This window comes from Brassica napus, chromosome C7 (genome assembly GCF_020379485.1).
Source record: "Brassica napus cultivar Da-Ae chromosome C7, Da-Ae, whole genome shotgun sequence".
NCBI lineage: Eukaryota > Viridiplantae > Streptophyta > Magnoliopsida > Brassicales > Brassicaceae > Brassica > Brassica napus.
Window position 1 is genome coordinate 3,353,631 of NC_063450.1, and position 144,179 is coordinate 3,497,809.

Here is a 144,179-nt window from a genome sequence, read left to right on the forward strand (position 1 = left end):
TACATCGAAACTTATCATATTTTAGGATAATTTTAATTTAAAATGTAATTTTCATATTTTTCAAACAAATTCTAAAAATATTTTTTAAATATTTTGTTATAATGTTTTAAAAAATATTGAGTTGCATTTCAAATAAAAAGGTAAAGATATTAAAAATATTCTAATTAAAATATGTAAAATTTAATATAGCTTTAAGGAAATGGTCAAAATAAAAAAATTACACATAAAAAAAAATTATGATTTTTTTTTTTTTTTTGATGAAATTTGAAATTTATTGATCAACCTATGAAATTTTACAGAGGATTAAAAGTTGGTTATAGTCTTAGATGCAAACTAGAAACCAATCGGATACGAATACTAAAGAGTAACTTCGAACCATCTTCTAAGTAGCCCTTCCAGTTTGTGGCCGTGAGCGTATCGCAAAGAGCAGATGCGGTTTCGCACCGCCTTGTCTATGAATCTTCTTAGTTGATCAGTCTGTATCCCTCCTTGCCGGTGACGCCTTGAATTTCTTTCCTTCCAGATGTAGTACACGGTTGTTTGGAAAAGCATCCTTGCGAGGATTGAGTCTAGGCTTTTCCCTCCCATAGTACGCAGCCGATTGACAGTCCATTCCCAATCGGGGTTGATGTTTCGTCCAACAAGTGGTCTTGCCAGAGATTCCCATATCGTGTAGGAGTATGGGCAGGCAAAGAACAGGTGTTCTCTTGTTTCATTTATCTCTCCACAGTAGCCACAACCCTGAGTAATACCCCACATTCGCATACGTTGGCCTGTTGATAACCTGTTCCTTATTGCCAGCCATGTTATGAAAGAGAATCTAGGAACCCCCTGTGGGAACCATACCACTTTACTCCACTCAACCTTTGTTCCCTTTTTTCGTAGTTGATCCCAAGTTCTCGCTGCTGAATACGTGGTCCTGTAATCATCAACCCCATGCTTCCATAATATAATATCGCTACCTGTACCAGGGGAGGGAGGAGCCGTAGCCAAGATCCGGTCATAAACCTCCCGGTACCGTCGACTCCTCCATCCTCGGATGTTCCACGAATTGCCCCTCGCAGCATCACTGACTTTGGCATGTCGTGATATACCCAGATAAGTGGTGCCAACCGCTCCTGTAATATTAATCAAATTCCCAATTCCAAGCCAATTGTCAAACCAGAAGCAAGTATTCCCACCGTCCTTGATATCAAATCTAACATACTCATAGGCCACATCTCTTAGTTTCAGGAGCTTCCTCCATATCCAAGATCCCTTTTGTTCTCCTCTTACATCCCAAAAGGAATTATACCTGAGTAAGTAATGTGTAACCCAACTTACCCATAGAGAAGCCGGCTTTGTGAAAAGTCTCCAAATGAGTTTAAGAGCGAAGGTTCTCGCTGTGTCCTTGAACTTCCTCACTCCCAGTCCACCTTCGTCCTTAGGCAAGGAGAGATCTTCCCAACTGACTTTAGCTTTGTGAGTTTGTGTAGGTGAGCCCGACCATAGAAACGCGCTGCACATGCTTTCAATGGTGTCATAACACTTGGCCGGTAGGATGAAAGCCGAGCTCCAGAAGTTAACCATGCTCGTAATTACCGACTGGATCAGTTGAAGCCTTCCTGCGAAGGATAGAAATCTGTTGGACCAACACATCATCTTCCCACGAATCTTCTCTATAAGTGGTTCATAGTCATGGCTGGTAAGTGTCTTCGTTGTTAACGGCATTCGCAGGTACCGGATTGGTAAGGTACCGACACTGATACCCAATGAAGCCGCAGTAGTAAGGAGAGGCGCGATGTTTCTTCCAGTAACATAGATGGAAGACTTAGCTACATTTATGTGCAGCCCGGAAACTGATGCAAACCGGCGCATTACGCCCAGAATACCCAATAGCGAGTCCGAAGTGCCGTTGGTGAACACAAGTATGTCGTCCGCAAAGCACAAGTGAGTGAGTTTGACATCTTGACACTGCTGATGATAACCAAAATCACCCGCATCTGCCGCCTTGTTGAGCATTTTTGACAATACATTATTTAGGATGACATACAAGTAAGGTGAGAGTGAACAGCCTTGACGGATACCCCTGGCACTCTTGAAAAATCCCTCCAAACTTCCATTCACATTTATAGAAAAAGAAGCTGTGGAGATGCATAACCTCATCCAGTGGACAAACTGTAGCGGTATTCCCATTGCTTGGAGAACAGAAGTAATGAAAGACCACCTGACCGTGTCAAATGCCTTCGATATGTCAAACTTAATAGCACAATTTTCCTTGTTCGTGCTCCTGTGGTATCCAGTGACCAGCTCAGAGGCGAGGAGGACGTTTTCTAACAGTAGGCGATCCGTTATGAATGCACACTGGTTTGCTTCTACCGCATCCGGGAAAATGATATTTAGCCTATTGGCCAGAACTTTGGAGATGACCTTGTATAGCAGATTACAGCAAGCGATTGGCCGATAATCCTTGAGAGTCTGAGCAGATGTTGTCTTAGGAATCAGGGAGAGTATGGTTGCATTTACACCAGCAGGCATGAATCCAAATATGAAGAAAGATTGAACTGCCACAATGAAGTCCCTTCCTATGATTGGCCATGCTGCGATAAAAAATTCCTTTGTGAACCCATCCGGACCTGAGACTTTTCCATTTGGAAGTGAATGAAGCGCCTGTTTGATTTCCGTTGGTGTGATAGGCCGAACCAGTGCATCTGAATGATCCCTAGGACACCTGTATGTCAGTAAATCTTGCAGAGCATCCACAGAAATTACCTCGCCATTCGGATCCTGTCCTTGTAAGAAGGATTGGAAATATGAGACTGCCTCTTTTTTGATATCAGGTAACGAAGTGAGGACTTCTCCGGCTGTCGTTACAAGTCTTCTGATTGTGTTCTTTGCAATCCTCGTTTGGACCATACTGTGGAACACCTTGGTGTTTTGATCTCCTACCGATAGCCAGCGGACACAAGACTTCTGCTTGTAGAAATTTTCCTCCACTCGCGCTAAGGCGTTCCATCTGTCAGCTGCTTCCGCTGCCCTTGCAAAGTTTCCAGGGGTAGGGTCCAATAGTGCTCTGTTTTGACATTCACACAGCATGTCATAAGCATTCTTCGTACGAGCAGGTAGATCACCGTAGTGCATTTTGTTCAGCTCCCGCAGCGGCTGTTTCAGGAGCTTAAGTTTCCTATGGAAACGTGAAAGAGCTGCCCTAGAAGGGAACAGTGGCTCCGTTGTGTCCCAGACCCGCTGAACTGTCGGCAGGAACTCTATGTGCTCAGTCAGGTAGTTGAAAAAACGAAATGGTTTCCTAGCATCATTTACAACCCCTGTCGTACGGATCAGACACCTTGCATGATCCGAGATTCCACCAGCGTCAAAGTGCGCAGCAGAGTTTGGGTATTGACTCATCCAGCTTTGGTTAACTAATGCTCTGTCCAGTTTTTTCCCGATGGGGTCCTCCTCTCGATTGTTCCACCAAGTAAATAAAGCTCCCGTGTATGGTAGATCCGTAACCGAGCAGTCCACCACTAACTCCTGAAATTGATACATACCCGTCAAGTCTTTACGGTACTCCAAAGATCTTGAGTGTTCACTTGCCGCTAGTGTTTCATTAAAATCGCCAAGTAAGATCCAAGGGAGTTTTAGGTGACCGTAAGCATTTTTAGTGCCTTTGAGTTCCTCCCATAATTCCCTTCTTTCCAGTGGAGTGTTGTACGCATATATTGCCGAGCAGATATATTGTTCTCCAGTGGAGGGATTGTGAATAGCACAAGTGATCACCTGTGCACTCGTGTGCAATCTTGTGACGACCACTTCATCCGTCCAGCAAAACCAGATTCTTCCCAAAGGATGATATTCGTAGTTTGTAAGAGAGTTCCATCCCGGCATAGCTACATTCATACACCACTGATGGTTTGACTCCTGGACTCGTGTCTCAACTAGGCAGCCATAAGAAGGCTTTTCCTCCTGTAACCATGATCTGAGGGCTCGATGTTTGCGTGGTAGATTGAACCCACGCATGTTCCATGCAAAGAAAGAAGTCATAACTTCCTACCGGAAGTTTTTTTGACGATCCGTGCTTGCCACCGTTGCTCATGAGTTTAGAACCAGTAACCCTCCCCCGAAGCTGCCTTGGCACCGATCCCTGCTGCATGTTTTTCGAAGCCACCTGCACGTCCTTCTCTTTTTTGCCATCCACTATATTTCCCCGAAACTCGCCCTCTTCAACTTCCGTTCCACTTCCTTCTAAGCAAGTCTCCTCCTCTTCATCGATGTCCTGTAAAGGGCTGAATCTTGACGGGGATATCATAAACTCCTTTTCTCCGTTCCCGTCGGTAGATGCCTTCACTCCTTTTCCGTTTACCCACACGTCAATGGTCTTAGAAAGCTCCTTAGTTGTTTCAGATATCTTGATCGCTTCTTTTTCGTCCGGAGATGCGACAGGTGAAAGCTCCTCCAGGTCCTTAATTAGGTGCTCCATAGGATTTCCCTCCTTTTGCCTTGTCTCCACCGCTTCCACAATCCCAGTCTCTTCACCCCCACTTATCTTATCATCATTCAAACCCTTTACGTTGCTTCCCTCCACTTCTTTGCCCTTGCCTCCACCGACAGCTATCCCTTCACGCGGCATAGAAGTGTAGGTGGTTTCCCATGTCCTCTTACTAAGGATTTTTATCTCCTTACTCGAACAGTCCTGTCCCTTATGTCCCCACTTGCAGCAAACATTGCACCGGGGAGGTAGCCAAGGATAATTGACCAATACTTCGTGTGAAGCTCCAGCTTGGTCCGCGAAAGTGATCTTTTCGACGAGAGTCTTATGTAGATCGACTTCCACTAGGATTCGGGCCATGTCGAGCCTCACACATTTCTCTGTGTTCGGATGCAGTTTCACAAAATTTCCCACTGCCCGAACAAGGCACTTCAGTCCTTTATTGGAATAGAGGGTGTTTGGTACTCCTCTGAGGTCAACCCAAAGTGGCATGGCTGACAAGTCTGGGGGATTCTGAGCTGACTCTGGTGACCAAACATTAACCACTAACGGAATATCCGCTATATGCCAATACTTCCTTTGAATCACCCTGTTTCTCATCTGATCGTTCTCAATTCGGAACAACACCGTATTTTTCGCAATAAACTGGACATCAATCTTGGTACCCGCCTTGTGACCAGTCCAAATACGATTGACGGTTGCATGAATTGAGCCCACGTGTGGAGCGTCTCCAATGAAGTAGCCCACTACGAAACTTTTCCAAAGAAGCTCCGCCTCGTCAAAGATCGCATCTGGGATTTGCAGTGATGCAATCCCATCAACAATTTCAATAACCGGTTCCGCTACTCCTTTTCCGGCCAGGTTCTTTGACCAAGGGCCCGATCGGACCCGCTCTGCCTGATTACCTCCGTTCCTCCCCTCCGTGTTTTCTCCATTTTTCCCGGTCAGAGAATTTCCCGGGATCGCCTCACCTTCGCGACCCTCCCAAGCTTCACCACCGTCGATAGACTGAGCGGTCAGAGTGAGAGATTTCTCCTTGATCTCCCCACCATCGCGTCCCTCCTTAGCCGCACCTCCGACACTCTGCGAAACTCGATCCGGTGGAGAGAGCTCCGTCGATCTGAGAAGAGTGTCCGTTTTCTCCAGTGACACCGACGACTCGCCCGTTGGAGCGCTCGCTGCGTCGCCTGGGGCCTCTGTCGTCTTGCTAGGATCGCCAAGCTCAGATGCGTTTGGTTCTTCCGGAGTGATCGTTGGAACGCCCGTGAATTCGCCGGTGGAGTCGCCCGTGACTGGATCTCCCGTCGTCGTTGACTCGCCCGTTGGATCGCCAGTAAAGTCGCCCGTGATTGTCGCCATCATATAACCAGTGTTTAAAAATTATGATTTTTGTTAACTGGGCGGATCATTATTTATATGATATCGCACACGAAAGAAAAATTTCTACTTTTACAATTATCTAATTAACTCTATATACTCATTTTTTATATATTTTTATATGATATCACATATTCGTAAAAAAATAGATAGTTTAAGATGCAAAAAAAATATTTACTTAATGAATATAATATGAACGAATATTACAAATACATCATTTAATAAAATAAATAATTAAAATCTAAAAATTCATAAACGCGCTAGCGCGGGTCAGGGTCTAGTTATTATTATTACCACTGTGCATGGGCATTTTACCTAGGCTAACAAATTCAAACTGAAAATCGATCCGAAAGTATCTGAATTGAAACCAAATTGAAAATTTACAAATATCTAGATGTGTTCAAAAATTTTCTATCCAAAAGAACTGAAAATGAAAAACCAGACTCAAACAAACCTAGATCCAAAAAAACAACACGTAAAAACCGATACATAGCCGATCTAAAAACATAAATACCAACAATTATGACTTTATGTGTTCTATTTTCTTAATTTTAATTTTTGAGTTAGTTGTAATGATTTTTTGTTTGTTCTTTTCATTATTATTTTGTGACATTCTAAAGTAATATGAAATTTTAAATGTTAAATTTTGGAGTTCAAAGTTTAATTTCAATTATTAATAGTTTATCTTATGTTATTTTATAAAATTTTAGATAAAAGAACTGACCAAACTAAACTATTTTTTAGGGTATTTATAGGTGTAAACTTTTTGGAACCGAACCAACTCAAAAGGAAGAGAACCCGATCCAAGATTTTACAAGTGTGTAGATAAATCCAACCTCTAAGATCCGAAGAATCCGGACCCAATTCTAACCCGAACCGTCAAGCCTAAGATTGATTGTTTAATCTTTATGTGCTTTATATCGGTTGCACATCTTAATCGAAGTACAAGATCTAATTCATGTCACATCAGATAAAAAAGATTAGCTCACACTAAATTACACGGGGAGAGTGAAACCGAACCCAATCCACGTTAAACCGAAAAAAAACTAAACCAAAAGTAGAATATTATCCTTAACCGGAGGTGACTGATGATGATTCAACTACTGCAGCAGCAGCAACAACCGGAGCTGGCGCTTCATCATCTGTGCTCTCAGAAGAAACCAAAACTCGACCAGAATCTTCTTCTTCCTCAGATTCAGACTCCTTATCTGCAGCTTCATCAACGATAAGCTTCTCTTTGAGCTTGGTCATGAGCTCTTCTTGAACTGGTTCATTTAGTCTCAGAAACTTCTTCAACGCCTCTTTCCCATGGTAGTTCTTCCCGTTTAGATTGTAGAACGTTCCGTTTTTGGCTATGAACTTGTGCTTAATGCTCAGTTCGATTATCTCCGTGACCTTGCAGATTCCTTTCCCAAACTCAAGCTCAAACTGCGCTGTTCTAAACGGCGGTGCCAGTTTGTTCTTCACTATCTTAACAGCAACTTGACTTCCTATTGTCTGCACGCACAAGTAATACAGTTTCAAAACACAAGCAGATGCAGTAAGGTAGGTATTTCGTATTTGGATACTTACATCTTCGCCTTTCTTGACAAGTCCCACTCGCCTGATATTCAGACGCATAGAAGCATAAAACTTCAAGGCATTCCCACCACATGTTACTTCTGTTGGACCTCCAAATCCTCCGAATGTAGAAAGCTTTGCTCTCACCTGAACAGAAAACAAGATACATTCGCATAAGAGGTACAACTTATCTACAAATCTCAGTTACACAAGTTATATACCTGATTTATAAATATGAGAAGTGTTTGCGACAACGACAAAGAGTGGCTTAGTTTACGCAAAGCTTGGCTCATCAATCTGGCTTGCATAGCCATATGAGCATCACCCATCTCTCCCTCAAGTTCTCCTTTAGGTACAAGAGCAGCCACCTGTAGAAACAAAATCACAAGAAACCGTGAGGACAGATCTATAGAACCGGGACCATAATCATCCTAAATGAATCACCTTACTTACACTGTCAACAACAATAACATCAACAGAACCACTTCGGATTAAAGTGTCCACAAGACTAAGGGCCTGTTCGCCACAATCAGGCTGTGATAGAAGCAGGTTCTCTGTGTTTACACCAATTGCCTTAGCAAGTGACGAGTCAAGAGCATGCTCAGCATCTACAAAAACACAGGTTCCTGTACAGCAAAGAATCATTTGTTAGAATACAATATGGTTCTGTAACGAACATAGCAGAAGAGTTAAATGAAAAAGGCAATAACCTCCTTGTTTCTGTGCTTCTGCAATAACATGAAGAGCAAGTGTTGTTTTCCCAGATGCTTCAGGACCATATATCTCCACAACACGTCCCTATAATAAGAAGCTACCCAAAGCTGAGACCAGTGAACACACAGACCAATCTAAATAACAAGAAGACATATTCTGGAGGAAGGAGTAATATCATACCTTAGGAAGGCCACCAACTCCTAGTGCTACATCGAGGGCAAAAGACCCGGTAGAGTAAACGGGGACATCTCTAGGAGAAACAGCACGACCGAGCCACATGATGGAGCCTTTGCCAAATGAGCTGGTAATCTGATCAAGTGCTTGCTGAAGAGCAATCTCCTTTTTCGACATACCTTCCTCAGACGATGCATTTCCATCTGACTTAGACTTCTTCTTAGCTTCAAAAAGAAACAAAAACAATGCCTTGACTGTAAGAAGGACAATGAGCCAAGTAAAAAGGAGATAGCTTTATCAAAAACCATCAAACCAATTTAATAGACACAAAGGTAAAAGCTTTAAGTAACCTTTGGCAGCAAAACCTCGATGCTGAGACGATGTGCCAACCACAGCTCTAGTAAACACCTTCTCAAAACAATTACCCATTAAAGTCAATAAGCAGGCTTTGACAACAAAGATACAACATTTGAGACCCAATTAAGCAATGAACTAACAGAGTGTTTAATTTCTCGCAAAACCCAAGTGGGAAAGAAGTTGACTACCTCAGAGGAGAAGAGAGAGCGTCTCAGTAAAGACGCGTTTCGGAGAATCCCCGCCATAGCTAAGTAAAGCTTCTTCTTTTTCAAAGTACAGGTTAACAGAGTATTTCGAATATAGGAATACTATGGCGAATTCGAAACTGCCCAGAAGAGAGGCTCATGCGAACACTGTTTCCAACTGTAGAAGAAGAGAAACGAAGAGAAAAAGCGAGTACCTTTTAGGGTTTTAGGTTCTCTCGAGCGGAGGTTTTTGTCCTCTGTTTTCCCAAGGGAAGCATAAACCCGATTTATTACTCCTTGGTTTATCATAACCTATAAATTAATTGATCGGTTTAAGTAATCACAGTTTAATATTACCCGGACCACTTATACCGGTAGGGGTGGTCATTTTACCCGATATCCGAAGCCGCACCCGAAGCCGAACCAAAATCCGAACCGAAGTACCAAAATACCCGAACGGATATTAAGTTAGGAGAGATTGGATATCCGAACCCGAATGGATATCCGAAGATAATCGAACATATATATACTTACCCTTATATTTCTAGTTTACATCTCTCATTTTTTTTTTAAATATTTATATTGACGTTACACATATTTTAATATCATAAGTATATATATAATTATGGAAAAAATGATTTGATATTCATTTAAAATGCATATCAAATTTTTTGTTTCATGTATTAACAAAAGTTACGTTCAAAGTTTAAAAACAATACCCAAATTAATATATATTTGTTTTTGAAATATTATCTCCAAACCTATTAATAATTCAATCTATAAAAAAATCAGTTAAATGAAATCTATATTTTTAAATACAAGAAACTTAAAAAATGAAAATTTTAATTTTTTTTCTTTTAAAATCTAAATATCCGAACCCGATTCAAAATAACTGAAACCAAACTAAAAATATCCGAACCCGACCCGAAGTACAGAAATTACCCGAACGGGTTCTCTATCCTTATATCGAAATACCCAAAAATCCGAAATACCCGATCCGATCCCGAACGGGTATCCGAACGCCCACCCCTACTTACCGGCCCAAATTGTTTTAATCTCCTCAACATCTATCTATCTATATTATTAAAAGAAAAATACAAATTAAGTCTCATCCTTAAATTTACACAATATTTATAATTTAATACCATTAAAAATTAAATAAACCTATATTTAATAATAATTGTCCTTTCTAAGTAGTAAATAATTTCCTAAAATAATTTGAGCATATAATATAACTTCACCCTTGACACAAAAATTAATTTAACCATTATGCCTTGACATAATTACATTTAGTTATAATTCATATATATCTCAGAATCATATGAATACAAATCTAGACCGTTCCTATTTCAAAAAATATGAACACAAATAACTATAAACTGAAAATTAGTTTGAATTAAATACATAATATTCTTAAAGTGATTCATGCAATACTTTCTACTAGGGGTGGACGTTCAGGCATCTAAACGAATTTTATTCGGGTCTATTCAGGTTTCAGAATTAAATACTTCAGTCCCATTTGGATATTTATAGATTTTGGTTAGGGTTCCGTTCGGGTTCAAATAACACTTTAAATTATTTTTTTTAAACTTCATTATAAACAAAATAATATATTGCATACAAATTTGAATAACATATGCCAAAATATCTAAACTGAACATGTACTTTGGTTTAGCTTGAATATTTGGATAGAAAAAACAATAATTATTTGATGTATTTTTTAGTGTTTTGAGTATTTTTAGCTATTTTAGTTCATGTACTCGAAATATTCCAGTTCAGGCCAGGTTCGATTATGGCACTGTAAATACCAAAATTTTAAATCTGTTTGGATATTTAACTAATTTTAGATCGGCTTCGGTACTATTTTTGGATCAGATTAGCTTTGGTTTTTCGGATTCATTTTTTTTTTGCCAAGGCCTAATTTCTATAATCTAGCTAATAAATAAATAATTCTCATAACCATATAATTGAAACTATTATATAAAATTATTAATTTATAATTTTTGATATGATATTTAAATTATATATGATTTCAATACAAAAAAAAAACTCATCTGAATTAGTTAATCTTACAATATATGAAGTCATCTAATATTTAAACGATTATCCTTTTTTTTTTGAACAACTATTTAAACGATTATCCAATAAAATAATTATATATATTAAAAAATTTAAATACATTTGACTGTTAGAAACAATTACTTAGATAACAACCATGTTGACTAAAAATCATTTTGTTCTAAAAATCTATAAACGTTTGAAAATATGGTTAATCTTAAAAATATTTACCGTTAATAATGTAGAAATTAATTTTTTCGTATATAAAAGTGAAAGCAAACCCGCGCGGTTGAGCGGATCAAGACCTAGTATATTATTAAAAACGAAGTACATTTTGCTACAGTTTGGAGACATGCATAACAGTCAATGTTCGAAAACGCGGGCAAATCGGCCAATTACACGGCGTTGGAACGCTCGGCGGTAGGTCACCGTGGCGATTTCATTAAACTCGGCCAAAAAATCGGGTTCATCAAGAAATTCAAGTTTTTGTGTGTATGTTTAAAATGGAATGTTAAATAACATATCTTCGATTTTGATAAAATAAATGATAAGAAAACAACAGAAAAATGGATTGATTATGTTGAAATGGTAGGCGGCGTCGTGAAAGATATTACAGAAGAAGTGGAACCCTAAAAAGAAGAAGACAATATATTTACGTATTTGCCATTAATGAGAAAAAACACAGAAAAAGGGAGAAACGCTCAGATGCTCTTAATGAGCCGAAATTCATTCCGTCATACTCTTACTTATTCTCACATACTCTTGTCTATTCCAATACTCTCCATATTGATGGTTAATGTCGAAAGTGCCCTTTCTCTACCTGGCCGATTGAATGGAGATTGAATGACGTCAGACGACCAATCAAAAATCATTATTCCATTTCCAAATCGGGAGTAATCGAATCTGTTATTTTCTCTCTCTCATCTCACCCGCGGGTTTCTTCGGGTTCTTCAAGTGTTCTCTTCTTCCTCGCTATCATCGCATTGAGCTAACTCGGTTTCGCCGCTTGGATGCTGAATCATTGAGCTATTGATTCCGTTTTACAGGGTATGTATCTTAAAGCCAATGTTTAGAATCCTTCATCCACCATAGACGATCGATTTACAAAGATTCCGATTTACAAGATTCATAGTTGTAATTGGACTGGACTAATCAAGGATTGAAAAGTGTGAATGGTCTGTCTATTAAGGAATTGGATAATCAACAACTGTATAAGAAAAGATAGAACATCGGGAATCAAAGAATGATAATAACTCCGAGATAACTATTGAAACGAATTGAAGAGGAGAAAACAGCTAGAACTGGGAAACGTTGGGCAAAGTTGGGAAAAGTTGGTTACTGATGACAAAACTGTGTAAGAAGGTATAACTTAGTATAACTTTAATGCTATAACTGTATAACCAAGTATAACTTAATGGTTTGGTTTAATTGTTTTTTTTGTATTGTAGATGTATCTTTCTTCTACAAACATACACTTTGATTATGATGGACATTATTCTAAGTGTGGAGATGATTATGAATGGATTCCAACCAATGCTCGTTTGTATGCTATATCCTTTAGGACATCATCATTAGAGGAGATCACTTATTCGTTGTTGAAGGAGAGGATATGAAGGAAGATGAGAATAGATCTGTTTACGAAGAGGCTGAATTTGAGTTACATTCCATTGGTAGTGGAACCTAAGAGGCAATCATATATTTTGGATGATGAAGATGTGTTTGTTTATCTAACATCAGTGGATAAAGAACAAAGAAGAAGTATTTTGCGTACATCCAAGAATTGGAAATAGTTCAAATAACCGAGCAACTATCAAGAGTTGAGAAAGAAATCTCATGTAGTAGGAATTATGGTGAGCGTGAGAGTGGATATGGAGAAGAAGAGAATGTGGGCACTGATTTAGAACAGAAGGAATACAATGAACATCCCCAGAAGAAACACAAGAGGAATAGGTTGTAAACCTTTCACTTTCAGTTATAATGGTTTTACTGTGTGGGAACGTTGAAAGGTAAAATTCGTATTTTGTGTTTGTACAACTAAGTGAAACTTTTTTCTTTACTGGTATAACGTTTTTCTTTACTGGATATGGGTGAAATTTGTATTTTGTGTTTGTACAACTAAATGAACATACCTACAAGAAACATTGTGTTCAGAACTAATTATGATTTAATCAGAACTAATAAATTTTCTTTCTCTTACTTATTAGTAATCATATACGAAATACATTATGTTCTTATAGCATTTTCGCTAATATTTACCTTGTCACATTTGAAAACTTACTATGGCATGGAATCAAGTTTATGTTTACATAATCATATTATAAATGAATCTAGGAAACAGAATATAATTGGTATAACCATGAAATCAGTCATTCAAGTAGAGTAAAACTAAGATAAATTAAAAAAATTAAAAGTACAACTTTGATGTTTTATGTAAAACTGCAAACTTGGTGAAACTTATATCACGAAAATCGTAGGATAAATTTTTCCGCCCACCAGCTTTTTTGAATTTCTAATTTTCCTAATTTTCCCGCAGACCCCAAAATCGTTTAAGCGAAGTATTAAAACCCTTTTCGGGTTTTTTGTCATTTTCATCTTCCCATTTCTCTCTCTTCCCCATTTATCTCTCAACTTTCATTTAATTCTCTCTCCCAATAATAATGTCCGATTCATCGTCTTCCACGACCGGTGGTAGGATACGAGTAAGAACTCCGGGAATACCTATTAAAAGTTGGTGCGGGGAGCGCAGCAAGGAGCTCATCTCCAAAACCAATCTAAATCCATATCGCCAGTATTATCGGTGTCGCTATGCGGCTCAAAGGAAGGTATGTTCGTGTAGCCTTAGCTATTGAATGCTTTTTAACTGAAGTTGTACCTTTATATTTTTTGAACAGTTGTGCCTTTAATTTTTTTGAACAAAATGTTGTAGCTTGAGAACGACAATCACATCTTCAAATGGGTTGTTGAAGTTTTCACTGATGAGATACAACAGTTGGACAACCAAGTTCGAATGCTCGGATTCTCGAATGCTAGAAGAAGAAGTTCAAGTACTCAAAGCAACAATAACGAGTGGTCCCAAAATAATGAAAGGAGGTTGTCTTATTCTAGGTCTCGGTGTCGTTGTAGTTCTAGGAATTTTGATGTATAAGTAATTCCTAAAGCTATGAGGAAGTTAAACTTTCTGTTTTTTCTAAGTTTTTCGTATGTTTCGCCTAAGTTATGCGAAGTTGAACGATTATGAAGTTTGATCTATTGAAAAAGTTTCTCTAATTCTTACGATATTGGACAATTGAGAAAGTGAAACTAACACAAAATTTGACCTGTTTATACGAACAAGAACTTCAAGTTTGTCTAATTTTTACAAAGTTGGAAAATTGAAAAAGTTAAAAGCATAAAGTTTCACCAACATTTAACATAAATGTTTTAACACAACATGTATAAATGAGTTTAGGAAAGGTTTTACTCAAGAAAGATTCTAAGTTTTCGTTAGTTTCTCCTAAGTTATGCGAAGTTGGACTACTACGAATTTTGGTCAATTGAAAAAGTTTCTCTAATGTTTACGATGTTGGAGAACTGAGAAAGTGATACTAACACAAAATTTGTCTTGTTTATACGAACATGAACTTCATGGTAACTTTAAATTTTCCGAGATTTTACGCAATTGGATAATTACGAAAGCTAACAAAACCAGTTTTAAGACACATAAGCACAAACCCAACATAAAATAAGAGCATTCAACATCACAAACCAAGTTTCAGCACACACCAACAAGTTTCAGAAACGTTAATACATAAGATAAAACCTTACAAAGGCCCTATAGCCCCGTGCCTCCGACCATAAGGGTCACTGTTATTGACCGATTGTATGAACTCCTCAACCTCCGACAAATGAGGATTGAACCTGAAGTCAGATAATCCACCCTCGGTCTCAAGCCATAGCTCAGGAGGACCAAAATAACATGTATAAATGAGTTTAGTAAACGTTTTACTCAACTATCACATTTAAAACTAAACATATAAACTACACTTACTGAAAAAACTCCAGACCCTCCACATCTTAAGGACCACAATCACCTGTCCACGACCTCTCATGTTTTCAAGACCATCCCGGAAGGCATAAGCATGATCGCCAGTTGCCACACACTTTATCCGACTCTCACTATTATGAATAAAACACTGTGTGTCAATTACACTAATGTATAAATTTTGCTTTGATCATATGTTACTTTCTATTTACATGTTGTCCCTTATGTAAAACAGTAAACACCATCTTTGGGCTTACAGGGTCATCGAAATGGGATTCCTTGTTGAAGACCACTCCCATTGTATCTATCAGACAAGTGTTTTCGCTTCTGTTACTTACATCTAAATATCTGAAATATATTTTAATTTTCGTAGTTAGCATTCATACCTATGGGATAGTTTCGGTCCATGTGGTTCATGTGAGGGATTTCATGGATGTTCTTGAAGTCCATGTAAAGCCGATTGTTCACAGGATCGATGATGTGGACTTGCGTATGGCGCGTAGCATGTAGTGTGAACCGAGAGTTTATTGCCTTGAAACCTGGATAGGCACGGCGAATATCTACCCGAAAGATTTCCACCCATTTTCCCTCTTGCTTCTCTAGGCCTCTAAACCTATCTTCATATCCTCCATAGATGGTCATCTCCATCTTGGTTCCCTGCATAGATAAAGTTCAAGGATCAAGTTTTTATTTTTCATTGTTGCATGATATTAGAAACTTGAGAAACGATGATTTAACACTTACATCTTCATCTGCTAGGATATAAGTCCAGTGTGGTCCGCTGCCGGTAACATAGGAATAGAATGGGTACATCCGGTGTATTTTGACTCTGAAGCACCAATATGTGATCTCCTCGTTATAAGAAACTTCAGAAAGCCTATTGTAGTGTGTCATATTGTTTGTTGAGAGATGATGGATATTTTTTGGTGAATTTTGCAAAGACATGTTCTATTCGTAGTGAAGGAGTCGTTTTAACTTTCGCAGTGGAGTTTAAATGCAAATGTAATGGTGCTTGTAGACGGTTTAGTGTTGTGGTGGTTTAAATGCAAGTGTAATGATGAATTCATGTCACGTCAAATGAAGATTGTATAATATTATCTCTGATACTGCTTGTTGTTCATATATTTAGACTATCTAAATGGTTAAAAAAAATTTAGTTTCATATATTTAGACAATGTAATTTTTTAATTTCACTTACTTATACAAAGTTATATATTTTTATCAATTAAAGTTATACACAGTTTCAAATCCAAGGCATACGACTGTTACCGTGAAAATCGTGCAAATTTTTATAGGGGTAATAAATCAAAGCCGTCTATCAAATCTGGAGCCGTCTATCAAATCGGGTCACTCTTAAATGGAAGAGTTACAACTTGTATAGTTGGGGCAATAAATCATTAAATAACATAAATTAAAATTACTGAATATTAACTTCTTTTTTTTTTGCTCTGAATATTAACATTTTCATTAAAATTACTATAAATGCAAGTGTAATGATGAACTCGTATCACGTCAAATGAAGATTGTAGAATATTATCTCTGAAACTGCTTGTTCCTATTATTTTTTGCAAAAATATAACAATATAATATGTAAATTTCTTAACCTCTTACATAGTTTCTTATATTTAGACTATCTAAATCATTAAAAATTTTCTTAGTTTCATGATTTTATACAATCTAAATCAGTTATTTCACTTACTTATACAAAGTTATATATTTTTATCAATTAAAGTTATACAAAGTTTCAATTCCAAGGCACGCGACTGTTCCAGTGAGAAGTCGTGTTTTCTGAAGTCGTGTCTTCTGAAGTCGTGTCATCTGAACTCGTGTCTTCTCGAGGCGTCTATTGTTAGTAGCTGGGTCAGAGGATCATTATCACCTTCTCCAAATAAATATAGCGAATATCTCTCCATTTACTTGTTCAATTACCCTTACTTGAGAAAACAAATATCTCTTCATTTACTAGAGAAAACAAATCTCTCTCCATGGCGAACTTCAACTTGGCTTCTCTCCCTCCTTCCACGCTTCGCAAGATTCTCTCCAAGGTAGCAACAACCAGTATCCGGGACTTTGGTAGTGCAAGAGTTGCTTTCTCCGGGTCTAACGCAGTTGGCAGAGAAGATCACTTTTACAAATCTGTCGATCTCATTTTCTTGAATGACTGGACATATGAGGTCAATGTTGTTAGAACATTCAAGCTTAAGTGCTACCAACTGGGTAATCCAGAGGCCATTTACTTGCGAGGTATGTATGAATACTTCATCCTCCGTTTACTTGATGAAGGAAGGGAAAAAATTCATCTTGCTGGTGATAGAGGATGCATGTTGGCCAAATATGTTGATGGTATGATGAACTTGCCTTTTAGCGTTGATCATAGAGGATTGATTCACAACTATCCTGCTTTTACTCGTGAATATGTTGATCAGATGTATCACATGATCACTAGTTGGGCACTCTCTGGCCATTGGGGTTACAATAAACCTGATGTTTATGTATCTATTGGGAAGAATAGATCGCAACGTCTCATATGACTGCTGGTGCTCCGCAATAATAGAACCAGTGTTTGTAGTCTCCATAGATGGATCAAGAACACGATGGAAATGCGATCGTTGTTTCTGGCAATGTGCAGCATGGGACTTCTGCAATGAAATTCATTTGACCGCTTGTGACTGGCCAATTGAAGATTAGTGGTGTGTTTATAAGTTATGACATGTACTTTTATCTACTTTTGCTAAGTTTATGTAAAATATATTTCACATAATATAATGTCTCTAGTTTTTATTTATTTTAACTTCAATAAATATATCAATAACAACACTGTATCCAAAAAAGAACATATTGTAAATGTAAAAGATACAATCAAAATTAGTTGAACTTTTACTAAGTTGTATAGTTAATAAAAGTGCGACTTAGTTCAACTTAGATTACAGTTACACTTACACCAAGTTATAGTATTTTTTCTGAAGTTATGAACACTGGAGATCCGGATTTTATGAGTTGGGTCTGGATGGTCCGCGAAATACCCTTGGTTGAGTTGTAATTATCGAAGTTTCTTTTGGTTTTGTGATCTTTTGTTATTTTCTCAAAACTAAATAAAGTTTTATTAAATTCACTTTTCGGCCAGGAGTATTTGAGAATATTTTTTTTCGGGCAGAGCTCGAAGTCAAGACGTCAACTTAATTAATGACGTTAGAATCCACCAGGCCAAGTAGATTCTTAACCAATCCTCCGAACACAAGTTTATAATACATATATAATTATATGAAAACTATGAAACATCCTCAAAATTAATCCCCGAATTACTCTCCAATTTTTTGCTAACTCGCTAGGTCCACACCGACCGCCCGACTCACGCCTAGTGTAATTTCGAACATAGATAACAGTATAAATGAGAATTGTTTGGAAACATGTATAGCAGTAGAAAACTACTGTGTCTTTTAAGTAATTTTATTAATATAATTACATTAATTGTTTTTCCATATTTCACCCAGTTTAACAATTTCATTAATTATATTACCTTAACAATACGACACATCATTAATAATATTACCATAATAATAGAGCATGCTTTTATTTTTAGTTAATCAACATTAACTTTGTGCCAATTATAAAATTAAAAATGTAAAATAACTGGTTTTGCATATCGTTAAATGTTTGGTTTAGTTTGTTTTACTAAAACTTTTCTTTTAATTTTAGTTTCAATCGGTGGAAAGTTATGTAGCCAAAAACATGTTTTTGTGAATAAATTGATAACTTAAATCAAAATAATAAAAATATATTACATTTATTGTCACTTATTTTTTCACTCCATGATTATTTTACTAAATAAAAAACTCTTTCTATTTCACTTAATTTAGCAACACATAGAAAAAAGTCATTTTTTAGTTTATAAAATCAATTAGGCATAAACATTGGCTATCCATTTAAGTACGGATTATTTTTTTCGGGTATCATTTTTGTTAAAATTAGGCCTTCTTGAATATTATAAGTTTATGTTTGGATTTGAGTTGGGTCCTTCCGGATCTGGATGACTTTGGTTCTGATGTATAGGAACCTAAAAATATCAAAATATCTATTGTGGTAAGCCAGATGAGACTAGAGACCACCTCTTCTTTGCATGCCCTTATACCTACACACTATGGCTCAAGGTAGTAGGGAATCTGTTTGGGGCTGAGCCTGGTCCGGATTGGGGCATCACTATCTCGCGCCTTCAGACTGGTACCTATGATCGGATAACGTTTATGTTGCTGAGAATGGTTCTTCAGGTTACCATCTATTATATTTGGAGGGAGAGAAACGACAGGAGGCACAATAACACTGCAAAACCGGTGGATTAGTCGGCTCGTATAGTCGACAAAGCAATGCGAAACCGCATCTCATCCACTAGATACTTCTTGAAGCCGAAGTTGAAGGATCTGCTTTGTAGATGGTTTGGAGCTCATCTCACTTAAAGCTCTAGTTATTATTCTTTAGCCATGTGAATCTTGTAAATACATTCTTTTACTATGATCAATAAATTTAACATTTCATCAAAAAAAATATATATATATATAAATCTAAATAACAAATGTGAAATGGGTTCGAATATTGGTACCAAAAATAATCATATTACCCGATTTGTTTCAGGTCTTTTGAATATAATTAATTATATTATGATCAATCTAAAATATATAACACTAATTATAAAAAAAAACAAATATCAATATATAAAATATAAGAACCATTATCCGCGCGGATGCATATATCAATCTCTAGTTACTATTACTTGTGAAAAAGAATTTGCATACATGTAATCACTATATTCATTCTCATAAAATGACATCTATATCTATATATATATATATATATATATATATCTTTATATATAAAATATATATATATATCTTTATATATAAAAAAAAAAAAACAAAACGTTAGGCTGAGGGTGGACTTTTCTGAAGAAAAAATAATAAGAACTAAGACCAATAAAAGAGCTTGGTCATAGGATTGGTCGAAACCATCATATAAAATCCAATATACACCTCTTCGTCTTTGACGATTTGTTTCTTAGCTTCGTGATCTTCAGGTTCTGATTTCATAAACGACCATGGAGATTCTGGAAAGTTATGGGAGACAACTTCTTACGAAAAATCTCTTGAGCGATTAGTTGTTTGTGTCCTTTGGACTGTATTTCTTTTCGTGGTATTGGGAATTCGATCGTTACGGGATGACTGGGATGCTTTTAGTCATTGTCATTAACGACCATCTTAACTCCTAAATCTCACTCTTACCACTATTCCTCATTCAACGCACCTGCCTGCTCTTTCAGTCAGTGATTCTCCGTGTATAAAAAGGTTAGTCTTCATTCCCTTAAGATCATCCTTTCATTCCTTACAACCCATACAACTTTCCTTTAGGAGAATGTCGAACTCATCTGTCTTCCTAGCTGACTTGAAAGCGGTCGCTGTAGCACCACCGTCAAAGTCGTCTGCTTCTTCTTAAAGCTAAGGTAGCTCGGTGATATGGAAAAACAATAGCTTCCCTTTTCTTTTCAGATTTGTTAGGATTAATCACAAGGTGGCGAGCTTATGGCTTCGAACACCCCGTCACTGTCTGACTCTCCTATGTTGATTTGATCTAAAATTCAACTATGCAACTTCCCCAGCATCAAGTCGTCCAATACTATGACCAAGCTCTTTTATTGGTTCTTAATTCTTATTATTTTTTCTTCAGAAAAGTCTACCCTCAGCCTAACGTTTTGTTTGCCGTGCCTAAATTATTATGATCTAATGAAATGTCTGATTTATTCTAAATGAGCTTAAGGTCTGATTCAGGAATTGAAGCTAAACCCCAACGCAAAGAGTTTCAAACCATCTCCAACAGTTTCACGGCCTCAATTAAGCTTAAGTGTCTGTTTTCATGTTTCTGATTCACAAAAAAAAAATGAAATTGGTAGATGGGGGGCGCATTCGCTGGACAACATCCACAGCTTGGTCCAAACAAACTTATTATACTCCAGATGGTCCACAGGTTTGCTAATAGAGCCATTACTCATAACTCTTTATTGGAAGACAAAAAAAAAAACTGAATTTTTGGAATATATTTTTTGACAGTACTCACAACAGATGATAGTTGGTCAAACTAGACCGGTTTTGTTTATGTCACCGTCGCCATACCTACGGTTTACTGACACCCTTCATTTTGTATTATTTTTCTTTTATAAATTTGCTCAAGAGTGTTACATTTTGCTGACAACTCTGATTTAGATTGCAGGATATTATACCTTATATTTTTGTTAAAGTTTTGTTAACGCGCATCCGCTTCAGTGACGAAGGGAACAGAGAGTTTCGGAAAGAGGAGGAACAAGAGTCACACTCTCTGTGTGAGAGATGTGGCCGTCGCAGCTTCCACATCCAGAAGAGCCGTCGCTCCACCTGTGCTTACTCGCAAGAGAACCTACAACTGGAGTGTGAAGACAATCCGTAGAAAGACTACAGGAACTGGAAGGATGAGGTATCTTCGCAATGTGCCTCGCAGGTTCAAGACCAGTTTCAGGGAAGGTACCGAAGCTAAGCCAAGGAACAAGGCAGCGGCTTCATCAGCTTAAACTGTTGTTGTGAGTATTTAAAGGAGGAGAGTTAACACTTAGTTTTTGGCTTCTGAGTTTGTTCGCACTTCGCACATGATTACGTATTATTGTTCATTTGATTAGTAATATCCTTCGGTTGTGTTGTTTACTTCTTTTTTTTATAAAAGTTTTGAATTTGGATGAGATTTCTTTTACCTCTGCAATTTGCAAATCTCTTTTCCATGATTTATTTCGTGTTAGACTACGCATCAAAGTTTTATCATATTTTATCAACTGTGTCCAACTGGCCATCATTGTCCAGCTGCATATGGTTATTGGATTTTTTTGGCAATTTGAAAAAACAAAAAGGAAGGGACTCTTATTAGCTTTTGACCAAACCATGAATACACGGTTAACGGTTTCCAACAATCTTCTGATGGTTTGATTAATTTTACTTCAATTTACTTTCAGACCGACTGCTCAAAACTGAACACTTGTGATGATGATTTAGTTTGTTTAGGTCCGTCTGATACTAGATCTGGATTCAGATTTGTGTATTCACACATGTCTTTGTCTAATCTTTGGTTGTATGACATTTTATGTTGAGTCTTTTATATATTGAAATAAATATTAGGTAGGTAAACATGTTATTTCTTTCTCTATATGTATATTTAACTTTTTCCAAATCGATGATTGTTGTTCAATTTTTGGTTGATAAATTTTTTTTATGGATACAAAATGAAATCTATTACTCATTCATTCCGGATAAGAATAATTGATGTCTTAAATTTTCTTATTGTATTTGAAAGATTATATTTTAGAGTATAGCTAATACAATTTTCTTCAAAACAAAATCATCAGATAGTCGTTTTTGGGTAAAACTATAATACTGGTTGTAAATATCTTATTTAAAAAAAATTGTTGTTAGATATTTAAAGAATTGATTTTTTCAAAAATAAATTTCAGAATATTTCATTAGTTTGTAATATTGGTGGGTTTAATAATTTAAACTAATTAAAATGTTATTACTTAATATTTTTTACTACTTAATAATTTTGATATTTTGTTTAATCGAAGAAACACATATATAATACTTGGTATTCAAAAAATAGGTTTGAGAATATTTAATAATTTTAATATTGGTGGATTTAAAAATGTAAACTAATTAAAATGTTATTACTTAATATTTTTTACTACTTAATAATTTTGATATTTTGTTTAATCGAAGAAACACATATACAATACTTGGTATTGAATGTTTTGAAATCTGTGGTAGAACAGAACGAGACCAAAATTATGAAATTGAACCTTCATCTTGAAGTGTAACAACAGAAAAAAGTATTACATAAAAAAGAACCTCAACTTGAAAAAGAGATGTTCTTGGATTAGAAAGATTGTGATGATGAAGATGGGTGAAAGTACCTGATTCTTTGAAATTAATCCTAATTTGATAATTCAAAAAAATTGTGTTTATACATCTACGAGGTTTTAAACTATTTCTATACAAAGTTCCAAAATTTTGAGTAACCATATATATTTTTTGCGAATTGATTCTATAAATAATGCAAAACGTTTTATTTAATCCCTTCACGTTCAAACATTCTTAAATACCATGAACGTTATTGTACACTCTTTTTTTGTAAATGCTAACATAAAACACAAACAATAAAATATATAATGATATAGTTATACACAACACACGTAAAACATATCCCGCGCGTAGCGCTGATCGACCCTAGTATCTATCTATTATTTTAAAGAATGATTTCTTTCTCTCATGTTGCGCCACGTCAGATTCCACATAGTAATTCGATTTCTGTGCTTGCGACACGTGTCGCCTAACTTTTATTTTTTTTTCGGATTGTGATTTCTATTGGGTTCAGAGGGGAAAATTTTTGGCCCGTTAAAAGCTGGCCCTTTGGTCCTTCTATCTTCTTCACGATTTGTCGTGTCCGTCTCTTAGGGTTCTGTCGTATCCTCGAAGCTTTGATAAGTTCCAGCAACAATGGTATTTCTGAATGTCGAGTGAGACGAGTCGTTGTGAAGAAGCTCTGTGTCAAGCTTCGATTCGTCGTTTCGTCTTTGGTTCTTATTCTCCGAGACGTTACGAGATTTCTTGATTCATCGCCTTTAAGAAACTTCTTAACTCCCTTAAGCACGATGTCTCATTCAATGCTCTCTTAGAGGCGGCGTATCTCCACCTACAAAAAGGTCAGCCTTCGTACCCTAAACATCATCGTCACACTTCCTAACAGTAGAAACTTCTTTAACATATTTTTTATAGACTTTTAAATCGAGTTCAGACATTGAAACCGAACTCAAAGTTGATCTCAGCTGATAATGGCAAGGAGACTCCAACTTCGTTGACTCATACAACTTCCAATTCAAAGGTTTTTTATTTCACAATCTTTTTCTCTTACCTCTGACTATAAAAAAGTGTTCTTTTTTATGGATTCGTGAACCGTATGTATAAGAATATGAGTTATAGTTTAGTGCAAGATATTCTCTTGAGATGTTGATTTTGTGTTTGTGATCATGTTTCGAGAGAGATTGTTGGACCCAAGAGAAGCAAGCAGGATCAAGCTGGAAGAAATAAAAACTTAATGGAGACGTGTATATGGGATATCACGGTGTTGAAGGTGATTCTTAGATGCATCAACGTGGTTAGCTCCTACACGATCGTGAGCCAGTTATTTATCACCAATATATGTTTATGCTGTGTTGGTTGTTGCAAAAGATCTGTTTCTCTAACCCATAATTATCATTTCTGATTTTGAACTGGCAGGGGAGATTAATCCAAGTTCATATTGATACAGTATGTTGTTATACGCTGGTGATACAGTATGTTGTTATACGCTGGTAAGATTTGATTCCCTTTTTCTATTGCAATGTCTCTTTCAGAATATCAATATATGTGTGTATATTTCTACTTCAGTGACCCATATTTTGATTAGTTGACATACCATCGATGCCTTACTGACTCTAAAAGCTTTGTGCTGACAGGTAAAGGACATCTGAAGTACTTCTACAATCCTATGTATACACATAAAAAGTTGGTTAGTATCAGTTTGAGTGGTACTCCATCAGGTACGTTTATTCTCGGACACCAATCTTTTACCTTTTGCATGATCTTTCAGTGGCTCTTCTCTGAGATCCATGCAACAGAACGACTGCTGCAGAGGCTCTGTACATCCCGTTCTTTCAGGTAAACCAAAGAGTATTTGCTTTGACCCTATGGCTGTTACCGTTCCTGTCTTGATCTTGCTGATGGATATTCATAGTTTAAATTTATTCATTTTGAAGTCTCTAATGCGCTCCATTCAGTGGATTTATACAGATTCAACCCCAAGTGTGGCCCGAGATATTCCCCCTGAAACGAGGATACTAATGGGATATGGTGTTGTAGTCGGATTTTCGGAATACTTTAAGTTGAGTAGCGGTATGAACTAGAGCAGAGTGATCTGTGACCACTACATCTTTCTTATACATCTGGAAGGAGTGAGGCCAGAAAGAAAATGAAAAGACATGCGAGTGCATATCAAAGCATCATCTTTCGGAAACAAAAGTTACCCCTCACGAATCCCATCAAGCGTCTCATGCCTCCACTTGAACAAATATTTTTTGTACTTTGTCTTTTCCTAAAGAGTGATGGAAAACTCAAGAGAGAGAGAGAGAGAGAGAGAGAGAGAGAGAGAGAGGTGAAAGAGAGAGAGAGAGAGGTGAGTGTTTTCGGTTGATATAAAAATGTGTTTTTTAATAACTATTTAAAAATGTGGATCCTTATGAAACGTAAAAATATATATTTAAAACAGTAAATAAAATAAAATAAAATAAGAAACTGTGTAAAATTATGACAAAAATTTATGTCATGACTTCAAAAGTCCTCAAATATAAATCAAATACTAATATGAAAACAAAATATGTATTTACATAATATGAACAAGAGACTCAATATACCATTATTTGACTAAAATAATAAAAGTAAAATAAAATAAACATATAAAAGATTTACACCGTTAAAATGAAATAATTTTATAAAAATATCTCAATAGTCCTATTATTAAATTTAGTTTTTACAATAAAATTTGGAGAATATCAAACAATTTCAACCGAAAGGATGATATACACGAATAAATGATACAACAGTTTACACATAATATATAATTATCTTTTTTAAAATATAAAAAAATATTAAATAAAAACTATACTTAGATTGTAATATATTGTTTCTGTTTATAGTTTAACAAATGATATATAGTAATAGTAATGTTTTTTCATAGAAGTTTTAGTGTATTTAACTCATACAACATTTTGAAAAGTTTTTTAATTTACAATAATGAACATTTATATTAGCATATTTGTAATAAAATATATTATAAACATGAAATAATATATAAGCAAAGTAAAAAAATATGACATAAATAATATATATATATATATATATATATATATATAACATATTGAAATGTATAATCCAAGCTATCATAAATAATATATATATAAAAACTGAAATGTATAATCCGGCTTCGGCTCACGACGGCGGGACACATGTCCTTTCACACAATCCGCAGCGTTTCATTAACGTAGTTATTCAATAGATGCGGGCTTTGTTTTGTGTTTGGGCTTTATGTTTTGCTGAAGGAACCAGCCTAATATAGAGTGCAAACGTAAGCGTCTCAGACTTGATGGTAGGGTTCTTCCAATTTTTGTTCTCCACCGTTCCATAGCGTATATCGCTTGGCAAACAAGTTATTAATCAAAATATATTCCCTATATTATATTATCTTTTTTATGCCCCATAATAAATTTATAGTAAATTTAAAATTAAAATAATATATTACTCGGTATAGCAAATGAAAACAATATATGAGGTAATAGAATAAGTAAAATAGCCACTAATTATACACTGAAACTGAATAATAAATTTTTATTAAAAATACAAATACATTCAATATATACAAAATGTAAAATAATCGATGTCCTGAGCACTAAACCTAACCACAACAATAGAAACTCGAATATACTTACTATATATATAAAAATTGAGCAAACATTTAGCAATGTATACCATTTCAATCATGCGTATCATACTCATACAAAATTATAATCTCTAACAGTAATAATAAAAATACATAATTTAAGTTAGACATATGTAAAGATGATATAAAATATGTTCTCATTATAAAACATAACAAACAAACAGAGATAATAAATAAACTAATATAATGTCAAAAAATATATTTGACAACAAATAAAAATACAAAAACAAGTGACAAAAATAAGCAAACATCAAACGTTAAGTAAAAATGGATATAATGTCCTTCATCATTTAAATTTTCCTACTAAACAATAAACATTATTATACACATTTCTTGCAAATGCAAACCTAAAACACGAACCACCAAATCATACAAGTAAAGTATATCCCGCCCGTAGAGCGGGCCGACCCTAGTGTTTAAAAAAAAAGTATAACATAGCATCAACATAATTGTGATACGTACCATTTTTCTTATAAAAATTTATATTTTTTTGGCAAAGTTTATGGTAATGACTATTGACTCTTACATCACAATAATGTAAATTTTCTATATAAATATTTATTTGACAAAACTGTGGGTGCGATCATACCAGCACTAATACACCGGATCACGTCGGAACTCTGCAGTTAAGCGTGCTTGGGCGAGAGTAATACTAAGATGAGTGACCTTCCGGGAAGTCTTCGTGTTGCATCCCTTTAAAAAAAATAAATTGACAAAAAAAAAGACAAGACTGTTGAAATATATTAGTCCCCTAAACATTATTTGTTGATAGTTAAATGATTAAAATTTTATTTAAATTTATGATTCATTTGGTTAATTAAAAATCAACTTTTACCTTTTTAACATATTTTAACTAAAATAAAACAAAATCTAAGAGATATGTTTAAAATAATAATCATTAATTACACTGTAATATAAATGAAAAGGTTTGTTTTTATAAAATGAAATTTTAACTCTATTGAAATATAAATAAAATTAAACTCAAATTGTTAATCCCAAAAAAAAAAGTAAGATAACAAAAAGTACATTTATGATTTTGTTATTTTCAACAGGAGAAGTTAAAATATAAAAATTATAATATCCAAATGCAAACTAAATTTTATAAAAAAAAAAAAGATGTTATATTTAATTTTTTTTTTATTTTTGTGTATGGCGCATGAAAACTTTTAGAGAGTGTGATGAAAGAAAACAATATTCATGTTAGTACATCAGGATTTATAAATTCAAATCAATCTTACAACAAAGGTTGTTACTTGGGAAAAAATGATAACGGAAGATAATGATTAAAATCGTAACTGGATTTCGGAAAATGAACCTGGTTATTAAAGTTTCTGGTTCAATTGACTAACGTGTTATGTCCCAATCCGAACCAAACAAGTTCATTGCAGGGAGGGTAATAAATATTTTTATCCTTCAACTTTTCAAGTTGTTTCCACGAACATATCTTTTTTTGTTCTCTGTTTTTGTAGTTCTCTATGTTTTTTTTCTCCTCAACTTTTTCACTCATACAATCCAACAAAACCATGGAAATTTTACAAAGCCAACAAAGAGAGCCCAATAATTGGGATTACACATTGAAAATGTTATCTTTAGTCAGGGAACACTTGTAATGAGATTAAGGTGCATTCCAAATATTTCAGAATAGCGCGACACATAGGAAAATATACTACTAGAAATATATTTTTTACCATTACTAGAGTAAAATATCGAGTTGATAGCCAATCCTTGGCAAGTCTTGAAATAGCACAATGCCTCTTCCACTCTCCCGTTTTTACGTAGACCATTAACAACAGCTGAATAAGTCACCACGTCAGGTTCAAATCCTTAATTTATCATTCTCTATTGTTTGAATCGAAATCGGTGCTGTGCAGGAGATAGACAGATTTCGATGGTGGGGTTAGGAGAGGTCTTCATGCTGAGTTTGAACTGGATGGATGGAGAGTAAGAGAGGATAAAAAGGGGTTAAATGATTATGGCTGGACCCGGTGAAGGGATGCCTACGTACCCCAAATGGGGATCAAGCCAATCGTAGTTCTACAACGATGGGATTACAAGTGCTTAGATGAAAGCATGTGGAGAGATGTTTCTCTCTCTAGAAATAGAGAAAGGGTGGAAAAGTGGCCAAAAGGATCCCTCTCAAAGGAGGGGTTTCTCCTTATTTATAGAAGGAAGAGGTTTAGGGTTTCCTAGTGACCTCCTTTTAAATGGGCTGAGCCCATTATCTTATAAGTCTTGTTGGGGGCAAAGCCCATGTCCAACAGTAAGCCCCCCCCAGTTCGTTGAGAGAGATGAAGTTGATCTCTATGAATTTTACGAAGAGGGTTTATAAGAAAATGGATTCAGTGCTTTTACATTTGACGACCCAGGCGAATAGTACATTTACTAGACGAGTTGACTGGTGAACTCATGCCTAGGACGCGAGTTGTACTCTCGCTAGGAGTGTTTACTATGAAATCATCCCTAGAAGCAGTAACTCGGCCAGTAACTCATGCCTGAGCGAGGGAGAGTAGATGTACTCTTGTTAGGCGAGTTGAGTGTAAACTCGTGCCTGGAGAAAGGCAAGTTTACTAAACTCGTGCCTGGAGAAAGGCAAGTAGTACTTTTCTAGGCGAGTTGGCTGGTGAACTCATGCCTAGGACGCGAGTCGTACTCTCGCTAAGGGAGTTTACTATGGAATCATCCCCATAAGCAGTAACTCGGCCAGTAACTCATGCCTGAGCGAGGGAGAGTAGATGTACTCTTGTTAGGAAAGTTGAGTGTAAACTCGTGCCTGGAGAAAGGCAAGTTTACTAAACTCGTGCCTGGAGAAAGGCAAGTAGTACTTTTCTAGACGAGTTGGCTGGTGAACTCATGCCTAGGATGCGAGTCGTACTCTCGCTAAGGGAGTTTACTATGGAATCATCTCCAGAAGCAGTAACTCGGCCAGTAACTCGTGCCTGAGCGAGGGAGAGTAGATGTACTCTTGTTAGGCGAGTTGAGTGTAAACTCGTGCCTGGAGAAAGGTAAGTTTACTAAACTCGTACCTTGAGAAAGGCAAATTTATCAAACTCATGCCTAAGAACTATAGCTCGGCGAGTAACCCATGCCTAGTAAAAGAAAGGTTTACGAAACTCGTACTTGATATAAAGCGAGTTGACGGTAACTCATGTCTAGAAAAATGTGAGTTGAATGTAAACTCATGTCTAGTAAAAGACGAGTTTATTCAACCCGTTCCTAGTAAAAGACGAGTTTACGACTAACTCCTGCTTAGTAAAAAGCAAGTTTGTAAACTCATTCCTAGGAAAGGCAAGTTATACTCGTGCCTTAGCGTAAATACCTAGACAAGAGTTGAAATACAACGAAGCCTGAAAGACAAAGTCATACCTAGTAATAGGCGAGTTATGGAAGATGCGGCTTCGACGAATGACGCGACCAGAATCTCGCCTCGGTTACTCGGCAATGGAGATGAGTGAATTGTATTTGGGCCAATATAAGAACTAAGGCCCATTTAGGATTCACTCGGTAGACGCTTGCGAGTTCTTCATGCATTTCTCTATGGTGACGACAAAAGGGTTGCTAGCGACGACTGCTTCGATGGTTTTGTCGCCAAGAACAAATGATGAATAACGAAATGAGACACCGAGCCGGATTTGCCGAGACGCCGAGCAGGATTTGCCGAGGCGCCGAGCCGGATTTGCTGAGGCGCCGAGCAGGATTTGCCGAGACATCGAGCAAGTGGTCGTGATATCATGTTGGACTTCTGGTTTTTAGTCGGAATGAACTTTTGTTCAGCAACAACCTGATTAGGAGCGTGCATGAGCTCAAGACCGGTGCCGTGAAGACAACACAAGAGCTTTGTCAAAAGCTCTGTGAAGAGCCTATCGCGAGGCGGTGCACTGGAGTCTTGAGTAACCGCGTGAGCATGAGCCGGTTACTGCATGATCATTCGTTTCCGAGAAGCAAGACCTTGCTTGACGAGCAAGGAACAAATTCTTAAAGATATTTTATGAAACTCCGAGTAACCTGGTGACGAGGAAGTGTTGACGAGATCACATGGTTCCGGAGGTCAACAACTGTGTCGAGTAAAAGCACATGACGGAGGTGACGTGGCTAGGCTGTTGTTCTACGTCATACCATACGAGCTCGAGCTTCGTTTTGACTGTGACGAATGATGGGATGAGATGAGACGAACTTCGAACTGAGGTGCGTGAGAAGGGCTCTAAGTCACGGCGGCGGCGAGAGACAGATCTGGTATCAGCTTAATCTCGAGGAGAGACTTGACGAGGAGACGTCTTTGTAATCGAGGAGAACGTGGTGAAGGAGCTCAAACTCTCGGGAACGAGATGCTGAGGAAACGATCGTGACAAACCTGATGAGACGTTGGGACTTTCGAATATCATGCCTTGATCCCAGCAAGTCGCAAGCTTGATGGTGAAGTCCGGAAAAGAAAAGAGCTGAATTCGCCATTGATGGAGCTCAAGCTTGAGCTGAACTTCCAAGCCGTTTTTTTTTTTAAATGATGGCGTTATGGTGTTGATAACTTGACGAGTTCATGGACAGAGGCAACTTGATTCTTAGAGTTGATGAAGATTAACCCTTAGAGCATAAGATTTTAGCCGGATAGAGCTTAAGTCGGTGAAGCTTTTAGTCGGCATAAACTTTGTGACGAGAGACAGTGAAAGCTATCGTTGAGGTGCCGAGCAAGTTGATGAAAATGAAGCTTCACGCTCGCGCGCTCTTGTCGGACGTGTCTCCTTAGTGGGCGACTAGACGAGTTGCAAACGGCTTGTGGATTCAGCGAAGTTGACGGAACTTCAAGTCGGCGGTCTTGTTTTAGCCGTGACGAATGAAGGAGCTTGAAGTCACGCAACGTTGGCTAGTGCCGAGTAAATCACATGACTGTCGTTCCGAGTTGAAACGCATGAGCTCGAACCTTTGTAAAAGATACACCGTTGGTGGAGACCTCGTCATGACAAATAACATAGCTCAACTCTGCTTTCAGCGTTCTGGTTGTGACGAGTGGTGACGTTGCCGACCAAAAGTGCGAAGAGTTCTTTCCAAGGTCACCGACTACAAGCTTACTGTCGCTCAAAGTGCATCACAACTTGACGCTTGACTTTGGATTAAAACTTTTCCAAATAACGAGTGCTTGAGCTTGCCTTTGCCGATGAGATGCTCGCAGTGTCGCGTAACGGAGGTTGAAGTTGGCGGCGAGAGACGAAGCTGGTTGGTGGTGATCTTTTTGTCGGAGACAGCCCGTTACTCGCAGCCGTGACGTCTTGTTGATGATGGTGTCTTGCATAAGGCGACGTGATCAACTGATGATAGCCGAGTAAATGAGTTAGTGGAGGTAGCGTAATCCCATGAAGAACTCTAGCTAGAAGCGGAATCATGAGCTGAGGAGTTGGTGAGAGCTTTTAGTCGGCAGCGAGAGACAGAGCTGGGCTAGATGTACCACCGAGTCGATCTCGAGGAGGGTCTAAAGCAAGTAATTGGCAAGTTCGTCAAGCTCCGAAGATGTGTATGACGGAGTGGTCCATCCTTCATGAGAATTAACTGACGAGCTCTCAGCATCGAGCACGGCCGAGCAAAATAATATGCTGAGGAAGTTTTGACGTTGACTTGTGCCGAGTAAAGCGCATGAGATACGAGCTCGAGCTTCGTTTTGTTTGGCGCATGAGTTCGAGCCTTTGGATATGAAGCCTAGTAACGAGTCTTGAGTCGGCAATCAGCAGCCAGTGATGGAGCTTGAAAGCATTATCAATGCTTTCATGATTCATGTGAAAGATGAGTTTACTCGGCTTGCAAAGGTCTCTAACTCGCGTTGTGGAGATGACGAAGCAAAAACTCAAGTGGGCCCATAGACCAGTCGAATTGTCTCCTCTTTTTATATATCAAAGTGGGCCTGAAATGATATACACTTGGGCTCCACCAGAGTCGATTGCCTGTGTGGTACACGTTGGGTCCTTAGGATTCTCATTAAGCAAATCCTCGGCTTGATGATTATACCAACTTGAATTGATTTTTCTTTTTATTGCCGAGGGAAATAAAGTATGGTAGGTACACTCCCTTCTTTTTTTTTTTTTTTTGTTCCGAGTAAAAGTGGCATAAAACGCATCGTTCCGAGTAAAAGTGACTAAAAGTGCATTTACTCGTTTTTTTTTTCTTTTTTTTTTTTTTTTTTTTTTGCGACAGAACGATCAAGTGACGACAAAACGGTCAAGTGACGACTAAATGGTCGAGTGACGACTAAATGGTCGAGTGACGACAAACATCCAAGTGACGAGAAACGGCCAAGGTGACGACCAAATGGTCAAGTGGGGACAAGTGACGACTAAACGGTCGAGCGACGACAGAACGCTTAAGCGACGACAGAACGGTCAAGTGTCGAGCGACGACTAAACGGTCGAGCGACGACTAAACGCTCAAGCGACGACAGGACGGTCAAGTGTTGAGTGACGACTAAACGGTCGAGTGACGACCAAATGGTCGAGTGACGACAGAACGCTTAAGCGACGACAGAACGGTCAAGTGTCGAGTGACGACTAAACGGTCGAGCGAAGACTAAACGCTCAAGCGACGACAGAACGGTCAAGTGTCGAGTGACGACTAAACGGTCGAGTGATGACCAAATGGACTTCGAGTTCAATTTTTTTTTTTTCGAAGATACTTCCCCATGCCCCACGGTGGGCGCCAATTGTTTGAACCGAAATCGGTGCTGTGCAGGAGATAGACAGATTTCGATGGTGGGGTTAGGAGAGGTCTTCATGCTGAGCTTGAACTGGATGGATGGAGAGTAAGAGAGGATAAAAAGGGGTTAAATGATTATGGCTGGACCCGGTGAAGGGATGCCTACGTACCCAAATGGGGATCAAGCCAATCGTAGTTCTACAACGATGGGATCACAAGTGCTTAGATGAAAGCATGTGGAGAGATGTTTCTCTCTCTAGAAATAGAGAAAGGGTGGAAAAGTGGCCAAAAGGATCCCTCTCAAAGGAGGGGTTTCTCCTTATTTATAGAAGGAAGAGGTCTAGGGTTTCCTAGTGACCTCCTTTTAAATGGGCTGAGCCCATTATCTTATAAGCCTTGTTGATTCTAATAAAAGCGTCTTTAGTCACCCCATTCGACTAAGCCCCTCCACTCCTCGTTACGCGCAAGGTAATGGCCAGGCAGAATCCTCCAATAAACTCATCATCGATGGCATTAAAAAGCGCATGGATCTGAAAAAGGGTCACTGGGCCGACGAGCTCGATGGGGTCCTATGGAGCCATCGCACAACGCCGCGAGGATCGACTAAATCGACACCTTTCTCCCTCGCCTACGGTGTAGAAGCCATGGCTCCCGCTGAAGTCAACGTTTCAAGCCTCCGACGCTCCAAGATGCCTCAATACGTCGAACTCAACAAGGAAATGCTACTCGACGCCCTTGATGAGATAGAAGAACGACGAGATCAAGCCCTGCTGCGCATCCAGAACTATCAACAACAGATCGAGAGTTACACAACAAAAGGGTCCGTGCCCGACCTCTGGAACTCGGTGACCTCGTCATGCGCAAGGTGTTTGAAAACACTAAGGAGCTAAACGCCGGTAAACTCGGCGCCAGGTGGGAGGGACCTTATAAAATCATCAAAGTCGTCAAACCCGGAGTATACCGACTTCAAACTTCACGCGGCGAAGAAGTTCCCCGATCTTGGAACTCGATGCACCTAAGACGTTTCTACTCGTAAGTGTATCCCAAAAAAAAAAAAAAAAAAAAAAAAAAAACCGAGTAGATGCACCTCGTGGTCACTTCTACTCGACCGAGTAAATGCGCCACTCACGGCCACTTTTACTCGGGAAAAACGAACTACGAATGGCTTGATCCTCAACCGAGGTACGTAGGCAGCCCTAAACAGGTCCAGCTGTAACAAAATCAAAGTCAAAATCTTGTTCTTTGTCTCAACTTCTACTGAGTGGATGCATGTTATCAAACCCAACGGCTCCCGTGTCTCCAGCAGGAGATACGCAGACACTATCGTTCCATTTCCTGGCTATGTCCTGATCAGACACTTAGCCTGAGGACCCAACAGTCGCTAGTCACCTATGCCCAAGGAGCATTGACCGACTAAACAGAGTGAATCTTTAACCTTTCCTCGACTAAACGCGTAATGGACTAGCTACCCAATTACTCGATTGTCATTGACGAAACGGACAGAAGAACCTTCCACTCTTAGATCCAGTCCCTTATTTTCGATATAGAACGATGCGCCTAAACGTCGTCTCGATCGAAACACGACAAGAGCTGAATAAATCCCTTAGCGGTTCGTTTCCTTATCTATTTGCAAAAGCCAAAGGTCGGGAATCTATTGTTTCTAAGCGAACACATCGCGAGACACTAAAGATACTGACATTTACTTTAACAAAGTTTGCAAGTACAGATGAGAAACACAACCCGCAAATTTAAAAGTCCGCTTAAAACAGAGACTTGCCAAAAAAAAATATGTCTAATCGTACAACAACAGGGTCTATCAAGACGACAACAGGGTAAGAACATAAGTGACACGTCAAAGAACAGAATCTTGATCGTCAGGACCCTTGGTAGCGGCAGCAGTTGGGTCCTCCGCCCGAGTAGGAATAGAAGCAAGAGAGTCTACAACGGGACGTGGAGGAACATCTGTATCCCCAGCTTCGTAGATCGTCTCCTCCTCGGCGGGATGTGGCAGCGACGCCTCCTCGTTCCCATCGTTATCCTCCTCCCCATCCTCTCGTCCTTCGGAGGAAGAATCCGAGACGAGCACAGGATCCTCGACACCCACGTTCTCGGTCTCTCCCTCTCGAACCAGAGCGTCGCCTATCTCGAGGCCGTCCTTTCCAGGAAACCCCTTCAAATTCTCATTCTCTGGGCGCTCGTCAAAACCGCTTCCCACCGGGGACTTGACAGGCTCGGTAGGGATAGACGTGACATCAACAAGTGGCTCCTCTGACGGCTCCTCAACAACCTCGAGCGAGGTAACGAGCCGAGAAGCCGTCTCTGGCCCGATCAAATTTACGTTCGACCCATAGGGATCGAATGACGTTCTGAACCGGTCCTCGGCGAAACGAGAAGGAAGGACCAACGGAGAAAGTGTAAGGTCACTATCGGACAGCGGCTCTACTCGGAGTTTCATAACCTCCGCCTCGTAAAGTTTCTCCTGCTCAGCGAAGACATTGATCATTTCTTGGGGGATCTCCGTCCCACTTGCCTTTATAACCTCGAGGCACTTCTTCGTTCCCGAAGCTTGACCATACAGGCTCTTCGCCTTCTCAAAAGCCTCCAGACGAGTAAAATGGTCGCGCACGCGATCAAAACGGCGACTTGCCTTCTCAGCCATTGCAGCACCGACTCTTTCCCTCTCACGAGTAACCTCCAAACCCCGGGAGTCCCTCAAGCGTTGCCTCTCTCTGATTAGTTTTTCTACCGCGGCATCTCTCTCTTCGACTAGCTCGGTCTTCTCCTTCTTCAGATTCGCAGCCGTTCGCTCCAAATGACTTTTCTCTCGAACGAGCTCTTTCCTCGCCGCGCTGGAAGACTTAAGCCTGCCCTCAAGTTCTTCGAACTTTACTCGAAGAATCTCTTTCTCCTCTGCGGCCTTCTCGTTGGCCTTCTTATGCTCCGCCCTTACTCTCTCGATGACCTTCAACCTCGTCTTGGCAAGCTTCTCTGAAGTTCCCAACTGGATCATCGTCTGTTTCAGAGCACTATCGCATTTCTCAACGAGAAAGTTCATACTCCCGTCACTCTGCAAAAATGACAAGCACAGACCACGTGAGACGAGTAAACCCGACGAATCGAGTAATGAGATAAAGTATGAAGGGTAGCGCAGTTACCCGAGCTCTCGAAGAAGCAGCGTCTATGTATTCGTTCCTAAAGTAAAGGTCGTCCAACTGTGGCATCTCCTTCGTCCCACCACGAATTTGGCGCGTCAGCTCCGCGCACCTAAGAGGATTAAGGATTAGGGGGGTCGTCTCGTTGTAGGAAAAATCGACGCGATCGGGGAACTCGATCTTCTTCCTCCTCGCAGTAGAACCCTCTGAACGAGACCCTTTCCTCGCAGACGGATCAGGAATAGATCTCTCACCCGTAACAGGATCACTGCCCCGCGCTGAGACCTCTCTCTCCTCAGGAAGGGTTTCAAGAGAAACGTCTCCTCCCGCGACAACTTCGACGAGGCCCGTCCCCGCATCAGAAGGACGCGGCTCTGCCTCGACGGACTTCTTCTTCTACTTCTTCTTTCTGGGACGATCTTCAGGCGCCGCTTCGGAACGGTCAGACTCGACAGAACCCCTTGTAGCGCCTTCTCGTCCTACTGTCGGCGCCTCGCCGCGGTCAATGGAGGAAGTAGCCCCTTCGTAAGGTCTCTTCCTTCCTCTCTCTCCCTTCCTTGCTTCCAAACCCTCGGAGGTTTCGTCGAGAGAAGCGATCTCTTCAAGAGGAAGCTCTTCGGTTGCTTTCCTCCTGGGTTTCTTGCTCTTCTTCTTCTTTTTAGGACTTGAGACAGGAGGCTCCGCCCCAACGTCTTTGTCGACTAAACCAGGAGCTTCTTCCTTGGAAGCTCGGCCTGCGTCAGAACTGGTCGACCCTTGCACATCGGCAGGAATCGACTTCTTCGAAAGCAATTGCAGCTTCCCCTTCAACAGTGCACTCAAATCCGGCACTCCGTCCATCTTCCTAGCTTCGTCCAGAAGTTTCTGCTGTTTCCGAGTAAAAAGGGACAGACGCGACTTACGGGGCCCAAGCACAACAGGAAGCCTCGATTCCCAATCAGCTGTAAAAAAAAAGAAGAGAGACTAAGTTGTTGATAGAACTTCTCGGAGAAAGACCGATGAACTCACCTCTAGCAATCCGAGCTTCTTGTCGTCTAATCCACTCTCGACTAAGATCAGGCCAACGAAGATGACTGTGAGCCGCGATCGCCTGAGCACTCTCGAAGAATTTCTCCGGGTATGCGATCGTATTCGGGTGACGAACTGCAACAACAAGAAACACGCCGTTAGGATACTCGAATAAAGCATGATGACAAAAAACACTATCTACCAAGCGTTTTGTCCCCAGGTGGCTCCGAGAAGGCATGCTCGTCAGATTTGACGTAAAAATATGAGCGCTGCCAGTCCTTCGTCTTGTTCGGGTGCCCTGACAAGACATTGTAGCTCGAGCGCATCTTCACTGAGAATATCCCATGTGGCTCCGCCTTCGTAAAAGTTAACTCTTCGAATACTCTCACACTCATCGAAACATCTATCTCCGCTGCCATCACCATTACCATAACCGCGATGCGCAGCGACCCGTTAAGCAACTGACAGATGGCGATGTCCCGACGAAATGCGTACGACGTGATCAGTCGGGGAATTGGAAACCAGAGCTTCGTATGGTCTCCAAAATAAGACTCATAGACACACTGATAGCCAATCGGAGGCGACCAAGGACGCTGTCCCTTGGAAGGAATGATGTATGTAACGCCGGCACCTCCACTTCGCCTCAATAAATCCCTCACCGTCTTATGGGAGGAGCAAGAATCGAAGACATTCCCCCACGACTGAGCCCGCGGGTCACGAAGCAATTTGGACGGGAGTGGGCCGAGTTCTTCGAAGATCCCACCAGGATGATAGATCGTGGGTCGGCAGTCTATCTGGTCGAAAGGAATCTCCCGACTAGCTCGCCTCAAAGATCTCGAGGCTTGGCTAGACGCTTCAGAGACGCTACCGCTCACGTCACTGCTCCCGACTTCAACGCGATCCGCGCGTTCGTCACGGATCATCTTATGAGCATCAGCGACCAAAAGGCGTTGAGATAGGGTCATATTGTCTAAATCCCGAAGAGCGTCGCGATGAATCAAGTCAAAATCATCCAGCGGGCTGTCAGCTACCCGTTCATCTCTGGTCGGACTCGGAGAATCTGCGACGCCCTTCCCTTTTTCTTCTCGCGACAAACGACCTCTCAGAGGCATGATCCTGGATTTAGGGGACGACTACAACCGCCAGGCGATACCGACAAGCCTGTGTGAGGAGGAACGTACCTAGAGAGAGAAAGTAAAAGTAGAGAGAAGGGAGAGAAAGCGGAATACCTGAAATTGCAGAGAAGAATGACGAAAGCGAAAGGGAGGAGCCTATTTATAGAAAAAACAAGGGCACATCCTCCGAAGCGCAATCATTAGGTCTACAGAAACCTAAATGGGCCTCAAAGGCCGCCAAAATACCCAAAGGCTTACTCGCGACGGTTCGGTTTCTCACTTAAACCGATCTCTAATCGAGATGCCAGACCGAAATTAATCCCCGATTTCGGTCTAAACTGGTTTTCTAACGTAAACCGATGAGATAAGCTTGAGCTCTTATATCGGAGTAATTCGCCTACCGAGTAAAACGTGCCTCCGTGACAAAAACCTCGGCGAGCAAAGCAGATCATGAAGAAGTACTACTCTAAGCGACTAGAAACGTCAATAAAGCGGCATGCGACTAAACACGCTAGGACCTGATATACGAACGAACCTGACCCACAAATTCACTGAGACCGCTACGCCGCTCACAAGTGAACTGGGGGGGACTTATTGTAGGAGATGGATTACATCCCTCCACAAGGCCCATCGAATAACAGGCCCTAGCCCGGCAAGCTTGACCAGTTTAGTCGGCTTAAACGGCTAAAGGTGTCGGCTCGATCCCAAAGTACTTTTAGCCGATCAGCTAAGCCGACTAAATACGCTCGGCTAATAGAGAACAGTACCAAGGCCCGCATACTCGGCATTTAATGACAGGGCCCAAAGGACGACACGATTAGGGCATCACGGACGGTTACACTATAAGAGGGGATGAGGAGACAACGAAAAGGGGGACTTTTGGACAACACACACAGAAGCGGCTAGATCTAGGGTTTCCTAATCATCTCTTTGATCCTGTTGCTTAAACCTTTGATCTTGTCTCCTTATTTCCCGTCAATCTTGTAACCTCTTGTTGATTCTAATAAAAGCGTCTTTAGTCACCCCATTCCTACGTTCATTATTCTAATCATTCTCTATAATAGCCTTAGCACATCTTCAACAATTCCACATTCGTAACCATCTATCAAAACAGTGTATATAGCTACATTTGGTTTACAACCTTTACGTATCATATTCTCGAAAACAGCATATCATTCGTATAACTTCCCCTCCTTGCAAAATCCTCCAATCACTAAACTATACGCATGAGACGGGACTTGAAGTCTCTTCTCATTCATTTCTTGATAGAAAGCCGCGCAAGAACCAAAATCACTATCTGCATAACACGCCTGAATTATCGTCATATATGTAATCTTATCAGCATCAACGCCTCTTGCATCCATATCTCTAAGCTTCTCCATAGCTTTTTGTGTCTGCCCTGCTTTACAATAACCCTTGATCGTCGTATCGGGTTTGATCCTGCCACTTTCCATAACTTCAAAAACACGCTCATAATCAATGAAACAATCATATGAAACTCCGTTCTCATAATTTCAGGACAGACAAACTTAACTCTATCCACATCTTTCACCATAGCCAATACATCAACCAGTGAGACATAACACTCGAGTTGTCTATATACTTCCTCTGCTTACCAGCCCAATAGAAGAAACGCCAAGCAATATTGTGTCTTTCTCGAACCTCGTCGCATTTCAACACAAAACTAGGCGATAGTGTGATGGTCCCAAACCGGTCCATAAAAGGAAAATGGCTTGTATACAGTCCAATAGTGGAGAAGACCTAGGGTTCCCTTCTCTTTCGTCTCATTTAGAAACTAAAGCGAAGCTCTGCAGGAAAATTCCAGAGACTCAAAATCCTATGCGCCGTCTCTCTCTCCTCCCTCTCTCCCGTTGTGATCTCTCTCCTCTTTCTCTCTCTCATGCGCCATCTCTCTCTCCTCTCCACACACTCTCTCTCCTCGCTGGATCCAAGATGGTGGTCGCGAGTGGTGGTGGTGGCTGTGTGTTGTTGTTCGTCGCTAGATCTCGTCTCCCTTGTCGCTTGTTCTCCAGATCTAGTTCCAGATTTAAATAAGGTAAGGTGATTCGAACCCAGTTTGTTCTCATGATCTGTATACTCTTTGATGTTGGAATTAGGTTTTGGTTAGTCCTTTCTTGATGATTAGGTTGATAGATCATAATGGATGCTAAGTTGTTAGATCTATGAATCATGATGCGTAAAAACTGTCACATTGTTAAAAATTAATGGACTATCTTGTGTTGCTGTGATGAATGATGATGATTGTTTGCTTGTTGTGTGATCGGTTGCCTTGATGCTTGAGATGATTGTTCATGAAAGTTAGGATGCTAGAAAGAACTGCACACCTAAGTTATTAGATGAATGTAAAATGAGAATGTTGCAATTGGTATCAGATGTAAATGAACTAATGGAAATGAATGATCGATTAAATCGAATGTTGAGTATGAAGAGTATTATATTTGACATCGAGAACGGGTGGCGTCCAGCGACGAATGAGTTAATGAGAATGAGAATATTGAGTAAATGAGAAATTATGTGAAGTTAAGACACGTTGATGATAAGGGCGCCGTAGCTTAACAGGAAGTACCCACGAGAAGTAAATGTTAAGGGCGCCGTAGGATGGAGTCATGCCGAGTCGTGGCAGAAATGACTATTATGACCGCATGACGGACATAGCCAGAAGGGGCCAAAGCTGAAAGATGAGAAAAAAAAGTCAAGAAAGAACCTCGAGGGTGAATAATTCTCATAATGAAAGTTTCAATGTGGATTTCTCCAAAAAAAACTTCAATTTATTTTTTTAAATTATATAAATAAGTGTTCCAGATTCTTAGACTTATCTTGTCTCAGGTATGCAGGGATACATGGATCTATATTATTACCTTTTATTCGCTTTTTCTGCATCAACGTTAGACCCTTAAGCTATCCTTGGTTTCTCTTTGGCCACTGTTTTTAAACTGCATGGCCATCATGTATTCCTCTTTCTTCTCGCCAGAGGAATTTGTTTAGCTTTGTAAAACAACATTTACGCAAATGTTAAATCTGATTCTAACTCAGGGAAGAAAATGCAACAAGAAAAACTGTGATTCTTGTAATTATATGATCCGATTTTCGTAAATATGTAAATATACACATTCGATTTCCTGAAATACCATCCCTGTAGTAACCTTGACATGCTCTTTTGCTCGTTTTCAGCTATTGAAGGAATATCAAGCATGGGCTTCTTGAGACACTTCAAGGCAACCTCTTTGGACATGCGAGATCTGATAATAAAGCAAAAATGTACCTTGCCTGGTTCAGAGAATATATGCCTCCTTGTTAGAAAGGCTGTTAAATTAATTGGGTTCACAAACAACATTGGACGGCCACGGCCTATCCCGTTCCGTTTAATACCGAGGCCCGAAGGCAAAAGTGGGCTAAACATAATAACACAATCCCACATCGGTTATCATCATAAATATAATTTAATATATAAAGGTACAAATCCATTAAATGTATAAGATTACTCCACCATGGAGTGAGATATAGAGTTGAAGCATTTCTTAATCAATATTTACTTTTACTCTATTTTAAAGGGAAAAAATGGAGTGGAGATAAAAATGTCCTTAGTAATTCTTTGGCCTAACCGCCCGGGTTATCCTATCCTTATCAATTGACTTTTTGAAATAATTAAAAAGTTTAAGACTTGCATGGCTCCTCTTAAGTACGAGATGGAGTTCATACCGTGTTTTGTAAAAAAATTAAATTATTATTCTAATTTTTAGTTTTCGACCGAAATTATAAAAAAAACAAGTAACGGAATGCATAATCTAAACTAAACAAACAACTACACACATTTGGCGGAGCCACGCTATGTGAGAGGGGGGCATCTGCCCCCATCAATTTTTCAAAATTTCATGTAAAAAATTGAATAAACTCAATATGCCCCATTGTTTTTAACAAATATAGTTTTAATTCATTAACCAATTTTACTTATGCCCTCAATAAAAAAATTATATGCATTCGCCTCTATACACACATCAACACAATCAGAAAAGAAAGATGATAAGAAGACAACTTAAAAATAAATGACCGTGAAGAGAGCTCAAACCAAAGGCAATGCTAAAGTCCGAGAAGACAAGTTAATTGTCGCGAGCTAACGATAGATAAATGCTCTCAACCTTGAATCTACGGTTCCAATAGCTTCCGAAAAGACTACCAGAGACAAACCATTGAAGCTTCGGTTTTGGAAAACTTCTTGAAAAGTCGTTTAACATAAATTTCATTAGAAAACTTTCTAAGAAGTCTTCTAAACTCTAAACTACTTGTCATTCTTGAAAACTTCCCAAAAAATATTCTAGTTTATCATATGTTAGAAATTTTTTCAAAACGTCACCTAAACCCTAAAATCAAATAACTAAATAACAACAAATACTTCATTAAAATTAATATCAATTTATAAAATGTTTAATATACACAAAACTAAACATATATAAGTCAAATTAAAAAAAAAAATTAAAAAAAATTCTAAAATCTAACCTTATAAATACAAACAATAATGCAGTCTACTCATCTATGTTGAAAATAATTTAATTTTAGTAAATTTAAATTAATAACATTTTGAATTATTTATAATTATATGATTTTAATTTATTCCCCGTCAAAATATTTTTTTATATATTTTATAAATTTTTTTTTAAGATAAAATATTGTGATTTAATCATCAGAGTGAATACAAGTTTTTTTCTGTCTGATCATACGAACCTGATTGTAATTCCACTAGGTTTATAAATTATTTTTGCATTTAACTATATTTAGAATTTATTTTGTATTCAATATCAAATTTTAGGTCATTTTTTGGCAAACCGATCCATTTTTAATTTAGAGTTTTTACTGTATATTTCGAATTTGTCTATTATTATGTAATTTTTTTTTTTAAATATTGAAAACTCGTAAATATAAATTGAGTCCAAATTTGACCAACGACAAATTACTATTTCTCAAAGCAGTTCAAGAAGAACACATTACAAATGAAAAATCAGACGCAACCAAACCCAAACCAAAAAACAATTTTTTTTTCTAGCAAACCACCACCCAAAACTTGATTTATATCATATAAACCGACGGACCATGACTCTTCAAATTAAGAAAACACAAAGACCAGACTGACTCTTCCTTCTTCTTCTTCTTCATCATCATACTCACTGCTGCTTACACTCCGCGGGCCTCTCACCTTGTTGACCTTCAGCAAGTTGACTTCTTCCCGACTTCTGATCACAGAGAAAACCCTTTAATTATTCAACAAGAAAGAGATCCTAAGGTTGAGATTTTGTGATCGTTAAACCTTGTGCCCAGCTGATGACTGCACAAAACAACGAGAAACCACCAAGATCAGTTCACAAGGTTTTAACTTTATAAAAGAGAAACAGAGGGTAAAAACATTTTAACCACATAGTACCTTCTTTCTTCTCCTCTTTCCTAGCTCTGCCTCTTCATCCTCGTCATCTTCCTCATCAACATCATCATCCTCGTCCTCATCATCTTCCTCGTCGTCCTCATCATCATCTTCATCAATCTCATCATCATCGTCCTCATCAATCTCAAGGTCATCTGGATCAACAGCTTCACCAGTGAACCATGACACAGCATGGGAAATGATTTTCTCTTTAATGGTTGATCTACATGATAAAACAGTGGACAGATTCAGATCCTAAAAGTAATTTAAGAAGCAAATAGAACTGAAGATGAGATATAACAAGGTACATACCCAATATCGTAATCATGCTCCATTTGGCCTTGGAGTTCATCAGCCTGTGCACGAATAAATTATCAGGTTAGCATTTAAAGCATTCTGAAGTACTGAGTCCAAAACTAAAACTGCTTTTGTGGATGGCCATACCATGTCATCATCAAGATCATCCTCGTCCTCAGGAACTTGAGGTGGACTGAAGAAGTTGAAGAAACTCTCACAGTCCTCAGTCTTAGTGATCGGCTTTGTGTTTTTGGATCCCTTCTTTGGCTTCTTTTTCAGGATCTTCTGAGTCAAACATTTTCCAGGATACCACTCAATCTCCGTCCTGTACAATATTAGTTTAACCATCAATAAGACTTCTTTGTCTTTTAGAAACAAAAAAAAAAGCAAATATATAGATAGAGAGCAAAGGATCATACCCAATGGCCTTCTCGAGGATAGGCTCATCTTCATCAATCATGTGATATGTCTTGGTCAAGACAGTGTTCTTGAAGTAAGGGTTCTCATCAAAGAAAAACTCGAGCTTGAACCCTTTTGGTTCTTCAACCCTATTCCACTTGATGTCCTTAAGATATTTGAGAGCACCTTCATCTCGCTCAGTTATCTACAATCATGCGAAACAAAAAAAAAACATCAAGACTAAGAGAGTAGACTCTTCATAAAAAGAATAGAGTATCCAAATAAGCGAACCTCCTCAGTGGTAATTTCGTTGTTCTTCAGTGCGATAAGCCAGAAATCCGGTACTCCTTTCTCTGCAGAGAGTAAAAAAACAGATGATTTCACTATAATTGGAAGCTAAAAAAAAACACAACAATAGTTTAGTCTAAGTAACTACTGATAACAAACCTTGAGCAGCTTTATCTGCTCCTTGTTCTGTTTTCACTTCCTCAGGTAAACCTTCAACTTCAACCACACCGGTCACAATCTCACATCTCTGAATATGATCATCAACATCACTTATAAATCATACAAGAGAGAGAGAAGTCTTATTGAACTTTTATTAGTCTTATTCTAATAATGTCGGGAAAGCAGAAAAGCATGAATATCAAGTATAATCATTATTATTGATCAACAAAGAAAGTACACTAAGTAGCAACTGAGAGAAGTCATATCAAACGTTTCTTAGTCGAGATTTCACGTGATGAAAAGAATCAAAGATCATTTTTTCATACCTTGGTGTAGAAAGGCTGATACAACGTTTGATACTTAGCTTCTAGAGCTGCCCTCTCTTCGAAGAACTTTGCTTCAATTTCATCATGTTGGTTCTGCAATGTAGCAAAAAAAAAAGAATTTTAAGACTCCCCAAAAATATCATCAGGTCCAACTAATTCAAACTAAATGCAAAATCCAAGATCACAAATTAAAAAGAGACTAGGTCTATAGTGATCTAGCTGGAAGGTTAACTCACTTGAATCTCTCTTAGAACCTCAACACGCTTCCTGACTGCCGGAGTCAAGTTCTCAAGGACATCCGAGTGTTGTCCAGCCAAATTCTGCAACTTATCCTGCACACACACACACACACACACAAAACAATCAAATCAAGATGCAGAGACAATTCTCAAACCCAAAGTCCGTTGCTCTAAACCATTTTAATCCCATCAAAACAGCACAAACAGACAGAGTAACAATCAAATCAAGATGCAGAGACAATCCTTTATCTTGAAATGATGAAGATGCAGAGATCAAGTTGCTCTAAACCAATTTGATCCCATCAATTCTCAAAAATCAGTAAAAATCACATATATAGCAACTGTCTGTAAGTTACAAACTTTCAAAGTAAAGATGCAGAGAAAACAAATCCCAACAGTAAACCCAAAAAAAAAGTCACCTTGAGAGCATTAACAAGGCCTGCTCGATCCTCCTCGTTAAGAGCTAATAAAGCAAAAACAGAAGCATTTTAAAATAAAATCCACATGAAAACCGACGTCGTTCTATAGAGAAAGAGAGAGAGAGGGGATATACATACCGGCGGTGAGACCGGACATGTTCAAGTTGTCTTTGTCGTTGCTCATCTTCTCGCAATCAAGAGGAGAATCTGGCGGAGGAAACGGAGGATAAGAGTGAAAGACCCCTTAAAACCCTAACAGCCCAGGGAGAAAATTAAATAAATAAATAAAAATAGAAAAGGGGCCGTTATTATTTAGATATGAAATGAGCTGGCAGAAATAGCTGGGGCACTTTATAAGACCCACCTACGCGGCAATATCTTTTCCTTTCCTTCATTTTTGATATTTGTTTCCTATTTTGATTTATTTGCAAACTAAAGGTAAAATAGTGTTTGGTTCTGTAACGCACCGAGAAAGTACGTAATGAATTTATGAATTTGATTCCTAAAGAATAGATTTTTAAGTTTTTTTGGAGATTCCGATATCTAATACCTTAAAACTGAGATTTTTCTTCTTCTTTTTTCTTTCTGAAATTTCTACAATTTAAAAAAAAAATATAATTGTAGTAATTTATATATCAGAAATCACATACAATAAACAGATATTTCATAGAGTTTATTTTACAATTGTAAAAAGAAGAGTTTAAATTACACTAGAATTTATAAATAAAAAATGATATATTTACATTTATTACAATGATTTATCTTAATCGTATAGTGCTCCTTTGTTCCTCACATGTTCTACCTTAATCATAGTAACGGGTGTATTGAATGTCTTAGTGAAATTGATTCATTATTCCTAAGGATTTTGATCTCTATAAACAACGTGAGGATATAGGGTCACTAAACTGGTACCCCAAACGTAGCCTATCTTTTATATTGTTTAGATAGAGGTGGAAGAGCCAGGGGAGGCCAATTGAAGGGCGGTGATTTTCACATCACACCTATGTTGTTTCAGTGGCGGAACTAGATGGGGAGTGCCTGGGGCAGCTGCCCCCATGAATTTTTTTTTTGTGTAATTTTGTTTAGAATCAATATTATAATGAGCCAGTTTCGAGACTCTCCAGCGCGCCACGTCAGATTTTGTGGGACCCACCTTAATTTTTTTTTAAAGCATGGGCTAAGGATTTATGTGTTACTTTTTGGGCTTCGTATTTGTTCATATCTATTAAGTGGGCTTCGTATTCATAATGTAGATTAGGGCATCTTCCGCGTATTGATAAACAAAAACGAGGGAGCCATCGTTTTCCAGATCCTTCATTTGTGGTTGATTCCTCTTCAGGCCTCTCACCTATGTAACGCGATCTTAATGACTCTCAACACTTCCTCTGACGACGAAACGTCCTCCTGTAACACCTTCCGAACGTCTCCCGAAGACTCCTATATATAGAGTTCCAAGTAGTAAGCTATCGTTTTCCTCATACTTTTTTTCCCCACTTTTTACGATCTTTAAGTCTCTAAATCCGTTACGGAAATGGCTTCATCAGCAGCTCTAGTCGCTAACGCCGCCGCCGCCATCGCCAACTCCACGTTTGACTCTCTTCGCCTCGGAAGATCCGCTCAGTCTGTTGTTGGTCGCCCCATCCGCTTTTGGGATTCTCGGAACATCAACAAGAATGAAGAGTTCATGGGAATAACGATTCTCCTCCTCGATGAGTTGGTGAAGATTATTTCTAACCTATTTCCTTTGTTATTTGTCCTTTAAAATATATCACAGCTTCTCTTTTGTTCAGATATGAAACTTTTCTTCATGTTTATTTAGTTTTGTCTATGACCTTTTTCATGAAATACTAATGATCACGCTTCTTCATGTTTATTTAGTTTTGTCTATGATCTTTTTCATGAAATACTAATGATCTTCTTTTATTTTCATACAGGACTCGGTAATTCATGGTTTCATTCCAGCTAATCGGGCCAACCAGTACCGGTCATCTTTGAAAACCGGTTCCATTGTGAGATTGGATCGTTTTGAAGTTGCTAGGGTCGCTCACATGTACAAGATTATAGAGCATCAGAATCTTCAGCAGAAGCCACGAGCTCGAGTGGCAGCACCAAGCCATGTGGACCATCGCCTGCGTAGATCAGCAGCTTCAGCACTCTCCGATCAAGCTCAGCCTTGCTTCTCAGATGTCTACGTATTCGATCGAGTGAAACGACGACAGTGACAAGAGACTGCAAAGTCTTCGTGTTTTTTGGTAAGTAATAGCTTCGCTGAGAGAAATCAAATGAACCCATAATCCCCTATATATTATTTGTTAAACATTACAACTTCTTTTTGTAGACACGTGTCATCACTAGGATGATTCTTAGAATTATTAGAGAAATATGTTGGTTCATATAATTATATAATAAGCTTTTTATTAAACTAACCATAAATTTATTATTATTGTCATTTATTATTTCCTTAAATAAAAATTACGGAATTGCCTAATGTGTCTAAAGTATATATGACAATTAATGATTTTGAATAATAAAGATCTGATAAAAAAATGTATCTTCTATCAATTTGTTTAATTTTAAACTATTAAAATAATTTAAAAAAATCACAATAACCATATTATAAAAATATAGATTTTTCTGTATATGTTATATTTTGAATTTAAAAAAAACGACTATAAATTACTAAAACTGTTAAAAGTCTCACATTCAAATTTTGCGATCCATGGTTTAAAATTTTTGTTATGACAAAATACAAATGATTACAAAATCATATAAATAAAAGTATAATTTAATTAATCATTAATATTTAAAATATATATGTATATATATCATTGTAAATTAAACTATAAACCATATTGAATAAATAAATATTTTAATTTCAAAATTTACTTTGAATAATTTTTTTTGATAAAAGTTTTGAACTAACATTGATTAATGTTTTTAAATTATAAATTATTAAAATTATTAATCCTACAAGGAAAATTTTGTTATCAATAATTTAAAGTTTTTGCTATTAAAGATACACATGATCAAAAAAACATATGAGTAGAAAGCATCATCTACTAGACATTAATATTAAAAATATATTATGTATGTTAATATCATTTAAATTTAATTACATATCCTATCAAATTTTTTTAAAAAATTGTTTGAATTAATAAAATTGATTTATACGTTTGCACCAATTTAATTATATATGTAATAGTTACTGACTTTTAATTATTCAATATATATTTATTATTTCATAATATGTAAGAACATATAATACATAAAATAATTTATATATATAATGTTTATTCCGTGCAAGGCGCGGGTCTTAATCTAGTTATTATTATTATAAATCACAATATGGTTTATGCGACGTCAACTACTACGATATAAATGAAACTTATGTAACCTATTATGCACTCCTTTAAAAATTCTGTTTACAAAAAATACAATCAAAGGTATAAAACCATATTATAAACTAAATGATATAAACCTTTAGGAAAAGAAATTTCCACCATTTAATAAACATTGAGGGTATTATAGCTGCTAGAATTCATTAATTACTGTAAAAAAATGCAAATTTGTTGGGATCGAAATTTATAAACAGATTTTAATATTATTTTAAGGCATTTGACATATAAACACTCTCATTAATGGTTAGCTATAGATATGGCTACTAAGAAATAAATTAATTAGCACAAAAAAAAACTCAATCACTTCAGGTTATATATTAGACGTTATTGATATAAATATATATAATCAACACACAAGACATAAGTGTAAAATAATGAATTTTAAAACTAAATGGTATAATCAACATATAAACTTACTCTCCCAACACAACAAATATATAACACCAACCGCAAAAAAACAAATATCAGAGTTCATCACCACACCTCAACATATTACAATATAAATCCTTGAATATTAATGACTTCACCAAAACATAAAATTCACAAACAAGTTATCACATAGACATTAAGATAGAACAATAACAATGTCTAGCGCCGGGTCTTTGCCTCTAGTTTTAATAATGCCCCGAGTTTTGTTGCTAGTGTTTTGTTCGTTTTGCCCGGAGTAAAAATTCATCCTAGATCCGCCACTGACTGTGTCGATAGAAATAGACGTTCATAATCTTCACTGCCAAGGGCCAACGTGGTTAAGAAATAGCCCAAACTCATCTTGTTTGGGTTTACTATCAGTTCAATCCATGGTTAAATCCGGTCCAGTTTTATAATACTGGTGAAATGTAAACCGAACCAATATAAAAATTGTTCTCCGAATGGAGAATCTAAAAATAATTGAAACTTAATGAACCGAATATCCGGATATCAAAACATGACCAACCAAAGAAGGAAGAGAGACGGAATATAGAAAAAACACTAGTTCATTCATAACCCTAGTTTCTCTCTCGACTTCCTCTCAGCCGCCAAGGAAAAAAAAAGTTTCACAGATCTAGCTCCGGTCCGACTACGTCCGGTGACTGGAGGGTCCCCTCTTCCCCTTCTACCTTATTTTCTCTTTGCCTTCTCGATTTTGTCCCAATCCCTAAGACGAGATACGTGCTGTTCTGGCTTGTTGGGGTGACTCCGGAGACTTGTGTGGTCAAGGGGCCATCTCAAGGCGTTCTTGGAGGAGCAGTGAGTCGTAGGAAGGCGGAATCGAGGCAGGTAGGCTTTTAGGGTTGAGAGGAGTCAACGAATCGATTTTCCGTTTTAGATCTCGGACGCTCCTCTCACGGAAACGGCGCGTGGCTTAGTGGGAAATCTCCTCCACCTTGGATCTCCGATCCAGTGTGACGGTGAGCCAAACGGAGATGAGATATGACGGTTGGTGAATATGGTTCTGGTCCTCGGTTCTCGTGGAAGACGCGTCGCAGGGTTTTCTTCACCGGAGGAGTCTACCGGAGGATGAGCTCTGCAGCGGGTACACGGTGGGGGTTCACATCCCAGCGCCGGCGGTGACGTCTCATGTCTCGCTCGGTGGTGAAGCCTCATGCCATTATTAACCTTAATTACTGTTCCGGTCACGGTATGTTCGCCAAAGCCCGAATTTCAGTACGGGAAAGTTCCCGGTTCATGGCTAAGGAGCGGATTCTGAACCTTGACAACAACGGGTTTTCACTGGATTTGCGCCGCAAGGCGATGAGATGTTGGACTGGGTCTGTCACTCTAATCTTTAGGAGTCCAATGTCCTGGGCCGAATTGTATTCTGGTTTTTACCTTTGTTATTGTTGATTTTTAGAATTGTCATCTCGTTTGGTCAATTTAGGTGGTCTAATGGGTGGTTTGCTCCAAGTCGTGGAGCTCTCTTACCCTACTGTGGTTGAAATTACAACAAAGTACTCTAGGTTGCGCTGGATCCGAGTAAGAAATCACCTAGTGAATGTGCTAGTGAGTGTTCTAGGGTGTTGCTAAGATGCTTTGTTGTATTTGTGGTAGAAATTCAATGTGGTCAATCTCATTGTAAAACTCTTTGGTTAATGAAAAGTTGATGGTGAGACCAGAAAAAAAAAAAAAAAGGAAAAGAGACGAGAAAAATGACAAAAGACCCACAGGCAAAAGGCAAAGCGACACACTTCAGGTTCCTTTTCTTCTTCCTCCTCTCTCTTTGTCTTCTCTTCAACTCTGTTTCTTCTTGAACCAAAACTCCACAAATTCCTCACCTACTCGCTTCCAAACAACAACTCCACTATTTGCCTCCTCTCCTCCCTCGTTCCTTTGTGGAACACATCGTATCGGGAGTAAGTTCCGGCTTGGACGCAAAATCGGTAGCGGCTCATTCCGAGAGATTTACATTGTAAATTTTGCGGCTCATTCAGTTTTGCTGACTTTCTTGTCGTGATTGCAGGAACTGATGTTCAGACCAACGAAGAGGTCGCTATTAAGTATTAAGCTTGTGAGTCTTTTCAAACTCTTGTTGAAGTTAAAAGACTTTATAAGTTTTTGTTCAAAGTTGATTTTTTTTTTAATTGTGTATTTTTGCAGGAAAGTGTGAAAACTGTGCATGCATCCGCAACTATCATATGAGTCGAGGATATATAGAGTTCACCAGGGTGGAAGTATGTATTAATGAATGTGTCTCTGCTTTATTTTGAATCCTCCTCATCTGATTATATTTGAATGCAGCTGGGTTTACAAACATGAAATGGTTTGGTGTTGAGGGAGACCACATTGTCTTAGTCATGGATTTGCTTGGTCCTAGCCTTGAAGATCTCTTTGGCTATTGCAATATGAAGTTTACTCTGAAGACTGTTCTCATGCTAGCTGATCAAATGGTAACAACAAGGCTTTATAATTGATTGAATTGTCATTCTTGATTGTGTAACTATATTAGTGCTGAGTTTTCACTCTCAGATAAATCGTCTCGAGTTCATCCATTCTAAGTCGTATCTTCACCGCGATGTAAAGCCGGATAACTTTCTCATGGGTTTAGGAAGACGAACAAATCAGGTTATCTTTCCATCTTCATAAGCTTTCAGTTAAAAGTTTTCATTGGTTTTGGGATCTAAACTTTGTTTTTCACTTTCTATTTATAGGTCTACATCATAGACTTTGGCTTGGCTAAGAAATATAGAGACAGCTCAACTCATCGTCATATCCCATACAGGTAACGGAGCTTTTCATTATCAGTGAGATTCAGTTCATTGGATGTGAGATTAAATATTTTTCTGAGAATGATTTTTATGTGAGTATGTGATGAAGTAGAGAACGCTGACTATAGATAGAAATGTAACTTTGCATCAGTGTGTTATTTTCAGACTTTATGCACAGGCTAGGCTATCCAACAGAGTTTGCGTCCTATTTTCATTAACTTAGGTTTGATGATAATCCTGACTATGCTTATTTGAAGAGACTCTTCCGCAACCTTTTCATCCGTGAAGGTCCTTCATTTATTCTCTCCCCTCTTCTTCTTCTTGTGTTGATCCCCTCTAAATTGTGTTTCTTATTTGTTTGTTTTCAGGTTTCCAATTTGATTTTGTGTTTGATTGGACTGTTCTCAAGTATCAACAATCACCTCATGCCAATGTACATGATAAAGTAAAGACCTATGAAACTCGAAGAACTTGTAAACTTCTTGTATAATTCCAATAGAAAACAAATACAGCTTTGAGTATGAAACAAACTAGATTCTCATGGCGAATCCAGATCGAATCATCGTTCTCATGGCGAACGAGAGAGATAGACTCATAGCGTCTAAACAATCAACATCAAAGCATAAAAGATACAAAATGACTCAAACTAGTATTTAGAGACTCTTCCTCACTCCGCAGGTTTCCTTCCTCTCATTTATTTTGAAATCCAACGTCTCCTGCCACGTCACCATTGCTCTGTTTCTCAACCCCTTTATTCTTCTTCCTCACGTAAGCTTTATGATACCTATCAATACCCCGTCCATCGAAACCAAGCTTGCCCTCAAGCTTGAAGGATGGAAAACATTCTACAAACTCCCTTGAGAACATCCAAGAATCATCCACCTCCGATCTATCTTTCCAACGAACGAGAAGTTCCATATCACATTTCTCATTGTAACGCTTCGCAAGCACTTCCTCCGAAATCCAATCATCAAACGCCTCCCCCAAACAAACTGGTGGTAACTGCTGTACTTGAGAGTCAACACCTAAAGCCTTCTTTAATTGTGAAATGTGAAAGACCGGATGAATGTGTGACTCTTGTGGTAACTCCAAGCGATAGGCAGCTTTACCAATCCTTTCTAACACCTTGAAAGGCCCATAGAACTTAGCAGCAAGTTTCTGACAAAACCTCTTCGCAACCGATTGCTGACGATAAGACCGTAACTTCAAATATACCAACTCCCCAACCACCAATTCAACATCCCTCCTATGCTTATCCGCCTGAACTTTCATCAGCTCCTGAGATCGCACCAAACTTTTCTTAATCACACCCAACGCTGCATCTCTCTGTTGTAATGACTCCTCCAAATCAAAGTTCCTTGTCGATCCCTCTTCATAACTCAACAAAGCTGGAGGGTCTCTCCCGTATAACACTTTGAAAGGAGATGATTGAATCGCTGTATGGTATGAAGTATTATACCAGTACTCAGCCCAACAAAGAAATTGTGACCACGTCCGTGGGTGAGATGAAACAAAGCATCTAAGATATGTCTCCAAGCAACAGTTTAATACTTCAGATTGTCCATCAGTTTGAGGATGGAATGCTGTACTAAACTTTTGCGTTCCTGCAAGCTTAAAACATTCCCTCCAAAACTGACTCAAGAAAATACGATCACGATCAGAGACAATGCTGCGAGGGTAACCATGTAAGCGCACTATCTCCGACACAAACTTCTTTGCTACATCAGCCGCTGTAAACGGATGCTTCAAACTAAGGAAGTTAGCAGATTTACTCAACCTATCGACCACCACCAACACCACATTAACTCCATTCGATACCGGAAGTCCTTCCACAAAATCCATGTTTATATCTTCCCAAATCCTTTCTGGAATAGGTAACGGATTTAGCAACCCCGTCGGTGATAACGTCGAATGCTTATGCGTCTGACACACCGAGCACTCAGCCACATAATCCTGAATCCTTTTACGTATACCCTTCCATGTAAAAGAACGTTGAACTCTCTGTAATGTCTTTACAACACCTGAATGACCTCATGTCTTACTATCATGACACTCGTGCAATATTAAAGGAATGAACCGTGAGTTCTTCGATATAACCAAACGCTGCTTTGACCACAATTTCCCTTCAATCACCTTTAACTTTGAAGACTGCAACTCCTTTCTCATCAACTTCTGAATCACTGACTGTATGGAGACATCTTCCACAATCTCCTTATACAAATCTTCCCACTGCAAGACCATTGGGACTGTGACTGCAAACAAGGCTGAAGCATGAGACATACAACGAGATAACCCATCAGCGGCTTTATTCTCGCAACCCGGTTTATAAAAGATGTCAAAATCGAACCCAAGCAGCCTTGTTAACCACCTCTGATACTCCATGTTTACTTTTTTCTGTTCCAACAAGTACTTAATGCTCCTTTGATCTGTATGCACCTGAAAATTTCTGCCAAGCAAGTAATGTTTCCATTTTCTCACTGCCATCACCACTGCCATTAACTCTCTCTCATACGCCGGTTTTAGTCTTTCTCGTTCTGTCAAGGCATGGCTGAAAAAAGATATCGGCTTTCTATCTTGCATGAGGACTGCACCTACTCCAAACCCTGAAGCATCAGTTTCTACAATAAACATCTTCTGAAAATCTGGCAATGTCAATACAGGGGCTGTTGTCATAGCTGTTTTTAACTCTTCAAATGATTTCTGAGCTTCACTTGACCACTCAAACTGATCTCGTTTCAGTAAAGACGTTAACGGTCTTGCTATCATTCCATAATCTCATACAAACTTCCTATAGTACCCTGTTAAGCCCAAGAAGCCTCTTAATTGTTTCACTGCTTTAGGAGTTGGCCACTTTACCATAGCTTCGATCTTTTGATTGTCTGTACCAACACCCGCTTGTGATATAATATGTCCTAGGTACTCCACCTGACTCACTCCAAAAGAACATTTTTTCCGGTTTGCAAAAAGCTTTTGCTCCCTTAAAACGCTCAAAACCGCTTCTAGATGTTGAAAATGAAGCTCCACACTCTTGCTATATATCAGGATATCATCAAAAAAGACCAGAACAAAATCTCTCAAGAATGGTTTGAAGGTTTTATTCATGAGAGCTTGAAAAATGGCTGGGGCATTGGTTAAGCCAAATGGCATCACCAAGAATTCATAATGGCCCACCACTGTCCTAAAAGATGTCTTCTCCACATCTCCTTCCCGCATTCTTATTTGGTGATATCCTGAACGCAAATCCAATTTTGAAAAGACCTTTGCATCATGAAGCTCGTCCAACAATTGATCAATAACTGGGATCAGATACTTATCAAGAACTGTTGATCGATTTAAGGCTCTGTAGTCAACAAAAAAAACGAAACCCTCCATCTTTCTTTTTGACTAACAAAACTGGACTTGAAAACGGGCTCAGGCTTGGGCGGATGATTCCAGCGGTCAGCATTTCATTGACCATCTGTTCCATGACTTCTTTTCGAGCGTGAGGATACCGATATGGGTGAACAGATACTGCAGATACGCCAGGAACTAGAGTAATAGAATGTTCCGGTCCTCGTAAAGGTGGTAAACCTTCAGGCAAGGCAAAAATATCCTCGTATTTGTCCAACCACTTCTGGAGTTTGTCTTCAATTTCTGGTACTACTGATGTTGCTGCAACGGTGAACAACTGCACTTCCCTACCAGTATGCACACTGTTACAGTTAGGAGACAATGACTTGAGGGAAAGAGGCATGCTATGCAACTCCGGATGTCCTAGCAACGTGACTCTTTTCCCTTGATAGACAAATGTGAATTCCTGCTGCTTCCAGTCAACTTCACATCTGCTTAACGTTTCCAGCCATTGCACCCCTAAAATAACATCCACACTTCCCAGTTCTAAGGAGATAAAGTCGGCTGTGAAGTTAGTAATACTGAGAACAAATGGTACTGCTCGGCAAACTCCAAAAGCCTTGACAGTAACACCATTCCCTAACAACACATCCAAGCTACAAGCTGCAGAAACTTTCAAATGTAGCTTTTCCACAACAGATGGTGAAATGAAGTTGTGGGATGCTCCACTATCGAGCATGACAATTATCTCCTTCTGATTGATTCTCCCTCTCATCTTAGTAGTATTCGGAGATTCAATCCCAAGAAAAGAGTTAAATGACAGAGTCATTAACTCTTGTTGTTTGCTGGTCTCGGCGAAACAGAAGTGATCTTCTTCCTGATCCAGCACTTCCATTTCCAATCCTTTAACTACTGTGATGATACGTAGTTCCTTCAGCGGACAATCATGTGTACGAGACCAAGGCGCTTTACACTTAAAGCACAACCTATCTCTCCTCAATGCATTCAACTCTGCATCTGAGTATTGTTGTCTTGCTCTCTGTGCCAAACCATGAACTTGAGCTGATAAATCTTCGAACTCTGATACATAATCACTCACAGATCCAGTCTGTCTCAACGCAAACAATCTCGTAGCTGGCTCATCCTCAATTGACTTAGCAAAACGCAACATCATTCTGTCTTTAAAATCATCTCAGCTAACAAAACCTCCTCGCTTTGTCACCCACGCAAACCACCTCTTCACTTGGCCTTGTAGGCATAACGGTAAAACATCAATCTTCTCTCTATCTTCGTATTGCCCTATCCTAAAATAGTTCTCCACATCCACAATCCACTCATAGGCATTACTCCCATCAAAATGAGGAAGCTCAATCTTCTTCAACATTTTATCTCTACTCACAATATTCATCGTCACAGATCGATATCCTAGTGGAAAACCCCGGTTTTGTTCCAATGGAATAGTACGCACCTGATCTTGATCTTGCGGAGATTCTGGTTGGGAAAATCGAGCTAGATGAGCTTCGACCTCCGCCGCTGGTTGTTTTCCCACCATCGTCATAAACGATCTGAAATCAGAGCTAATCGACGCCCTAGATACTCGAAACTCAGATCTCATCGTCTCCATTGACGATTCGATTGAAGATAATCGAGTGTTGATCACTTTAGTCTCCTCCGTCTTCTCATCGTTCGCCTCGTTTAACCTCGTGAAACCTCCTATCGCGAAATTCAAATCCGCTTTAGCTCTCGCGTCGAATTCGTCAAAGTCATCTTGAAATCGAGGATGAACTGGAATCGAATTTGTTGACATTGTCGCGTACTTCGAACTTTTCACCGCACCACTGATAAAGTAAAGATCTATGAAACTCGAAGAACTTGTAAACTTCTTGTATAATTCCAATAGAAAACGAATACAGCTTTGAGTATGAAACAAACTAGATTCTCATGGCGAATCAAGATCGAATCATCGTTCTCATGGCGAACGAGAGAGATAGACTCATAGCGTCTAAACAATCAACATCAAAGCATAAAAGATACATAATGACTCAAACTAGTATTTAGAGACGATAACTCTCGTAACGGCCAAAGACTCTTTCTCACTCCACAGGTTTCCTTCCTCTCATTTATTTTGAAATCCAACGTCTCCTGCCACGTCACCATTGCTCTGTTTCTCAACCCCCTTATTCTTCTTCCTCACGTAAGCTTTATGATACCTATCAGTACACTTTTGATTTTTCATCCTTTCATGATATATATACACACAATACACAGATGAATAATGCAAATGCTTCTTTTGTCAGGATGGTGGTGTTGGAACTAGCTCTGGATTATTAAACCATGCTGTCAGCAATGCTGAGAAGCGTCAAGGTTTACATTTACTTATGCTTTATCCGTCTCTTCCTTAAGCAAATGCAGGTACATAGCTGTGTATATACTCAAGGCGCGTTTGTATCCTATATATAGATTCTACCCTGAAGCAGAAGACCAAGAACGCAAACGAATCTGCAATTGCAAAAGACAAGCTGGTAAGTTTTGGTTATGCTTCTTTTCTTCTCGATCACCTTTATTCATTCTGTGGTTTGATGATTTCAGGCACCTGGATCCTTCCACTTGGGTCGATCAGAAGGCTCATCATCAAGACGAGTTGTGGACTCAAGTAGTCGTGAACCGCTCAGTGGTGGGAGTGACTATGAGTCTGCGCTCAGAGGCATTGATAGCATGCGGATCGATAACAATGCAGTGAATGAGACTGCAGCATCGCCACAATCAGTTGGAGGAGATGATTCTACTCCTCGTATAGAACTCAAAGCAAAGCTCTCAGACTGATTGATTTTAAAGACAAAACCGGTATTCACTTTTGCTGCTTGGCCTCAACCCTTCTTGAGAGTTTGAAGGCTGTCGTCTATGATTCTTCTGAAGAAAAGGCTTTTCTTCTATACAGTTAGAGATTTGATATAAGAAAGGGATAGAGATTTGTTTATACCAAAGTTCTTTTGAGATGTTGTTGTCTTCATTGTTAGATAAAAATTAACCTTCTTAATTAGTAATCCCTCTGTTTCAAAATACTTATGTTTTAAATGAATGCACAAGAATTGAAGCATGCATTTTTTTCTAAAATGTAACATTAAAAATATAAAGTAAACTAATTCAACCAATCCTAAAAACAACTATAAAACATCATTAGTGACACAATTTTCTGTAAAACTAAAACTAATATAAAAATATCAAAACATTAAGTATTTTGAAACATTTTAAACTCTCCAAAACATCATCTATTTTGAAACGGAGGGAGTATAAGATTCTTCTCTATGGTAATCTTTTAGCCCGATTAGTTCTATACGTGATAGTAAAATATGACTAGGTGGTTTTTTGGGCCAAATATATTTTTAAATAAATTTATTCTAAAATAAGATTAACTGTTTTTATTAATTAAAAAAAATAAAAAGTATAATTTATTCTTTCTCTAATAATATTTTAGTTTGATTGAACCAAATTAAGTATAATAAAGTTAAAATAATTATTTTTATCTCATATTTACATATAGTGTACATATATTATATATTTTAAAATATAATTTTTTGAATTTTTATTTAGTTATTTTTGTTAAGATATATTAAATCAAGTTGTATAAAATCAAAAAGAAATTTGGTTTAACTGAAATAAAATTTAAAAATTTGTATATTAAAAGAATATAATGATATTAAGATTCAAATTATATAATTAAGAAACATAAAATTGTATAAAATTATGAAAATATAATTAAAAGGCATTTTCAAATTTTGCTAAAATATTTTCAAATTCCTATTATTACATTGTTTTTGATTATTCACTACATTCGTTAACAAATATCTCCGTTCGAAATTGGAAGCATATAGTCAAAAACGCTTCCATGTGTATAAGCTAAACACTAGTGGCGGTTACCTCACGATTAAAAAAAAAATATTTACTCTATTAAAATAGAAGTCACAACCTCATTTTATGTATGATTATTAAGTTGGACCACTCTTAATTTTTTTATTAAATGTATTTTAATAAGATTAATAATATATAAAATCTTTGAACTACTTTAACTATAATATCTTTTGATATCTTTTCATTTAAAAAAATATATAAATATATATTAAAAATTTTGAAAAATATTTTTAAAAAGATTTCAACGAGATCTTAATTTTCTAAAATTATATGTAAATATTTTCACTAATTTCGTAATTAGTTTTGAAATATTATTATACATTAATATATTCAGTGATCATTTATAAAATGAAAAAAATATATTCTATGATACTTTTATCTATTATATGATCAAAATCAGTCATATTAGGAGAAAATTATTATGTTGATCTAAATATTTTAGCAATATCCTAATTTTCAAAACGTTTATGTAAATATTTTTACTAATTTTTCAATTATCAATAAACTATTATTATGCATTAAAATATAAACAGTTAATGTTTATAAAATTAAAAAAAAATATATATTGAGAAATTTTATGTTTACCACTTTCATGGTACCACTTTTCATCTTTACCACCACTAAAAGAACATTTTCAACAATACGTTCTTCATTAAGTGGCAAATGACTTTTACACCCTTGTTATATATATATATATATATTATTGGGAAATTTTATGTTTTCGAATTATACTTTTTTAAAGAGAAAAAGACAAAAATAGCACTAAATCAAGTTTTTGTTCCCAAACTAGCACTCAAGGTCAAAAGTCACAAAAATAACACTTAATGTTTTATCAAAAGTAACAAACTTAGGGTTTAGAGTTAAAGGGTGGGGTTTAGGATTTAGGGTTTAGGGTTTAGGGTTTAGGATTTAGGGTTTAAAGTTTAGGGTTTAGGGTTTAGGGTTTAAGGTTTAAGGTTTAAGGTTTAGGGTTTAGGGTTTAGAGTTTAGGGTTTAGGGTTTAGGGTTTAGAATTTAGGGTTTAGGGTTTAGAGTTGAGAAATGAGGTTTTGGGGATAAGATTTCAAATTTTGAAAAATAAAAAAATTAAAACTTTCAAAAAATAAAATGCTATTTTGGTCGTTTTAGTTTTTGAGTGCTATTTTTGTGATATAAACTTAGAAATATGCTATTTTGGAGATTTGCCCTTTTTTAAATTCGAACTTTTTTATTATTCTTTTTTTCGAAATTTTGTTTTTTATAATTTTTTTTCAAAATTTCTTTTTGAAAATCAAAAATTATGTTTGAAACTATTTTTTTTTTAATTTTTTTATATTCTTTATGTATTTATTTATATATTTATTAGAATTCTAAATATGTAGGTAAATTGCCACAAATACCACTTTCATAGTATATTGAGTAGCAAAAAACTCTTATACCCTTGTTCTATATATATATATAGGTAAATTGCCACAAATACCACATTCTTAGTACCAGTTTTCATGTCTACACTAATCATTTTTACCCTCACTTTTAATGAAAGGTAAAAGACACATATGCACCTAGAGTTAACTAATCTAGACTTAGGGTTTAGAGTTGAGGGGTGAGCTAGGGTTTTTGGAATATGAAATTTAGAACTCTAATAAATATATAAATAAATACTTTAAAAATATAAAAAATAATTTAAAACATAGTTTTCGATTTTCAAAATGAATTTTTTTAAAAAAAAAAATCAAAACAAAAATTATAAAAAAATTTAAATTTGAAAAAGTATAATTCGAAAACATAAAAAATAATTTTTTTTGTTTATTTAAATAATGATTTATTATACATACAGAGAGAACAAGGATATAAGAGTTTTTTGCCACTTCATGAAGAAGATATTTTTGAAAATGTCTCTTTATTGGTAGTAAAGATAAAAGTGGTACCATGAAAGTGGTAAACATGAAATTTCTCTATATATATATAATAAATAATTATTTAAATAAAACTAATATTTTTTTATGTTTCCAAATTATACTTTTTCAAATTTGAACTCTTTTATAAACTTTTTTTTTGAATTTCTTTTTTTTTTTTCAAAATTTCGTTTTGAAAATCAGAAATTATATTTGAAACTATTTTTTTTTAATTTTTTTTAAATTTTTTAAGCATTTATTTATATATTTATTAGAATCTTAAATTTCACATTCCAAAAATGCTACCCCACCCCTCAACTATAAACCCTAGGTCTATATTAGTTAATCCTATGGATATAAATATCTTTTACCCTTCATTAAAAGTAGGGGTAAAAGTGGTTAGTGTAAACATGAAAAATGATACTATGAATGTGGTATTTGTGGCAATTTGCCTTTTTGTTTTGAATTTTGTTTAATAATTAATTTAGACAAAATATGTTTTTAGTTAATTGGATTGGACCAGTTGCCCAAAAAAAGTAATTAGATTGAGTCATTTTCGTATATTTTAAATCTGGCCCAAACAGATAATTTATAAAAATATAATGGACTTCAATTTTTTTTTAATAACATAAGCCCATTTTTTTAATATACTGCTATCCATATTTTCAAACAACTTATATTTCTTTTTAATTATGTTATTCTTGTTTCCAAACATTCCCAACGGTACTTCTACTTCAATAAGATAGAAGATGTTATTTATTTTTTCATGTCAGTATTAAATATCATATATGTATCGTCATATAATAAATCGTGTTTTTACCTTCTTTTTTTTTGTCACAGAATCGTGTTTTTACCTACCATCATATAAGTAATCATATAATTAATAGTATTTTGTACGTACCATCATATAAATAATCACATATATTATATTTTTAAAACTTAATATGAAATATAAAAATCATAATTTACGTTGGTGTTTGAAATTGCTTTATATTGTATTTTTCTTAAATATATTTAAAACATTTTTATAATGGTTATAAAAACCATTTTAGTACAATCAATTTTTGAATATATGTATATTTTTGAATCAATTTTTGATATAAATCAATTTTAAATTAATATTTTGATTTGAAATATGTATATAAATTTAAATTTTGTTTTATGATTATTTTAGACAAAGATGTTTTTAGTTAATTAGATTGGGCCATCTATTTTCGTATATTTTAAAGTTGACCTATATATATAGTTTTCATAATATAATGAATTTCCAATTTTTCTTGATAACATAAGTCCATTACTTTTTTTCTTTAATATATTTCTATCCATGTTTCGAAACAACACTATATTTTTTTAACTACTATCTATGTTGCCAAACAAAAGCTTAAAGTACTTCTACTTTAATAAGATATATTAGTTAACCTTATGTTTTTTTTTGTCAAAGTTAATCAAAGCGTTATAAATATCTTTTACACTTCATTAAAGACGAGGGTAAAAGTGGTTAGTGTAAAAATGAAAAATTGTATTTTGAAAATGATATTTTTGGCAATTTTCCAACTAAATACAGCCATGGTGTATGGCTAAAGACCAGATAACCTGAGAATTTATCCAAACCAAACCAAGACAAATCAAGATATGATTTAATGTGTAAATAAACTTCTGTAAGCCCAAAAATCCGAAGAGGAAAAACTTAAAACAGATTGAGATTTTAACTAACATTAGATTTTGATCCGCGTTTTGAAAGCGCGAGATGTTTTACATTGATAAAAATGCATCAAATACTTTGTTAAGGATGTTAAAATAGTGAAGCCACTTTATTCAAATCTGTCTCATTTTTAATCGATCCATTTAAAATTTTAATTATTTTATTTAACCATGGAAAGTATAATAACTTATGCAATTTGTTATTTTAAGTCTTACCATAGTTAGGATACATTTTAGGGCACGTTGCTATTAATATTAGAGTTGTAGTCATATTAATTATATTATATAATTTTTTAAAATATAATTATATTATATATTTTTTAAAAATATTCTACCTAGAATCAAGTCAGGTCCAACTTTGTGATTTTGTTTTAATAGTATTGATAACTAGGTGTACTAAGATATTTATGGCTGAAGAGGAAAAGTACAAAACCATAAAATTCAACAAGCTTTATATAAACCATAAAAACATTAATTTTGTTTCCACAAACATAAATACTTTAAGCAAACAAAAATAACAACATTCCCAAGTGCAAAATAAAAAAAAACAAAACACAAACAACATAAAACCACGATTTTAATTGTTTCGCGCGTCAAAATCGTCACAAATTTATTGTAAGCACAAATACAAAACAAATAGGTTTCCAAGTTTACTTCGGAAGAAACTTTAAGCAAACATCACACAACAATTATGGATAAACCGTGGAAGCTCAGTGTCATCACACCAATATTTAAGTTCTTCCCAATGCTGCTCTTCCACGTATGGAGAACGTTGGCATGAGTAAAACACTGTTGTCCTAGACCAAGAGTGAGAAGTTCCAACCACTAGAAGTCTATCTCCCATCGATTTAAATGTAACTCCCCAACCAAAGACAGCGTTTGCACTCACAGGGACAGAACCAAGTTTCTTCCAAACGTTTGTGTTTATATCATATATACGAAGCTCGTTCAAAGATATTTCCAACAAGTATAGATTGTCATCAACCACAGCTATAAGGGGTGGAGCTTGAGAAGACGTTATGAAATTTATATCTTTGAGCATGCCAGGTATCAATTCCCAAGAATTTGTCGCCTCATCATATCTTTCTCCACAAGTGAGGTGTTTATCATTCTCATTTCGACCACTGAGGACGTAAAATTTTCCACGCAAGAAACATCCTGAGCTGAATTTCCTTGATTTATGCATTCCGTAAATCATAGTCCACATTTTTGTATCAGCATTATATTTTTCAACAGTTCGCACAACAATTGGGTTCCCGTTATCATCCATTTGAATGCCTCCTGCAAAAAATACAGTTTTTCCATCGCTAGCAGAGCCGTACATGACCCTCGGTGTGATCATTGAAGGACCTCTGAACCACTTATTATTCTCTAGCTCATATCGAAACACCACAATCCCCTCTATCTCCCTCCCTATGACAATTAGTTGAGTACCAACACTAATTGTTTCCTTATCGCTGTGGAAAAAGCAATAGTCAGACGAAGGAATCGTGGGAAGGCTCCGAAAGTTTTTAAAATCCTTATCAAATATTTCCCAACTAGATTCAGCCCCTGCATGCATTATCACATATGGTTTCACGAGACCATGATCTTCTATTACCATTAACATTTCTTGATTTATTTCTATTACCATTAACATTTCTTGATTTATTTTAACCATTTCTTCTGACATCATTTCCTGCTAACAGAACAATTTTACTACACATAATTAAAATTTAAGAATCTGAACTTTCAATATTGATTTAAGGGAATATGTTGTTGTTTTATGTCAATTTCATAAACTAAATTAAACTCAATAAATTCAACAAAATTAATTAATGCAATTGTATATATTTTTATCTATTCAGAAAATGACATTTCAAGAGATTAAGAAACTTCGTTCTCCTTTTTCAAAACAATAACAAGAGCCATAAATAAAACAAATCAAAAACAGATAAAATGTAATTTTAAATTGAGAAAGAAGATGGAAATTGAAAATCACTCTTCTAAAAACATACAGTTCAGACTTTGTTTTTTTCTTCTAATTATAACTTTTACTATTCAAAGCACTTTTAGATTATAAAATTGAAAGTATTTATTATTTATCTTAAGTTAATCAAACAAATTTCAAAACTAAGCATATTACGACAATGATAAATATAGGTTATGATGCTGATACAATATAAAAATAAATAATAATATAATTAGTGATTAGCTGTATTAAAGCATTTGCATGTGTACCTTAAAATTGACAGAAAATACTTTATTGAACTCGTCTTGAATGCCGATTATATTTGGTTAATATTCGAAAGGTACATTTGAAATCTTGCCTCACTACTCAGATATATATAGTACTAGTGGTATTCCGGCGCGTAGCGCCGGGTTAATATGTTTTATTTTTAATGAATATTAAATTAATTTTATGATTTTAGTAAATAAAATATTTTAAAATATTTGAAGATGCAAATATGTTAAAAGAGTGATAATTTTTCTGATCCATTTGATAGTTGTTAGTGATCCTATTATATCATTTTGTTTTGAAGTTGGTTAGGTCAAAGAAAAATATCATAAGTGATTTTCACTGATCATTCAATAAAAATGGAATAAACAGTTGATAATCGCAATAAAGTTAATATACTTGAACTTTAAACATAAAGTAAAGTTGATGTTCAAAAAGAAAAAAATGTAGGGCTGGAAAAATAAACTGAACCCGAAAATCTGAACCGAATTCGATCCGATAAAAATGAATCTGAACTAATCTGAACCCGACATAAATACTGAATGGATATTCGTTTATGATATTTCTGGTTATGTGTTTTATCCGAACTGAACTCTAACTTAAATGGATATCTGATAGAACTCGAAATATTCAAAATCCCAAAATGAACTTATACCAAACAGTCCAAACATGATTTTAATTCCTAATATGTATCCAAAATACACTACGGTATTATTGAACATCTAAACATTTACAATTTACTTTTGTCTCTTTATGTGTTTATCCACATCAATTGTTCCTAATTTGTTTCAGTGATGATTTAATGGTTGTATTATATATGATTTCTAATAGTGTATGTTGAATAGTGCAACTATTTTTTTGGTTCATTACAATTTCAGATTCAGCATTTCTTTGGGAGTTCATATCGTAAGGTGCTATTTTTATTTTTATTTTTATTTGATATTTAGCTTAGATTAAGACTGGGGATTACTTATCAAAACATCAAGAAGAAAAATAAGCAGAATTGTTTATAAAAATCACATAAAAGTTCTATGAAAATTTGTGATCGAAGAAAATGAAAATGAAAATCATGAACCTGCTATATAAATAATAAAAAAATAAAAAACTGTTGGTTACATTAATACACAGAAGTTGCAAAATATTATATGTGTTTGCTTGTGGTAAACATTCCTGTTTAGTATTTAATCGTAGTAATAATTTTGTAAGTTTCATGTTTTTATATGTTCGAGGGCCTTTTAATTTTTTTTGCCCCAAGGTCTATCAAATGTTGAAGCCGGCCATGTACTTGACATTGCTTTATGTTGTTGTATTCGGATTCAAGGGATAGTAATTTTTAACTTTTTCGAGCTTGTTTTTTGGTTTAATCATAAAATGAATAGAGACCAGTTTCTTATTTAAGTCCTACATCTCCGTATTATATAATAGCAATTATTTCATTATAGGTCTAAAACGGGAACTTAGTTAATCAATTAATCTAAATTAATTATAAAGTTTATTTGGTTTCTTCGAATATAAGTGCCATGTGTTCTACCTAAGTATTTGACTTGTGTGAATGTGCGACATGTCTTTTGTGGAGATTAAAAATATTGTTGGGCTCTCGATGGTTAACTGTATCCACCTGTTGTCAACCTGGGTTGCAAGTGAGGTCGAGTTCGTATATAACAAATTAAAAGTACATGCAGACAACTATCAAACTCTGAGTTTACTTTCAAATGAATTGACCCAACAGGAAACATAGTGAGCAAGCCACGAAAACACAATGTAAAAAAAACCAGCAACGAAAAGATTCAAGGAAACAATGAAACCCTAAACAATTATTCCAAGCGTTAAAGAAGATAAAATTCTGTAGACTTGGCCACTCGCTAGCTAGAAAGCTAAGAAGTACATGGCTTTTTACTCTATCCCCCTGCAACTTTGCTTCTTCATTAGTTACTCCACAAACAACAGTTGCATTTCCCTTTGTATCTCCACAAGCAGCGAATCCAACGGTTGTTGCAGGGGGAACTTATTTCACAGTTTTGTAAGGCTTAGCAGTCAGCTCTCCTGCTCCAGGCATGTCATCTTGTGTGTTGTTATCACCTCCTACGAAAGAACAAAACAAAGAAAAGGGTAAGAAACAGAAACAATAAACAATAAACACGAAATAGCTTCAACTATTGGTTAAACTTACATATTTAATTAGCAAAGTTTAGAATTGGTGGACGCTGGTTCCGGTCAAATATCCTCGAAATGGTGAAGAATTGATGATTTGAGGAAACAGAAAACTTGAGCACATGTCTGAGCTGATGTCTGAACTGATGCTAACTCTACTCTCTGTGATCTTTGGAGGTTTATTTGCCCACCTCACAGGTTCCTAAACGCCACGTCAAAACACATTTCTACATAGATAAGGAGTCTGCCATAGGACAGACCATATTTACCCGATACTACAAACAACATACAGAAACAGAAAAGCTTTAATATTTACCGCAAGAAGAAAGCTGTTAAAAACAATGCTTACGCACGCGACGCAATTAAAATCTAACAAACACATCAAACCGAATCCAGAATCAGATAAGAGAGTTAAGAAAAAGGATCTAGCAAGACGAGTGTAGGGAAGCTGCTTAGAAAACTCTTGGCATTTCTCAACAGTAGCTGGCTCCTGGATATACTGCCTGTTCTTCTCCAGAAACTGTTTGTAGTAAGTAGTGCCGTGCTTGGACACAAACTTTGATGCTTCTCAGGCCTTTGACTTCATCTGTAGCAACTTGGATGCCATCTCTCAAAACTGCCTGTTTCCTGAGCCAAAAGACGTTAGGATATTAGATGTTAAATCCAATTCCATTATCAAATGCCATCAAACGGGTTAAGCTTTAGAAAGACACGAGGAACCAAAAAGCATCATTGGAACCGTGACCACCAATTCAATGTGACAAAAAAAACCATAATCATTGAAAGTTTAGATCTTTTTCAATATAGCCCGACCGTATGAACATTGCATTATTCGCTCGTAAGCTCATACGAAAGTGCAGATCTAATCGGTCAAATTCCCCAAAAGGGTAAAATGTAATTGTAATTGCTTAGAGGGTTAGTATGAGACAATGTATCTTATGTTTTCATCGATGAGCAACATATCGAGGCTCATCAGTTCCCCGTCTTTGTTGATGTTTCTCGCCTCCCAAAACCCCAACAGACGGACCTCGGCGGTGTTGCCGTGTTGGAGCATCGCTTGACTCTCAGATGAGCAAGGAGCGTGTAAGAAGTGGCCATATCGCTTGCTATGAAAATATTTGCCTTTCGAAATAGTTTGAGCTGAACTCAACATCGAAGAAAGGAGAGACATTTATAAGTGAAGCTTCAACCAGTTACTGGGAAAACGAAAAGGTATATTGATTGACTCATGTGGGCAGAATGGATTAATTAAGAAAAAATCAGAGTAAAGAGATGATTTAAGGAGCGGGAAGACGTTACAGAGTTTGGAATCGACGCTTTTAGTTGGTGAATCACATCGTTGCGGCCACACGTGAAAGAGGAAGACGACGAGCAACCCTAATTCTATCCGGCTCTGTAAACGGGCTAAATTTTGGGCCTTACCTATTAATTTTAATAAAAACCCGCCCAGCCCACAAACAATCATTTCCAGAACGAACAGAAGGAAAATCGCATAGAGTGTAAAACGATGACACGTGTCGGCAATTGCCCCTCCCTCCATGCTGACGTGGCGCAAGGAGAAGGGAGAAAAACTAATTTTATTATTATAGATATCAGGTTTTAATTCTCTACTATAATTATTAACTTTCGTTCAATTTACTTACCTTATTAATGCAATACGCTTATTCAACATTCTACCATAAACACAAGTAATAAATTATTTCAAAACTTAGACTAAACTCTTATGAATTTATTTTAAATCATTACCATACATAATACAATACTAATTAATATCTATTTGCAGTTTTGACTAAGTTTTGGTAATTGTTTGACGATATTTGTTAAGTTGACAAAAATATATTTTGAATATGTTTTCACTTTCAGTTAACTTACTTATTTAAAATTATTGCAATTTTTAAGGAAATATATACATTATTAAGGAACTTAATAACTACCAAGTTGCTACTTTTGAAATAATGGTTAACATTTTAAATCGAAAGATTTTTTTCAATTATAATGAAATCCCATTTGTATATATATAATTGAATCAAAGTCTAGTGATATCTATAACACATAAAATGTATTAATCAAAATTGAATATCAATATTATTTTCTATTTGGGCGTCAGATTTTTCTCTCTCTGAATATGTGATTTTCGTTGTACCTGATTTTCCTGTTTTGATCTCATCTTTGCGTAACAATTCGTTGCCATCAAATATTCCTTTGCTACGGTATATACTCATTTACGGAAAGTTTGCCGTATTCATCAACCGCTACTTCTTGCATTTCTTTTTCTCGCCCAATCGTGTTGATCATCAAAGCCCAATAAAAGTCATGTTTTCCCTTAAACTGTTGAAATAATTTTTGCAACTTTAAGTGCAAATTTTCTTCCTTTCAAGTTGACCTGCTGCCAAAGCTCAATCATCACCGTTGTTGCCACCAACTAGAGTTTCCAAGGGCTGATTCGCTGCACAAGGCTATCAGGACTACGTTGATTGATGATGACGAGTCTATTACACTCTTGGAAAAATTACCATAATACATAGTTTTTGAGACAAACCGCAACAACTTAATGGGGAGACTTTGAATCAAGATTTTCAAGATATGAGAAGGATGATCAACTACTTGCCAACACTAGAGATTAAAATAAGGGACAATTTTAGTACCAAAAGTAGTACAAATTGTTATGTTTTTAGGGGTTGTAACCCGTAAAATTGTGAATTATATATTTGGATAATGATTGAATCGTCGTGCTTTCCTTAAAGATTATTTTTACCCTATTCTAAACTTTGGGTTACACGAAATCTCTTTGTAAGATAAGACAATCAAAGTCTCACTCTTGTTCTAGGCTAAGATACAAGAGTAACAAATAGAGCTTTAGTGTTTATATGTGTTTCTTCAAAGTCTTTGATGATCTTTGAACAATGATTTTTTTTTTCTCTCTCTTTCTTACTAACTATTAGTTTCTGATTTTTTCTATCTTCATTTGTCAATGAAGAGTTGCAATGGTTAGTGAAGAGTTACAATGGTTAATCACCAAAGGTAGCAATTAATTAATATGGTTATTACCAAAGGTTGCAATCATCAATAGTTGCAATATTTTATTTCTATAGTTGCAACTGTTCATACAAACAATTGCAATGGTTCACATGAAATATTATACCTATTCACTTAAATATATAACATTCCTCCCCCATTTAAGTGTAATCATAGATTCATTAAATAAATAATACATATATCAAACTCATGCATAAATGAAAATATTCGAAGAATTGAATTTCCATCTTAGTGTACTACACATTCCAAATGTCCGAGAATCAGGATATCCTACGGATTGAATCCTTCAACCCATTTTGGGCACATGGAGATAATACACACATGTGTTTCTACACTAATCTAAATGTTTATACTTGACACTATTATTAGCCATGTGTCCCAATCCATTCTTGAGCGCGTACAAAGCCAAGTCCCAGCTTATTGAAGCGGCATCACTTCACACTCATATAGGTAACTACTTTCACTCATGCACCTGCAAACGCATTTTTCCAAAGTATTTATTAAGAATAATATTTTAACCTATTTAATTCTTGCAGGTCCAAGCACATACCCTGGGATGAAAAAAAAAAGTTCTTCAATCTTTAAGTGTAGGTTTTCCACATTGAATTCAGCCTCTAACATCGTATTAGAAGGGAATTGGGTATCCCACCATTAAAGATTTCAATGGACTTTAAACCCACCCCTTTAAACAACTTAATCACTAAGTCCCTAGCTAATCCTTTCGTCAAATGATCAGCCAAATTTTGTTGAGACCGAACAAACTCTATTGTAATCACCCCGTGAGTGATCAGCTCACGTACTGCGCTATGTCTAACGCCCATGTGTCTAGACTTACTATTATACACTTGGCTATATGCCTTAGCCAAGGTAGCTTGACTATCACAATGGATAGAAATTGGTAATACTGGTTTCGGCCACAATGGAATCTCGTACACTAAGTTTCTTAGCCACTCTGCTTCTTTACCAGCAGTTGCTAATTCTACGAATTCCGACTCCATAGTCGAACTTGTAATGCAAGTTTTCTTCTTGGAAGCCCATGAAATGGCACCTCCTCCAAGCAAAAACACCCAACCACTTGTAGAAGAATGATCTTCTATGTTAGTAATCCAACTTGCATCTGAATATCCTTCTAGCACCGAAGGAAATCCGACATATGACAAACCATAATTAATGGTTCCTTTCAAATACTTGAGCACCCTTTTTAAGGCTTGCCAATGTTGAGTACTAGGATTACTAGTGTATCTACTCAACCTTCCTACAACATAAGCTATATCTGGTCTAGTGCTCGTCATGGCATACATTAAGCAACCAATCACTTGGGAATATTCGAGTTGTGATACTACTTGTGCTGTATTAGGCATAAGCTTCACACTCGCATCCATGGGAGTGCTCATTGGAGAACAATTCTCACAATTGAACTTCTTAAGACCTTTCTCAATGTAATGAGATTGTGTCAAAGATAGTCCTTTGTTTTCACGTTTGATTCTAATTCCAAGAATCACATCCGCCTCCCCTGTGTCTATCATTGCAAAATTTGATGACGAAAATGCTTTTGTAAGCTCTACTTGTCTAAGGTCAGTACCAAAGATAAACATGTCATCAACATACAAGCAAATGATTACTCCGTTACCGGATTCGTCAAATTTGCTATATAAACACTTATCTGATTGGTTTAACATGAAACCATTTGATAAGACAACCTCACCAAACCTTTGATGCCACTGCTTAGGTGGTTGCTTTAGCCCATACAATGATTTGATCAACTTACACACCTTATGCTCATTACCAGGCATAACAAAACCTTCAGGTTGCTTCATATACACCTCTTCTTCCAAAATACCATTTAAGAACGCTGTCTTAACATCCATTTGGTGAATCACAAGGTTATTAATTGCTACCAAAGCAATTAATAATCTTATAGAAGAGATCCTAGCAACTGGAGCATATATATCGAAATAATCAATACCTTCTCTTTGTTTAAAGTCTCATCTCATCTCTGGAGCATATATGAGTGTTGGAAACCAATCTCATCTCTTGATCTTTCAACTAAATATATTTGAAAATCAGGAACAAATGGTTTTTCAATCCTTCCTCGTTTGCTCCTACGAAGCATAGGTGACATGTTAGGAGACACAATAGTTTCATCTCCTTTATTAGTTCCACTTGGACTTGGAACAAAATTCTTTGGTATAGTTATAGATGAAAAACAATTTTCATCAAATATTTCATCTCTTGATTCAATTACAGTGTGAACTGCTACTGAATCATTAGGTTCTATTACATAAAACCTATAAGCTTTGGAATGCTCTGCATATCCAATAAAAATGCAATCAATACCTCTCTCTCCCAAAGTTTTAATTTTGGGTTGGGGTAGTCTTACAACAGCCCTACATCCCCAAACTCGAAGATAATTCAAGTTTGGTTTTCTCTTATACCAAAGTTCATAAAGGGTAATTTTGTTAGGAACTCTATTTAATAAATAGCAAGCCGTTAACATGGCTTCACCCCAAAATCTGTCACTTAATCCCGAGTAAGATAACATGGAATTAACCATTTCTTTTAGGATTCTATTTTTCCTTTATGATACACCATTTTGTTGCGGTGTATATTGAGCCCTAGTTTCATGAATAATGCCTACGGATTGGAAATATACAGGATCATAATACTCTCCACCTCTATCAGTGCGTAACTTCTTAATCAAACCATTTTGTTGCAATTCAACCTCAGTTTTATAAACCTTAAATTTATCTAAGGCCTCATCTTTAGCATGTTATAAATACACATAACAGAAACGAGAATAATCATCTATGAAAGTGACAAAATACTTCTTGTTTCCTAAAGATGGTGTAGCATGCAAATCACATAGATCACTATGTATAAGTCCTAGCACTATAGATTTTATTTCAATGCTTTTAAATGGTTGCCTAATTATTTTTGTTAACATACAAGTACTACATTTTTCTAAATTTATATCAAAAGTAGGAATTAACCATTCTTTAGACATATTAATCATGCGATTATAATGTACATGACCTAATCTAGAATGCCACAGAGATGAATCGTTTTTACTAGAACTTGCCATATCAACATAATTGACAACTTTATTAATATTAAGCATAAACATTCCATTACATAAATATCCAAATCCAACAAATACACCACACTTCGATAATATATACTTATCGGATTCATACAATTTTTTAAAACCACATTTATTTAAAACACTACCAGAGACTAAGTTTTTCCTAATTCCAGGTACATGAGGTACATCCTTGAGATCAAGTTTTTCCAGAACTAAACTCTAACACCACTTTTCCACGACCTAGGATAGGGGCAGTTGACTCGTTTCCCATATGAAGTACATATCCATCTTGAACTTGCTCATATGTAGTGAACCATTCACGATCCTTGCAAACATGTGTTGTTTCACCTGAGTCAATCCACCATGCCACTTCATCATCCTGCACATAAAATGCCTCATAAATCTTTGATACATAATTTACATTAGAATATAGGTTAAAATCAGAGATTTGACCTTGATGAGTGGATGGACCTTGGTCCTTAGACACTTGTCCCAAACGGTTTTGTCCCGTTTTATTTTTATCCTTCCATGCTCGGCAATCACGATTTAAGTGACCCGGCTTGTTACAATTCCAACAAATGCTCTTAAACTTTTTGTTAGATCCATTGTAAGTGTTGTTATTAAAGGATCGTTTCCTCTTATTCTTATTCTTAGAACTCACATCTTCCTCCATCATATTGATGGAAGAAGTACCAGCCTCATTATTTTTGGGTTTTTCTCTCTCTTACGCCCTTAGAGATTCATCTATGCGCAAATGGCTGCCAAGTTGTACAAGAGACAACTCTTCTTTTTTGTGTGTTTAACATGTGTTTAAAATCTTTCCATGAAGGTGGTAACTTATCGATGATACTCGATACTGAGATGGATTCGTCCATCTTCATGTTGTGTTGTGCAAATTGACCTAGTATACGAAGCAATTCATTGTATTGCTCCATAACTGGCCTAGAATCAAACATCTTGTAATTATTAAAATTACTAACAAGGAACTTCTTACTAGAAGCATCCTCAGCCATGTACTTTGATTCTAACGCATCCCACAACTCTTTTGCGGATTTGACATTCTGATAAACATCAAAGAGAGGATCTGACATACCGTTGAGAATATGGCCACGGCATATGTAATCGTCATTTTCCCATTTAAGTTGCTTCCTTGTCTCATCCAGAGACTCGTTCTGAGCATCCTCCGGTACAGTAGGCATAGGCATGCTTAGAACATACACTACATTTAGATTTGTGAGGAGAAAATGCATCTTCTTTTGCCATCTCCGGATATCTACTCCTTCAAACTTATCTAACTTTCCAAACTTTGATGTCATCTCTCGCACCAATACACCAGCCATAATTCACAAGAAACTACTCTTTAAGATTGTTGGTTTTTAAGGGTTTTAACCCGTAAAATTGTGAATTATATACTTGGATAATGATTGAATCGCGGTGCTTTCCTTAAAGAGTATTTCGACCCTATTCCAAACCTTGGATTACACGAAATCCCTTTGTAGGATAAAACAATCAAAGTCTCACTCTTGTTCTAGGCTAAGATACAAGAGTAACAAATAGAGATTTAGTGTTTATATGTGTTTCTTCAAAGTCTTTGATGATCTTTGAACAATGAATTTTTTTCTCTCTCTTTCTTACAAACTATTAGTTTCTGATTTTTTCTACCTTCATTTGTCAATGCCTACACCTCCTTATATAGAGAGTGAAGAGTTGCAACCAATAGTTGTAATGGTTAAACCACAAGTTGCAAAGATTAATGAAGAGTTGCAATGGTTAGTGAAGAGTTACAATGGTTAGTGAAGAGTTAAACCAAAGGTTGCAATTAATTAATATGGTTATTACCAAAGATTGCAATCATCAATAGTTGTGCAATGTTTTATTTCTATAGTTGCAACTGTTCATACAAACAATTGCAATTGTTCGCATGAAACATTACACCTATTCACTTAAATATATAACACAAATGGTCAGCAGAGTTCTATGAAATATAAACATATATAATGAATGAAGTTACATTAGTGTCATCTGCACCTGAAAATTATGTACTCAGAGGAAACTGATAATGACACTCTGACTGCAGACGTAAAGAAGCACAAAAATAAATTAATGACCGTAGAATTGTCAAACCAGTCTAAACAAGAGCCGTGTGTTTAACCTGATTTGAACCAAACTATATTTGGTCAACAAGTAATCAAAACTTTTGAATTTTCTGAACATAACTACTTCCGAGCTCTTCTCATAATGAAACTATTCGTATCTAGAGATTAAGATATCTAATATTCACAAAATTCTTTTACTTTTTTTGTTCAAAGACCAAGTCACTACTATTCCGAAAATTAATCCAATGGTTAAACTTTTAATCATTACTTCTGTCAATGGCTAAACTTTTATCAGTTCAATACTTACAATACAATTCAATGGTCTAAATGTCATCTGTAAACTAACGACAATGAGACTCTCAACTTGACTTCATATTAACAATAGACAAGAGTATATATACAAAGACATAAGCCGACTTCCCAACCATAAACCTAGAGATAATTGGAAACATAACATAAGTTAATGATGGTGTATCAAGAGAATCCTTATCTAGGATTCACTTGCCTAATAATCCTCCTCAAGTTGGAGAGTGAAGGTCATGAACACAACTTGGACGAAAATGCTTCAAACTGAGGACGTCCTAAAAGCTTTGGTTAAGAGGTCGATCCTTTGTTTTCACGTGAATCGTTGAAATGAGGCCTGCTTTGACCGCATCTCGTACACTATGACAATCACATTCGAGATGTTTTGTATGTTCGTGAAAGACTGGATTAGCAGCTTTACTGTCACAATAAAAACGAACATGAGGGACAGTCGGGACTCTAAGATCCTTGACCAACGTAACTATCCAATTCATTTTTTTTAACTGCTGCGGCCATGGCTCTGTATTCGGCTTCAGCTGAAGACATGGAGACTGTATCTTGCTTCTTAGTTTTCCAATCAATAGGTGACGTGCCAAGAAAGACAACGTACGTGCTTAAAGAGCGACGACTCTCTGGATGAGAACTCTAGTCAGCTTCGACATAAACGGATAGTTCAAGATTACTATCTGTGCGAAAAAGCATGCCCTGGCCTGGACAACCTTTGCGGAAACGAACCACGCGCAGAGCTGCAGTCCAATGAGCTTCACGAGGTTGCTTCATGAACTGAAACAAAAGATGAATAGTATAACAAAGTTCTGGCCGAGTGATGGACAAGTAGACCAAGCGACCAACAAGACGACGGTATTTACTAGGATCAGTCAGGACTGGAGTATCTTCCGAATGTGACTTGTGGTATTGTTCAAGAGGAATTGAAACTGGTTTGCAACCAAGGAGACCACAATCGGAGATGATGTCGATAGAGTACTTTCTTTGGGAGATGAAAATACCTTCATCAGAGTGAGCTGCCTCGATGCCAAGGAAGTACTTTAGTTTGCCAAGATATTTCATTTGAAAACATTTTCCCAGATATGCTTTAAACTTGGTGAGCAGATCAATGTCGTTGCTTGCAACCACAAGGTTAAGACTCGAATTTCCTGAAGTCCTTTCGTGTAGGAGAACAAAGAGTATTCAGAATAGGACTGAACAAATCCATACTCGGTTAACACATTAATAATTTTCGAACCAGCAGCGAGGAGCTTGACAAAAACCATAAAGAGAATTTTGAAGACGACACACTTTTGAAAGATCTGAATGAGTAAAACCAAGTGGTAACTTCATATAAACTTCCTCATTGAGATCACCATGGAGAAACACATTATTAACATCCCATTTGATGCACTTCCCAACCTTTCGCAGCCACAAGTGCAAGGAGACTTCTGATGGTACCCATCTTCACAACATGGGCAAATGTCTCCTGAAAATCAAGGAGACTTCTGATGCTACTTGGTTGTTTCCATTTGCAACTAGACGGGCCTTGGGGCATTCCATAGTTCCAACAGCGTTGAATTTATATTTATATACCCACTGACTACCGATGGCTGTTTTACCAGCCGGGAGTGATGTAATTTCCCAAGTGCCACTATCCTCATGCGCTAAAACCTCGTGTTTCATAGCACCACACCAGATGTCGTCTTTAGTGGCTTGAGAATAATATCGTGGCTCAGTGTACGCCATAACAGCAGCGAGAAACACCTGATGTGAAACTGAAAAATTCTTGTCAGATATATAATCAGTTAATGTGTACAGTGAGTTACCTTGGAAAGTTTCAGAAGACGATGTGGAACAGGCGTGTGAGAGAGATGACGAGGGGTCTTCAAGATGTATAGCATTGTATGTAACATAGTCCTTGAGCTTGACTGAAGGTACTCGAGGTCTTTGTCCACGACCTAGAGTTTCAACAACTTGTTGAGTGTTACACGGTGGCAGCGTAACAGGAGAAGGGGATGTCGGAGATATATCAGCAGTAGATGGTGGAGATGACGCAGCTACATCGTTGTCCATAATAAGTTCTGTTACATGCTTGAGTATTTCTTGACCTTTGAGTTGTACAATCTTGTAGGAGAAGGCTCTCTATGTAGCTAAGGCTGATAAGTGCAAGGTTGAGTATGAGAAGATGAGAAATTCCGAGTTTGCCCGAGTGATGTGGACGAGATCACACGAGTTTTCAGACTCACCATGGGACAAGTGTCGTCCCCAGTTGTAACATGCCTTGTATTTTTCATTTGTGATTACATTTACGATTTGTTTTTGACGTCCAATGGAAACTCCGAGAGCGGGAGAACTGTAATGTAACCAATTTATATATATAAAGTTTTAAAAATATTTTTATTTGTAGTTTTTTTAATAATGATGTAATAGCAATTATTATCTGCTATTATACAATATACAATTGGATAACAAATAAACGCTATTGAATAAATAATTTAACATAGCACATAAAAACCGCTATATAAAGTGTCGAAGAAAAGATAACGGGGGCAGACAGCGCTGTTCAGAATGCTATGTATCGCTAGGGCTGGGAAAAAAATCGAATCCGAAGAACCGAACCGAACCCGATCCGAAAAAGTAGTACCGTATCTTAACCGAAATTAATTAAATATCTGAACGGGTTCAAAATTTTAGATTAATGTATATTAAGAATATCGAAAAATATATAAGATACTTCTTAAGTTGTCTAAAATATTTGAAAATATATACAAATAGGTAAAAGTAAATATCGAAAATAGCTAAAATATACTCAAAATACCAAAAATATTTAAAATATCTATTGATTCTCTATTAAAATATTCAAACCAAACCAATTTATATATTAAGTTTAGGTATTTTGACATATGTTATTCAAATTTATATGTAATATAGTATTTTATTTATAGATTTTGAAAAAAATAAAGTATATAATGAATTTTAAAATTTTAAAAATCATTTAAATGGGTTATCCGAACCCGAACCGAACCCGCAAAGATCTGAACCGAACCCAGACCAAAATTTAGAAATATCCGAATGAGGCTGAAATCTTTGACCCCGGAAATCCGAAACCCGAATAGATCTGAACCGAACCCGAATGGGTACCCAAACGCCCACCCCTATGTATCACTATAATAGCATTTTACGGATGCTATATATCACCCTTTTTCTTGTAGTGCCTGCATCACCCTTTTTCTTGTAGTGCCTGCAAATCCAACTGGACACGGTGGAATGGAGACTTTATTTTGTAGAAACGAGAGCTCGCCAATCATGTGATGAGAAGCACCCATATCTAATATAAGATCACCATATTGCTTACCAGTCAACCGATCAGAAGATTTTGTTTTGTCATTAATCATCTGAGTAAGGGATTTCCATTGTTCCTCGGTTAAAGCTGGAGACGATGAAGAATTTTAGGAATTTATTGCTTCTGCTCGATCGGAGTTAGATGCTCCACGACCACGACCTCCTCGTGCTCCTCTGTTTTCACCGCTTGTTGGTGGCCAAATTTGATAAGGATGTTTCTATCCTAATTCAAATCAATGTAGTATTTTAGATGTCAATTCATTTCTAAGTGTTTCAATTCAATGAGAATACATGTTCATACTTAAGCTAAGTGCATCCAATGTAATGAAGTGATTAGATTAAACTAACAAGACTCTAACACAATTAACTAGCAAACTTTCAAGCAAATGAATAAAGGAGGAATCTTGGGTATAGGAATTTGATTTCAAATGACTAAGATTCAATCTAAAATGGCAAGGTTTCAATCATCACATTTCCCTAAATCTATATAACAATCTTAAGCAAGTTCTTTGTCAAGACAAATGCTCATTTACTCTTATTGATCAAACATCAAATGTGTTTGGTTTGTGTCAATCAAGCAATCATTAAGAACATATCATTCAACTATCTAAAATCCCCTAACATCAAATATCTTTGGTAGGGAAAGTTAAGAGCATGTTGAGTTGGCTCAGACATTTCACTGAACACCTTTCGGGCAATGAAATGTCTAGATTTCTAATTTAAAATGACCAACTCTAGATTAGCCTTAAGATCACTCAATCAAGCAAGGAAACATATTAATCTAACTCTAAACATTCTAGATCATCACTTAATCATCCTAACCCATGAATCCAAAGATGACTACTCACTCATTATCATAGTAGACACTAAATCATTAGATGATCTAAGTCTAAACATGATTAATGATCAAAGCAATCAAGCAAACACAAAAGTAATGATCAAGATTTAGATCTTTCACCCCAAAAGTGGTTTTCATTAGATAGAAAACAAGATAATATTCTGAGATTGGGTCTATATTTATAATGGCATAGAAACACAAGGGTAAAATAGTAAAATGCTTAGTTTCGAACACGGTCCGCGGCCACTCATTGCCTGCGATCAAAGCCCGCGAAACATGTTCACAGGCCGCAACCTACTCATGTCGCGATCATCACTCGCGAAACGCCCTGTTGTTTTCGTTTACGTCTCGCCGCGACCATTCCCTGCCCGCGAACACTGCATGCGGTCGAGATCATGGATTCGTCGAAGCTTGGTCGCGGTCGGCTTCATCCCGCAAAGGTTGCCAGCGGTCATCAGGTTCACTACGCAGCTTCAATATGTCGCGGTAAGAGCTGGCGAAATCTCCTGGATGGTTTCCTCGACATAAGGCCGCAGCTGGTTTAATCCCGGGAAGCTTCTCCGCGACAGGATTCCTCTGAAACTGGACGCCGTTAACGTGAGGTCTCATCCACCGGTGGTTGCAGTTCTTTGTCGCGTCTCGTCTCAAGCCCCCACGGGTCGTGCTCTCAGCTCATGGTCGCCGTGAGCTTCATCTCCTCCGTCGTGGCCGAGAGCTTCAATCATCGTCGCAAATCAAAGCTCAAATCCACGATTCACGCCGTCGTCGTCAACAATCCGCGACTGTGCTCAGAATCGCCGCCGTAGAAGCTCCGGAATCGCCATCGGGAGTCGTCGCTTCAGTCCTGTTTAAACGGGATTCAGTCGACTAAGATGAAAGAAGTCAGAGATGGGATGACTAAAGACGTTTTATTTGATTTGAACTGAAGGGTTACAAGAGTGACAGGAAAGTGAAAGAGCAACAAGATCAAAGAGTAACAAGATCAAAGAGATCGCCTAAAACCCTAGATCTAGCCGCTCGGTCTGTTCAATCGTCCAAAAGTCCTTTCCTTCTTGCTTGCCCTTCCCCTTTCATAGGACTCTTGCCCTTGATGCCCTAATTTCGTACCTCTTCGGGCCTTGATGCGAGAGGCCGAGTATGCGGGCCTGGACAAGGTTCTCTCCAAGCCGGGTACGTTTGGTCGGCTTACTCGACCAGCTAAAAGTACTCTAAGGTCGAGCCGATATGTTTGGCGGCCGAGCCGACCAAACTGATCCAACTTGCTGAATTAGGGCCTGTTATTCGATGGACCTTGTGGAGGGGTGTAATCCATCTCCTACAATAAGCCCCCCCCCCAGTTCACTTGTGAGCGACATGGCGGTCTCAGTGAATTTGTGGGTCAGGTTTATTCAGATAGCAGGCTCTAATACAAGGGATAACCCTTCCCATTTAGTCGTCGGTATGTGGTTTTAGTCGCGTGGTGTTCTGTAGGTGTCTCTGGTCGCTCAGAGTAGCGCTTGCCTTGACTTGCTTTTATAGTGGGATACAGTTTACTCGGGTGATAGATCATCTTGGATAAAGCGACGGGGATCGGTTTTGCTGGTTAATTGGGGACCGGTTTAAATCAAGACCAGGAATTGGTCCCGGCCTGGCAACCTGATTGAAAATCGGTTCGAGCGAGAAACCGAACCGTCGCGAGTAGGTTTCGAGGAACGTGCCTTCGTTTTTGCTATAAATAGGTCTCTCTCCTTTGCTTTCGTCATTCTTCTCTGCAGATTCAGGTATCCCATTTTCTCTCCCTTCTCTCTACTTTTACTTTTTCTCTCTAGATAGGTTTTTCTTCGTATAGACTCGTTGGTATCGTTTGGCGGTTGTAGTCGTCCCCTGAATTAAGGAACATGCCTTCGAGAAGTCGATTGTCGCGAGAAGAGAAAGGGAAGGACATCGCAGATTCTCCGAGTCCGACCAGAGATGTGTCAGCGACCGGTAGTCCTCTGGATGATTTCGACTTGATTCATCGCGATGCTCTTCGGGACACGGAAAACATTACTCTATCTCAGCGTCTTTTGGTCGCTGATGCTCATAGGATGATTCGTGATGAAGACGCAGATCGTGTTGAAGTCGGGAACAGTGATGTGAGTGGAAGTGAGGATAGAGGGAGAGACCAAGGTGATTCTGCGACTGGTTCCGAACGTGGCGACACAGATGAGTCTGGTCGGTCTCCGACGCCTTTGAGACAGGTTCGCAAGAGAGTTTGTTTCGACCAGATAGACTGTCGCCCAACTATTTATCATCCTGGTGGGATCTTCGAAGAGCTGGCTCCGCTGCCACCCGGACTGCTACGGGACCCGCGGGCTCAGTCGTGGGGGAACGTGTTTGGATCTTCTGCTTCTCATCATACCGTGAGGGATCTGTTAAGGGCGAGCGGCGGTGCTGGCGTTACTTACATCATCCCGTCTGCCGAGCAGCGTCCCTGGTCGCCTCCGGTTGGTTACCAATGCGTGTATGAGTCCTATTTCGGGGATCATACGAAGCTATGGTTCCCGATTCCCCGGTTAGTGACGTCTTATGCATTCCGCCGAGACATTGCCATCTCTCAACTTTTGAAGGGGTCGCTGCGAATAGCCGTCATGCTAATGGTAATGGCAGCTGAGATGGACATCTCGATGAGCATGAGGGTCTTCGAGGAGTTGACTTTCACGAAGGCGGAGCCAAACGGGATCTTCTCGGTGAAAATACGTTCGAACTACAACGTCGTGACCGGTCATCCAAATAAGACGCAGGATTGGCAACGCGCGTATTTCTTTGTGAAATCTGATGAACATGCTTTCGAAGAGCCGCCGGGGGACGACTACCGCGTTCTGTGGAATCGGCAACTCGGTAGAGACTCGTCTGTTGGAGTTTCATTTTAGTCGTTAGTCCTAACTTTTCTTATCCTTGTATTTGCAGTTCGTCATCCGAATACGATCGCCTACCCTGAGAAGTGTTTCGAAAGTGCTCAAGCGATCGCGGTGCATAGTCATCTTCGTTAGCCGGATCTCAGCCGGAAGTGGATACGTCGTCAGCAAGCTAGGATCGCTAGAGGTAAGCCTGCTGATTGCATTTAGGGCCTACTCGAGTTTCCTTTTGCGATTTTTCATGTTGATTCTCTGCTTTTGTAGTTGATTGGGAGTCGAGGCTTCCTTGCGTTCTCGGTCCCCGTAAGTCACGCCTTCCTTTGTTTACTCGCAAACAACAGAGACTTCTCGACAAAGCCAGAGAAATGGATGGAGTTCCGGATCTAAGCGCCTGTTAAAAGGAAAGTTGCAACTACTCACGAAGAAGTCGACTACAGTCGATCCTCAGGGACCGTCTAATTCTGGAGTCGACGTCACTTCTGAAGGTGGTGGAACCTCCCGAGAAGGGGCCTCCAAAGAAGGAGCCTCCAGAGAGGATGGCCCTATTGCAATCAATCAGGGGGGCAGGGCAGAGACTTCTGCTTTAGGTCCCAAGAAGAAGAAAAAGACTAAAAGGACTAAGGTGGGAGCGGCGGACGAGGTTCCTCCCGAAGAGTCTGCTTCCCTCGATGCGACTTCTGAGGGTTCGAAGGCCAAAAAGAAGAAGGATGGGAGGAAAAAGTCTCGTGGCGGGGCAGAAGGACAAGAGGCCATTTTAGTCAGGGCGGCATCAGACGGTCACCCGAGGAAGAGAACTAAGAGGTCTGTTGAGGCAGAGCCCCGTCCTTCTACCTCTGATGCGAACGCTGCTGACGCGGCCTTAGTCGACGCTGTTGTGGAGGCTAGCGGTACTCCTGAAAACCTGTCAGAGGAAAGGAGGAACACCTGCTTGCGAGAAGGAGGTTCTGGTGGTGAGCCCGCGAGGTCTACTCCAGACTCTTCTGCGAGAAAAAGATCTGGATCTGAAGGTTCCGTAGCGAAGAGAAAGAGGATCGAATTCCCTGATCGCGTAGAGTTTTCCTACAACGAGACAACTCCCCTGATCCTTAATCCCCTTAGGTGCACGGAGCTGATGCGTCAAATTCGTGGTGGGACGAAGGAGATGCCGCAACTAGAAGACCTTTACTTCAAGAATGAATACATCGACGCAGCTTCCTCGAGAGCGCTGGTATCTGCGCTACCTTTCATCTTTTATCTCCTTCTTTGATTTATTGGGTTCAACCATCTCACGTGGTCCGTGTTTGTCATTCTGCAGAGTGACGGGAGCATGAACTTCCTTGTCGAGAAATACGACAGCGCCCTGAAGCAGACGATGATCCAGTTGGGATCTTCGGAGAAGCTCGCTCAAGCAAGGTTGAAGGCCATTGAGAGGGTAAGGGCTGAGCATAAGAAGGCTAACAAGAAGGCTGCGAAGGAGAAAGAAGTTCTTCGAGTGAAGTTCGAAGAGCTGGAGGGTAAGCTCAAATCCGCCGGCGCGGCCAAGAAAGAGCTTGCCCGAGAGAACACCCGTTTGGAGCAAGCGGCTGCAACCCTTGAGAAGGAGAAGACTGAGCTACTCGAGGAAAGGGACGCTGCAGTTGAGAAATTGATTGGAGAGAGGCAACGCTTAAGAGACTCCCGGGGGCTTGAGGTTACTTGTGAGAGGGAAAGGGTCGAAGCTGCTATTGTCGAGAAGGCAAACCGCTGCTTTGGTCGCGTGCGCGACCATTTTACTCGCTTGGACGCCTTTGGGAAAGTGAAGAACCTGTACGGTCAAGCTTCGGAGACGAAGAAGTGCCTCGAGATGATAAAGGCAAGTGGGACGGAGATCCCGCAAGAGATGATCGACGTTTTTGCCGAGCAGGAGAAACTCTATGTGGCGGAGGCTACGAAGTTTTGTGTAGGTCCGCTGTCTGATAGCGACCTCACTCTTTCTCTGTGGGTTCTCCCTTCTCATTTCGTCGAGGACAGGTTTAGAGCGTCGTTTGATCCTTATGGGTCGAACATAAATTTGATCAGACCAGGGACGGTTTCTCAGCTCATCACCTCGCTCGAAATTACCGAGGAGCCATCGGAGGAGCCATTGGTCGATGTCACGTTGGTCCCGGCCGAACACGTCGAGGTCTCGGAGGGAGGTGGTCTTGGTGAACGTCCAGAGAACGAGAACCTGGAGGAGGTCCCCAGGAAGGACAACCTTGAGGTAGGCAACATTCCGGTTCGAGAGGAAGAGACCGAGAACGTAGGCATCGAGGATCCTGTCCTCGTCTCGGATTCTTCTTCTGAAGGACGAGAAGACGAAGAGGAGGAAGACGATAGAGTCGAGGAGACGTCGCCGTCGCAGCCCATCGAGGAAGAGACGACCAACAAAGTCGGGAATAGAGATGTTCCACCGCCTCCTGCTGTGGCCTCTCTTGCCCCTGTTCCTACTCGGGTGGAAGACCCGACTGCTGCCGCTACTGAAGACCCAGTAGGTTCTTCTGCTCTTGGGACGCTAGAGGAGGTCGGTCAAGATTCTGCACCTTGATGCTTTGCCTGTGTCTCCTTTGTTCTTTTTGTGTTTGTGGTCTTGATAGACCATGTTGTTGTATTATTAGACGTACTTTCATTTTATCGGTAAGTCGCTGTTTTCAAGCAGACTTTTAGATTTGCGGGTTGTTGTCTTCCTTATCTGTACTTGCAACTTATCTAAGTAAATTTCAGTTATCTTTAGAGTCTCGCGATATGTTCGCCTAGAGACAATAGATTCTTGACCTTTGGCTTTTGCAAATAGATAACGACACAACCCGCTAAGGGACTTTGTTCAGCTCTTGTCGTGTTTCGATTGAGATAACGTCTAGACGCGTTTTTCTACTTTGAAAACAAGAAACTGAATCTAAGAGGAGAAGGTTCTTTTTACACGTTTTCTCAAAGACTATCGAGTAAATGGGTAGCTAATCCGTTACGCGTTTAGTCGAGAAAAGGTTAAAGATTCACTCCGTTTGGTCAGTCAGTGCTCTTTGGGCACAGGTGACTTGCGACCGTTGTGTCCTTAGGCTAAGTGTCTGATCAGGACATAGCTAGGAGATGGAACATGAGTGTCCGCGTACCTCCTGCTGGAGGTTCAAGAGCCGTTGGGTTCGACAATCGGTATTTACTCGATCGGGGTCGAAATAAAGAACAAGATTTTGACTTTGGTTTTGTTACAACTGGACCGGTTAAGGCTGCCTACGTACCTCGGTTGAGGATCAAGCCATTCGTAGTTCGTTTTTCCCGAGTGAAAGTGGCCGTTGGAAGCGCATTTACTCGGTCGTGTAGAAGTGACCGCGGAGGTGCATCTACTCGGTTTTTTTTTTTTTTTTTTAAGAGTAGAAGCGTCTAAGATGCATTGAGTTCCATGCTCTAGGCACTTCTTCTCCGCTTGACGTTTGAAGTCGGTAGACTCCTGGTTTCACAACTTTGATGATTTTGTAAGGTCCTTCCCACCTAGCGCCGAGTTTCCCGGTGTTCAGCTCCTTAGTGTTCTCGAACACTTTAGGCATGACAAAGTCACCGAGTTCAAAGGGTCTGGCTCGGAACTTTTTGTTGTAGTAACTCTCTATCTGATGTTGATAGTTTTGGATTCGCAGCAGAGCTTGGTCCCGTCGTTCTTCAATTTCATCGAGGGCATCAAGCAGCATCTCCTTGTTGAGTTCGACGTACTGGGGCATTTTCGAGCGTCGGAGGCTTGAAACGTTAACTTCTGCGGGAGCCATAGCCTTGACACCGTATGCAAGAGAGAAAGGTGTCGATTTGGTCGACCCTCGTGGTGTTGTGCGGTGGCTCCATAGAACTCCGTCGAGTTCGTCGGCCCAATGACCCTTTTTCAGGTCTAAACGTTTCTTAATGCCGTCGATAATGAGCTTGTTGGAGGATTCTGCTTGGCCGTTTCCCTGTGGGTAACGAGGGGTAGAGGGGCTCAAACGAATGTTCCATTTGGTGCAAAACTCCTTGAAGTTGCCCGACATGAACTGTGATCCATTATCAGTAACGATTTCGTACGGTAGACCGTGGCGACAGATAATTTTTTTCCAGACGAACCCACGGACTTCTTTGTCGGTGACTTGAGTGTAGGCTTCAGCTTCGATCCAATTGGTGAAGTAATCAGTGAGGACGAGAATGAAACGCTGCTGGCGGGAGCATGGAAGAGGTCCTATGATATCCATTGCCCATCGCATGAAAGGGTACGGCGCGACCGTCATTCGTAACATTTCAGTTGGACAATGGATGCTTGGTGCATGCCTTTGGCATTTGTCGCAGCTTCTTGCGTAGGACTCGCAATCTGCGTTCATCGTCGGCCAGAAGAAGCCTAAGCTTCTCACTTTGATTGCTAATGCTCGTCCGCTCGAATGGTTTCCTCCAGCGCCTTCGTGTGTTTCGGCCATAACCCTGACCGTTTCTTCACCATGGATACATTTGAGGAGTACTTTACTCGCAGTCCATCGATGGAGTTCGTTGTCTAGGACGACATAATGGGCACTGCGTGTTTTTAGTCGGCGGGCTGCCCATTTCTCGGTTGGAAGTTCCCCCTTTGAGAGATAGTCGATGAACTCAGTTCGCCAGTCAGGGCCGAATTCATCAGTAACGAGCGTGTCGGTTTCGGCGATTGGGGCTATGACGATGGTTTGGTCCGTCGAGATATCGATGCTCGGCTTCTCAATGCGGTGTATTGGAATAGTTCGTTTAACTTGGTCACGAAGCTTGCTTCCAAGGGCTGCAAGGGCGTCGGCACAGACGTTTTCTCCTCTTGGAACTTTGACGAGTTCGAAGAATTCGAACTCTGCGGCTAAACCCTGTACTATCTTGAGGTAGGCGTCCATCCGATCATTGGGGGCGTCGTAATTGCCGCTAAACTGACTAGCGACTAACTGCGAGTCGCAGTAGGCGCTTAGGCGTTTGGCCTTGACAGATTTTGCTAAGCGGAGTCCAGCGATCAAAGATTCGTATTTTGCTTCGTTGTTCAAGGCTGGAAAGCCGAAGCTAAAAGACTTCCTGATTAGTTCGCCGGTCGGGGATTGCAGTTGAACTCCAGCACCTGCGCCCCTGTTAGTCGAAGATCCGTCGACATGCAGTGTCCAGTTTGGGTTTGGAAGTGTGAGATCTTGCTCTAACTCCGGGGCCAATTCGATTAAGAAGTCTGCGAGAACCTGAGATTTCGTTGCGGTTCTGTTCTTGTAAGTGATATCAAGCTCACCGAGTTCGATAGCCCACTTCGTTAGTCTTCCGGACCTGTTTGTATTTTGAAGTATTGTTCGGAGGGGCTGGTCGGTTAATACTTCCACCGAATGTGACTGAAAGTAAGGGCGAAGCTTTCTCGCCGCTTCGACGACCGCCAGTGCCATCTTCTCCAGAGTTGGGTATCGCGTTTCTGGTCCGGTCATGCGTCTGCTTGTGTAGAAGATTGGCTTTTGCTCACCACGATCCTCTTTTATTAGAACACTACTGACTGCTGCTTGTGATACTGCGACGTAAAGAGATAGAACGTCTCCGATATCTGGCTTGGCGAGAACAGGTGGTGTTGTCAGATAATGCTTGAGTTGGATAAATGCCTCCTTGCATTTCTCATCCCAGATAAACCTTTTGTTACCTCGCCGGAGGTCGTAGAATGGCAAGCATTTGTCGGTGGATCTGGAGATGAACCGGATGAGTGCAGCTATCCTACCCGTAAGACGTTGCACTTCTCTACTGTTTTTTGGGCTCGGGAGGTTCAGGACCGCAGAGATCTGCTTCGGGTTGGCTTCGATTCCCCGCTGCGTGACTATGTATCCAAGGAACTCGCCTGAGGAAACTCCGAACGTGCACTTTTCTGGGTTCAGTTTCATGTTGTATTTGTTGAGAGTTTCGAAGCAATCTCGCAAGTGACAGAGGTGATCAGCAGCGTGTAGCGACTTGACAAGCATATCGTCGATGTATACTTCCATGGTGACGCCGAGCTTGTCTGCGAACATTTTGTTCACAAGCCGTTGGTAGGTTGCTCTTGCGTTCTTCACACCGAATGTCATGACCTTATAGCAGTAGGTTCCTCTATCCGTGATAAATGCCGTTTTTTCAAGATCGTCGGGGTGCATTATGATTTGGTTGTACCCAGAGAAAGCGTCCATGAAGGTGAGCATCCCGTTTCCAGCCGTGGACTCGACTAAACGGTCGATGTTGGGAAGAGGATAGCTGTCCTTTGGGCAGGCTTTATTTAAGTCTGTGAAGTCGACGCAGACGCGCCACTTCCCGTTCTTCTTTTTGACGACTACTGGATTTGCTAACCACTCAGGGTAGCGCACCTCAGCAATTGAACCAGCGCCGAGCAACCGGTCGACCTCTTTGTTTACAGCCTTTGACCTATCGGGACCGAGCTTGCGTTGCTTTTGTCGGATAGGCTTGATTGTCGGATCGACGTTTAGTTCGTGAGGTGTTATGGCCGGATCAATTCCTTTCATGTCTGACATGGACCACGCGAATGTGGACACATTCGCCTTGAGAAAGTTGAGAACTGACCGCTGCATTTCTTCAGACAGATACGCACCAATCCTTGCGGTCCGGCTTGGATCGGTATCATCAATAGGTAACTCGAGAATTTTGCCTTCCTGGGAGCAGGCTTTATAGGTTGGAGGAGTGACAGAGTTAACCGATAAAGACGATCGTTGGAGTTTAACTGTGGCGACTAGGAGTTCTCTAGCGGCTTTTTGATCTCCTCGCAGTGTTTTGATTTTTTCGTCCGTACCGGGGAACTTGACGCACTGGTGATAAGTAGATGGAATGGCCTGCATTGAGTGTATCCAAGGGGTTCCAAGTATAGCGTGGTAAGGGGCCTTCGTGCTTACAACGGCAAACTTGACAGTTCGAGTGACTCCACATGCGCGTACCGGAAGGCGGATTGTTCCCAGTATTGTTTCGGAGGATCCGTTGAAGCCGGTTAATGTTCTGGAGGATGGTTTGATGTCGTCGAGATCGACTCCCATCTTCTGCAGGGCTTCCTCGGAAGATGAGGTCGACGGAGCTTCCTGTATCGATGAGGACCTTGGTGACGTCGTACTCCCCAATTCCAAGAACTACAAGAAGAGGGTCGTTGTGGGGTACGTGAATCCCCTCAGCGTCATCCGGCGAAAAGGTTATCAGAGGGTGATTTGGCGGCCTAGTCGGCCATCTCTGCGATGTCGCGACCTGCCGACGATAATCCTTGACAGAGCGAACGGAGTTGCCGCAAGGAGGAGAACAGGCCATGATGACATTTAGTTGACGTCACGTTTGTACCTGCTTGGAGTCTAAGAAGGCGCGTAAATCGGTTGGTACGCTGCTGTCGTTTTTTGATGACGGAGTGTCGTTGCTTGACATCTTAGTTTGCTCCAAACGCCTTCGGAGGTCAGTGGGCTTCGAACGATTGAGGCGGATTCGAAGATCGCATGCTCCTGCGTTGAGTTTATCCCTAAGGTCGCCGTTCGAGCGTTCTTTGGGATCGGGGTCAACTGCCGAGATACGCCGTGACATCCGTGCATTCAACGTTGTTCGGAGATCATTGCACGTGGAGCTGTTCCTATTTTCGGATTCGAACTTTCGTTTCAGAACATCTCTCAAATCTTCGAGTACAGGTGTGTCATCGTTCTCATCGTCTGACGACAAGGTTTGCTGAGAAAGTATGACCTCAATGCGTCTGGGGTTAGCTGGTTGCTCTTCGTCGGCCGAGGAGTCTGCCTCGCCGTTACTCTTCGGAGCATCCTCCTCGTCATCTCCTTGTGGAGTTTCGCTATGTCGACTTTTTCCTGTAGCTTTGCGATGGGCTCTCCTTTCTTTATTCTTGCTCCAGCTCTTGTTGTTCTTCGGCTTAGCCTTTAGGGGTTCGAACTTGAAGTCGCCACTTGCTAAGAATGAGAGGTAGTGCGCATAGAGTGACTTACACTCTGTCGTATCGTGCCCTTTGACGTCGTGATACTTGCAATGTTTGGTGAGATCGACGGTTCTGGAAGGTCCTGCCGCTGAACCTGCTGTTGTTGTAGTCTGAGTCAAGCTAACGGCGTCAACTGGTTTGTCGGACGAATCGAGCTCCCTTTCCCACTTGTTCCATCCTTCTCCGCGGACTACGAGAGTTGAAACCGGCACGTTGTTCTCGTAGACGACATACATGTATCCGTCTTTGCGGCCGTTTTTGTCGATTGGAGCATGCTGGCGCGGTTCTTGTCGCGTGTTGGCGTTTTTAGCCGCTGGAGCTTTGGGTGTGTTCATCTTGCTGAGAATGGCGTTAGTATCTTCTTCCATTCGGATGAAATTGTCAGATCGCGCGATAGCGTCCTGGAGCGACGTAGTTGGGTTTTGGTATAAATCCTCTCGGAACTTAGAACGAACCCACAACGTGTTCCGCAGGGTGTCAATGGCAATACCGTCTGGAATTTCAATCCTCGAGACTACAGCTTTGAACTTCTCCATGTAGTCGCGGAGGCTCTGGTCTTTGGTTTGGTTGAGGTTCCACAAGCTAGAGGCGGTAGCACTGCGCTTGGTGAACATAATGTAAGTCTTGAGAAAAGCTGCTGACAAGTCGCGGAAGCTTCCGATGGACTTTTCTTCTAACTGGGAAAACCAGGTTAGGGCTTGCTCGTGGAGAATTTCGATGAACAGTTGGCAGTAGCTAGCGTCCCTTTCTTCGTCGGGGAGTCAAGCCCGTGCCATCGCGATGTTGAAAGCTGTCATGTGTTCCACTGGGTCTCCGCCGGGTTTGTACTCGGGTAGGCGCAGCTTCTCTATCTTTCCGAGTTGCACACTAGTCAGAGCGCTAGTAAAAGGAGTGCGTGATGTTGCGGCGAGGACACTCTCGATTTGCGGGGCCGCGCTAGTTACTTGATGGATCTTCTCGCTCATTTGTTGGAAGCTGAGTTTGAGCTCAGCGAGCTCGCGTATGGTTGCGAGATCAGAACCTACTGGGGGTGGGCGGCGAGAAGGGTTTCATTAGGCTCCGAGTCGTCTGAGATTTGGTCGCCTCCGGTCGCCGTTGGGTTGGTGTTAAAGAGGCGACGGCGTATCTGCTGGGGACGGCTTGTTTGGTCATCGGAAGCTGTGAGTGCCGCGACCAAAGCAGCTAATAGGTCGTTGGTCGTCTTTTGAACTTCGTCTTGACGAGCAAGTCGAGCCATGATAGAGCTCATAAAATCTGCGGCGATGGGTGGCGCGGCTTCGGGCATTGGGGTCAGTTCTCCACCCGGAACACTGAAGGTGGCGTCGTCTTGAACCATGTAGATCTAGAACGTTACTTTAGTCAGCCCCACGGTGGGCGCCAATTGTTTGAACGGGATTCAGTCGACTAAGATGAAAGAAGTCATAGATGGGATGACTAAAGACGTTTTATTTGATTTGAACTGAAGGGTTACAAGAGTGACAGGAAAGTGAAAGAGCAACAAGATCAAAGAGTAACAAGATCAAAGAGATCGCCTAAAACCCTAGATCTAGCTGCTCGGTCTGTTCAATCGTCCAAAAGTCCTTTCCTTCTTGCTTGCCCTTCCCCTTTTATAGGACTCTTGCCCTTGATACCCTAATTTCGTACCTCTTTGGGCCTTGATGCGAGAGGCCGAGTATGCGGGTCTGGACAAGGTTCTCTCCAAGCCGGGTACGTTTGGTCGGCTTACTCGACCGGCTAAAAGTACTCTAAGGTCGAGCCGATACGTTTGGCCGCCGAGCCGACCAAACTGATCCAACTTGCGGGATTAGGGCCTGTTATTCGATGGGCCTTGTGGAGGGGTGTAATCCATCTCCTACAAGTCTCCTCCGTGAAAGCTTGACAACGAGCTCCAATGGTGAATTTCAGAATATTTGCACATCTGACCCTTCACCTTTCGGCTATTTACACTTTGAACCCCACAACTATTGAATGTGCACAAAAGTCCACTCGAATTATCCCAAAACTTCCGATTGGGAACTCCATACCCTAATGCACATAAATGAACAAATATATGCAATGTAAACACCTAAATGCAATCTAAAATGATTAAAAAAGCTATATGAGATGCTAAATGTTATTAAAATCATGTTATATCATTTCTTCCCACCAGTCTGGAAAGCCTACGAGCTGCCAACAGTTGGCTTTCTCATGACCACGTTGGCCACAATGAGAGAGTCACTCGCGTCGGACTGAGCAGAACTGTTTGTCTCAGACGATTCCTTCTTGGCCACAAAACCAATAGCATTATGATGTGCTTCGCGTTCTTTAGTCGAAGCTAGTTGTTATTCTTCTCTAACTACTCGTGCATATGCTTCGCCAAGATCAACGGATGTGTCTGTAGCTATAATACCTTGACTGACGATTCCAAACTGAGCTTCATCTAAGCCCATAACAAACTGATGTACCTTCTCTTCTTCTTTCTCTTTTTCATAAATCGCAGCCGCACTGCAATTGCAAGGCAGAAGAGGTTTGCAGGTATTGAGTTCTTCTCACATCTTGGCTAGACGTCCGAAGTAATCCATCACTGTTTTTACGTCTTGCTTGCAAGACGCGAGTTGCTCCTTAAGATGATGAATTCAAACTTTGTTTCCCACTGAAAAACGTTTCTTCAAAATTTCCCACAACTTGTGAGAATTAGATATGAAGGTGACTGTAGAACGAACACGAGCTTCTATGGAAGAACGGATCCAGCCAACGATCATAGAGTTGACGGACGACCACAGCTCGAACTGAGGATCATCACTGGCGGATTTAGGTATTGAACCATCAATAACCCTAACTTCCTCTTAGCCCTAAGAGCATTAACCAGCTCCGTAGACCATTCATTGTAATTCTCACGCGTAAACATCACCGATGTTATCAAAGCTCTTGGATTGTCGGACGCAAACAAGGAGTAAGGGGTGGACGTATTTACGACACTTTTCTCAACCTGAGACTTGCTCGTCTCTGTATCCTTACTTGCGGAAGACGCATCTGTGTCAACCATGACTAGAAACTGTTGTTCTTACCAAGAACAAGATTGATCGATGATGTGTTGTGATTTTGCATAGTTTTAGCTTTGTTATTTCATATATATTCATGCATTAACCTTACGTTTATTTGCATTTAGAGTCTATTGCATGTACATTTGCATCTTGTAGGTGTTGGGTGAATTGTTTGGAGTTTTGGAGGTGATTAGAGCACAAAAGGAGCTTTCGAGGAGTCTTGAACCGAACGTGTGAAAGAAAAGCATTGATGAAGGTCTTAAAGATATCTTTTGAAACTTGTCTTTTGGGAAGACATGGTAAATTGAGTTAGCTTTACAATGGAGGTGGTTTCAAGTCGTTTGGAGCTGTATTGAGGGATTTATGATCAAAATACTACACACATATCAGTATGACATTCCTAGCGGCCACCCTAGCAACATCAACAATAGCCTTCGAATTTTAAGCCTTTAGACTCATTTTTATTCACTTAAAACCTATAAAAGTCATTACTATTCATTATTCTACTTATTTTTGGTATTCTAAAGGTGTGTGCAACATGGAGAAAGTGGAGAAAACTTTAATGAGTGAGTTTTATCTCTTTAAAGCTTGCAACATGGGGGATGGGTTGTCTATCATGAGTTTGGTGGCTCTTTTGGCCTAACTTTCTCTACCTTTTCTGAAGAGGCAAGACTACTTTGGCCATATGAAGGGGCAAAAGGTGTTCTATAATGGAAGAAAGTGGAGAATAACTTTTATGAGTGTGTTTTATGCTTTATGCTTTCACATGATGGATGTGTTGTCATCCTCCTTTACTTAGGCTATAAAAGAGACTGCAAGGGGAAGGAGGAAGACACACAATACACAGAGTACAATACAACAAAGAGTAGAGAGTGAAAGTTTTATAGTTTCATATTTTGTATTTTGAGAGTTTGAGAGAAAACATTTGTTCTTGAGCTGTTCTTCATTGTTCATCATCTATTCTTGAGTTTTAATTTCGTTTTGCTTGTTTAATCCTTGTTTATCTTTATTCTCTGTTGTATCTACTTGAATATGCTTCAATCTATTATGAGATTAAGTGTTTTCATGGAGATTAGTGAGTAGTTTCCTTAAGAATTCATGGGTTAGGGAGATTAGAGTAACTTAGTGAAGATCTATGGTGTTATTGTATTAGATCCTTGTATGAACTTGCTTGTTGAGTATTTTTAATGCTTGTTTAGTCTTGATCACTCTAAACCTGATTTCTAAACACTTCTCATCAGACATGATTAGATGAAGTGTTTGAATCAACTCAACTAAGCTCTAGTGAGATTAGCCAAGGACACTTGATGTTAAAATTGCTAGATAGTTATTAAACTTGAACTTAAAGATTGCTTGATTGAATTAAGCCAAAGACATTTGATGTTTAATGATTTCTAAGCAAATGGACATTTACCTAGACATAGGACTTGTCTAAAATTGTGTTTAGACTTAAGAGATTACTTTGATTGAAAGCTTGTCACCTAGATTGGATCTTAGTTACTTGAAGTCAATTCCCAATACCCATGGATTCACTTGTCTAAATTGATTAAAACCTTGTTGTATTGCTCTGTTTGCTATTGTTACTTGTCACACACTCACCACTATTGAATCTGCTTAGCTTAAGAAATGAATTGTATTTTCACTGATTCACATCACTAGGACTGGTTCGACATTCACCCCACTATACTACAACATTTGCAATAGGCAGAAAAACCTATTATCAAATTGGCGCCGTTGCCAATCCTAGTTTGATTGTGACATTGAGTTTGAGTCTTTGCTTGAGACTGAGTTTTACTTTGTTTTAAAGTTACTAATTCTATTTCTTCATCTACTTGTGATCGCAGGTGCATGAACCTAAGAAGTAGAGGCACTACACATCTTACTCCCTTGACAGATATCAAAACACTTGAAAGAGAGAACAGGAGAAGGTTAAGACAAGAAGAGCAAGAGGCTCAGATACAAAGATCAGAACCTATGATGGAACCAGTTCCAGAACAACCTCAAGCTGAAGAGGGCAATGGTCAAGGAGCTGCCAACCTTCGACCTAGACAACCACAACGCCAAGCTAGGGCCATCGGTACATATGATCAACCTAACATAAATGGGAATAGGTTGGGCATTAGGGCACCGCCAGTTGCCAACAACAATTTCGAGATCAAGTCCAGCCTCATCAACATGATTGAAAACAACAAGTACCATGGACTTGCCTTGGAAGACCCACTAGATCACCTTGACAGATTTGATAAGTACTGTGGCTTGTCAAAAACAAATGGAGTTTCAGAGGATGCTTTCAAGCTCAGATTGTTTCCCTTCTCTTTGGGAGACAAGGCTCACACTTGGGAGAAAAACATCTCAAGTGATACTATCACCACTTGGGATGAATGCAAGAAGGCCTTCCTCAACAAGTTCTTCTCTGCTACAAGGACTGCCAACCTTAGAAATCAGATCTCTGGTTTTCAACAAAGAGGACTTGAAGGATTTTCAGAGGCATGGGAGAGATTCAGAAGCTACTTGTCTCAATGTCCCCACCATGGCTTCAACAATGAGAGCTTGCTAAGCACTTTCTACAGAGGAGTCTTGCCTAAATTCAAAAGCCAGCTTGACACTGCAAGCAATGGAAACTTCTTGGGGAGGACTGTCGAAGATGCATTAGAACTCTTGGAGAACATGGCACAGAGTGACTCTGTCTACAATGATGAATATGATAGAAGAGACAGAGGTGGTGGAGGAGAAGATATGACCACAAAGAGAGAGCTGAAAGCACTTCAAGACAAGATTGACATGCTACTATCAGAAAAGACCAAGAAAGAGGAGTTACATATGGTTGCTGAAGTTGATGGAGTAGAATGCCAAGAAGATATGTACTATGTCAATGCTCAGGGTACATGGTACAAGAAGGAGCCTGACTATCAATACCAGAACAACTACCAACAGAAACCCTTCTACAACAACCAACAGAAGCCATTCAACAACTACCAGCCAAGACCATTCTACAACAATCAGCCTAAGCCATTCTACAACAACAACCAAGGTGGTTACCAACCCAAACAGAACTTCCCTCCGGGATTCTCACCAAAACCAAGTCAACCTGCACAAGACCAAGCTGGATCATCAACACAACCTCCACAAGAGAGTAGTACTGAAGCTATGCTGAAACAATTATTGGAGGGACAAGCAAGAAGTGAGAAACAATTAGGGTATGAGCTGAAAAATCTCCACAACAAGATTGATGGGAATTACCATGATCTAAACAACAAGTTCAAAGCCTTGGAGAACCAGTTTGTCTCTATGACAGCCAGCTCAAGTCGCCAACAAGGTTCCCTACCTGGAAAGCCTGAACAAAACCCAAAGGAGACAATGAAGGCAATCACCCTAAGGAGTGGAAGAGAGTTGCCTCCTAAAGTTCTCATTAAGGATAATGAGAAACAAGGTGGGGAGGTGGTCATCAATGTAGATGATGATGTGGTGATTGTGGATGAGAAGACTAATGAGGAAATCTTGGAGAAGATAGTTGAAGCTAAGGGCAAGAGAAAGATTGGAGAGGAGAAAGTTGAGAACAAAAATGAGGCTGCTACATCAACAAAGGAGAAATTGTTCACTCCTCCTCCCTATGAGCCAAAGCTTCCCTTTCCTGGAAGATTCAAGAAGCAACTCCTAGAGAAGTACAAAGCCTTGTTTGACAAGCAAATGAGTGAAGTTCAGCTCACCATGCCCATAATTGATGCATTTATGCTGGTTCCACAATACAGCAAGTTCTTGAAAGATGCTGTAGAACAAAAGAAGAAAGAGATGGAAGGGATGGTGATTCTTACTCATGAGTGCAGTGCCATTATTCAGAGACTGACTGTCCCAAGGAAGCTAGAAGACCCTGGTAGTTTCACCCTGCCATGCGCCATTGGACCTTTGACATTTGAGAGATGTCTATGTGATTTGGGAGCAAGTGTCAGCCTCATGCCACTATCCATTGCCAAGAAGCTTGGGTTTACACAATATAAAAAGTGCAAGATCTCTTTGGTGCTAGCTGATCGATCTGTCAAGCTCCCCATTGGCATCCTAGAAGATCTTCCTGTCAAGATAGGAAATTGTGAAGTGCCTACTGACTTTGTAGTGCTTGAGATGGATGAAGAGCCTAGAGATCCTTTGATCTTTGGAAGACCTTTCTTGGCAACTGCTGGAGCAATGGTGAATGTGAGAGATGGCACAATTGATCTCCACCTTGGAAAAGATCACATTCTCCATTTTGATATCAAGGAGATGATGAAGAAGCCCACAACTCAAGGAGAAATATTCTACATTGATGAGATGGATGCCTTGGCTGATAATTTCCTTGAGGAGTTAGCGATTGAGGACTCTCTTCAACATGCCCTGACCATTGAAAGAGAGACCCAAATGATTGAAAACAAGGATAGTGATGAGCTAGTAAGAAGGCTAGATGTTCACCTTGAGAAGGATGGAGAAGATGAGTTCATGGAGTTGCCACAAATGACTCAACATGCTGCCTCAGCAGACATTCAAGAGAACCTCCATGAAGCTGATTGGAGTGAGCTCAAGGCACCAAAAGTGGAGCTTAAACCTCTTCCCCATGGTGTAAGGTACGCTTTCCTTGGACCTAATGAGACATATCCTGTCATTGTGAGTAGTGAGCTGACTGAGAATGAATTGTCTATGCTTTTAAATGAACTTAAAAAGTATAGAAAAGCACTAGGATACTCACTTGATGACATTAAAGGAATCTCACCATCTTTGTGCATGCATAGGATACATCTAGAGGATGAATCTAAAACTTCAATTGAACACCAAAGAAGATTAAATCCTAATTTGAAAGATGTTGTTAAAAAAGAGATAATCAAATTGTTAGATGCTGGTGTGATCTATCCTATCTCTGATAGCAATTGGGTTTCACCTGTGCATGTAGTTCCTAAAAAAGGTGGCATAACAGTTGTTAAGAACGAAAATGATGAGTTAATACCAACAAGAACAATAACTGGACATAGGATGTGCATTGACTATCGAAAACTGAATGCAGCCTCTAGAAAGGATCATTTCCCTTTACCATTCATTGATCAGATGTTAGAGAGGCTAGCTAACCATCCTTATTATTGTTTCCTTGATGGATACTCTGGATTTTTCCAAATCCCTATACACCCAAATGACCAAGAGAAAACGACATTCACTTGTCCTTATGGTACCTTTGCATATCGAAGGATGCCATTTGGACTGTGCAATGCACCAGCAACATTCCAAAGAGCAATGATGTCAATTTTCTCTGATCTTATTGAGGATGTAATGGAGGTGTTTATGGATGATTTTTCTGTATACGGTTCTTCGTTTGCTACTTGTTTGTCAAATCTTTGCAGGGTATTACAGAGATGTGAGGACACTAACCTGGTGCTCAATTGGGAGAAGTGTCACTTCATGGTCAAGGAAGGGATTGTTCTTGGACACAAAGTTTCTGAGAAAGGAATTGAAGTGGACAAAGCCAAGATAGATGTCATGGTTGGTCTAGCTCCACCAAGAACAGTGAAGGATATAAGAAGCTTTCTGGGTCATGCCGGTTTCTATAGAAGATTCATCATGGATTTCTCTAAGATAGCTAGACCATTGACCAGGCTGTTATGCAAGGAGCTGCATTTCACTTCGATGAGGAGTGTATGGAAGCTTTCAAAAACCTGAAGAATGCACTCATCAGTGCACCCATAGTTCAACCGCCAGATTGGGATCTCCCCTTTGAGATCATGTGTGATGCAAGTGACTTTGCTGTAGGAGCAGTCCTAGGCCAGAAGAGAGACAAGAAGTCACATGTGATCTACTATGCAAGTAGAACCCTTGATGAAGCTCAAGCTAAATACTCTACAACTGAGAAGGAGCTATTGGCCATTGTCTTTGCATTTGAGAAGTTCAGAAGCTACTTGGTTGGGTCAAAGGTGACTGTCTACACTGATCATGCTGCATTGAGACACCTCTTAGCCAAGAAAGATGCAAAACCAAGACTGTTGAGGTGGATTCTGCTGCTACAAGAGTTTGATCTTGAGATCAAGGACAGGCCTGGAGTTGAGAATGGAGTAGCTGATCACCTGTCCAGGTTGAAGGTGGAGTGTGGAATCCCTATTGATGACAGACTTCCAGAAGAGCAAATGATGGCTATTCATGCAGTGGTAGCTGTTTGTGAGACAGGAAAGAAACTTGAAGAGGTGAAGGCAGCTGATGAGAAGGGTCCTTGGTATGCTGATATAGTCAACTACTTAGCTAGTGGAAAAGAGCCATTGAACCTTGAAGGTTATGCCAAGAAGAAGTTCTATAAGGATGTGAAGAGATATTATTGGGATGAGCCTTACCTCTACATACTTTGTAGAGATCAACTCTATAGAAGGGCAGTGGCTGAAGAAGAAATTGATGGGATCCTTACACATTGTCATGGATCATCCTATGGAGGCCACTTTGCTACATTTAAGACAGTTGCAAAGGTGCTACAAGCTGGATTTTGGTGGCCTCACATGTTTAAAGACACCCAAGACTTTGTCTCAAGGTGTGACTCTTGTCAAAGAAGAGGAAACATCACCAAGAGGAATGAAATGCCTCAAAACCCCATCCTAGAAGTTGAAGTGTTTGATGTCTGGGGTATTGACTTCATGGGGCCTTTTCCTTCATCTTATAGCAACAAGTACATACTGGTGGCTGTAGATTATGTCTCTAAGTGGGTTGAAGCAATTGCAAGTCCAACCAATGATGCAAAGGTGGTTCTAAAAATGTTCAAGAGCATAATCTTTCCAAGGTTTGGGATTCCAAGAGTTGTGATCAGTGATGGAGGGTCTCACTTCATCAACAAACTGTTTGCAAACCTCCTTAAGAAGAATGGTGTGAAGCACAAGGTTGCAACTCCTTACCACCCCCAAACAAGTGGTCAGGTTGAGATTTCCAACAGGGAGATCAAGTCCATTTTGGAGAAGACTGTGGGGACAACAAGGAAGGATTGGTCTACAAAGCTTGATGATGCACTTTGGGCCTATAGGACTGCTTTCAAGACACCCTTGGGAACCACTCCCTTCAATCTTGTCTATGGGAAAGCTTGCCATCTGCCAGTGGAGCTTGAGTACAAGGCATTATGGGCTGTTAAGATGCTGAACTTTGACATCAAGAGTGCCAAAGAGAAAAGACTTTTCCAACTCCATGAGCTTGATGAGATTCGACTTGATGCTTTTGAGAACTCAAGGATTTACAAAGAAAAGACCAAGGCATTCCATGACAAGAAGATCCTGAAGAGGGAGTTCAACATTGGAGATCAAGTGTTGCTCTTCAACTCTCGATTGAAGTTGTTCCCTGGAAAACTTAAGTCAAGATGGTCCGGCCCTTTCAAGATCAAAGAAGTGAGGCCATATGGAGCAATTGTGCTTTGGAACAAGACTGGTGAGGAATTTGCAGTGAATGGGCAAAGAGTCAAGCTGTACATGGCGGCCACACCTGAGAAGGAAGGAACCTCGGTTCCACTTTCCGATCCCAAACCAGCCTAAACCAAAAAGGGGTAGTCAAGCTAGAGACTTAAAACAAGCTCACTTGGGAGGAAGTCCCATGTCTATCCCTATATATATTATTGTTTTACTTGTGTGGTTTTTCTTTTGTGTGTTTGATAAGTGTGTTTAAAATTTTCAGGTGATTCTCCACTTAATCAAAGAAGAAAGATGGCCATCCAGCAAAGCTACAAGTGTTAAAATTATTCAACTCCATCTAGCAACTCCAAGCTAAGTGTCTCTACAACCATTGTAAATATATAGTTTTCATGTTTGTTTCTTCTAGACCTCTTCTTTCACCTTGCTCTCACACAAGAGACTGTGTGAAGTAAGTGTGGGGGGAGAGTCTACTTATCTCACATGTTTTCTGTTTTGTTTACTTGTCATAAGCATTGCATATCCATTTGCATAGAAAATCCATAAAAATTTGCAAAATTAAAAAAAAAAAAAAAAAACATTTACTTTTATCATTTGCATCTTTAGGTTTGAGTCTAGATCATATAGAATGCATAGGTAAAATCCCTACAAAGGACTCATGCAATGAACTCATTGTTCATACCCTTTTGAATCATAATAAGTAGCTTGAGCTTCTTCTGAATTTCTTGTAGACTTCGAGCCTTGAAAACTCCTCTTAAGACTCATTGAATCTTACTCTTTGAAACCAACTCCGATCTTAATTGACTAAAATGAACTTAATGCTTCTTGCTTATGGTCTCTTGAGTACTAAATCATGGCTTTACACACACTTGAGCTTGTATAAACCGTTTTACCAATCTTTTTGACAACTCAAGTGGTAATCCATACCCTAAACCCTTCCCTTCTTTCAAACCATCATTAATTGTTGAGTGAGGTCTTTTTGTGAAAACTTGTCATGTGCAAAATCTTGAGAGTATTAGGAGCGACATTGATTTGTTCTCATCTCTTGCTAGCATTAGGACATGTTTTGGGCTAGCATCTAGGATGGTGGTTGGAATGATGTGCTTTAATTATTTTGATCTTGACGATTGAATTGGGAAAGATTATGTAAAGGAAATGAATCAAAAAAGTGTGTCTTAAAAAAAAAAAAAAAAATGGAGATAGCTTAGATTGTGTCAATAAAAACCCCAAAAAGAAAAAAAAAAAAAAAATAAGAGAATGGGGATAACAATTTTTTGAGCTAAGATACATAGTTGTTAAGACAAAGAAAAGAAAAGAAAAGAGTGTTCATTGGGTAAGAGATGAAAATGGGTGTATATTTGGGATTTGAGATGAAGAAAAGAAAGGGTAGAACTTAGAAATTGTCTAGGAAAAGGGTACAATGATGAGAACCGATTTATGTATGCATTAATTACTCCTTTTCTTAGATAAATTTTGCACAATGATCAAGCTCCTATTCATGAGTGTAAGTCACCATAGCAAAATGTATTTGGACCCTTCTCATTCTTCACATTAAGCCATTTTTTCTCACCAAACCAAATGATTTGGACCAATTGGCAATTTGCGAGAATTCACTTATGATATTTCTTATTGAATGTGAGAGTTGGTTGATTTGAGAATTCATGATAATGAGTTAAAAGATCAAAGGAATTGATAGGCCTAGAGAAGTTAGAGCTAATAAAAACATCTTGCTCTTGCTATTTGGTATGATTTTGTAAGGATATCACAACGATGGCATTGAAGAGTTTCTTAAGGTCATGAATTTCTATTTGTGTATTGAAACATCACTTCCCATGTTCTTGAAAGTTTACTTGAGGACAAGTAAAGGACTAGTGTGGGGGAGTTGATGTGTTGTGATTTTGCATAGTTTTAGCTTTGTTATTTCATATATATTCATGCATTAACCTTACGTTTATTTGCATTTAGAGTCTATTGCATGTACATTTTCATCTTGTAGGTGTTGGATGAATTGTTTGGAGTTTTGGAGGTGATTAGAGCACAAAAGGAGCTTTCGAGGAGTCTTGAACCGAACGTGTGAAAGACAAGCATTGATGAAGGTCTTAAAGATATATTTTGAAACTTGTCTTTTGGGAAGACATGGTAAATTGAGTTAGCTTTACAATGGAGGTGGTTTCAAGTCGTTTGGAGCTGTATTGAGGGATTTATGATCAAAATACTACACACATATCAGTATGACATTCCTAGCGGCCACCCTAGCAACATCAACAATAGCCTTCGAATTTTAAGCCTTTAGACTCATTTTTATTCACTTAAAACCTATAAAACTCATTACTATTCATTATTCTTCTTATTTTTGGTATTCTAAAGGTGTGTGCAACATGGAGAAAGTGGAGAAAACTTTAATGAGTGAGTTTTATCTCTTTAAAGCTTGCAACATGGGGGATGGGTTGTCTATCATGAGTTTGGTGGCTCTTTTGGCCTAACTTTCTCTACCTTTTCTGAAGAGGCAAGACTACTTTGGCCATATGAAGGGGCAAAAGGTGTTCTATAATGGAAGAAAGTGGAGAATAACTTTTATGAGTGTGTTTTATGCTTTATGCTTTCACATGATGGATGTGTTGTCATCCTCCTTTACTTAGGCTATAAAAGAGACTGCAAGGGGAAGGAGGAAGACACACAATACACAGAGTACAATACAACAAAGAGTAGAGAGTGAAAGTTTTATAGTTTCATATTTTGTATTTTGAGAGTTTGAGAGAAAACATTTGTTCTTGAGCTGTTCTTCATTGTTCATCATCTATTCTTGAGTTTTAATTTCGTTTTGCTTGTTTAATCCTTGTTTATCTTTATTCTCTGTTGTATCTACTTGAATATGCTTCAATCTATTATGAGATTAAGTGTTTTCATGGAGATTAGTGAGTAGTTTCCTTAAGAATTCATGGGTTAGGGAGATTAGAGTAACTTAGTGAAGATCTATGGTGTTATTGTATTAGATCCTTGTATGAACTTGCTTGTTGAGTATTTTTAATGCTTGTTTAGTCTTGATCACTCTAAACCTGATTTCTAAACACTTCTCATCAGACATGATTAGATGAAGTGTTTGAATCAACTCAACTAAGCTCTAGTGAGATTAGCCAAGGACACTTGATGTTAAAATTGCTAGATAGTTATTAAACTTGAACTTAAAGATTGCTTGATTAAATTAAGCCAAAGACATTTGATGTTTAATGATTTCTAAGCAAATGGACATTTACCTAGACATAGGACTTGTCTAAAATTGTGTTTAGACTTAAGAGATTACTTTGATTGAAAGCTTGTCACCTAGATTGGATCTTAGTTACTTGAAGTCAATTCCCAATACCCATGGATTCACTTGTCTAAATTGATTAAAACCTTGTTGTATTGCTCTGTTTGCTATTGTTACTTGTCACACACTCACCACTATTGAATCTGCTTAGCTTAAGAAATGAATTGTATTCTCACTGATTCACATCACTAGGACTGGTTCGACATTCACCCCACTATACTACAACATTTGCAATAGGCAGAAAAACCTATTATCAATCGACAAAGATTAGGTCACAGAACTTTTATTGCTCTGATACCATGTAAAATCATACCTAGAAGAGAGATGATAAGACGGTTGTATGTAAAGAGATTTGGCTTGAAGCCAAAATAACCAAGAAATTATTGTCTATCTTAAAAGAGTATTATGGATCAAAAGTCTAAAAAGACTAGAGAAATTAAAAGAGTTTATTCTACTAAGCTCAGTTCCCCAATGGAATATATTTGATCGGAATGTATATCATAAAAATATTGATTCCAGAGCAAGAAATATAAAAATGTGTGTGGTTGTACTTTTTTCCTTATCATCGCTTTCGTCCCACTAGGGTTTTCCTTGACAAAGTTTTAACGAGGCAACTAAGAACACACAGAATGATAGACACCTAAGGAGAATTTTACAATTTCAAAGATGAAGTTTATCATTGTTCTAATGATTTTAAGATCAATACAATCCAAGAAAAATGATCAAATCATAGAGGACCCATGCACTGTAGAATAATGATGATGCCAGTGTCTTACAAGTTCGTTCGAGTGATAATTTGGTTGGCTTATTCACTAAAGTGTTAGTCAGTGCTACTTTCAAGAAATTAGTTAAAATTAGTTCATCTTATCGATAGCGTCATCTCAAAGATCTCAATGCATATGTATTGAAAAGAAGTAATTGTGTGACATGATGTTTAACCATGATGTTTTTTTCTTTAACCATGATGTTTAACCATGATGTTTTCCATTGATTTTACCAGTAAGAATTTTTACGAGATAATATATTTATGAAATAGTTTTTTGTAATAAACACCAAGAAGAAAGTGTTATAATTATTATGTGATATTATTATAGATTGTTGTAGATTTACTTGATTACTAAGTTTACTTGTTAACCAAATTCTATTTGATCACCGGACTATTGTATTCATATATAAAAGATTCATTGTCAGTGGTCAGTTGCTTTCCGGCGCTGGTCACCGTGAGGCATCTGTTCCGCATGTTCCTGTAGCGCCTCCACCCTATGATGCCCCCTCCCAGTCTTGCCTCTTTGTTTGGCGATTCTGGGTCCGTTGGAATTCTCTCCACCGGTTCTAACTGAAGTCATTGGTGTCTCTGGCTTTTCTGGAACTCCGGCGAGGGATGATAAAGTCGGGGTATCTTAGGGGCCTTGAATCTTCCTCTATTGAGCCGATTGCGCTCAGATCTGGGTCAGATCTGAGATCCTTAATCCGCTAGACAGTGAGATGTGTTGCTGCTTTCTCCGTTCTAGCCCTTGTGTCTTGCTCCAGTCGGTTCTCTCTGTCGTTTGCTTCAAGGTCAACCTAGAGCTTCTCCTCTCAGATCTGAGAGAAACGTGGCGGTGAGGGTCGCCACTGAGGACCTCTTGTTCCTTTAGTTCTTGAGACGAAAACCATGGCGAAGCTATGGTGTATGCTTGGTTCTCTCTTCTCGCTCATGACATCGACTCTAGGGTTTTGAGGACGACCCGTTGTGGTGGCGTTCTTGCTTGAAGTGGAGATCTCGCTCATCGGTGTTGTAGCCTGTCTTGAGGAGTCTTCGTACTCCTTCTGTGTTCTAATTTCTCTAGTCTTCGCTCCAGTGGAAGCTTTGGTGCTCACTCGTCGTCTCCGCCGAACCCTCTGAGTCATTCCCCAGTTCGGGTGGCCGGATGGGGAGCCGCTGTTTTTACCGTCCACGCTTGATCGGAGTTTCCTCACGTTCTTCATTTTCACCGGTTGCCCTTCAAGTCAACATCTTTTGTTTTCCAACTGCGTTAGCTTCAGGTCTTTTGGTCGACGGTCCTCCTCCAGCAGTGCTCAGGGGCGTGATCCAGGCGCCTCCGTCGAAGCTGCTTAGAGCCACCTTCGGATGAGTGCTCGTCCGATCGACTTGTCATAGCTATTCTCTTGTTTGTTTTCTGGTCATTCCTGGTAGAACAAGAAGCGTGAAGCTAGGGAGATCTAAATTTGTTGTCTCTTGTTCTAGTCATTATTAGCTTCAAGTTCTTCTTATGATTTGCTTGGACTAATTCATGGGTTTCTTGGAGGGTTTTTACTTTTTTTGCAGCCTCTTTGAACATAATAGCTGTTTAGCAGATTGGGTTTCAATGAATTTTGTAACCAAACTTCATTTTCATTAATGATATTTACAATCTTAGAAAAAAAAAACAATTTACGTTCTTAAAATTTTTTTGCTATAGTCAAAGCCCAAGTATTAAAATCAATTAACGGCTGTTATATCTATATTATCTTTGAATATTTTATTCTTTTTATTTAATATATGACACTTATTTTTTTATTTTTTATAAAATATAACTGTAATAAAAATATATTAACTATTTCTAAGCCTAAATAAATATTGATATCATTGTGATTACTTTTTTGTCTATTATTATTTATTCTAAATCTTGCAAAGTAAACCTCATGATATAAGTTTTGAATAAATATTATTTAGGCTAAAATAAAAATTTTATCTTAACATTTTTATTTTATAAATGAAACATAAAAATAAAAATCTTTTTTTTTAATTTTCTAATAACACATGTTACAAAAATAATTATATTTTAATATTTTACTGTAGAATATTTTTTTAGTTTGGCCTATAGCATGAAAAATCCTTCGCACGGTTCTGTCTACTGTTTATTCTTTGTTGTATGGGTAAGAGAGAAGACATTTTTTGAATAATTTTTGTTTCAGATATTTTGGAAAACTGAAAGTTCGAATTTTGGGATAGTAATCCGATATTTTAAATATAACTTTCTACTGTGAAATTGATTTAACAGTAGAAAATAAGCCGATATTTTTAAAATATGCTGACAAAAGAAAATAAAGAAATATATTTAAATGTAGAAGAAGGTCGGTAGCTATAGTCCAAGGCCCTCAGGTCCTAAACAGTTAAACATATATTCTAATTTAAGATCTTTTTACCTTAAATACATATACTCCATCGTTCAACTAGATTTTAACAAATGGGACCACCATTCAACTAGATTTGTTTTCATACAATCCCCATGCATTTACCACATTACGTGTTTTTCTTGTTCAGAAATCTAGGCAGCAAAGTTTTTTACTAGATTTGATATAACAATAAAAACCTAAATTTCCAAAAACAGAAAAACAAAATCCAACATCTAAACCCACTTTCCTTTATGGGCTTCTTGTTAAAGATAAGAAGCAGCAGATCAAGTGAACAGACAAGGAGGATAAAGAGAAACATAACTCAACATGATTCTTTCTCTTCTAAGTCTGTGTAACACTACCAAAACTTTTGCTGATACACACTTTATTTTTCTTTACTTCTTCAATTGACAATTTGTAAGAAGATTAAAACACACCATTTTCCCCTGTTTTAGTATCAGAACATACACATCTATGACATCTTTCCTTTGCGGTTCATCAAGTCGTGATAATAAAGAAGCACACACATCGGTTGTCCGAAAATGCAGAAGGTAAACCAGAATATCATGTTTCCCACCTAATCATCACATTCCAAAAACAGAGTTTTTGTTTTAAGTTTCAACATGATAAGTTAAAGATGTGTAAGTGACTATCCATCAGAAAACAAAAGAGTTACTTTTCCAGTTTAGAGAGCATACCATGGAGCCAAACCTTTCTTGTAGGTAGTTTGTGATAAATACCAAAGGCACCTACTCAAACACACATTGCATGATCAGAAAATGTAACTAAAGGTGACAGAAGCTTGAAGATTGTTTGTGAGAACTGACTGCGGAAACTTTGTTAATTCTTTTATACCTGAAACATAATCCCCAAGAAAGCCCATAGTTTGAAGAGACGACAAGGAACTGCGATGCATAACTGCAAGGAAATTTGTAACACACGAGAATATAAGTAAGAACAATACTTTTGAGTGTTAGCCTTTATTTCAATAGCTAGAGCCAGGGTTAATGTGGAAGGTATGTATTATACCTCATGAAAGACTGCAGAGACTAAGAAAGCAAGGATAATAGCGGGTACCTGGAAAAAAATGAGTGGAGGGTTAAATTTATGAAGCACAGAAAAAAATATCGATCATCGCAATTAACTACACTCACTTTCGGTATATTTCTGCGAAGGCACGGAAAGTATACATGTCGAACCATCCATTTATGAACAGGCTATTAGAAAAAACAAGATCTCAATAAGCTTTTCTTAATCTGCTTTGTATAAAAAAAGAAGGGGATGTTTCAAGAAGAGAACCATACCATATTCCACATTCTCCAATACTGACAAAGGTAGACAGTGCGTACATGAATTTTGGTTAGTAACGTAAACATAATATGATTTTTGAGTAAGACAAGATTGATGAAAACTCACATCTCCCACGCTTTTTGCATTCCACCAATCTTTGTAGAATTCACGATCCCCGAAGCAGAGGAGCTCTGCCAATATGTTTAACCTGTGGACAAGAACAGTGCAACGTGGTTTATGATCAGAAACTGACATTACATCTCAGTCTCTGAGAAACTAAATTAATCATGTGATGGGATGGCGGCATACCAAAGGTGGAAGAAGCAGTAGAACATGCAGAGCCACACGTATAAATTTGGAACTGAAAGCTTCAACACTCTTTCAACACCGTATAAGAGATCCCCTTTCAAAGGATGTTTTGAGTTCCTAACAATAGGATTTATATACTGCAACAAAGAAGTACCAAAAGAACATGAAGTTAAGCGGGTAACAATGCAGAAATGATGATTTTCACAAGGAAAGGTTAAAAACGCACTTGCTCTATTATAAATCCCATGAATCCAGTGAATATGATCAGCTTTGCAAATTGACGAGCCACCCAACCCTTCCGGATACATGGAGAACGTGGATAGCTCGGCTGGGTAAAGCGAAGACGCAAGGTTTTAGACAAGAAACTTTTGCAAGTGAAAGATAATGTATGATACAATTAGCAGAAGACGCATCAGATTACCTGATAACACAATGTGGGAGCAAGCATGAAATACGCCAAGCTCTTCAAGCTAACATAGTAGGAGACTTCAGGATTGGCCTACAGTTTTCAACAGTGTCTGGTCAAAATAGTAAAACACAATGCAAGTGACCAATATTATATCACTTCTTTTACCTTATCAGATGAATTAGCTAGGGTTCTTATGTCATAGTTAGTATGAGCGTAAGAAACCAACTTCAGCCACACAATGCAAGTGAGGAGCATCAACGTGACACCTGATAAGAAGGCGGAATCACACCTGTCCGTTTTCAAGATCATCTAGTCAGCAAACAAAACTTTAACAAAAAAAAGAGTATCACAAGCTTAAATCTCACCTTAGAGTGACATAGACTGGATACAAGACCTCGGTCATGGTGATAATAATATGAAGAATGATGACAACCTACAGAAAGAAACTTATAAGTTGTTCAGGATAAAAATTTGTCGTTCAACGAACAACCCTGTAAAGGATAGACAGCAGTTTACTCACAGGTTCAGATATGCATTTCTGAAGTACTAATTTCTCGACGGTAAAGGCAGCCAAAGGAAAGATTGAAAGGGAGAGACTGCCACATAAAGTTCAAAAACTTGAAAAAATCTGAATCACCATATGTACAAAGAAAGAAGAAGCATTTGTACCAACACATGAAAAGGGGCCAATCTCGCAGAGACGTTGAACTAAACCAGAAATCAGTTCTGATCAACCAACCGTACTACATGAATGAACAAATGTAAGGTCTCATAAGTTTGAAGGAAGAGGAGAAAGAAGTAAGTAACAAACCTTCATGAGATTTTCGATGATGAGTCTACTGTTTACAGCAACAAGAACTACTACACACAGGTTGAATAGTCCAGCATGGCTCTGCCATGATGAAAACAATCACATTACTCAAATAAAAAAAAAATATAATCTTTAAATATGCAAGTCAAGAAGATAAGAAGTCAATTTGAAATTCTCCTCTAAGATTGATTACCTGTTTGAAGATGGCGTCAGAGCTGAGTGGACTCTCCCTCACCCTCCGATGAGCTGGAACCGACGGCCGATACGTGTACCTTACATCCACGTTTCCCCCCGCTTCTCCACCGGATTCCCTAATTTCGTTTTCTCCGGCCAAATTGGCTTTTCCTTGAGTATCCTCAACAGCTGAATCAACCCGATCCCTCACGTCAGCATCGGAAACAGTTACGGAATCAGGAAGAAGTCCATTGGAAGAATCCGATCTCGGTTTCCGGTGACGAAGCGTATCGAGATCGGCACCACCGTTCTCCGTCGGCATAGTGACGCCTCCAGAATCCAAAATCTCCATTTGCAAAGAGTTAGGTTTTAAGAAACGAAACGAAACGCATGCAGAGGGATTGTTGTTAGTGAATCTAAGGAATCTTAAAGTGGATTCTAGGAAGATTGTTGAAAAGCGGAAATGGCACGGGGAAGCTGATGAATCGGTGTATCGTGTCTCCTTCCTCGAAAGAGAATCACGAGAGACAAAGAGAGGAAGATGACAACAATGGTGACGGAAGACTTTATTGAATAGCGGTGGAGATATTTTATTTTATTTTTATTTCCTTTAAATACCAACAACATATTCATTGATTTATTTTCCTTCTAGTTTTTTTTCAATATTTTCACACTTTGGAAATTTGGAGGGTTATTCAGTGATTTGTACTAAATGAACTTGATAAAATTACTTCTTATCAGGTTTTAAAATATATATTTTTATCAGCTATTTGGAAAGATTATTTTCTGTTTTAAAATATCTGAATAGAAACGGCTAGCTTTCACAATTATGTGAATGAACTTAATTTTACTCCCATTTTACTCCCTGTTCGAAAACGCGGCCGCCTAGCCGCCTAGGCGTTGTTCGGAGCTCTACCGCACCGAGTATGGTCAAATCGGGCAATCTAGACGCTGAACCGCGTAAATCCGCGTTGACCGCGTAATAGCCGCGTTTACCGCGTAATATCAAAACACAGACATTTTATTATGGCTTGTTACTAAAAGATTTTGTGTAATGTCCATTATATTAAAACCCAAAAAATAGTTAAAGCCCAAAACAAACAAATAAAAACTACATTTGGGGATTTTTTATCTAGCAATCCCTAATCTAAAATTCTAAATTATTGAGAAAGCAAAGGAGATTGAGAGTGGAGATGTCAAGCTTAGATTGAGAGTACGAGACAAACTGAAACTGAATCGAGTTACCAAATAAATTAAGGTAATATCCTTGTTCGAGTGTTAGCAAATTAAGTTACGAAGCTATGAATTCTTTTTTGGTTCACTGGTGTTTGTTTGACAACTAGTTCTCTATTTTGACTTTTGATTAATTGTACTTGTCTGTTTTGCTTCTTCTTTTGTTCTTTTGTGTTTGTTGTCGTGAGAAACAAAGAAGATGCTTACGTTTTATACTTCGTCACATACGTGTTTATACTTCATACATAATTTTTTTTAAGGTTAAAAAGATGGACAATCCACCAACAGATGCACCTCGTCCTCTGAAGCGAAATTCAAATGATGTGGGATGGGAATTTGGAGTCTTATGTAATCCAAAAAATGTAGACAAGGTCAAATGCAAGTTGTGTGGAAAAGAATTCTCTGGTGGTATTTATAGAATGAAAGAACACATTGCTCATGTGAAAGGGAATGTCTCAGCCTGTCCTGTATCATCTAAAGCGGATCAAGAGAAGTGTAAGCAGACAATTCTTGATGCAAAAGAGAAAAATGGTTTGAAGAGGAAACATGAACAAGAACTGAGGGCAGAAGTGAACATAAACAAAGGCAGCAATGTTGAAGAATTGGAAAGAGAGTTGGGAACTCTTAAAAGTCCTCACTTCCAAGGTCCCATCGATCAGTATGCAACCTCCATAAACCCTGAAGCTTCTTTGGCTGCACAAGCATGACAACAAAATATACATGACGCCATATCTAAGGAGAAGACACATGCTGTCCGTCAATACTGTGCTAGATGGATGTATGAGGCAAATGTTGCTTTCAACGCCATTGACAATGAAAGTTTCAGGTTGTTTTGTGAAGCTTTGGGACAGTTTGGACCTGGTTGGGTGCCTCCAAGTCAGTATCAGCTCAGAGGACCATTGTTAATTGAGGAACAAAAAAGGACCAAGGAAAAGTTGAAGAGTCTAGAAGAAGAATGGGAAACAGAAGGCTGCTCAGTGATGACCGATGCATGGAGTGATATGAAAAGAAGAAGCATAATGAATTTGTGTGTCAACTCAAGGGGAGGTACATGTTTTCTTTCATCAAAAGACACCTCTAAAGATTCTCACACGGGGGAGTACATCTTCAATTACATTGACCAGTGGATTGAAGATATAGGAGCTGCAAAGGTAGTGCAAGTGGTCACTGATAATGCTACAAACAACGTGGCAGCTGCAAAGATGCTGAAACAAAAGAGACCAAATATATTTTGGACAGGTTGTGCTGCACACACTATAGATCTGATGCTCGAGGGAATTTCTAAGCTTCCGGGAATTGCAAAGATAATTGACCAAGCAAAGGCTGTTACGATCTTTATATATGCTCATCATACAACACTGTCCATGATGAGAACATGTACAAATAACAGAGATATCGTAAGACCCGGAGCAACAAGGTTTGCAACTTGTTTTTTGACTATGCAGAGCCTATACGACAAGAAGGCACAACTGATGAGCATGTTTGGCAGTGATGAGTGGCATAGTTGTAAGCATTCTAAGTGTCTGAAGGGTAAGAATACATTTGACACGATTATGAGTCATGGGTTTTGGAGTAGTGTGAATGTTGTCTTGAGATCTTCAGCCCTCTGGTGAAGGTTCTAAGGCTGGCTGATGGGGAGAAAGTACCTTCTCTTGGATTCATTTATGGTGAGATTATCGAAGCTAAGAATTCTATCAAAGAAGCTTCAAATCATTTGGAGAAGAACTACCAACCTATCTTTCGAATCATTGATGAGAAAATGAAAGATAGGTTAGATACTCCTTTGCATGTGGCTGCCTACTTTCTCAATCCATATTATTGCTACAAAGATCCAGAAATTCAAAAAGACTATGAAGTCATGGAAGGATTCATAGCTTGTGTAGAGACTTATTATCATGGCGACTTTGAGAAGCAAAATAGGGTTGTCAATCAGGAGCTTAGTCTTTACAAGAGCAAAAGTGGCTCATTTGGTAGAACTTTAGCACTCAGAGGATGCGAGATTAAAGATGACAAGTTTGATCCAGGTTTGTATGTTCAGATTGCTTGTCTTTCATTAACTTTTGATCTTTATTCATCAATACGAGTGATATGATTTTAGGGAACTGGTGGTCAACATATGGATGTGGTACACCAACTCTTCAAAAAATGGCTACAAGGATCCTTGCTTTGACGTCAAGCTCTTCAGGATGTGAAAGAAATTGGAGTTGCTTTGAAGGGGTTAGTTTATTAGTTCTCTTTCTCTAGGAATCTGACTATTTCTGAAATTCACAACTTTTTTTAATTGCAGATTCACACAAAAAAAGAGAAATAGGCTAGATGCCAATCGCTTAAATAGCCTAGTCTATGTGCAATTCAATGCAAAGCTGTTTAAGAAGCAGAAAAAAATCAGAGAGCAAAATGCTGATGTGATATTCGATGATGGTAATGAAGATACAGTGGAAGAATGGCTTGTGGGTCGTGTACCAGACATAGACAATGATCTTAATTTGCTACTTGTAACCCAAGCTCCAAGGGTAAGAGATTTATATGATGATGACTTTGAGTCTGAAGAAGATGAGGAATATGCTGTGGACATGGATTTTGAACCAGATGTATAGCAAGATGTTCCTCTCTCTCATGATTCATAATCTGCTAAGTAAGGTTAGTAATTTTATCTTACTTAGTAAGGTTAGTATGTTAAGTTACAGGTCTTATAGATCTTATAGATCTTCGTTGTTTTATATCTTTTTATTTGTAGGTGTATGTCTTTTGTTCCAGGTGTATGCTAAGTAGTCTAACTCCTAACACATCTACCCAATTCATGGTGATTATTTGATCTGAAGACAAAAGGATGAAGACTTCGATCCTTTTTTGTATTTTGTATGTTCTCAAGATCAAGACAATCTATTTTGTGTATCTCATGAATTGGAAGTTTTTGTACTTTTTGAATTTGATGTGTAAAGGAGAAAACAATGTTTATCTATAACAAGTTATATAATTATGTCTAAAATTTTGTATTATCATATTTAAAATTAGCTAAATATATTATAAATATATTAAATTGTATTTAAAACTAGGCCCCGCGTATATTCCGCTTAATTCCCGATTTTTTGGTAACTCGCTAGGCCCGAAACTGCCGTCCGACTAGCACCTGGCGTAATTCCGAACAGAGATTTTACTGCTAAGGAACAATAATATTTACAATAAATACCAATGGAACAAGGAATAATGGGTTGAGAGACTGTTACTGTCACTGAAAACAATGACATGCATGGGTGTTTTCATATCTTAAATCCCTACCTTTGACCACCTTAGCCTTTTTACATAGCATCATTGGTTTGGTGGGTATCTTATATGACTTTCTTAACTATAAAATACTGATAAAATTAAATTTAAAAAAAAAAAATTAATCATTTATAACTTGACACATAGTTTAAGATTTCTTTTATAATTGTTTGAGAATCTTTCAAACAATAAACTCATCTTGTTATCTCTCTTCTTATGTTTTTCATGTTTTTAATTTCTTAATTAGAAGAATTTCAAGCACCTCCAATGCTAATGATCTTATAAACTTGCAGGTTTTTACTTTGTTTTACTAATGATGATATATATATATAATATCAAGATATCGTATTTTCCACCAACAATAACTATATCTTCTTTACAAAATTATTTAGCCAGTATCACCAGACTACCCTCTTCACCATTTTTATTATTATTTTTCAAAAGAAGATAGGATAATTTGTTGATTCACTTAAATGCTTATGTGTTCTATTTTCAAAGCATTTTATTAAAAGAAAAAGTCATGTACACGATTATTTGTTGTTTAAGATGTTTAGCATTAAGTGATGAGAAAAAGACAAAAATAGCACTAAATCAAGTTTTTGTTTTCAAACTAGCACTCAAAGTCAAAAGTCACAAAAATAGCACTTAATGTTTTATCAAAAGTCACAAACTTAGGGTTTAGAGTTAAAGGGTGGGGTTTAGGATTTAGGGTTTAGGGTTTAGGATTTAGAGTTTAGGGTTTAGGTTTAGGGTTTAGGGTTTAGGGTTTAGAATTTAGGATTTAGGGTTTAGAGTTTAGGGTTTAGGGTTTAGAGTTGATGGTTTAGGGTTTAGAGTTTAGGATTTAGAGTTTAGAGTTTAGGGTTTAGGGTTTAGAATTGAGAAATGAAGTTTTGGGGATAAGATATAAATTTAGAAATGTGCTATTTTGGTCATTTTAGTTTTTGAGTGCTATTTTTGTGATATAAACTTAGAAAGGTGCTATTTTGGACATTTGCCCTTAACTGATTGTCAACTTTGTCTTCTTATAAAATGGTTAAAATGTGTTTTCGTCACACTTGTCTAAGAGGATAGGACTCCGCAATAATTAAGACTTTTTCTTGGGTTCACCCCCTAGGGTGAACCTTTAGGTTCACCAACCAATAGAAAGTTGTCATTTTAGATCTAGTATCTTTTAATTAAGGAAACAAAATAACTTGTCAAATTATATTATGCTTTTAAAATAAAAAATAAAAAATTAAATAAATAAAAATAACAATAGTTCTAAGAAAAGATTATTTAAAAAAAATATTTATTTTTAAGATTTAGAGTTTAGTATTTAAGATTTATAATTTAGAATTTATCCAAATGTTTAGGGTTTACCCAAGGGTTTAGGGTTTACCCAAGGGTTTAAGATTTTCCCAAGGGTTTAGGGTTTAGGATTAGAGTTTAGGGTTTAGTGTTTTGTTGACAACATGTTTAGTGTTTTTCCAAGGGTTTAGGGGTTTATCCAAGGATTTAGGGTTTACCCAAGGATTTAGGGTTTAGGATTTGAGTTTAGGGTTTAGTATTAGAGTTTAGGGTTTAGTGTTTTGTTGACAACATTATTTTTTTTTTTGAATTCGTTTTTTATATATTATTTTTATTTATTTTTAAATTTTATTTTGAAAAAATAATATAATTTGCCAATTATTTGGTTTCCTTAATTAAAAGATACTAGATTTAAAATGATAATTTTCTATTGGTTGGGGTGAACCCAAGAATAACTCAATAATTAAAGGTCAAAAGGAAAGTGCATTACGCTTCTCCCATTCATACGAGATTCAGACTAAACCGACTCAATAGCCTTGCGTTCGAAAGAGTTCGCACATTCGATACCAACTACTGAACCAAGAACCGGTTCCAATAATTTGGTCTATAGTCAAATCAAGCCGAACCAGACCAAAAACACTACAGTTTCCACTAACCACAACGGAACATTTGTGAAACGGATGAAATCTTGAACTCTTTTCCAGGGGAAACAACTTAAGAACGGCCAATCACCTGGCTAATAAAAAGCTTATTTTAAAGAGATTCACAATGAGCTGCTACGAAACGTGCAGAGATGGCTTCCGAATTGAGAGATGACATCAACAAGACCTCCATAGCCTCCCACAGCAACTACCTGTAATATGCACCAAGCATTGGATCAAGCGGTTAAAACATCAAGAGCTTATACTCTATGTTGCACCCAGACGGATACGGAGACAGATACGGTTACGGAAGCGGGGACGGAAAACGGCAAAACTAAAAAATTAGGGGTACGGGTACAGTAAATATATATATCAATAAATATATTATATATGTATATTTATATACTAAAAATATCACTGTAAATCTTATCAAATAAAAATTTATAAATTAAAAAGATTAGAAAAAAGGCTATAAATTCAAAATCTAGTATAAACTTATATTTTTATCTTTAATTTGGAAGAAAAGTAAAGTGATAAGCTTAAGAAAGGATAATAAAAAAGCAAATCTGGTCTGCAAAATTCCATAATTAATGTTTCCCTCTCCTAAGTGTCCCCGTGCCGTCCCCAATGTGTCCCCGTCCCGGAAACGTCTCCAGTACGGATACGTCAATCAATCTGACGTCCCCGTGATACTCCTAAAAGAGGAAACAACTTCACAATAGCATATACGACAATAACATAGCTTTATCTCTGGATATTTCGATTGTTGAGGCTTGGATGAAAAGAAACTGAGTATAGAACAAGGGTTGAAAAAAAAGACGTGTTGAGAAAGGGATAAGAAACTTACTCCTGTTGGATGCAAGGAAACTGAAAATGCTGAACTAGGAGCACACTGAATTTGAGAAAGCAAAGCTCCATTTAAGTCGAAACGCCTTAGAAGTGGTTCTGCTCCTACACTCAAAATCTGTTTGTGTTGATACTCGTTAGTTTATGTGTTGAAACAACAGTAGCAAACAAAATGTTCACCCTTTTCAAAGGAATTAAGACAATGGGTTCATCAGTGTTTCCAATTTTTAAAAATCAGTATATTTTTTGTTATTTTTATCAATTTCAGCTGAGCTGATACTAAAAAAACTATTAAGCCTTGGTATACAAATAACACCTTAGATTACACTGCTTAGATTTTAATCTAGTTCTGCTTACTTGCTTTTCATCAAACATCACATCTTGTACATGAGCAGGGGAGGATATTGTTGATACGCATTCTGAGGCAGGAAGATTCCATACAGCTATATTTTTACCCTGTCCACATGCCTGAAAATAGGAGACAATCAGGTCTTTAAACTTCTTCATGATCAGGTAAGGAACATACAATGAGTTTTCCATTTGCTTAAATCTTACCAACCAACTTTCACTTTCATCGAGAGCCATAGAACTAATGCGAAACCGGGACTTCTTTTCCTGGCAGCCAATCACTTTAATGCATTTCCCTGTTTTGCAATCTGGTTGACAAACACACAAGGCTTATGAACTGAGTTTTGAGAAAGCATTCAACAAAATTGAGGAGCATTAAATCCCCAAGCACCAACATGAAGACTTAAATGATTTCAAATTTTTTTTTAATCACAGATGAATTAAACTATAGTACTAGAGATTACAGGAGAAAATAGAAATAGGCACGAGAAAGATACCCCAGATTCTTGCCGTCCCATCCTCCGAACCCGTCAATATCTGGTGCAAAAGACTTACTAGGATCAGACAAAAACCCCAAACGTGATATGAAGCTGCACTTGTAATATTTATCGAAACATCATTACCTGGCTTGCAGAACTACGCGAAACTAGAGAATGCAAATAGTCTGAATGGCCCTTGAAGATCATTTTTATTTTACCACTTTCCTAAAAAAAATCATGGTTACACACCAAAATAAAATTTTGGGAAGTTAAGATGTATTGTCATCAAATCCATTGTTGGAATACAGCAGTAGACATTCACCACGATAAAATACATACCATGTCCCAACAATATGCGCAAGAATCACCAGCAGCTGTATAAACACTTCCTGACTATATCATAAACGAAAAAAAATGGAGAAACGTAAGCAAGCAATGGGAAGCACAACACTACATCATCAAGGTGAAACTACAAAACAGAAATACAGTTCAAACCTGGGGATCAACAGAAATGGCATTGATCTCGGGCATTGGTGAAAGAGCACCCCAAGGACCTCTATGAGAAAATAAAAACAATGGAGCATCAGTTCCATAGATTCATACCAAACTAATACACAGAACTATTACACTCTCTTAACTATAGCATTAATAGACAGAGATCAGGTAATAAACAAGACTCACTAGGGACACAGAACTACTATGGAGACTGACACTTCACACCCTATTACACTCCTTGTAGCTATGGCATTTGCACTAAGAATCAAGTGAAGAGGACTCACTTGTGCTGTGGATTAGTCAATTCAAGCAATGGCTTGACATGGTTCTCTGTAGAATCAGCAAAGTCTCTCCATTTCCATCCTCGAACTCTACCATCATCCCCACAACTACAGCATATTCCAGATTCCACATCAATCCCAGAGCTATGAATTAACGAACAGTGATTTAGATCTACCTGAGGAGCAAAGCATCCTCGTCTTCGCCATAGAACTTGACATCATACGCGGGCCCTTCGTGTGCCCTAACCATTCCCTCAGGTACAGCCACCATAAAGTCCTCACCTTTCGAGTACCCAAACGCCGCCGATTGGGAAACGAGAGAGCTCATCGAGTGGAAAGCTAGGGTTCCGTCGCTGGAAGCGACAACAAAGGCGTCCGGATTAGGATTTGGAGCCCAGGCGGTTCGAAAGACGGTACGAGTCTGAATCTCTCGTTCCTTCAGGATTGATTCTCTATACTCATCCTCGTTCCAATTCGTAGCGTCTCCGTACATTTTCTTCTGATGCTTCTTTCGGGGATTGCTGAACGCCGGCGATAACAGCAAGCAGTGGTGGGAGAAGAAGAACTCACTAAACCGGAAGAGTCGTGATTCTGCTAAATTACGTTTTAGTCCTTTAAAGTAGTAATATTTGGAGATTTTTCCTTTAGATTGCTTGGTGTGTATCTTAATCCCCCAATGCCTTTGGACGGCAAAACCTTGTGAACGAGTCAGGAGCATTGGCGCAAAGTAGAGGAATCAAAAAAATAAAAGATGGAGTTATTTGCGAATCATATTTCAGCAACAAATTAGGTAAATGTCATTGATTTTGATATAATGTAGTTTCTAACATTTGTATCATAAAATATCCGATTTTATTCTTTCTCTTTACAAGTACTAGGAAAATGTGGTTAAGAGAATATAATGTCAAGAACACATGGAAATTATATATATATATATATATATATATATATATATATATATAAAGTAGAACACACTCTCTTCTCATGCTGACACCTCAGCCACCAGTGATTCCGAGCACGCCACGTCAGCGTCATCCCCTAAGCTGAAACCATCACTTTCGTTATTTAGAAAACGTTTTTGTTAGGCTTAGTCGAAACGGGAGAAAGATTTACAACTTAGGGCTTTTAATATATGTGGCCTAGACTTATACTTAATATCAGCCCAATGGAAATTCATTCAGAGTCTTCACTGTCACCACTGAAAAAAACCCTAATCGCTTTCTCTTCGACGAACTGTTGATTGAGAAACGGATTCACCGTACTTAAAGAAGAAGCCATTAAACCTTGCATTCAATATCGGTTAACTCGACTCCACTACGTCTCATTACTTCAAAACCTCCATCTTCTTCAGCTTCTTTACGATTTCGAACCTATAAATAGGCATTTTCGGGTTCATGGTGTCCGCAGATTCATCCCTCCTTTCCACTCGATTTACAAAAATAATCGTCCAAGAAAGATGGCTGCTTCCTGAATATCTCTTTCTGAGTTGAAGCCAGGACGTGGCACTCAAACCGTTGTCACACGCCTACTCCGATTTTGGGAAGCTAAAAATGTGAAGAAGGCTGGTGAACTTGTGGGCATCGACATGTTGTTCTTAGATGATCAGGTATCTGTGTCATATAATGTTTTTGTATTAGTTGTTCTGCCATCTTAGGTCACCGTCTCTTATTTATGATTTACGGATCTTCTCTTCTTTCAGTCATCTCTCATCCAAGCCTCTGTATTTGTCCATCGTTTGAACACGTTCAGAGACGTTCTTAGGGAGGGAGCTATGTACGAGCTTAGTGGCTTCGATGTGACGAGAAGCAACAATCATTTCAAGATTTGTAATTCCGTTGTTGCCATCCGCCTTAACGAGTCGACAAAGATAGTTGAAGTGCCTGATGTTACCAATCCAATCCTCACTGAGATGTTTAGGTTCCGAAATGTTGAGCAACTCATGTCCTTAATTAATACTAACGTCGTGCTGCCAGGTATGTTTTCATCTGTAATGGGTCCGTGGGGATAGCGTTAATATTCAGACATCTCATACCATATAACCCTTATCTTTCAGAAATCATTGGTGAGGTTTGTGCCATCAAGACAACATACAATGACAACACTCAGGCTACTCAACGAGTTGTGGTTAACATCTATGTAGACACGTAATTTTTATCCTCACTTATTTCCAATGATTTATTAATTGTTGAACTGAAGAGAAGATAGAGCTTGTACAATATTAGGGCAAGCTCTAGAAGATGTCCAGAAGAGTTCAATCAAGCTTCAGAAGTGTTCTGAAGTAGTTATCTTGTGAAGTTAAGTCTAGGAAAGACTTAGACTGATCATGTTAAGGGTTTGGAGGAGTTAGAGAGAAGATGGCCATAGGTGCAAAGCTAGGGCGAGTGGTACGGCCATGGTACGGCCTTGTACGGTCTAGGGTGAATCATGAAGGTGTTTGGGGTCAGGAGATAAGGCATTGTGCATAGTTAGGGATAGTGGTACGGACAGGAGGTCCGTACCATCAACCGTACGGCCACTCCACACGCCCAAGTCATCCGGTTCAGCCCAAATCAAGATGTGCAATGTGTGGGCGGTTCAATCTGATCTTATGTGACCGTTTGGGATACTTGGAGGGAAGGGAAGATTCAAATGGATAAGGTGAGCTGTTGGTATGAGCTGGAAAGGGAAAGGTGCTTTACCTTTACAGCCTTGACTCATCTTATCCATCCAATTCAAATGAAGCAATCTAAGCCCTTTACCTTGAGTCAAGTCGCCAGCTAGCTCCAGCCACATCAAAGACCAGCTTCCTCTCATCCTAACCATCCATTTATCTTTAATTTACAGCCTTAGGATCTAGGTTTATGATCTGAGTTGTGTAAAGGCATAAATAAGCCTCTTAGGATCATTTTGTAATTTTTAAGCTGAGAGAGTCTCTCTTCTTCATAAACTTGTTCTTGGATCTTATTCTCTGGTTACTAAGTCTCTCTAATCTCCCATACACGTTCCTAATCTCTTAGTCTCTCCCATACTCTCTCTGATTCTCTTAAACTCATTTCTATTCTTCATACTTCATCATACACAAATCTCTCATCTGTTCTTACATCACTCAAGCACTTGTACTCTGAAAAACTCACATGGTATCAGAGCCAGGTTGCTCAGACTCCTGGTAGAAGCTTCCGCAACATCCACAAGCTCCCAAGCTCACGCCCTTGAAGATTCAGCTCACCTTGTCCCAAGATACTACCTTGAAGAGTTCTTTGACAGTCTTGTTCTTCCGGCTTCAACATGGAGTCCAAAAGAACCATTGTCATTGCTGTTACTCTCAATGGTCCCAACTACCTTCTCTGGTCACGCATGGTGAAGACAGCTCTAGGAGGGAGAGGCTTATTGAGCCATTGCCTCACGGATGCTCCAAAGCTCTCCAAGACTGCCGGTTCAAATGAAAGCTCAGCAGATGGTGAATCCGGTTCCAAATCTGTATCTGAGGAGAAGTGGGAACAAGAACACCTCAAGGTCTTATCCATTCTCCATAGCTCATTGTCTCCATCCATCCTTGAAGCATACTCATACTGTGAGAGTGCTAAAGACCTTTGGAGTACACTTAACAAGATATATGGAAACATCTCCAACATCAGCCGAGTATTTGAGATCAAGAAGTCCATCAACATCCTATCCCAAGAAGATGAGGAGTTCACTGCGCATCTAGGCAAGTTCAGAGCCCTTTGGTCTGAGCTAGAGATGCTTAGACCCCAATCTGTTGATCCGGAGGTGTTGATTGAAAGAAGGGAGCAAGACAAGGTGTTTGGCCTACTACTAACCCTCAGCCCTGCCTACAGCGCCTTGATTCAACATATCTTGAGGTCTGAGAAGCTCCCAACACTTGAAGAAGTGTGTTCCCAAGTCCAAAAGGAGGAGGGATCAATCGGGTTGTTTGGAACAAAGGAAACACTCTCCTTTGCTTCTCAAGCTGAAAGAAGCTCTCAGCCCAACAAGGCGCCTTACAAGAAGGGGGATAGGAGAGGCCTGAAGTGTGAGCATTGCAAGAGGGATGGGCACACCAAGGAGAGGTGTTGGATACTGAATCCAAGCCTCAAACCTGCCAAGTTCAAGTGAACCGTGCCCATGGAGGTTCAAGAGATCAGCTCGGATCTCTTGTTTGTAAGCAAACCTCCTAACCCTTAATAAGAGCTTGTGTCTTTATTTATTGTGCTGTGAGTGGTGTCTAGAGTCCCAGAATCTCATGTTTTGGGTTATTGCATTGTCTTGTGTGTTGCCATAGCTTGAATCATCATGAATGGGTTGTAGAATTGAGTAGAATGTCTCTACTGCTTGCATCATGTTTGAAAAGCTGTTTTGCATACATAAGCATGTCTCATATTGTCTAAGTTCAATCCGAGTGTATACTGATGCTAATGCCTTTGTTTAATCCATCAATGAAAGTCTAGCATCAATTAGAAATTGTCTAAGTTGCTTGCATCATTGGTTTTGATTGAAACTGTTGAGCATAGCTTTAATATGTCTCATGGATTGAACCTGTTGCATTCATATAGTTAATGCTTTAGGATTGTGCATTCATGTATTGATGCATTTAAAAATGAGCCTAAATTGTCAATTTATTGGTAAAGCTTGCATTGTCATTTTTAGAGATTGAAATCTGCTTGTTCTTGCCTTGATTGATTGGCTTGTTTCAAGGTTTATAAATTGCTGTGGCATTGGTGATCAAACAGGATGGATGATCTTAGTTTGATCCCAATGGGATGATCTGATCTTGCATTGAGTTGTGGTGATGTTAGGTACACAAAGAAGTGATACAGTGACAAGCCAAACCAAAGTGTGAAGACAAAAGGTCTAGTTCCATTGCAAATCATCACTGGATGTGTTAATCCATAATCTACAGGAAGTGTAGTGTGATTGATTATGCAATGAGAGGATGCCATTGTATAATACCATAGGACATGTTCAATCCATAGTCTACAGGAAGTGTAGCATGGGTTATTATACAGTGAGAACTTGTCTTGTGAGGACTCTCTATGGTGATTCAAACACCCTAGTTCCTGGTTTAAGGAAGAGAGCAGCTCACAAGGCCAAGACCATCACCAAAGTCTTGGAAGACCGGTGGTCCTAAGGCCATGGATAGCTCACGCTTCTCACAAGCTCAGCTCCTCCTATACTCGGAGTTAAGCTTGAGGGGGAGTCTTAATGAGTGTAATCCATGGTCCAGTATGAAGGCAGTGCAAAGGCTTCAACAAAGGATCATCAACCGGAGTTATTCTAGGCTGTGTGTGTATGAAGGTTCATGAAGCTGAAGAATCCACACAGTCTTCCATTAAGTTGGTGTTGCCATGAAGAGGGTGCAACAGCCTAGTATGAGGGATTCAAGTGACTATAATCCAGTCACTCCTCACCAAAACAAAAAGGGAAGTTTCCCTAAACTCAATTCAATTCAATACATTCATCATTTCAAATCAAAGTCTAGAAATGATACTTAAAATGTTTGAATGGATTGTGTGATGTTTCTTGATAAGTACTGATGCACCTTTGGGATAATGTATCAGGTACCATTGCTTGAGCCTCACTAAAGATGTTCCTGGTCATTTCCTAGCTTCTCTAAGGTGGCTGTGAAGTCTGTTGAGAGGGGGAGATCCAAACCAGTTTTATGAAGAGGGCAAGCATAGTTTGAAGTGTTGATCAGCCTTACTGGTGTTTTGAAGATGATCTGGTCGTGTCCTAGCTTCTCTACGATGGCTGTGAAGTCAGTTGAGAGGGGGAGACTTCAAACCGGTTCCATGAAGAGGTGAAGCTGAAGTGTGAAGTGTGCGCAAAGCTGTGAAGTGTTGCTGCACCTATTAGGCCGTGATCCAGAGCTTCTTGTGTCCAACCACACTTGTTCTAAGGCACAAGAGCTCACTGGCCAATCCCTAGGCTTTGGAGAGCTCTACTCTTTTTCCCTTGCAAGGTTTTGTCCCAATGGGTTTTCCTTGTAAGGTTTTTAATGAGGGAGACTCTTCAGAGTTCCAAGTTTGGCTTAGGATCTCCTAAAGTCAAGCTTGAGGGGGAGTGTTGAACTGAAGAGAAGATAGAGCTTGTACAATAATAGGGCAAGCTCTAGAAGATGTCCAGAAGAGTTCAATCAAGCTTCAGAAGTGTTCTGAAGTAGTTATCTTGTGAAGTTAAGTCTAGGAAAGACTTAGACTGATCATGTTAAGGGTTTGGAGGAGTTAGAGAGAAGATGGCCATAGGTGCAAAGCTAGGGCGAGTGGTACGGCCATGGTACGGCCTTGTACGGTCTAGGGTGAATCATGAAGGTGTTTGGGGTCAGTCAAGAAGGAGATAAGGCATTGTGCATAGTTAGGGATAGTGGTACGGACAGGAGGTCCGTACCATCAACCGTACGGCCACTCCACATGCCCAAGTCATCCGGTTCAGCCCAAATCAAGATGTGCAATGTGTGGGCGGTTCAATCTGATCTTATGTGACCGTTTGGGATACTTGGAGGGAAGGGAAGATTCAAATGGATAAGGTGAGCTGTTGGTATGAGCTGGAAAGGGAAAGGTGCTTTACCTTTACAGCCTTGACTCATCTTATCCATCCAATTCAAATGAAGCAATCTAAGCCCTTTACCTTGAGTCAAGTCGCCAGCTAGCTCCAGCCACATCAAAGACCAGCTTCCTCTCATCCTAACCATCCATTTATCTTTAATTTACAGCCTTAGGATCTAGGTTTATGATCTGAGTTGTGTAAAGACATAAATAAGCCTCTTAGGATCATTTTGTAATTTTTAAGCTGAGAGAGTCTCTCTTCTTCATAAACTTGTTCTTGGATCTTATTCTCTGGTTACTAAGTCTCTCTAATCTCCCATACACGTTCCTAATCTCTTAGTCTCTCCCATACTCTCTCTGATTCTCTTAAACTCATTTCTATTCTTCATACTTCATCATACACAAATCTCTCATCTGTTCTTACATCACTCAAGCACTTGTACTCTGAAAAACTCACATTAATATCTATTTTTATGACCTTAATTGATATGAACTGTGTGCGTTAGCATTTTCGACAGTCTTGCTGAACTCCTCCACAAGAGACCGGAAGCTGGTGTTGTCCACTCTAAAATTATGGTAGCAACCAACATCAACCCCAAGTTTGTAGGAGGTTAGCTGTTGTAGAATTATATTCAGACAAATTCACAGTTTCATGTCCCAATATATATAAATATATATATATATATATATATATATATATATATATATATTTTAAAACATCATCTGCACTCTGTAGGTAGACATGTCAATTAGGGCCGAAGCCCGCAGCCCGAACCCACCCAACCCTAAAAATTACCGGGTTTGAGCTTAGTTTTATAAGCCCAAAAAATTGGATCTTTTGGGCTTTGGGTTTTTTGGGCCTAAACTCGTTTGCACTACAAGAAAACAGCGGCATACTGAGGGAAAAAATCGTCGGTATGTCGTCGGAATAACGCTATTCCGACGACATACCGACGACAAAAGTCCTCGGAAATAACTCCTCGGAAATTCATTTTTCCTCGGAAATCCCTCGGAAATTTCCGACGGAATTCCGAGGAACTGAATTTCCGAGCAAACTTCGAGGACCACTAGATCGTCGGAAAGTTCCTCGGAATATACCGAGGGAGGACTTCCTCGGTATATTCCGAGGAAATTTCCGATGGTCCAATCCTCGGAAGTTCCGACGAAATATTCCTCGGAATTTGCATCGGGAATTTCCGAGGAACGTGGCCCTCAGAAATTTCCGAGGAACGTAGCCCCTCGGAAAATTCCGAGGAACATTCCCTCGGATTTTTTTTTAAAATTCCGACGACTTATTCCGAGGAAAAGGTCGTCGGAAATTTCCGAGGGTGCTTTTCCTCGAAATTTCGAAAAAATTAATTTTTTAAAAAAAAATTAATTTTTTTTTTAAAATTAAAATTTGTGAAATTTAAATTCGAAAATATAAAATTAAAATTAAAACTGAAAACATATTAGATAATTCAAAGTTCTACAAATAAAAATAAAACATTCCGAGTTTTTGGTTAAAAAAAAAAAACTACGGGTTTTGAATGTTCGGGAACACCTCGTTCGGGTACATCCTCTTCATCATCTCCATCATCTGCTCGTTCATCCTCTTCTGTGTCTCATAGCCCGCCTGTTGAGCTGCCATCTGGGTCTCCAACGCAGATATCCGATCATCCTTGTCCTTCAGCTGAGCCGTAAAAACTTCTGGATCAACATATGGCGGTGGTGCAGAAGAAGGAGCAGCCGACCGGGAGCGACGACCCAAACCGACCAAACGTCCCTTCTTCTTTGGAACCGACTGAAATATAAATAGCCAAATTTAAATAATATAAATTGATGATAAAATAAAAATCAAGAAATAAGTAAATTGAACTTAAAAAAAAAGAACTTACCGATTCAACGATTTCGTTGATTCGAAACCGGGACAAGTTGGTCGAAACCGTCGAAGCGTCATCCTCGGTTTGAAGCTGAGACACTTCGTCTACCACCTGAGTTTGGACCAGGTCGACCACGTCCCTCACAAGACCAGGTCGACCACGTCCCTCACAAGACCGTCATCAATCTGGCCGGTCTTCTTGTTGGTATACGCCCTCTTCATTAGGGCGAGATCATCAACCGGCTCGCCATCATTTTCTTCCGCCTTGAAAAAAACATAAATTAAAGAAACATTAAAAATTAGAAGAAATGCACAATAAATTAAAATTCTGAAACTCAAATAATTGAAGAAAAAGCGGTTGAACTTACCATGCGATCTTCCAGAGTGGCAATAGATTGAGCACTCAAGTTATGCTTGTAGATGCCCTTCCCTTTACGGTCGCTCGTGCGGTTGGTGGAGTTGGTGGAAGAAGTTTCTTTCGTCTCTTCCTTATCCCAATGCGCACACAACTCCTTCCAGACCGTGTCGTTCATCGACTTTGAGACCTTTTAATAAAAAAAAGAGAAAATAGTTTAATAAATTAAAAAATTGTTTAATAAATTAAATCGAACCTTATTGATTTCCCACTTCTTCTTCCACTCGTGGATCTGCTTCTCATAGTTGTCCATAACTTTATGGATGAAGTGGTGATAGATAAAGAGCGTCTCATCGGAATTCCAGTTGAACTCTTGCTGGAAAAAAAACACAATTAGTAGAAAATTTATATTAAAGATTAAAAATATAAGTAAAAAATTAGAATACTTACCGCAAACTGACGAAACCACAGATGCTGCTTGTCGGTAGGGAAGTGAGTGAAAGTCGGATGTCCCCTGTCGAGGGCCGAGTACATCATACGGTTGATCCATGCGCTGATCTCATTCCCGGATCGATTGAACCTAATAAAAAGAACAAACGGTTAATAATGAATTCAAATTTAAAGAAAAAAAAATATGTTTAATTACTATGTTTGACCCCGTCCATGTGGATACGGAGTGAGATAGGGAAGATGGTCACGACCGTGCTGTTGAACCAACTCCGCAACACTCATCACTCCCGGAGGACCCAGAGGAGCAGGAGCGGATGCAGCAGCGGGAGCGAGAGGAGTAGGAGCGGCTGCAGCAGAGGGAGATGTATGGTAGGAGCTGTGGGACGAAGGAAAATCCTGAAAATGGCTGGAATCCCGAGACTGGCTCCCCGTACCACCACGACCACGACGCTGTCGAGGCCGGGTCTGATCATCATGAGACCTATAAATTAAAAAAAATATATTTAATAAATATAGAAATATATAAATTAATTTTTTTTTTTTTAAAAATCCTAAATAATAGTTTTTAATCACAAAAAAGATTTATAGATATGAAAAATGTTTAATAAATATATAAAAATAGTTCTAATAAACAAAAAATAGTTTTAATAAATAAAAAATAGTTTAATAATTACAAAAATAGTTTTAATAATATTAAAAATGTTTAATAAATATAGAAATTTATATAATATATATATATATATATATATTTTTTTAAAAAAATCCCAAATAATAGTTTTTAATCACAAAAAAAGTTTTATAGATATTAAAAATGTTTAATAAATATATAAAAATAGTTCTAATAAACAAAAAATAGTTTTAATAAATAAAAAATAGTTTAATAATTACAAAAAATAGTTTTAATAATATTAAAAATGTTTAATAAATATATAAATTTATATATATATATATATATATATATATATATATTTTTTTTTTTTTAAACCAAAATCCCAAATAATAGTTTTTAATCACAAAATAAGTTTTATAGATATTAAAAATGTTTAATAAATATATAAAAATAGTTCTAATAAACAAAAAATAGTTTTAATAAATAAAAAATAGTTTAATAATTACAAAAAATAGTTTTAATAATATATATATATATATATTTTTTTTAAATCCCAAATAATAGTTTTTAATCACAAATAAAGTTTTATAGATATTAAAAATGTTTTGTAAAATCCAAAAAATCGAATTTATATACAAAAAACATTTTGTAAAATCCAAAAAATCGAATTTATGTACAAAAATCGTTTTGTAAAATACAAAAATCGATTTTATATACAAAAATCGATTTTATAAATACAAAAAAATAAAAAAAAATATTAAAAAATTCTAAATCAATTTAACAAAACAAATTATTCAACCAAATCACAATTCTAAACCTATTATACAACCAAATCACAATCCTAACCAATCACCCTAACAAAAATCTATCAAAACTACACAAAAACCTAACAAATAGAACCTAAGAGAGTGAGATAGAGTCCTTACATGATTTGTGTAAGAGAAGGGGAGATCGCCGGAGATATCGTCGGATTTCAGTGGAAAATCGCCGGAAGAGTCGCGCAGAGGAAGAAGAGAGAAATGAGGAAGAAGAAGCGGCTCGTGGTTATAAAACCTAGGGTCCGACGGATACTATCCGTCGGAATTCCGTCCGAATTCTAATTTCAATTTTCGCAAAATATTTGCCCGGTTAAATGAAAATATTCCGAAGAAATTCCGACGGATAGTAAAATATCCGTCGGAATTCCGTCGGAATATTCCGAGGAAATACCGAGGAACTAATGTTTGGGGTTTCAAAACATCAATTTTTTTTGCCGTATTTCATTTCTTATACAATTGTAATGCATACCATTGATGATTCTTTGTATAGATAAGCATAAACCATGAAATAACAAAATTTCAAAACGAATTGTAAGTATTCCCTTTACCGTTCATTAAAGTGTATAAGTGTTTCTCTTATGTTGTGGGGATTTCGTTCATACAATCGGAAAAGTGTTTATTATAGGGTAAGAAACAAATTTTTGACTACATAATAAGTCTAAGACACTTAATAAGAGTTATATAAGTGTTATTCAAACCGAAAAACGTTGTTTTCGATTTAAAACCCCTATTTCCTCGGAATTTCCTCGGAATATTCCGAGGGAATTCCGAGGAAACCCTTATCTTCCTCGGAATTCCGTCGGAATATTCCGAGGAAATACCGAGGAACTAGTGTTTGGGGTTTCAAAACATCAATTTTTTTTGCCGTATTTCATTTCTTATACAATTGTAATGCATACCATTGAGGATTCTTTGTATAGATGAGCATAAACCATGAAATAACAAATTTCGAAACGAATTGTAAGTATTCCCTTTACCGTTCATTAAAGTGTATAAGTGTTTCTCTTATGTTGTGGGGATTTCGTTCATACAATCGGAAAAGTGTTTATTATAGGGTAAGAAACAAATTTTTGACTACATAATAAGTCTAAGACACTTAATAAGGGTTATATAAGTGTTATTCAAACCGAAAAACGTTGTTTTCGGTTTAAAACCCCTATTTCCTCGGAATTTCCTCGGAATATTCCGAGGGAATTCCGAGGAAACCCTTATCTTCCTCGGAATTCCGTCGGAATATTCCGAGGAAATACCGAGGAACTAGTGTTTGGGGTTTCAAAACATCAATTGTTTTTGCCGTATTTCATTTCTTATACAATTGTAATGCATACCATTGAGGATTCTTTGTATAGATGAGCATAAACCATGAAATAACAAAATTTCAAAACGAATTGTAAGTATTCCCTTTACCGTTCATTAAAGTGTATAAGTGTTTCTCTTATGTTGTGGGGATTTCGTTCATACAATCGGAAAAGTGTTTATTATAGGGTAAGAAACAAATTTTTGACTACATAATAAGTCTAAGACACTTAATAAGGGTTATATAAGTGTTATTCAAACCGAAAAACGTTGTTTTCGATTTAAAACCCCTATTTCCTTGGAATTTCCTCGGAATATTCCGAGGGAATTCTGAGGAAAAACAAATTCCTCGGTATTTCTTTAAAAAAAAAATGTGATCGATCGATCGAGTATATCAAGTTTTCCTCCGAATTTCCTCGGTATTTCTTTTAAAAAAAAAAAAATCAATGGTAGTCTGTTTCTGAGTCGTCATCACCAGATGAATCTGAATCTGGATCTTGGTGAAACTCTCCAATCACTGGTTCATCCTCTACATGAACGACGGCTTCCTCTCCGAAGTCGGTTAAATCGACTACAAGGCCAACTGCAGCTAAATCTTCTGCTGCACTTTACTTGCCGGATGTGCTTGGTTGTAGTGGGTCTTCCAGCTCAGAACTTCCTTGAACTCGGCCTCTCGGGTTGAGTCTTGTAACAGTAACCCATGGATCATCTCTGTTCCTTACCCGGGGGTACTTGATATAACAAACCTGTAACATTTAGAAAATTATTAGTAAAATTATAAATTAATACACATGATGATGAATCATTCTGAATAATTAACATTTAATTACCTGATCGGCCTGAGAAGCAAGAATGAAAGGATCATAATATTGCAACTTTCGCCTCGAATTTACTGATGTAACACCAAATGCATCTGTTCTCACACCTCGATCTGAAGTGTTGTCGTGCCAATCACAATAGAAAACAATACAGCGCAATCCAACAATGCCCAAATACTTGATTTCCAAAATCTCATGTATGTGTCCGTAGTATACATCATCTCCTGATGCAGAACAAACGCCAGCATCATAAGTCGTACTCGAACGTCTCCTCTTCTGAGTTGTGAATGCATATCTCGAGTACAAAATCTCGGATATGACTTCACAACAAAGTTTGGTCCAACGACCATCTCACGTATCCAATCGTCAAATGTTTCACCTCTGGCCAAACCAGCAGACACCTATTAATAGCACATATATATATGTTATATCAATAAATGTGAATTAGTATAAATATGTGATAAAATATATTTTAATTTGTTTAAAGCACTCACATAAGTAAACATCCATCCAGTAAATTCTCTCTGCTTCATTTCTTCTAGTTCGTCCTCTGTGGCGTATCTATACTCGAACCGCTTTTCTGCCATGAAAATCATGTATATGATGACAATAATGTAATTAATTAAGATTTAAATTTCAACTTGTTAAAATAAAAATTTGTAAGCTAATTTATTTACCTCTCATATTGAAGAACGTCTTCGCAGTTGGTGAGAAAATATGTTTGCAAATGACTGCGCTCCTGCTCAGTAAGTCGACGGTCCTTTGGTTTTCCGCTAAGTCGTCCAACGTCTGTGAAAATCTCTGGAACCGTAACATGATATGTTGCCCGTTCGCCTCTATCATCATGCCGAGCAGGTCTTCTGTTTTTGGTCTGAACTTCTGTTGGAAAGTAGTACTCGGCAAAGTTTGAAGTTTCTTGATTGATCATCTGTGCGACTATAGAACCTTCCACCCTACTTAAATTTTTCACCATCTTCTTCAAATGGAACATATACCGCTCATACAGATACATCCATCTAAACTGCACAGGACCACCAAGTTCCAATTCTCTTGCCAGGTGAATAACAAGATGCTCCATAACATCAAAAAATGAGGGAGGAAATATCTTCTCAAGGTTGCACTGAATCACGGCTATGTTAGTCTTCAAATTTTCAATACCTTCAAGAGTCACTGATCTCGTGCATAAATCGCGGAAGAAACCACTTATCCTTGCAATTACTTCATGAACATTTTGTGGTAATAGTTCCTTGAAGGCGAACGGAAGGAGGCGCTGCATCATTACATGGCTATTGTGGCTTTTCAAGCCAGTAAACTTTCCTTCCTTTCTGTCGATACAGTTACGCAAATTTGATGCGTAACCGTCTGGAAATTCCACATCGTTTGAAATCGAATCAAAGAACACATCTTTTCCCTCTGCATCAAGTCAGTATATGGGAAAAGGAGCCCTACCATTCTCATCAACATGAAGTTCTGAACGAGCACATATATCGACTAAATCCAGTCTTGACTTCAAATTATCCTTTGTTTTACCTTGAACATTAAGGATCGTGTTCATGAGATTGTCAAAAAAAATTCTTCTCAATATGAATGAAATCTAAATTATGCCTTAGCAGATGATCCTCCAAGTATGGCAGATCCCAGAAAATACTTTTTTTGTGCCAGTTATGTAATTCTCCAACAGCATCTACCGGAAAACGCTCATGTCCACCGACGTCTGGCGTCCTTTCTGCACCAAAATCTCTTAGTTGTATCTTCAAATCTTTCCCACAAATTTCCGGAGGTGGACTGTCAAACACCCTCTTGTTCTTCGTAAACAAATTCCTACTCCTACGATATGGATGATCAGGTGGTAGGAATCTCCTGTGACAGTCAAACCAACACGTTTTCCTTCCGTGTTTTAGTTGGAAAGCATCAGTGTTATCTTGACAATATGGACATGATAGCCTTCCGTGCGTTGTCCATCCAGACAACATACCATATGCTGGAAAATCACTTATTGTCCACATTAGTATTGCCCGCATTTGAAAGTTTTCTTTACACGAAACATCGTATGTTTCAACACCTTGAGCCCATAGTTGTTGCAACTCATATATTAGTGGCTGAAGAAACACATCAAGTGATCTCTTAGGATGCTCTGGTCCGGGAACGAGAATCGAGAGAAACAAAAACTCTCGTCGCAAGCACAAGTTTGGGGGTAGGTTGTATGGTGTAAGAATGACGGGCCATAGAGAATACTGTCTTCCACTCTTGCCAAACGGACTGAAACCATCAGTACATAATCCAAGGTAGACATTTCTTCTCTCATACGCAAAGTCGGGATACTTTGATTGGAAATGCTTCCACGCTTTTGCATCTGAAGGATGTCTGATCTCACCATCTGTTGAGTGCTCCGCATGCCATCTCATTGGTTGCGCTGTGCGTTCAGACAATACAACCTCTGCAACCTTTCCGTCAAAGGCAAATACCACATCCTTTTATATGGCACTGGAACTCTTCCACTCGTATCTTTATAACGAGGCTTTCCACAAAATTTGCATGTAACCCGCTGTTCATCCGCCCTCCAATAAATCATGCAGTTGTCGCTGCATACATCTATTACCTGATACGATAAACCAAGACCAGCTACGAGTTTCTGAACCTCGTAGTATGAACCAGGAGCTACATTATCCTCGGGTAGAATACCTTTTACAAAATCAGCAATCGCATCCACACAGTCTTCAGCCAAATTATAATTTGTTTTAATGCCCATCAATCTTGTAGCAGATGATAAAGCTGAATGACCATCTCTGCAACCTTCGTACAATGGTTGCTTTCCAGCATCCAACATATCATAAAATCTCCTAGCTTGTGCATTGGGTAAATCTTCCCCTCTAAAATGATCATTTACCATCTGCTCAGTACCTACACCATAATCGACATCCGTTCTAATTGGTTCTTCTAATCTAACCGCTGGCTGAGGTTCGCTAGTACTACCATCTTCATAATCAGTTTTCCCATGATGATACCAAATTTTGTAACTTCGTGTAAACTCACTCAAATATAGATGAGTCCAAACATCCCACTCTTTAATAACCTTTATATTTTTACAATTAGAGCAAAGACATCTTAACATACCTGTTTTTGCTTCCGGTTGTCGGTGAACTAACCCCATGAATTCGGTTATACCTCGTTGGTATTCTTCCGTAAGCAATCTCGTGTTCGGATCCAAATGAGGTCGATCGATCCAAGAACAAAAATAATTTGAAGAAGACATGTTTTTTTATGAATCAAATTCGTGTGTAAAGAGAGTAAGAGGGATGATGAAGATATGGAGTGAATGAAGAGGAAGAGGGGTGCTTGTATTTATAGTTGAAATCCTGCCGACAGACCGAGGAAATTCCGACGGAAACGGCTAGTTCGTCGGAATTTCCTCGGAATTTTTAAAATCCCCCAACGGCTCTTTAACGTGTATAATATATCCTCAGAATTCATCGGTTTTTTCCTCGGAATACGTTTTTCCTCGGTATTCCATAAGAATATTCCGACGGATTAGTATTTCCTTGGAATTCCGTCGGTATATTCCAAGGATACCAAATTTTGTGTTTCCTCGGAATTTCCTCAGAAATTCCTCGGGATATTCCGAGGATTTCATTTTCCGTCGGACTGTCCGTCAGAATACCGCTGTTTTCTTGTAGTGTTGGGCTAGGGCCAGCCCGAAAACCCGAAATTTTATACTTTAGCTTAAATATTATCGTTCTTACAATCAAAATCATTATTAGTATTGACATATAATTTTAATATTTTAATCCAAACTCTAATAAATCAAATATAATAGTTGTTAATGCACTTTATTATTTGATCATTACAAGTGTCTCATTTTAAATTTTGCAAATGTACTTTCTTCTTTCATGTACAACATGTTTTTTTTTCAAACTACAAAGTATGAAACATTTGACCATGTTTATCATAAATTTTATTCTCTTATATGTTTAGTTATAATTTATATTTGATTATTTAAATCTTATTAAATTTGGTTTGTTTATAATATGTTTTTAAAGCATACGAAAAAGTAAAACATTTTTGATAAAGAATAAAAGTTTAAACTCACTTTATATTTTAGAACAAAAAAAATGAAACTTTTTTCTTTTAATGAAAAATCACATATATTAAAATGATAAAAGTAACAATGACAAATTATTTTTCGAAAAATCCAAAAAAGCCCAAAAAACCCTATAGCCCTATAAGGACCGGCCGGACTTTGAATTTTAGGCCCAAAATATTTTCGGGCCGGGCCGGACTCAAATATTTACGGGCTTAGCGGGTTTGGGCCGGGCCGGCCCAAATTGACACCCTTATCTGCAGGTCAGTTTTACCTCAATTGAAACTTCTGAAACCAATTTTTATTTCGACAATGAAGTGGCCGAAAGCCAAAGTCTATTTGAGGAGTACTAAACTAATTTCTCACACATTAATTATGTGTTGTACACATGCATGTATGTCTCCATAATTTGAGGACATACCATTTTCAGGTTGTCTTCCAAACCCAACAATGACTCCACGTGTGAAGAAACTGGAACTGGTTTCACTAGGGGATTTGAACAACTATGTTCTGGAGTCACCCCTCACAAGTATGTTTTCTAATCAACCATTATCTGAAGCTCTTTCTAAAGTGGATTATGACCCATATTCTCATTTTTACAGGCTACTAAGTTCCTATGCAAAGCCAAAATCGGCTCAGTGGAAACTACTAACGGCTGGTGTTACATCTCATGTGCTTAAGTGCTCCAAGAAACTCCAGCGAGGAATTTCATCTTTCACCTGTACAACATGTTTTAATGCAATTGCTGTTGGAGTTGTCAGGTTCTCTTTACGCATGTATCTTGATCGTCTTTACTAACATAGATATTATATTATTTGTGCTAACTAATTAAGTCTTTGTAATGGAAACATCAATGTTTTATAAGGTACTGTGTTGAGTTGCTGGTGGAAGCGGGTGAAGACACAGTTGTGTTTGTTGCATTCAACTCAGCTATGAGTAAGCTTACAGGTGTTAGTGATGCAGAAGTTGCTAATCCTATGCTTTGTGCCCTTAAAATATTATAATTATAGTTTAGAGTTCCAATATTATATTAAATTGGGATTTAAAAATATGTCGTTTGGACAGTTTCAGGGACATCGTGAACAAGACCCCAGAGGTTATCAACACCCTCAATTCCTCGAGGACATTGTCGGGAATACATACATATTCCATCTCAAGCTCATTGAGTTTAATTTTTCGGCCAACCATAAGTCCTTCACCATTGCCAGGATTTTCGATCCCAGAGAATCCCAGGATCTTCGGTCCCAGCGAATCCCAGGATCTGCTTTTGCAGCACATGTAAGGAACCAAAAATTTATCATTTCCTTTTTCTCCTTATACAACAAAGTCCTAAAAGGTTAAAATGTTTTTCGATAGGGTGGTGGCAACAACTCTGATGATGATATGCATGGAGCAAATTGTGCTTCTTGCAAGTTCCATGTTGGTAACTCCTCAGACGGTAATCCCCCTGAGAATGGTGATCACATCAACGACCCATCTGATTCTGATGAAACAATACCGAACCGTGAGCAGGAGGCATCCATTATTGAGAATGTTGATGATGTGGCCCAAGTGTCACCAGAAGGGATCCATTCAAGAAGGGTCGAAATGCATAGATTCCTGCATCTCGATCACCTATGAGGGACTAAGCCAACGTGTCCACCTACACTTTGTCTTTTTTTTACTCACTTTATGTTTTAAAATAAGAGTTAGGACATTTAGTCCACTATCTAATTTAATATTGTCGCTTTTTGGTTCTTTCCATTTGGTAACATTCGAAGTTGTTAGTATGATTTTTTCATATTTTATACTGTACCCACTATCTAGATGATATGATTCAATGAATTAATCATATGATCCATTTGCGCATATTTTTTGATCATGATAAGTATTATATGCTTCATTTTACTTTGACTTGATGTTTGTTTTCATCGACATATACATGACATTACTCTGCATTATATTCCCTGCAACCAATAAGATTTTCTCCATATCTCGCATCACAAGCTAGTTATAATAATTTCATTGTTACGGCTTTCAAATGATATCTGGAAATGCTGATGGGAGGGGGTCCATAGCTTCATGCTCAATACTTGGAATGCACGTAATGTGGATCGAAGAACACGTTTCATTTCTAAGAGGCTAAACAAATTTGATGAGACTCAAAATTCCTCTTTAATTTTAATTCAAAATTGAAAGAAAAAGAAACAATTGAATATATTACGGTCTTCAACTGGAAACAGTCAATTAAAAAGTCTGAAACAGAAGACCTAATAAACTATCATTTTTTTCTAATTAAGGTTTATGAAAGTGAGGACCTAAAAATAAGCTGGAGATAGAGGAAATATGTGTTCCATTACAGAATTATATATTTTTTTTTCTAATCTCCTTCTTATTAATTGAGAAGCATTCTTTAAAAGATTTTTAACGTTAAAACCCCTCAACTAAATTTATTTTGGATAAAAACCCCTCAAACTAAGTATTTAATGATAAAACCCTCAAACTAACGTTATTTAATGAATTAAACCCTAGCAGGTCATAATTACCATTACTATCGGTAAATCTTTAATTTAGGGGTTTCTACATTAAGTAAACATAGTTGGGGGGGGGGGGTTTACCATTAAAAATTTTAAAAACAAAAAAAAATCAAAATTTTATAATATTATTTAAAAATTAGTAACTTTTTTTGACAACATAAGCGAAAACTAAGTAACTGGACCGCGCGATTCAGAAAGCCAAACCGAAAGTATTGAATCGACATATAACATAGCTGAAAGAGAACTCATCGCACCACTTGCAAGCTTGTCCGCCATAGTATTTTGTGCTCTTGGAATATGTCTGATCCGAAAGTTAGGGAATAAAGTCTTACTGCATCTAAATTCTTTATATAATTTTTGTTATATTTTCTCGGTTTTTACATTTTTAATTTATACATATATAATGTTGATGTTAAAAACACATCAAACTCATATATTTACAAAAAAAAAAAAATTAAAAATGTTAATTTTGAAAATTTAAGTTACTAATTTTTAGATAATATTATAAAATTTTAAATTTACTTAATGTAGAAACTCCTAAACTAAAGATTTACCGGTAATATTGGTAATTATGACCTGTTAGGGTTTACTTCATTAAATAAAGTTAGTTTGAAGACTTTTACGTTAAATACTTAGTTTGAGAGTTTTTACCCAAAACAAACATAGTTGAGAGGTTTTAACGTTAAAAATTCATCTTTAAAATGAACTTATAGTACCAAAGCTGAGGTGTCAGCTCCTCAGCCCTTCTCACCTTCTTTTAAAATATCATTTGATTACTATAATAATTACTATTTGTGCCATTCTAAATTTTTGGACCGACTACCATCGTTTAATTTTTTTTTTTTTTTTGTCATCGACTTTTACAGACTCATACTGACTCTGTAAACCAAGCTGGGTGATCTGCATCCATGTGAACGACGAAAGACGGCTGCTTCCTAACACTGCGTGCTAGTCTATCCGCTTTTGTATTTTGCGTTCGGGGTACATAGATAATCTCTGATCGGGTAAAACTCTCTTGCAGGATCTTGATATCATCCAAATAATTTGCAAAAGCAGGCCATTCCTCTGGTGTTGAAACCATCTTCACCAATTGAGAACAATCCGTTGCAAACGTAACCTGAAATTGACGTAAATTCCTCATGCATACCATTGCCCAGAGTAGCGCTTCCATCTCCGCATGAAGGGGAGAGAGACTAGCCCTAACATTCCTTGCCCCCAACAAACCATCAAATCCTTCTAAAGTACTATACCAACCTTGTCCTGAAAAGGAATCCCCCTCTTTCCATGAGCCATCCGCAAAACACCATCTTCCTGGGATTGAGGGCATAATCGTGGCTACTATTGGTGGGGTAGCCCTCTGCTCATTCAATATTTGTGCCTCAGCCCACAAAGTTGATTCTGTTTCTGCCAGTTTAAGCGTATCCAAAGAATCAATGTCCAGATCACTAAAAACTTTATTATTCCTAGCTTTCCAAATATACCATAGTATCCATGCAAACTGATGATCTTCCATTTGCGGAACCACTCTCCAGAACAGATGATCGATGTTTGTGAAGAGATCACTTGTCGGAAACATAGCTGGATTTGATGGTATCTTCGAAATAGCCCAAACCTGCATTGCTGGAGGACACTCAAAGAACACATGGTTAATAGACTCTTCCTGAGCTCCACATCTTCCACAAGAAATATCCCCTTGTATTCCCCATGCATGTAAATTTTTCTTTACTGCTATACATCCTGTCACAAGTTGCCATATAAAATGTTTTAACTTTAGTGGGCAACGTATTTTCCAGCAGTTAGCCTTCAGAGCATCCACTGTGGGTCCAATTAATAATGGTGGTCTTTCCCTATCTGGATAGAGCCGTTCTACCTGGTATCCTGATTTGACCGTATATTTTCCAGACTTTGTGAAATGCCATCCATCCCTATCTATCCTCCGAGTCCTGCTTAGTGGTATACTTTCTATAAGTTTCGCATCCTGTGCATCTACCAAAGCCCGGATTGCCTGTGAATTCCAATTGTGTGAGTTAGAGTCAATGAGAGACTCCACTGTAAGGTCCGGATATAAATTGTGTTGATTTTTATTTGCTGGTCTCGGGCGAGTGGTTGGGAGCCATGGATTATTCCATACTGAAATAGAAGAACCAGATCCCACCCGTTTGATTAGTCCTTTGCTTACCAGAGATCTAGCTGAGACAATACTCCGCCAGCCATATGACGAAGAATATGAACGGATCGGTTCCAAAGGTGAAGCATTTTGAAATACCGACCTTTGAAGACGCGAGAGAATAAAGTGTTTGGCCTCTCTATCAGACGCCATAACTGTTTACCAAGCATCGCTGTGTTGAAATCAGTGATATCTTTGAACCCCAAACCTCCTTCATCCTTAGCCACACATACTTTGTCCCATGATTTCCAGTGCATGCCTCGTGTACTTCCCCCTGGACTCCACCAGAATTGTGATACCGCACTCGTCAATTTTTTCACAGTTGCCTTAGGTAAACGATAGCAAGACATAGTATGATTTGGTAATGCCGTAATCACTGATTTAATAATCACTTCCTTTCCGCCTTTTGTAAAAAACTTGAAAGTCCACTCATTAACTCTTTTATTTAAACGATCTTGGACAAAGCTAAAAACTTGGATCTTTGATCCTCCCAAATTTTCTGGTAGACCCAGATAGGATCCCATTCCTCCATGATTCTGAATATCTCTTAATTCCTGTCTAACGGGTTCCCCAATCTTATGTCCAAATTGAATTGAAGACTTCTCAAAATTTATTAGCTGCCCAGAAACTGCCTCATATTCCTTCAAAATCCTAAGATTGCTTTGACACTCTTCAGTGTGAAGCTTTACAAAAGAAGAGACTATCATCCGCAAAAAGCAAATGAGATATTGATGGGCAAGCTCTAGCCACTTTCATTCCCGTCAGTTGTTTTCCCCTCTCTGCCTTTTTTTATATTTGCAATCAAAGCCTCAGTGCAGAGAATAAATAAATATGGTGATAAAGGATCACCTTGACGTAAGCCCCTATTTGGAACAATAAGGCCACGTGGTTGACCATTTATAAGAACCCTATATTGGACCGAGGAAATACATTCCATCATCAATTTGATCCAATGTATATCAAAGCCCATTTTCACTAATAAAGCCTTAATAAAGTCTCATTCCACTCTATCATATGCTTTGCTCATATCCGTTTTAATTGTCATATACTTTCCTTGACATGCCTTATTAGTCCGCAGTCCATAAAACATTTCCTGAGCAATGAGAATATTATCCGATATTAACCTTCCTGCCACAAATGTCGACTGAGTTTCGGATATAAGTAAGGGAAGATAAATTTTCAATCGCTGGCACAAAACCTTCGAAATAATTTTATATCCCACATTACATAGGCTGATTGGTCTCAATTCCGTCATCCTTGTCGGTCTCTCCGTTTTTGGAATCAGACAAATATTAGTAATATTTAATCTTGCATCCATTTCCCCTGAAACCAAAAAATTGTTGACCATTTCCACCAAATCATTCTTAATTATATGCCAGGAGTGTTGGAAAAAGAGGGCGGTCATGCCGTCCGGTCCTGGTGCCTTCTCTGGATGCATCATGAACAACGCCTCTCTAACCTCCTCCTCCGTCGCAAGCCTCAACAAACGTTGATTCATCTGAGGAGTAATTCCCGGTGTAACCTCTGCCAAAAAACAATCAAACTCCGATGGAGAGGTCGTACTAAAAAGATCTTCAAAATAATTTATAGCCACCTTTTCCACACCATTATGCTCTGTAATCCAATTCCCATCAACATCATGTAAGCCAACAATTCTATTTCTAACCCGTCTTTGCTTAGTTAAAGCGTGATAAAATTTTGTGTTAAGATCCCCAGATGAGTACCACATGTTCCTGCTTTTCTGGTGCCAATAATCTTCTTCATCCTTGTATGCATCCTGTAATTTCTGGGACACCTCCATAATATCCTCTTGTGACCTGGTATTGTCTGTTTGTACTTCTTCCAGTGCTTGTTGCAACTCATTTATTTTATCTTTTCCAAGGTAGATTATTCTTCCGCCATTTAGCAATCTCATGGCGACAATTACTAATTCTTTCCACAATACCCACCGTATTCCCGTCTATTTTTCCATCGTTGGGTTCTGCCCAACCCATTGTAATCGAATCCAGGAGACCCGCTTGTCCAATCCATCTCTTATCAAACCGAAATTGTCCTTTCCTTCGGTGAACTTTATCCTCTAGATAAGCCACCACTGGCCGATGATCAGAAGCCACCATCCCCAGATACTCTGTAAAAGAGCAGGGAAATAACGTATGCCACTCTTCATTTGCTATGGCACGATCCAATCGACATCGAACCATCACCGCCCTTTTCCCTTTTCCTCTTCTCCCCTGCCATGACATTTTATTTCCCCGAGCCGGGAATTCTAATAAACCACTATTTCGTATCATGTTATTAAAAGGGATGAATGAATCCGCACTTCTTAAAGATCCTCCATCTTTTTCATGATTTCCAATAATCTCATTTAGATCGCCAATAATGAACCAGGGTTCAGACCGCACCAGACCATATCTAGTTAAATGCTCCCACACTTGCTCCCTCATGTCTTGAACTGGATCCCCGTATACAAAAGTAAGATAAACCTTTTTGCCTAGAGCCTCCGCTTCCACATTAATCATTTGGTTACTAGAATATAATACTTTAACTTGATACTCACTATTGTAGTAAAGCGCTAATCGTCCACTTCTTCCCACTGGGTCCACTGTGACCAAATTATCATAACCAAAGTGCCCTTGAAACTTTTGGACAAACTCTGGTCCCTGCTTTGTTTCTGCTAAAAATAGAAAATCCGGTTTATGTTTATGTTTTATCTCACTCAAATAGCTTATAGTCCACT

The 144,179-nt window shown here is 38.4% G+C and overlaps 9 protein-coding genes, 1 long non-coding RNA gene and 2 other non-coding genes across 15 annotated transcripts; 5 read left to right on the forward strand and 7 right to left on the reverse strand.

The window, feature by feature from the left end:
- Positions 1-6,726: 6,726 nt before the first annotated feature.
- On the reverse strand, positions 6,727-9,115 carry LOC106382431 (DNA repair protein recA homolog 3, mitochondrial). Of its 2 annotated transcripts, none has more exons than XM_013822451.3 (8): positions 8,839-9,115; positions 8,644-8,701; positions 8,300-8,517; positions 8,116-8,203; positions 7,850-8,031; positions 7,627-7,773; positions 7,418-7,552; positions 6,727-7,342 (listed from the first exon to the last, which is right to left on the reverse strand). In XM_013822451.3, exons 1-8 carry the CDS (start codon positions 8,893-8,895, stop codon positions 6,917-6,919), a joined length of 1,311 nt encoding a protein of 436 aa, XP_013677905.1. In that variant the 5' UTR covers positions 8,896-9,115; the 3' UTR covers positions 6,727-6,916. The 2 variants fall into 2 exon arrangements, with proteins under 2 accessions (XP_013677905.1, XP_013677906.1); XM_013822452.3 differs by having other exon boundaries at positions 7,859-8,031; positions 8,839-9,112.
- Positions 9,116-27,075: 17,960 nt separating this feature from the next.
- LOC125591052 lies at positions 27,076-27,194 on the forward strand. The gene has a single exon (XR_007327037.1). It is a non-coding gene; the product is annotated as a 5S ribosomal RNA (ribosomal RNA).
- Positions 27,195-33,693: 6,499 nt separating this feature from the next.
- Positions 33,694-34,059, forward strand: LOC111210366. The gene has a single exon (XM_022710693.1). The coding sequence runs from the start codon at positions 33,694-33,696 to the stop codon at positions 34,057-34,059; it is 366 nt and encodes a 121-aa protein (XP_022566414.1).
- Positions 34,060-43,394: 9,335 nt separating this feature from the next.
- Positions 43,395-46,338, reverse strand: LOC106382434 (nucleosome assembly protein 1;2). 2 transcript variants are annotated; one of them, XM_013822454.3, is made up of 12 exons: positions 46,141-46,338; positions 46,003-46,046; positions 45,581-45,676; positions 45,345-45,437; positions 45,019-45,106; positions 44,863-44,924; positions 44,592-44,776; positions 44,320-44,497; positions 44,188-44,231; positions 43,879-44,098; positions 43,765-43,782; positions 43,395-43,687 (listed from the first exon to the last, which is right to left on the reverse strand). In XM_013822454.3, exons 1-12 carry the CDS (start codon positions 46,184-46,186, stop codon positions 43,622-43,624), a joined length of 1,140 nt encoding a protein of 379 aa, XP_013677908.1. In that variant the 5' UTR covers positions 46,187-46,338; the 3' UTR covers positions 43,395-43,621. The 2 variants fall into 2 exon arrangements, with proteins under 2 accessions (XP_013677908.1, XP_013677907.1); XM_013822453.3 differs by having other exon boundaries at positions 43,395-43,690.
- A 5,791-nt stretch (positions 46,339-52,129) lies between these two features.
- Positions 52,130-53,072, forward strand: LOC106378824 (casein kinase 1-like protein 5). The gene is made up of 5 exons (XM_048763899.1): positions 52,130-52,264; positions 52,344-52,439; positions 52,526-52,596; positions 52,806-52,870; positions 52,951-53,072. Exons 1-5 carry the CDS (start codon positions 52,130-52,132, stop codon positions 53,070-53,072), a joined length of 489 nt encoding a protein of 162 aa, XP_048619856.1.
- A 10,991-nt stretch (positions 53,073-64,063) lies between these two features.
- LOC106378825 (F-box/kelch-repeat protein At3g27150-like) lies at positions 64,064-64,999 on the reverse strand. The gene has a single exon (XM_013818889.3). It carries the CDS (start codon positions 64,997-64,999, stop codon positions 64,064-64,066), a length of 936 nt encoding a protein of 311 aa, XP_013674343.3.
- Positions 65,000-86,682: 21,683 nt separating this feature from the next.
- On the reverse strand, positions 86,683-90,838 carry LOC106378826. Its single transcript, XM_013818890.2, has 2 exons — positions 90,605-90,838; positions 86,683-90,402 (listed from the first exon to the last, which is right to left on the reverse strand). Exons 1-2 carry the CDS (start codon positions 90,836-90,838, stop codon positions 86,683-86,685), a joined length of 3,954 nt encoding a protein of 1,317 aa, XP_013674344.2.
- A 541-nt stretch (positions 90,839-91,379) lies between these two features.
- Positions 91,380-95,236, forward strand: LOC125590256. The gene is made up of 2 exons (XR_007326567.1): positions 91,380-94,647; positions 94,786-95,236. It is a non-coding gene; the product is annotated as an uncharacterized LOC125590256 (long non-coding RNA).
- A 1,452-nt stretch (positions 95,237-96,688) lies between these two features.
- On the reverse strand, positions 96,689-96,795 carry LOC125590851. Its single transcript, XR_007326853.1, has one exon. It is a non-coding gene; the product is annotated as a small nucleolar RNA R71 (small nucleolar RNA).
- An 11,474-nt stretch (positions 96,796-108,269) lies between these two features.
- Positions 108,270-111,651, reverse strand: LOC106382435 (diacylglycerol O-acyltransferase 1-like). The gene is made up of 16 exons (XM_013822455.3): positions 111,098-111,651; positions 110,905-110,985; positions 110,763-110,836; positions 110,614-110,689; positions 110,459-110,526; positions 110,259-110,382; positions 110,106-110,183; positions 109,911-110,012; positions 109,685-109,821; positions 109,502-109,583; positions 109,390-109,410; positions 109,240-109,302; positions 109,115-109,162; positions 108,941-109,003; positions 108,784-108,834; positions 108,270-108,662 (listed from the first exon to the last, which is right to left on the reverse strand). The coding sequence occupies exons 1-16, from the start codon at positions 111,428-111,430 to the stop codon at positions 108,558-108,560; spliced, it is 1,506 nt and encodes a 501-aa protein (XP_013677909.1). The 5' UTR covers positions 111,431-111,651; the 3' UTR covers positions 108,270-108,557.
- Positions 111,652-111,877: 226 nt separating this feature from the next.
- Positions 111,878-116,261, forward strand: LOC106398918. Its single transcript, XM_048762294.1, has one exon. It carries the CDS (start codon positions 113,088-113,090, stop codon positions 113,922-113,924), a length of 837 nt encoding a protein of 278 aa, XP_048618251.1. The 5' UTR covers positions 111,878-113,087; the 3' UTR covers positions 113,925-116,261.
- A 1,067-nt stretch (positions 116,262-117,328) lies between these two features.
- Positions 117,329-120,688, reverse strand: LOC106390005 (THO complex subunit 6-like). Of its 2 annotated transcripts, none has more exons than XM_013830373.2 (10): positions 120,132-120,688; positions 119,959-120,063; positions 119,675-119,735; positions 119,519-119,572; positions 119,324-119,404; positions 119,198-119,237; positions 118,908-119,008; positions 118,710-118,820; positions 118,354-118,470; positions 117,329-117,718 (listed from the first exon to the last, which is right to left on the reverse strand). In XM_013830373.2, the coding sequence occupies exons 1-10, from the start codon at positions 120,671-120,673 to the stop codon at positions 117,629-117,631; spliced, it is 1,302 nt and encodes a 433-aa protein (XP_013685827.1). In that variant the 5' UTR covers positions 120,674-120,688; the 3' UTR covers positions 117,329-117,628. The 2 variants fall into 2 exon arrangements, with proteins under 2 accessions (XP_013685827.1, XP_013685826.1); XM_013830372.3 differs by lacking the exon at positions 117,329-117,718 and adding an exon at positions 117,740-118,201.
- Positions 120,689-144,179: the final 23,491 nt, after the last annotated feature.

Bases quoted from the DNA above. Each gene is read 5' to 3' on its own strand.
- LOC106378825 (XM_013818889.3), bottom strand. From the start codon at position 64,999: ATGGTAATAGAAGATCATGGTCTCGTGAAACCATATGTGATAATGCAT.
- LOC106378824 (XM_048763899.1), top strand. From the start codon at position 52,130: ATGAAATGGTTTGGTGTTGAGGGAGACCACATTGTCTTAGTCATGGAT. The intron at 52,265-52,343 runs GTAACAACAAGG...TTTCACTCTCAG, and splicing joins TCATGCTAGCTGATCAAATG to ATAAATCGTCTCGAGTTCAT. The intron at 52,597-52,805 runs GTAACGGAGCTT...TCATTAACTTAG, and splicing joins CATCGTCATATCCCATACAG to GTTTGATGATAATCCTGACT.
- LOC106382435 (XM_013822455.3), bottom strand. From the start codon at position 111,430: ATGGAGATTTTGGATTCTGGAGGCGTCACTATGCCGACGGAGAACGGT. The intron at 109,584-109,684 runs GTATGCCGCCAT...TCTTGTCCACAG, and splicing joins TACTGCTTCTTCCACCTTTG to GTTAAACATATTGGCAGAGC. The intron at 109,004-109,114 runs GTATAATACATA...ATTTCCTTGCAG, and splicing joins TCTCTGCAGTCTTTCATGAG to TTATGCATCGCAGTTCCTTG.
- LOC106382431 (XM_013822451.3), bottom strand. From the start codon at position 8,895: ATGGCGGGGATTCTCCGAAACGCGTCTTTACTGAGACGCTCTCTCTTC. The intron at 8,702-8,838 runs GTAGTCAACTTC...TGTTTTGAGAAG, and splicing joins GCTCTCTCTTCTCCTCTGAG to GTGTTTACTAGAGCTGTGGT. The intron at 8,032-8,115 runs GTTATTGCCTTT...TTTGCTGTACAG, and splicing joins AGAAGCACAGAAACAAGGAG to GAACCTGTGTTTTTGTAGAT.
- LOC106398918 (XM_048762294.1), top strand. From the start codon at position 113,088: ATGTATGAGGCAAATGTTGCTTTCAACGCCATTGACAATGAAAGTTTC.
- LOC106390005 (XM_013830372.3), bottom strand. From the start codon at position 120,673: ATGCTCCTGACTCGTTCACAAGGTTTTGCCGTCCAAAGGCATTGGGGG. The intron at 119,009-119,197 runs GTATCTTTCTCG...TTTGTCAACCAG, and splicing joins TGGGACGGCAAGAATCTGGG to ATTGCAAAACAGGGAAATGC. The intron at 118,821-118,907 runs GTAAGATTTAAG...TCCTATTTTCAG, and splicing joins ATGAAAGTGAAAGTTGGTTG to GCATGTGGACAGGGTAAAAA.
- LOC106378826 (XM_013818890.2), bottom strand. From the start codon at position 90,838: ATGTCACGGCGTATCTCGGCAGTTGACCCCGATCCCAAAGAACGCTCG. The intron at 90,403-90,604 runs GTACAAACGTGA...CTCTTCTTGTAG, and splicing joins CCTTCTTAGACTCCAAGCAG to TTCTTGGAATTGGGGAGTAC.
- LOC111210366 (XM_022710693.1), top strand. From the start codon at position 33,694: ATGGATCTGAAAAAGGGTCACTGGGCCGACGAGCTCGATGGGGTCCTA.
- LOC106382434 (XM_013822453.3), bottom strand. From the start codon at position 46,186: ATGAGCAACGACAAAGACAACTTGAACATGTCCGGTCTCACCGCCG. The intron at 46,047-46,140 runs GTATGTATATCC...TTGCTTTATTAG, and splicing joins CATGTCCGGTCTCACCGCCG to CTCTTAACGAGGAGGATCGA. The intron at 44,099-44,187 runs GTATGTACCTTG...TTTATCATGTAG, and splicing joins GAGCATGATTACGATATTGG to ATCAACCATTAAAGAGAAAA.